The sequence below is a fragment of the Mya arenaria genome, chromosome 9 (assembly GCF_026914265.1).
Source record: "Mya arenaria isolate MELC-2E11 chromosome 9, ASM2691426v1".
Classification (NCBI taxonomy): domain Eukaryota; kingdom Metazoa; phylum Mollusca; class Bivalvia; order Myida; family Myidae; genus Mya; species Mya arenaria.
Window position 1 is genome coordinate 25,400,786 of NC_069130.1, and position 144,179 is coordinate 25,544,964.

Consider the following 144,179-nt stretch of genomic DNA (forward strand, 5'->3'; position numbering starts at 1 on the left):
AATTTTTCGTAGATCTACGAAAAACAGGTGCATGTTCGTACGAAAAAAACAGGAATGATTGATAGGCCTGTAGTGTTGCTTCCTGTGTTACATAAATTCTGACGTTTATTTTTCACACTAAAATAAAAATACCACTTATTACGTTAAGTATACGTGCAAGGGTCAATCGCGTTTTGCATTGACTGTTTGCATAGGATATAATCGTATACCGCGTTACAATATAAATAGAGCTTTAACTTTGCCGAATATTGCTTCATGCTTTGTTATTTTGCTTCATTTTCTTCGGGATCTGATAAGGTTATTTTTGAAGATACACTTATATTACTCAATAAGCCGTACCACACTTAATACAATTGTTTTGATTTATTCAAAAAGATGAATACATATCGAAAACAATGTTTTTATGGCGGATACCATGTTTAATTTGAAAGAAAGATGCAGAACACACGGTATTTCTACCTTATGAGACGATAGTTTATTACTGTAAATCTTGTTATAAGTTATTCATATTTTCCACAAATGCATTTTTAGTAAGAAGTAAAAGGTTTATCATTTAAAATTGTTTGTTATTCATTTTATGTTATGATTTTAAATACCAGTATCACTTTAAGTTTGCTACTATTAAAGAATATTGGGTAGTTTGAGGTTGGGTAACCCTAAACTGGTTTTACCCTCAGCATTGTTTGGCTTACCGTTTCAAGTCGGTAGCACCTACGTTTTGGCTTACCGGTTTGCGCATTGGTTAGCGCACTGGTTAGGCGACCCGGGTTCGATTTCCGGCATGGGTGCATGTGAGCATGCAACAAGTCGGACAATCGAGTTTTCTCCGGGTACTCGTGTTTCTTCCACTTCTCAAGACCACACTCTCGCGTAAAAATGTGCCAACGAAAGAGACTGAGTATGCTGGTGTAATAACTTGTTTCACAATCGTTGTAACAAATTTAACTAACCCCAACATCTATTACTATATGTTATCGGTATTTTTGTGACGTGCGAGTGACGCATTTCGCATAAGTCATAACGTTTTTCTTCCGCTAAATTCTAAAAGTTGAGGTTTGTTGGAAAACTTTTCAGTGCTATCTTAGCACTTAAGTTACAATAAATGCATCTCTGATAAGCCTTCGAATTCAAGAGTGCAAGTCGTTTTTAAAAAATAATGTAAACTGTCTAATCCCGTGTCATGTTTGAGCCAGGTGTTGAGTGCTGCTTTTAACGTACTGCTTTTCTTTTGAAGTTTTCTAAACTTTTTGATAACAGACACATTTCAGGAACGTACTGTATCTACCAAAGAAAAAGTTCTGAAGAATTCAGACGCATTAAATGGATAAGTAAGAGTTCAGCGGATAAGAACGAATTTAATTAATCAGTTAGCATTCAGTGGATTCGTTAGGATTCATTTGAATACATATATATTCATTTGAGTAGTTGAGGTTCAGTGGAGTAGTTAGAGTTAAGTAGAGTAGTTTGAGTTAAGTAGAGTAGTTCGAGTTAAGTAGGGTAGTTAGAGTTAAGTAGAGTAGTTAGAGTTAAGTAGAGTAGTTTGAGTTAAGTAGGGTAGTTAGAGTTAAGTAGAGTAGTTAGAGTTAAGTAGAGTAGTTTGAGTTAAGTAGAGTAGTTAGAGTTAAGTAGAGTAGTTAGAGTTAAGTAGAGTAGTTTGAGTTAAGTAGAGTAGTTTGAGTTAAGTAGAGTAGTTAGAGTTAAGTAGAGTAGTTTGAGTTAAGTAGAGTAGCGAGTTAAGTAGAGTAGTTTGAGTTAAGTGGAGTAGTTAAAGTTCAGTAGAGTAGTTAGAGTTAAGTAGAGTAGTTAGAGTTAAGTAGAGTAGTTAGAGTTAAGTAGAGTAGTTAGAGTTAAGTAGAGTAGTTAGAGTTAAGTAGAGTAGTTAGAGTTAAGTAGAGTAGTTTGAGTTAAGTGGAGTAGTTAAAGTTCAGTAGAGTAGTTAGAGTTAAGTAGAGTAGTTAGAGTTAAGTAGAGTAGTTTGAGTTAAGTAGAGTAGTTTGAGTTCAGTAGAGTAGTTTGAGTTAAGTAGAGTAGTTAGTTAAGTAGAGTAATTAGAGTTAAGTAGAGTAGTTAGAGTTAAGTAGAGTAATTTGAGTTAAGTAGAGTAGTTTGAGTTCAGTAGAGCGGTTAGAGATGTGTTGATTAGTTAAATATCAGAAAAAAAGTTAGAGTTGGGTGGATACTTTACAATTAAGTGAATGATATTTTTCAGGATACTAGTAAGACTTGAGTGGACTAGTTAGCATTGAGTGGACTAGTAAGCATTGGGTGGACTAGTTAGAATCAAGTGGACTAGATAGAATCGAGTGGACTAGTTAGCATTGAGTGGACTATTAAGCATTGGGTGGACTAGTTAGAATCTAGTGGACTAGATAGAATCGAGTGGACTAGTTAGCATTGAGTGTACTATTAAGCATTGAGTGGACTAGTTAGAATCGAGTGGACTAGATAGCATTGAGTGGACTAGTTTGAATGGAGTGGACTTGTTAGCATTGAGTGTACTATTAAGCATTGAGTGGACTAGTTTGAATTGAGTGGACTAGTTAGCATTAAGTGGACTATTAAGCATTGGGTGGACTAGTTAGAATCGAGTGGACTAGATAGCATTGAGTGGACTAGTTTGAATTGAGTGGACTAGTTAGAATTAAAGAGTATTTTCTATCAATTTAATATAAATGAAATGCAGATAAAACACACACTTTATAAAGAAATTTACATTGCATACGATACAAATTAATACCGAACATAAGAAAACCGAGACGTAACTGTGTTTAATCACACTATACAATTTATTTGATTAAGTGCATACAATCAAACCCAGACAAACTATGTTTTTAAAGTCACGACAAAGCATTATCAATCTGCGATACATTGGTAATTCAAAATATAAAAGGCATGTATAAAAATCATTTCAATCGTATACATAATAAACAACGTCAGCATTGTGGTTTGGAAAGCAATTTCCGGCCTCTGAGAATTGTGTCTATTCTGTAAACCGGCGTCCCATTAAATCAATACAAAACTCATTATCAACTTTCCATCATTTCAAAATAATAGGCCTTGCCATATTTATGTTTTTCCTCTTTCAGCATAAATATTTTCGAGTCACGATTACAATTGTAGTCCGTATGATTCATGTGATGAGACGTTTGTAATTCATACGCTTTCAGGAGAGTTTCCCGTATTTTTGAGGTTCTCCGAAATACATCAGGCTCCTGGATGGTATTAATCGGAATTTGATCGATTGCATTGTGGGTAACTGTATCATCTTCATGACGTTTACGTTCTAAAAATAGAACTATTAATCTATACATCATTAAAGCAATAACAACACTGTTTTTTGATGTGAAAAACATATTTGTGTAACTTAACACATTGAAATGAAAAATAAGCATCATCCGAAGCACGAGAAATGGTAAATCTTGCAGCAATATTGAAACGATTATCCCAAAAACGTCTGTGTGGCCAACCCCAGTGTTGACACCTTTAATTGGTCTCACGAGATGATATCTCAGGGACTCTCGCCTCCTACGAGACGCGGTGAGAACTAACGAGAACTGTACTAGGCTCAACGACCAGATGCCAAGGATAACAAGGCACAACACCTTGTGGTACTGTACCTGTAAGAAATAAGACAAACGAATCATTTCAGTACATATTGCTAGTTTCTACAACGGACTATTAAATCAGCCATTTCGGACAACATACGAATAAAACAGTTCCAGAATTAAAGCCAGTGTAGAAGGATGAAAAAGTATGACACAGTTGTTAATGCGCCATTTAAACATCATATAGTAAGAAACTGTCAAACATTTATTTAGAATATAAGAGACTGATTGGTGAATGTATTTTTGAACATATCAAATATTTGGACATTCTCAGAAAAAAACGTAAGTATACACAATGATTTGTAGAAGCCTGAACACGCGCTAAATCATGACTTTAGCTTTGATTTATGAATTATACGGGCCGTACCTCTTGTTCATTAAATGCTTCAAAGAACTCCACAATGTCAGCTGCAGTGCCAATGTACACCAACAGCAACTGTGACAGCTGGTCATGCGTCAGTTTGCCTTTTGGTAAGAGCCAGCGACCCAGGATCAGAACAAGAAGAAGCATCTGTTCAAGCATTCGAATCCACTGGTCTGACGTCAACATGATGGGGATCCTCACCTCAAATCGAATCTAGGATTCAAAAATAATTGCTCATTCAAATGTGAAAAACTTCTAAGTTCACAAGCTAACTTTAGGGGAATTAAAGTTATTTATCTATCTTTCGATCTGCTCAAGCATTCGAATTCATGGTCTGACGTCAGCGGATTATTGGAATCCTCACCTTAAATCAAATCTTGAGTTCCAAATTAATTACTGATTATCGGAGATGTAAGTATAGTTAAAGCGAAGTTGATCGGATTTCAAAGGATTCATCTATATGATTTATGCTTAAATATTAATAGAGAGATTATTATAGATAATTCTAAGACGAGCGGATTTTAAAGGATTTATTTATAGTATTTGATTTAGGCTTAAAGACTATTGGAGAAATATGTATAGCTATTGTGGAGCTGAGAAGATTTTATGGAATTATGTATATGATTTATGCTTGAGGATTATTTTGAGGATTATTATAATAAGTGCGAAGAGGATCGTATTTTAAAGGATGCATGTATATGATGTAAGGTGAAAGATTATTGGAGGGCTTATAACAGTTAGTGCGAAAATGAACGGAATTCAAAGGATTCATATATTTGATAAAAGTTTAAGATTATTGGAGATATAAGTAAAGTTTGTGCAAAGATAAGCGTATATCAAAGGAATCATCTACATTATATAAGCTTAAATAATATTGTATTGATTATTATAGTTAGTGCGAAGATAAGCGGATTCTAAATGATACATTTATATGATGTAAATGGTATGATTATTGGAGATATATAACTGACGTTAGGAAGATTGGATTCCACCTAATATGTGACAACAGTTGGTAATCCATGCCAGAGTGTTACGAGAAACTGACGCTAGGACATTATAGTTCGACATTATTTACTGTCAAAACATAACGAATAGCTCGCGATGGCAATGTGTAAAAATGTTTTTTGCAATAAGCATTGCCTACAGATTAACGATGGTTTTATAATACAAACATAATTATAAGCATTTCTAGCACACCGGATAGGCATTTTCCGGTGAATTCAGCCGTGCTGGAAAACTCAATCTGGCATCCCCCCCATGCCAGATGAGTCACGCGCTGTGACGTAATAATTTCAATTTCTTTTATAATACACTTTATGTAACCATGATTATGAAATTTAAATAGATGAGTTCCATTTGCATTAACTTTAAAAAAATAACATTTAAAAAACAAAACAAAATAACCTTTAAAATACGTGATGTCGAAGGAACTTATTGACGTATGCAGTGAATACAAATTACTGCGCGCCATGACGTCAGTAAACATCATCGCACGCGCTTTTTGGTGATATGTACAAAAATGCGCTTTTTTATGTATTTTGTTCGCAAAAAATGTAATTTAATGTATGCTAAAAAAAATATCTATCATGTGTGTCCGTTCCGGATAGAAATATCCGACCCTCGGGCACGCTGCGTAGCCAGTAACTCGGCAAGCCTCGTTACCTGGCAACGCAGGTGCCCTCGGGTCGAATGTTTCTATCCGGAACGGGAACACATGACAGATATTATTAATCATGTTTTGAGATATAAATAATTTTGAACAATTGCACTGCAAGCAACGTACAATTCTAGTTTTGCAAAAACGGCATGCTGCTTTAAAGCTGCACTTTCACAGGTAGATAGTTTTGTCATTTTTTGTCTAAGAAGCAGCCGATTTTGGCATCAATGTCTTTAATTCAGTCATAAAATATAACACACAATAGCAAGATAGGTCTCTTCCGCCTGGTCTGACGTAAACATGATGGGGATCCTCACCTCAAATCGAATCTAGGGTTCTAGATCTCAATTGTTAGAAAAACGTCTTATGATTGCAATTTTCGTAAAGCGTTGGTAACGCATTTAGCCATAAAACATCAATTGTCGATCATAAATATAAAAACTGCGATTTAATCTGTCAGCCTTCTAATATCACTGGTTTCGAGACATTTACTTAAAAATTGGCTCATTCAAAGACAAAAAAACAACAACAAAAAAACGTCAAAACGGTCAGTATACAGTCAAGGTTGTTTTTTGTAATAGTGCAGCTTTAACATACTTATCAAAGGAGAAAAGAGTGATACCCACGCCTAGTACAGATCCGAGTGATGCACTCAGGTCCTCTAACCCATCTGGAGGGGTATCCGGGCCAATGGTGTCATTGTTCATCCGGGCTACTCGTACAGCACGTGTAAGGCGGCGCGCGCGCTTGTCGAACTCGTGTAGCTCAAGGAACCAAATGGCGGGAACTGACGTCAGCAAGTAGATGAACACACTCGGGCAAAATCTGAATAACACAATATAACGCAGAGATTCATGATAGGTACAGGATAGTGTATTTATAGATTGACTTGAATATATTAAAGATGCACTCTTACTCCCTAATACAATTGTTTTAATCTACCACAAAGGATGAATAAATGTCGAAAGCAATGGTTCTTTTAAAGGATACCGAGTTTAATTTGAAAGAAAGGTGCAGAAACACGGTATTTTCACCTTACGAGACAATAGTAGATCACAGTAAATCACTCACCAACCATTTGTGCGTTTTCAGCTATGAACCAGACGGTAACAATCTTGTTATCAGTAATTAATATTTTCCATAAATGCATTATTTAGTAAGTAGTTAAAGGTTTATCACTCAATATTATGTTTGTTATACATGCGTATGTATTGCTTTTGAATAAGAGTGTCACTTTAAGAATGGCTTCACATAACGAACGCATGTCTTAACATAACAAGTGACTCCGGAACTAATTAATTGACATTTGTTCACTATCAGTCTGTGATATGCAATGTTATATTTAAAATCTACAGTAAGCCAATGCTACACACAGCAAGTGTGTTTAACTCACTGAACAACTTTATTTGAACTGTGTTGAAATATAATTAATAAGATGTCACAAGCATTGTATCAGACAAATCATCCGCACAAACTACATGTACCTTTTCCATTCCTTTCCTTGTCTTTTCACAACAATCACCATTGTTTCCAAAAATAGTAACACAAGCGTGGAAGACAAGTACCAATATCGGCGTTCCTTTGTGACGTCAGCAAGCCGCCATATTGAAATAACGCCGTGTGACGCAAATAGCAGTCGAACAGACAGAGCTCGTGATATGGAAATATATCCCATCTGACGTCACTTCTGCTGAAATTAAAGAAAGCATAAGAAACCATTTGCAAAACGTTTCTAACGGTTTAAACCATAAAACATTAAATTTGGAATGGTGATATGGAAATCTGCGATCTGATCTTTTGGTCAGCAGTCTTTCATGACTGTTTTTCAGATATTTCGCAAAAATTTGCTAATTCCAAGACAAAAAAGTAAAAAAAGCTGAACACCGGTAAATCTGTGAGAGTGCAGCTTTAAGGCATCTATCTCGATTTTTTTCCATTAAAAAACCATGGATAAGACCGAACAATAAAAAAATATACACACAAAGTCACAAAACAACTAACAAGATAAAGACATATCAACACATGCCTCTAAATAAATGTTCGTGATTTCCTTTTTGCAATGTTATTTGTTGGAAAGAAATAAGTTCAGTTGCTACTACTGTATACATAAATTATGTAACTTATGATGAATAGAGGAATTTGAGAAAAAATAACTAAAACATTTTATCAGTATGCAGTGCAATGTGGTTTGTTTCAACCGAAATGCAAGGTTTAAAGGCAATCAAAGATGCATTGTAAGCAAACTATAAAAAAACATGCTTTAATGCACCGGTGCGCAATAAAACTCCCTATGGAATGTATGTACGTTTACATGTTCCGTGTATTTATTTTCAGAAATGAAAGAATACTTGCATATTTATTATAACTAAAACAGTTTTCGGGATTAAGTTTGACGCTGTGTGTCTGTTTCAAGTATTATTTTCTTTTTATAGCTTAATTCCGTTAATTAGTTCTAAAAAGAATGAATAATTAATTGCTGGAAATCTCTAAGCATCATGTGAGAACTGTTTCGTTTTAAAAGTTTTGCCGCAATAAATTGGAAAGATCTATCAGAAACAAACAGGAATAAAGAATTGTGACTACATTACCTATTTTTATATAAAGAAAGCATAGACAAAGTTGTATTCAATATAAATGGTTTGGAGTCTTATTTAAGGGGCACACTATATGTTGGACACGTAGCTTATAATTAAAAATACACATTGAAAATATTAATATATTTTAATCTGTACTAAAAACTTATGTTTTTTGTTTGTTTTGATCATTGAAATCAAATGAGTTAAACATTATTATGCATGGTAATAAAGATAAAAACATATTTAACCCATATTGTAAAAGCACAACTGATGACGTACTTAGCTAAGGACTATGAAAGCTTCAGTCATTAAAAAGAACAGTCCGATTGTTATAAAACAATACTGATACCAAATCATGAACATAACATTTCTGAATGTGTGCTCAAAGACTTAATCTTGTACTCAATATCTCTAATGTATTTTTTCTGCGCACGTGCACTTGTTTGCATGTTAAACAGTTAGAATATAATGAGAATATTTTGAGTGGCAATAATTTGCCCAACATTCATTGATTTAGGAGCCAGGGAAAGTAAACATATTTTATTTGTTTTTATTTCTATAACAAATTTTTGGGCTTTACTTTGAACTTATCAGTATCCCACAGAACCAAAATACATATGATTAAAATGATTGGAGATTGGTTTTGGGGTTCTTTTAAGAAGGAAAATTGGCTATATTAGTTTGAAATAAAGCATGTTGATGTATGATATTATCGCCGATAATGACATAAAGATGTTACCTTGGACAACTTTCAATCTGTTGGTGCAAGCATAAGAAGCAGACGTCGATAAAATTCTCATATTTTGAACTTTAAACTGCAGTATGAAAGCTGGAAATTATACATTTTACATTTAAAACATGAAAACATTTTTGATCGGCAGCACGGATTCACTAAATTGCAAAACGAACTCGTCACCCCTGAACCAATAAAGTTATGTAACAATATAAAAACATTGTGTACAATTTATGATCATATGTTAAATGTCAATGTTGCACATTTCAGGGCAATATAACGGAATCATATTTAGTTGAAATTTTACCTTTCCTTAAACTCGACACTTCCCTGAACTGATTTATTTATTTTTAAGAAAGTGTTAAGCTAATTGTATATACGGACACTTCAGTTTTTTAAATTGAAAACTACAATTTAAAGAACTATTTTTTAATGAAATATAACAAGTCCAAATTTTACACTTAAGTTAAAATATGTTAAAAATTCTTAAGATTCTTCTGTAATATGGACTCAGGATATACTTGCTTATGGATGCGTTCCACAGGTTAAGTGAACTTACTTTTGAAGAAGTCATTTTTGTTGATGACATATTTCGTTATCAGGCAGTAGGTAACGTACGATGCGTTTAAGAGTTCAAATGCAACGAGTGAACATCACATATTTCTTTTAATTAAATTTGAATTTTGCAAGAATATGTCAACCAGTAGATACACATGTTAACAAGATCAATATTTACGGTAAATGTCTCCCACTTATTAAAAATGGATAAGGTAAACAATATTTCTGCGTTTGAAAATTTAAATTTCGTGTAATATCGGCAAAAAAATCTTTCAGTAAAACCATCGGTCATATTGTGAGTGGATGTTAAGCCTCCAAATGATAGCTCGCTGAACAGACATATAAAAACAAGCATACGCATAAAAATTATGTCATATGTGCCATTAAAGCATTTTATGATACCATTACATATAATTGTCCTTCTTTCGCTGAAGCATCTATTTTGCCGGCATGTTAGAAATCCCACAAGGCGGTTACCCCAATAATTTTAAACACGACTGTCCAAAGGCATATGATTGTTAATTACTTTGTGACAAACGTGTTGTCTGGTCGCTTGATAAAATTGTAAAATAACTGAAAATTCTAATGGATGCAGATTTTTTAGTTTAACTTCAAAGCAAAATGATTATGTTTAGTTAATCAGTTTACTAGTTTTATTATTAAGAAACTATGAGGAGCGTACTTTAATGCAATGATGCGCAATAAAACACCCTAAGGTATGTATGCATAATCGTTTACATGTTCCGTGTATTTTTCAGAAGTAAAAGAATACTTGCATAAGTATTATAACAACAAGTATCTTCGGGATTAAGCTTAACTCTGCGTTTCTTTAGCATTTTCTTTTTATAGTTTTATTCCGTTTATTAGTGCTATAAGAGTTAGATTTTTAGTTGCTGGAATTCTCTAAGCATCATGTGAAAACTGTTACATTTTCAAAGTACTACATTAAGATCTTTCAGAAACAAACAGAAATAAAGATTTGTGACTACATTACCTATTTTTATATACAGTAAGCATAAACAAAGTTGTATTCAATATAAGTTTTTGGTCGTCTTGTTTAAGTGGCACACTTTATGCTGGACACGTAGCTTATTATTAAAAATACACATTTAAAAGGTTAAGATGTGTAAATCTAGACTAAAAACACTTGTTTGTTTTGATCATTAAAGTCAAATGAACTGAACATAATAATGCATGGTAATAGAATAAAAACATATTTTCTCTGCATCATTCAAGTGATAACCCAGAGAAAGTAAACATATTTTATTTCTTTTTTGAAACAAGTTTTGGGGCTATTTAGGATTCGGCTTTACTTTAACTCCGTCTCCCACAGAACCGAAATATATCTGGTTACAATGTTTGAAGGACGTTGTTTTGCGTTCTTCCAAGATGAAAATTGGCTATTTTAGTCTGAAATAAAGCATGTTGATGTATGTTAATATTTCTGATAATGACATAAATATGTTGCCTTGGACAACTTTAAATCTGTTGGTGCAAGTTTAAGAAGCGCAAGTTAATGAAATTCTCACATTTCGAACTTTAAACTGATGTACGAGAGCTGGAAATTATACGTTTTAAGCATGAAAACATATTTGATCGGCAGCACGGGTCACAACTACATTGCTAGAGAAAGTCGTCAACGCTAGACAACTGAAGTTATGTAACAATATATGTATAAACAATTCATGATCATATGTGAATGTTCAATATTGCACTGAAACATGTAAGGATATAAATACTTATGGTTGCGTTAAGTGAACGTACATTTAAAAAAAAAAAAATTTGTTGATGATATATTTTGTTATCAGACAGTAGGTTACGTACGATGCGTTCCAGATTCCCAATGCATCGAGTGAACATCACATATTTCTTTGAATTAAATTGGCATCTCGCATGAATTATGTCTACCAGTAGATAGATATTTTAACAAGATCAATATATACGGTAAGTATCTTCCACTCATTACAAATGGATAAGGTAAACAATATTTCTGCGTTTAAATATTTAAATTTCGTGTAGGTTTGACGTCTTATAGTTTCTGAGTAGAAAATTCTTCTATTTTCGTGTGTTATTGAGCAAGTTTAAGAAACATATGTCATAAACGTCGTGTACAAAGGATACGCTTATATAAGTTCATCAAACGTTTATTTTTTTAAATATTTGATTCCTTTTGTTTTGACGATTAACCTTAGACCAATATCGTTAAAATTCCTTTCCATACATTGTCTTTCCTATGCCTATAAATATTAGAAAATAATACTTTAAATACTTATGTGAAAAACTACAGAAACAAGCTCAGTAGCAGAAAGTTTAAACATAAACCCGGTTTAATGGCCCTGGGTAAACGCCAAAGACATTGAACACAAAAACAAAAAAAAATCAAAAACAAGAAACATGGAAGACCAGCACAAAACTCCACAAACAGCACAGTGCATACATACTTCTTATAAAAAACTAGGTATGTTTATCAAGGATTGTTATAATAATAGTTAAATTTCCGAAAATGTTTCATAACATACTGAGGATTGTTTTTTTTGCATTGTTGTATTGTTGTTAAATCTGTTCAGTGGTAGGAATGTGAAAACATATACACAATGTTTTAAATTTATTGTATATGATTAAAGAAAATTCTGAGCATTTAAGTGTATACTTGGTGACCAACATTATTATTAACATATAAAACACATTTTTCCTTGAGTCGATAAAGCTTAACATTATGATGTTATGTCATTCTTTCAACTATTTTACTATTAAATTTAATGCTTTTTTAACAAGTTTTAAATTAACAGGTATTATGCACTTATTCCTCAAGGGCTATAATTTTAAAATGCCCCATTTCCTCGGAACTCTTCAAAGAACAACATACAAAAAATGAGAACTCTTCAACACGAGAATAAGCATATTTCATAAGCATCTAATAATAATACATACCATTAGTAAAAGTTATAGAATTGTAACATCTCTTGGATACAGCTGTTAACATTAGTTCGGATGTGTATACACTTTTGGAATGGCGTGTCGATCAAGAGTCGAAACTATTTGCCTGACGTTGTGAGAGACCAAATGTAATATTGTTTGACATCTATAAGCCTCGGATGATTCTTTCCACGACAGAGAACAAGTGGTTTTGACTATTACTGACCAACACATCATTTAATAAGTAAATTTTTACATAAAATTGCCTACCATTATAAAATAAGACAATAATTCAGGATTTATGCAAATAACTATTTAAGATTTTGATGATCTGTGTTGTATTCACTCTTACCTTCGATGATAGAAGTTCCATGTTGGGGATATAAGTTAACCGAGCACCTGCAATTTGTACTGTGCATTTTATTTCTGAGTGATCTCTCTTGTTTCTTGGCAAACATGTAAACAAACAACTGTCTTTAACATAGAATATAAACTGCGATTTATTTTTAGGCCGTTTCTTTTTATTTATTTGATAACCGATCCACAGCCCATTTTTTTGAAAATCAATAGATAAATCCGTTATCCTTTTGTTTTTTTCTTCCTCCGACGTGGACATTTTTTATGTCTCAATGAAACTGAATGTGAAAACAGAATGTATCTAAATGTTTCTGCCACGCATTGATTGATCAGATGCCTTCACAAGTATTTGGTAATGACCACATTCCATATTCTAGGAATTGTTAAACGTTTTAATAAAGCTGAGATGTTTCGCAGCTTATCGATGAAGATGCGATGCACCATTAGTATAACATTTTAAAAACGCATTTAAAAGAAACATTTTTTTTATTTGAATTAATCAACAATCTAATGGCCAGTCGTGTTTTAAAACTATCGGGGTAGCATCCTAGGTGGGTTTTTATAAAGTAGCAAAAGAAGATGCTTCTATGCAAGAATAACAAATGTTGAATTATCCAAACAATGCTTTTATGGCACTTATGAAATATTGCGAGATTGACTAATAAACAAGATCAATATATATTATTTAAGTAGCTTCCCTAAGTTACAAATGGCTAAGGTAGACATTATTTCTGCGTTTAAATGTTTAAGGTCCGTGAAGGTTTGAGGTCTACTGAATTGTGAGTAGAGCATTCTTATATTTTCGTATGCTATCATATGGAGAAAGTAGTTAGAGGGATGTGTCATAAACGTCTTATTTAAAAGTAACACTTGCATAAGCACATCAAACGGAGTTTTAATATATATCCTTACTTTTATTTTGACGTTCAACGTTAGACCAACATAAAACAATGTCGGAAGAGTGATTATTCACAGAGGCTAAAGATAAACACACATTTCGAAAGTTTTATTGAAATACTTCATTGCCGATACTGTTTCATGGAACAATGTCTTTGTCCAGACCAACTGTACCACATATATATAGTGTATATCTAGACGCTCAACACTTAATGCCAGTCGTAGCAAGTAAAGTTCATGATATTGGCAAAACTCGTTTGGCCACTACTTTTATATAAATTGGTTTACAAAACCGGCGGGTCTATTTTTCCGAAAAGTACAAAAAAAATAAAAAATGAATTTCACTTTTTTTTCCAAATTATTTTCCCGACCGTATTGATTTTGGTGCGAAACGAAAGAAAAACGAACGGTAAGAGTACGAATGCAGTCGATTTTGACTGGTTTGTTGTTCCGTAGCCGTATTCGCCAATTTATGGTGATATTATGTGAGCCAGTCAACTGTTATGGCATCGCCGTTGGCAATGGCGGAATTGACGATAGCAGTCATTCTTTGTATGAAATAATTAATTAAAATATGCAGGAGCTGTTAAAATAACAATAGCAATAAACATTGGCAAATTTAACAGCCGACACAAACAATAGCTGTCACGTGATTGTTGTTTTTCCCCGCAAATTTAGGTCATGAAAATATTGTTGTTTATAGATAAAAAATAAAAGTGTCAGCGGCTGCCATCGAATTAGTAGACACAAATATCTGTAAATTATGTGTGAGAAAAACATTTTATAACATTTTATGGTTAAATATCAAATAAAAGTGCACTAAGTGGGAATGGTGAAATCGAAAGTTAATTTTCTAAGTTGACACCGGTGACCTAGCTTCACAAGTTCGGTAGGTGGTGTTTATGGATTTTAAATCACAAAATGGTTTGGAAATACTTGTCATTGTGTCAATGTAAAGCTTGTGTTTATTTTAGATTACATGTTTATTCATGTTTGGGTTAATAGTAGAGTAAACACAATGAAAGAGTTGAACACATGTGTCAATGCCAGGAGTTTTGTGCAAAACCTTTAGATAAAACAACACGGAAAACTATTTTGAATAAGTCCATTTCAATTTGTAATGAACTTGATATTTCACTATAAATGAGATTTGTTGTTGTAACCAAGGAATACTCTTTAAAATGAAAAATAAACAAGCATGAAGTATAGATAGATGCACTGTGAACGCATGTTTACACAAAATGGCGGAGTTGGGAGAAGATGAAAATGTCCTATACATAATTATGGATTTCTCTGTTACTATCATTGGTACATAAAGTTAAGTCACATGCAAGATTTAATATTTTGCTATGTGTTTTTTTATGTACTGATGTGGTAATTTGCTGCAAGATTTGAATTTGAAATGGATTTGGTGAACATCCCATGGTAAATATCCCGGTCCGAAAATATCCGGACTTAGCATGGATCAGGTTACACACAACTAGGACCCCTCATGGTATAGGTTGTATATACTCAAATCTAGGTCTAGTTTGGTTTTTAGTTTTTCAGGAATTGTTTTCGCAATATTAAAGCTCAAATGTCTTTATAAAATGCTACCTCCTTATTTACAAAATTGGTAATTATTTCACTTTATTGACAAAATCCAATATTAAAATAACTTAAACAATGTTTAGAAAATGTTATGTATTGTTTTAATACAGCGCAATTTTTGTGTATTTTAATGCGTTAAATTCGCCTCCTCTTTTTTCAATTTAATATTGGTAAGTTTTTAAGTGTTCTGCATTCACTTTTGCTTTAGCATACTCTTAAAGCTAAACAAATGTCTTGCTGAGTGATATTCAATGTATCTTTGATTAAAAGTGTAGTTTATACATGTAAACATGTTTTATAGTCAATATCATTGATGTTTTATATGCACAGTATGTAAGATTTAAACTGTGTGTTTAATAAGAACTTTGAAACTTTGAGTGTATTAAAACATGCATTACTAGCAGTTTAAGGATTTAAAATGACAAGTAAATGATATAAATTTTGACTGTGTTTATGTTGTTTTCTGATTTTCACCCTTTAAGAGTATGTTTTGTGACTTTTTTCCTTTTTTTTTTTTTTTTTTTTTTTTTTTTTTTCGACCACCCATTTTTTCCAAAAATTCTTGTAAACCAAAAAATAAAAAAGGAGTGGCCTAAGGAGCTTTCCAAGATTTAGCTTCACTTAAGGGCGCTACTTGGTTATTATCCGCATCCGCGGGAGCCGAAATATATATGGTTAAAATGTTTAAAGGATGGTTTTTGGGTTCTTCTTTGATATAAACTTTTTTTTAGTTTGAAATGAAACATCTTCGTGTATGTTCAACTCTCTGATACTAACATAAAGTTGTTGCCTTGGACAACTTATGATCTACTAGTGAAAGTATAAGAAGAAAACGTTGATGAAATTTTCAGATATGATGATCTTTAAACTGCTGTATGATTGAAAGCTGGAAATTATAAACTAAACATTTACACACATGAAAATAGTTTTGATCGGCAGAGAGGGTCCATTACATTGCTAGACGAATTCGTTACCGCTGTACCATTTAAGTTATGAAGAATCATAAATAAAATTCATAATCATATCGGAACTGTTAATATTGCACCAACATCTGTAACGACATATTTGCTTTCACAGGTTAAGATAACTTACTTTCGAAAATTATATTTATTTATTTGTGATATTTTATCCGATAAATGTTTTACAAAATGTAACAAAACAAACATGCAATTAATCCACTATTTAAGCCCAAGAAAATATGAAAAGTTCAAGGAATACCGAACTTTTGATCGGCCATATTAAAAAAGACAGCAACAACATTTGATTGGTGATTGATATAAATTGCTAATCCATATAACACTATTTTATTGTAGTAACGCTCTATCAACTTCAGGTATATACTATTGGCAATGTCTACTCACATATTTACATTTCTAAACGTTATCCGGTTTTCATTATTTTGCTGAAATGCATCAAATAAGTAGAACACCTTTTAAATCCAGCAAAAAGTGCATGTGTTTTGCCAGACTATTTTCAAACACATTCTATTTTCCGAACAAACCTAATCATGTATGTTTGAATGAAGCAGAAAGTGAAAACTGGAAATATCTGAATGCGTCTGCCAAGAATTGATTTTCTATCAGATGCCTTCACAAGTTATTGGTAATGCCCGCATTCCCTATTCTAGGGATTGGATTCTTAAACGTTGTAATCAATTTTAGGTGTTTCACAGCTGATCGAAAAAAGGTACACCATTAATATAACATTTTATTGACAAATCTAAAATAAAAATATGTTTGCAATGTGTTTTGACAATTTAAAGAAAGAATATTGCTACAGTTGGCGTGAAGTGTTGAGTGGGGGCCGCAACAGGTCTTCCTACAGTCTAGATATACATTTTTGCATATGTAACAAGGTTTTAAATATTGAGTTATATTGAACAGTTGGTCTAGACGAAAACAGTATCTCATGTATAAATATCGGCCATGAAGTGTTGAAATATAAGCATTTGTCATATTCAAGATGGATGTTAAGCCTTTAAATGATAGCTTTTCCGATTTTGTTCTCAAAATCAATGGCACTGAAAGGTCGACGAAAAACAAGCAATATTTATATTCGTTAAGCATAAACAAAATTGTATTCAATATGGGGCGTTTGAGGGGCACACTAAGGTTGGCTACCAATATAATAATGATAATACATACATATTGATTGTTTTAATCTGTACTCAAATATTCTGTTTTTATGTTTGTTTTGATAATTAAAGTCAATGAGTTAAACTTAATTATGGATTTAAAAGAAATATCAATGCTTCTGCATCTTTCAATTGAAAACGTATTTTATGGCCGTATTAAACACGATTGATGATTGTTTTTTGCTACAGACTGAAAGGCTTCTTTTATAGTAAAACTAGCAGCGCTGCATTTTACCTAAGTTACCAATAAATTCATTTATGGAACTCCGAAAGTACACTTTTCCTCTATGATCCTTTATGACAGCAAAACACTTAGTTTCCATACACATTTTCACACGAATCGTAGCTCGGTATCATTTAAGTAGTACCCTTATTTTTCGAAAACTTTCAGAAGATTCAATATTCAATATATATTGGGATGGACCTAAAAACCCCTACATAGATGATGCTAAAGTTTCTAAATTTTAACCAAAGTCTTGTTTAAAAGTGGAAAGTCTATATAAACACACAACTGAAATTAATCAACCTGAATGCCTTATTTTGTTTCACTCATTTGACTTTAAAGGTCAGACCAAAAAGCATATGATTTGTGCACTGATAAAAATATTAGCCGTTATAAATGTATTATTATTATTTAATTATTTGTGGATATAGCATGATTATGTGTGTTTTCTTGTTTTTATCATTAAAGTCAAATGAGTTGAATATAATAAGGCATCAAAACTAATGCGCTCCTTTTGTGCATCCAGTATTAAACTCCTTACGGAATGTATGCTCGTTTACATGTTCCGTGTATTTATTTTCAGAGGTGAAAGATTACTTGCATATTTTTTATAACTAAAACAGTTTTCGAGATAAAATTCGATTTTGCGTGTCTGTTTCAAGTAGCATTTTTTTATAGTTTAATTCCGTTAACAAGTGCAAAATGGAATATTTAATTACTTGCAGAAAATTTCTTAGAAGCACTCGCCATGTGGAAACTCTAACATTGTTGAAGGTTTTGCTGTAATGAATTCGGAAGAACAAACAGAAATAAAGATTTGTAACAAATTTACTTTCATCTATATATTTTTATATATTTATATGCGATAATCATAAACAGAGCTGTATTCTATATAACTGGGCTGGGTCATTTTTTAAGTGGCACACTTACCGGTTTGCCACGAATCTAATAAAACGCATTGATAGAGGTGCATATGTTTAAATCCCTACTCAAATCATGTTTTTTGGTTGTTTTTGATCATTTAAGTCAAATTAGTTAAACATAATAGTGCATTAGAATAAAAGAGTTTTCTGCACTATTTAAGTGATAACCTATATTGTGCAAAAAAACAACAATTGATGACGTATTCAGTTCAGGTGATAACCTATATTGTGCAAAAAAACAATTGATGACGTATTCAGTTCAGGTGATAACCTATATTGTGCAAAAAACCCAATTGATGACGTATTCAGTTCAGGTGATAACCTATATTGTGCAAAAAAACAATTGATGACGTATTCAGTTCAGGTGATAACCTATATTGTGCAAAAAAAAACACAATTGAAGACGTATTCAGTTCAGGTGATAACCTATATTGTGCAAAAAAAACAATTGATGACATATTTAGTTCAGGTGATAACCTATATTTTGCAAAAAAAACAATTGATGACGTATTCAGTTCAGGTGATAACCTATATTGTGCAAAAAAACAACAATTGATGACGTATTCAGTTCAGGTGATAACCTATATTGTGCAAAAAAATAATTGATGACGTATTCAGTTTAGGTGATGACCTATATTGTGCAAAAAATCAATTGATGACGTATTCAGTTCAGGTGATAACATATATTGTGCAAAAATCAAATGATGACGTATTCAGTTCAGGTGATAACCTATATTGTGCAAAAAAACAACAATTGATGACGTATTCAGTTCAGGTGATAACCTATATTGTGCAAAAAAACAATTAATGACGTATTCAGTTCAGGACTATGAAAGCTGCAGTCATAAAAAGAAACAGGTCGATTGTTATAGAACGATACGAAATCATGAACATAACAATTTAGAAAGTGTGCTCAAGGACTTAATCACGAACGTAATCTCTATAATGTATTGTTTCTGCGCACGTGCACTTGTTTGCTATATTAAATAGTTTCAAAATAATGAGAACATCTTTAGTGCCGATAATATTGATAACGTTATTAAACTGTGGAACTTGGTGAAGTAAGCAATTTTTATTTTTATTCTAAAAACAAGTTTTTGGGCTATCCAGGATTCGGCTTTACTTTAAACTTAACGTATCCCACAGAACCGAAATACATGCGGTTAAAATGTTTGAAGAATGGTTTTTGGCTCTTCCAAGAAGGAAAATTGGCTGTTTAGTTTGAAATAAAGCATGTTGATGTATGTTCGTCTCAACAAAAAAGACATAACAATGTTAAACATTTATAAATAGTAAAATTTTCAAAAATGTTTCATAACTAACGAAGGATGCTTTTCTTGCATTGATTTGTTGTTGTTAAATCTATTCAGTTAACTTTGTAGTATCTGATTTAATATTTTAATTTATAGTTGGTGATCAACAATATAATATGTTTTAACACATTTTTTTAATTTCCCTTGAGTCGATAAAGCATAACATTATGATGTTATGTCATTCCTTCAACTGGGAAAATGCTTAATTTAACTAGTTTCAAATCAACAGGTATTATGCACTCATTCCTCAAGGGCTATAATTTAAAAAAAAGCTCCATTTCCCTTAAACCTTTCAAAGTACAAAATAAAATCATTTAGGAACTCGTCATCACGTCGAGTATATGCATATGTCAAAGTGTCTAGGATAATATATACCATGAGTAAAAGTTATTTAATTTTAACACCTTTTGTAGACAGCTGTGTACAATAGTTCGGATGTGTATACACTTTCGGAGTGGCTTTCCGATCAAAGACGAAACTATTTCCCCGACGTTGGAAAAGAAAAAATATAATATAAGAATATAATATTGTATAAGACCCAGAAGCCTCGGATGATTCAATCATCGGCAAAAAGGAAGTAGTTTTGAATATAACTGATCGACATGCCATTTGATAGGTAAATTATTATATGACATTGCCTAAAAATGACATTGCCGGAATAATTCAGGGTTTTAACAAGAACATTCAATGTTTATTAACTGTTTTTATTAACTGTTTTTTCTTCACTCTAATCTTCTATGATAAAAGTTCCATGTTGAGGCTAAAACTTAACCGAGCACCGGTACTGTGCATTTCATTTCGGAGTGACCTCTCTTGTTTCTCGGAAATCATGTTAACAAACAACTATCTTATGAGATTAAAATTCATCCCCATTTTTTTCTTCGATCTTTACTAGTTTTTATTGAATAACGGATCCACCGCCCAATTATTTTGAAAATAAAAAAAATTCGTTATCCTTTTGTTTTTTCTTCCTCCTACGTGGACATTTTGGTCTACTCCTGTAAAAATGGTTGTCTGATCCTTTGTTACAGTAGGGTCTAGTTTAATATCTGTTTTCAAAATGGCGGCCTCAATAAAGCAAAGGCCGTTCATCAAATAAATTCTCGATTTCAAATCACCCTCTTCATCTTAATAAGAACTGACAACCAAAACTTTAAGTAATGTTATCGTTTCAGCTTCAGGTAAGGCAAAATTAGTCTCTATTTGAGCGTCAACCGATGAAAAAGACTAGACGGAGGCACCACTAAAAATGACCGGCCAAACGGTCCTTTATTTCGGAACCGGTTCCGCAAGGCCGATGTCTGTACCATTGGTAAGAGTAAGTACCAATCAACTTAAAAGACACACTATTCATAATTAAAATGTTATGAAATCCTAGGTAGAATTGGCCAGATCCAGTGTTTAGCTTTAATGGACTTCAATGGTGATTTTTTATTGGCGAACCTGTAAACCAACGACCCATTTAATAGAACGCATGTTTCCCACTTGTAACACTCCTCCTCCTTTTAAACTAGGTATAAGTTTTTATAAATAATTATGATTTAATGGGCTTAAAGTGCGCCATCCCACGAATATGACGCAACAAACTAAAACTGAGCATTCCCAGCATCCACCAGTTATATTAAACTCTTAAAAATGTTTGAAATATTTAATTTTTAGAATTGTAGAGTCTAACGCTGGTGAAGCCAACGAGAATGAATCTATGAAGGCATCCACTGTGGAACATATACGGAGACCACCTTCTCTTCAAGTAATTATAGCAACGCGAGCATGCGATAAACAAGAAAACTATTTATTGTTAAAGGGATACGCAACTATTTGTCGACAAATAAACTTATAATTGGTGATTGATAAATATATTGTGGAGCTCTGCTATAATACTTTATTACAGTACGCTCTAACAAAGTCACGTATTTACATAGTTTTCATTCTTTGCAGAAATTCCTCAAATGCGAAACACACGTTCATCATCATTATGTCCAACAAAATGCCCATGTAATTTGCCACAAAATGTTCAAGGTTAGTTTCAAACACATTCTTGTTTATAACTTAATCATGTATGTCCCAATGAAATTAAATCTAAAAACTGAAAGTTTCGAAATGCTTCTGCATAGATTTTCTATCAAATGCTTTTACAAAAAAATGTAAATGGCCGCATTCCCTATTCTAGGGATTGTTTTTGAACGTTTTAATAAAGCTGAAGTGTTTCGCAGCTTGCCAGTGAATATCCACCATTAGTATAACATTTTAATAACGCATTTAAAACAAAAGCGTTTTTGAAACGTATTTTGCCAATTTCATGAACGGTAATTGCTACAGTTTGCATGAAGTATTGAGCGGAGGCCGCAAAACGTCTACAGTCTAGATAATACCATTGCATATGTGTAAGGTTTAAATAATGAGTTCAATTTAACAATTTGGACAAAGATAGTGTTCCATGAAACAGTATCGTCAATAAAGTGTTCCATGAAACAGTATCGTCAATGAAGTGTTCCATGAAACAGTATCGTCAATGAAGTGTTCCATGAAACAGTATCGTCAATGAAGTGTTCCATGAAACAGTATCGTCAATGAAGTGTTCCATGAAACAGTATCGTCAATGAAGTGTTCCATGAAACAGTATCGTCAATAAAGTGTTCCATGAAACAGTATCGTCAATGAAGTGTTCCATGAAACAGTATCGTCAATGAAGTGTTTCAATATAAGTTTTGGTAATATTTTTAGTGTCTCAGTCCTCTGAATACTCAATCTTCCGACTTTGTTTTAGTTTGATCATAAGAAATGCATATATAAATTAAAACTTCGTTTGAGGTACTTATGCAAGTGTTCTTTTTAAAAAGACGTTTATGACATATCTCGCTTACAACTTTCTCAATTCGATAGCGTATGAAAATATAAGAATGATCTACTAGTAGACCTCAATCCTACAGGGAACCTAATGCTAGATAATGTCTATCTTACACATTTGTAACGTGGGGAAGCTACTTTAAAAATATATATTGATCTTGTTTGATAGTCAAATATGTTATATGTGCCATACAAAGCAATGTTTGAATAAGTAAACAATAAATTGTCTTTCTTGCATAAAAGCATCTTCTTTTTGTCCTTATTAACAATCCCACAAGATTGCTGTCCCGATCGTCTTAGAACACGACTGACCATAAGGTGGTTTATTACTTTGTGACGAATGTATTGTAGTATGGCTTGGTAAGATATAACTGATTATTCTAATGAGACCAGTATGTATGTTATGAATACTATTTTACTTGTTCCGTTTACGTATTTCCAGACGTGAAAGAATCCTTGTATATTTAGTATAGCTACAACAGTTTTCTGCATTAATTTTGACTCTCCGTGTCGTTTTCAAAAAGCATTTTCTTTTATAGCTTAACTCCAATAATTAATGCAAAAAGGAATGAGTAATAAATTGCAGAAATTCTTTGTAAAGCACGCTTCATGTGGGAACCCTTATTCTTCCAAAGTGTTGCTGTAATAAATTGGGAAAATCTTTACGAAATAAACAGATATAAAGTTTTGTAACTATTTTACTACATTATCTCTATTTCTAGAAGTATAAACAAAGTTGTATTCAATATGGGGATATTTTTGCATGATTATGTTAAATTCATAAGGCTCTTAAGATTACAACAAAAAGATCTGTGTACTGATAAAAAAACAATAATATAGCTATATTTTGGCATTTGTTTTTTACTGGAAATGTTTGACCTAGTAGGTATTAGCCATATGAATTGCGTTTATAAAGGCTTGTAAATTTTATCACGCATCATTTTCTTATTGTTTTTAAATCATGAGTGTCAAACGAGATTAACACAAAAATGCATTCAAATAAAAACATTCTTTTTCGTTGATCAGGTGGGTTTTCTACCTAGATTATGCTACTTTTGACAAATGTTTGATACCGTTTATAGCGAGAGACTATGACCTTGTTCACTAAACAAGGATAACTCCATGCATGGATACTTATACATTTAGTCAGACCGATACTAAACTAGCAGAGCTTTCGGAACAACGAATGTACACATTCAGTCATAAAAAGGTACAAGCCGAATGTTATAGCACAAAATAATCAAAATCATGATTTTGCCCATGGACTAAATCTTAAACTTAATCTCCCTAATGTTCTCATTTTGCACACGTCCACTTGTTTTTTGAATGCCGATAATTTGCTGCACATTGATACTACAATATGGCAAAGTAAAAATTTGATTCAAATAAATAGAATATTCTATTATTATGGCAACCAAGTAGGAATTAAAATGCTGAATACATTTTTTATGACACATATTTCTTAAATCTTGCTCGATAAAATAACATATTGAAACATAAAAAAACTCTGCTTACAAACTCTTTTACCTAAAACCAACACGAAACTCAAATATTTAAACGCAGAAATAATGTCTACCTTAATAATTTGTAATGTTGGGATAGCTTTCTAAAATGTAATCTTATTTACTGGTCAATTTCGCAAAACGTCATTTGAGTCATAAAAGTAGTGTGTGATCATATAAATCATGTCAATTCCCTGCAAATTATGTGCGAAATGAGCCAATGGAGACAAACATTATGATGTTATGTCGTAATTCTTTCATCTCTCTTACTTTTAAAGAAAATGCTCAATTGAAATAGTTTTAAAAGAAAAAAAGGTCTTATGCACTTATTACTCAAGGGCTGTACTATATTTTCCCCAAATGATTTAAAATGTAAAATAAAGTTCATTTGAGAACTCTAAATTACAAGTATAAGCATATGTTTTGAGCATATTCGTGTAGCAAGGGTAAACGTTATGACTTGTACTTCATCTCGTGAATTCAGCTGTGTACAATAGCTCTGATGAGTATTCACTTTCGGAATAGGGGGTCTGTAAAAAATCAAAACTATTTGCCCCAAATTGGGAAAGAACTAAAAACATATAATATGAGTCCCATCAGCCTCGGATAATTCATTCCACGACCAAAAAGCAAGTGGTTTTGACTATAACTGACCAACACGCAATTTAATAAGAAAATTATTGCATGCCATTACATGACATTATACAATGAAGTAATAATTCGGGTTTTTAACAAGAATTTGTTTATTATCTGTTTTGTATTTACTCCAATATTTGATGTAAGAAGTTCCATTTTGAAAGCTAAAAGTAAACTAACACCGGAAATTTCTTCTGTACATTTTAGATTTGGATGGGCTCTTTGTTATTAGGCAAAATGTAAACAAACTCATGTCAGATAACTTTGTGTATGAACCGCGTTTGAATTGTTACATATACAAAATACATTATCAACCATATACAAAAACTATTTATTGATGGTTGATATACATTGCTGATCCATCCAATAATGTATTATATAAGTAACTATCAAATTCCCGTATTTAAATATAATATTGACAATGTAAATTGACATTTAAATACGATATCCAGTTTTCATTATTTTGTTGAAATTCATCAAATGCCCAAAACACGTTTTAAACAATCAGCTCTAACAAATAGCGCATGTAGTTTGCCACAAATGTTCAAGGAAACTTTCCAAACACATTCTATTTTTCGAACATGTACGTCTCAATGAAGCTGAAAGAGACAACTTTACACATTATATGAATGCGTTTGCCACGCATTTATTTTCTATCAGATGCCTACACAGGTAATTGGTTTGACAGCATCCTAACTTCTAGGGATTGAGATCTCTTATATGTTTTAATAAAATTAAGGTGATTCGAGTTAACCGATTAGGATGCACCATTAATATAACATTATAACAAATTAAGAATTAGAAATATAAGAAACGTGTTTGCTAATTTTATGAATAAGAATTGCTTCAGCTGGCGTGAAGTGTTGAGTGGGCGCCGCAAATCGTAAACAGTCTAGATATATACTACTGCATATGAAGCAAGTTTTAAAATTGAGCAATAATAAACAGCTTGTCTGGACGAAAACAGTGTTTCACGTAAAAAAAATCGGCAAAGATATGTTTCAGTAAAACCATCTGTCATATTGGGAGTGTTTGTTGAGCCTCCAAATGATCGCTGTCCAGATGATGTTTTCAAAAGCAATGGTACTGAACAGACAAGAAAACAAGGATACGCATATGTCATATGTGCCATAAAAGCATTTTTGGGATAACAAAACAACAAAAAAACAGTTAATTATCTGGAAAGCCACCAGCCCATGCAAACATCACACAAAACATACATGAAAACTACTTGTGCAAATTAATGAGCATTGATTAAATAATAGTATCTGTCAAACCATAGATAAAACACATTTTGATACAATGACATTGATAACTTATATATACAATACGATATACTAACAGTCAAAACTTGTAACAAGTATGTAATGTTTATTCCTGGAAAAGTGAATTTCTCTTTTCAAAAGCTGAGTACGAATAGCGTGCAGTTTTGTTCACAACATGCTGAATATTACAAGACATCAATATATTAAACTTAATTATAATTGGGTTCTCATAATATTTAACATTCATATATATTCTTGTCTAATAGTATCATATAAAGGACATGCCAAAAGAAAACGATATTCTGTCTCTACAACATCTTTACAACGAGGACAAAATCTTAACTGCCTTTCAACATTCGTATAACGGCCACGTTCGATTGCTAGCGTATGAGCTGAAGCTCGAAAACGAGCATACACGGGATAACATAACATATAGTTGTCCTTATTCCGCTGAAGCATCTGTTTTGCCGGCTTGTTAGAAACGCCACAAGGTCATTTCCTCAATAGTTTTAATAAGATTTACCTTTTGCGTTTTATCTTTATTAAGGATTGTTGGAATAAGAGTGAGCTTTGTGCACATAAAATGGTTTAAACCCCCAGTAAATTTACATTTTACTGACCGTTACAAGGCGGTACCAACAATTTTTGATAAAAATACCTATGTTTTATAAATAGTATGTATGCACTGTGCTGTTTGTGGAGTTTTGTGCTGTTCTTCTATGTTTCTTGGTTGTGATTTTATGTTCTATGTCTTTGGCGTTTACCCAGTGCCACTAAACCGGGGTTATGTTTAATTTTTTTGCTACTGAGCTTGTTTCTGTAGCTTTTTGCCTAAATATTAAACTGCAATGGCATATACTTGTTTATTTCTGTGTGGCAAATTCGTTTCCAGGTCGATTGACAAAATAGTAATGGAACTGTAATTCCAATTGGAAGCAGTTTTTCAGTTTAACATCATAGCACAATGAGCCTACCTTTATGCAATGATGTGCAATAAAACAGCCTACTGTATCTATGTATAATCGTTAACATGTTCCGAAGTGAAAGAATACTTGCATATGTATTATAACTACAAGAATTTTCGGGATTAAGTTGAACTCTGAGTGCCTGTTTAAAGAAGCATTTTCTTTTTATAGTTTAATTCCAATAATTGGTGGAGAAAAAAATGAACAATTAGTTGCAGGAATTCTCATAAGAAGCACGCGTCATGTTGAAACTCTTTCATTTTCAAATTTTTTGCTGTAATAAATTGGGAAGATCTTTCAGAAACAAACAGAAATAAAGGTGTGAAAAACATTATTTTGATTTATATTTGTTTAGCATAAACAAAATTGTTTTTATTTTAAGTGATTTTGGGTCTTGTTTAATTGGCACACGTTGCTTATGATAAAAATACAAATGTTAAAAGTAAATATGGTTTAATGCGTGCTCAAAAATCTATTTATTCTTTTTGTTTGTTGTGATCATGAAAGTCAATTGAGTTCACCATAATAATGCATTAAAAAAACAAACAAAAACATTTTTTTTTGCATCATTTAGTAATAACCTTCATTGTAAAAACACAATTAATGATATATTCAGCTAAGAGCTATGAAAGCTTCAGTCATTAAAAGGAAAACAAGCCGATTGTTATAGAACAAAACTGATACCAAAGCATGCACATAATAATATTTAAAGTGTGCTCAAGAACTTTATCTTGATCTTTATCTCTAAAATGTAATGTTTATTCGCACGTGCACTTGTTTGTAATATTAAATAGTTTGAAAAAATGAGAATAATATGCCCTACATTCCTTGATTTTGAAGCGAGGGAAAGTAAACATATTTTATTTTTTATTTCTAGAAACAAGTTTTGTGTTTATCCAGGATTCGACTTTTCTTTGAACTTATCCACACTGAACCGAAATACATACTGTTAAAATTTTTGAAAAATTATTTTTGGGGTTTACCTACAAGGAAAATAGGCTGTTTTAGTTTGAAATAAAAGTATAGTTTCAAATAATTAATTCATTTTGTTTTTTGTTTTGACGCTTAACATTAGACCAAAGACGTTAGAATTCCTTGTTATACAATGTCTTTCATATGCCTTAAATATATTTTCGTTATAAGAAATTAATGCTCTGAACACCTTGTTATAATAATTAATTTTCCGAAAATGTTTCATAACTAACATTCTGAGCATTTAAATGTATACTTGGTGACCAACGTGATAACATGTTTTAACATATAAAACACATTTTTCCCTTAAATCGATAAAGTTTAAAATTATTATATTATGTCACTCTTCCAACTGTTTTACTTTTAAATGCCAGGGTTCGTTTCAGTAGTTTTAAATAAACAAGTGCACTTATTCCTCAAGTGCTATAATTTTTAAATGCCTTTTTTCCCCAAAACTTTTCAAAGAACAAAAAATAATCATTTGAGAACTTTTCATCAAGAGTATAAGGCATTATTAAAAAACTTAATATAAAATAATAATAATATATATCCATCAGTAAAAGTTAAAGAATTGTTACAACTCTTGGATACAGCTGTGTACACTACTTGGGATGTGTATACACTTTAAGAATGGCGTGTCGATCAAGAGTCGAATTTTGTTCTCCGACGTTGGTAAAAAACAAATATTTTATTGTTTGAGACCTATAAGCCTCTGATGATTCCTTCCACAACAAAACGAAAGTGGTTTGACAATAACTTATCGACATGCAATTTAATAAGTAAATTATTACCATACATTTTATGACATAATTAAGGTATTTTACAATTATATTTCATATGTTTATTTTTTTTTCACTCAGTTCTTCGTAAATAGAGAAAACAAACATTTTTGGGCTAAAAATTAACGAGCACCTGCAATTTATACTGTACATTCATTTCGCATGACCTTTTTGGTTTTAGAGGAAAAATGTAATCAAACACCTGCAGAATATCGTAATGTTCGAACAGCGTTTGTATGGTTATATATACGATTTTCTTTAATTTTCGATCATATGTTTTAATGAACTGAATATAAATTATATATTCTTATTGTAACATTATCAGATAAATGAACTGCGAAACATAGCAAAATGAACTCGCAATTAATCAACTACAAAGCCAAAAGAAAACGATAAATTGTTAGACCTATACCGTATATATATATATGTATCATCGGTCATATACAAAAAAAACCTATTAAGTCGTAATTGCTATATTGCTGAGTCATGTAACAAAGTTTTGTGATGGTAACGCTTCATCAAAATCAGTTATTTATATATAATGCTGGCACCGTCTACTCACATTTTCACATTTCAATACGTTATCCGGTTTTCATTATTTTGCTGAAATTCATCAAAAGTGCAACACTCGTTTTAAATCATTATGTCCAATAAAATGTGCTTGTAAGTTGCCACAAAGTTTTCCACACTAAATTTTAACCACATTCTATTTCCCGAGCAAACCAAATTATAAATGTTTCAATGAAGCTGAATGAGAAAACTGGAAATATCTGAATGCATCTGCCAAGCATTGATTTTCTATCAGATACCTACACAAGTATTTGGTAACGACAGCATTTCCTATTCCAAGGATAGGGATCTTAAATGTTTAAACAACGAGAAGATGTTTCGAGTTTATTGATAAAGATGCATCCTTAATATTACATTTTAATAACAAACTTAGAAACTTATAAGAAGATGGTTTTGGTAATTTATGTTAAATGCTTCAGCTTGCTTGAAGTGTTGAGTGGGTGCCGAAAAATGTGATTCTACAGTTTATATATATATGATATTGCATAGAGAGCAAGTTATAAAAAGGGACTTACATTAAACAGCTGGTCTAGACGAAGACAACAGTACGTGTGACAGTTTTGGAAATAAACTGTTTCACTGAAACCATCGGTCATTTTGTGAGTGTATGTTAAACTGATCGCTCATTCGATTTTGTTTTCAAATCAATGGCGCTGAACAGACATAGAAAATCAAGCATACGCCATGTGTCATATGTGTCATGAATGCAGGGTGGGGAAAACATAACGAATTGTTTTCCGTCCCAATTATTTTAAAATACAACTTTCAATATGATGTTCCATTACTTTATTACGAATGTGTTGTATGGTCGACGGATAGTACAGCAAAATATGTATATTATAATGAAATCAGATTTTCCGTTTAAGCAAAATCATTATCGTATGTATATAAGTTTACTTATTCCGTTTATTATCTTTTTAAAGTGAAATAATACTTGCATATTTATTATAACTACAATGGTTCCGGATTAAGTTCGGCTCTGCTAGTCTGTTTCAAGTAGCTTTTTTCTTTTATAGTTTAATTCCAAGTGATGAACCTTCAGCTACTTTAAGCTAAATTATGGATTTATGGAAAATATAACCTAATGATAACACTATTATAATCGTGTATTTAATAGCTGAAAACGCAAATATTAAAAGATTGGTAAGTGATAAAATATTTACTGAGATCTACTTTTGTCTCATGGGGTAGAAATACCGTGTTTTCTGCACGCTTCTTTTAAATTAATCTCGATATCCTTCATAATAACCATTGTTTTCGACATTTATTCTTCCTTTTTGGTATATAACATTCGATTTAATTGTGGTAAATCTTATTGTGGAGTAAGAGAGCATATATAAGCATTAACATAATAGTTTTTCAATATGATAGCGTTGGAGTCTTTTGTGAAAGCTGAACACTATACGTTGATGCGAATTTTCAATGCATGATTATGCTTAACTCATAAGACTCTAACGTTAAAAATAAAACATAATGTGATTTGTGGACTATAAAAATAAAAGTAGTGCTGTTTTGGCGAACTTGTGACCACACAGCTATTAATTAAAAAACAAAACATTGATACAGGTAAATATTTTATATCTGTTCTAAAAAAATATGTTTATTGTTTGTATTCATTCTTAGAGTGATATAATTTGTTTGTATTCATTATTAAAGTGATATAATTCAACATAATAATGCATTAAAAACTAAACAAACACACACGTAAACATTTATTGTTTGCAATTTTGAACCTTTAAAACACTATTGATGACTATGACGTTGTTCATTGAGCAAACCCAGCTTTATTCAAACAGCACCGACATACCTATATAATCAGGCAAACCAATAGCCAGGGATGTTTTGTTTTAAAACACACAGCGCCGCATTTTTACATTTATGTAATATTTAATATGAATTTGGAACGACGACAATTCACCTTCAGTCATAAAAAGGATCAGGGCTATTTTTTTTAAACAAAAATCATAAACATACGAGAACCAATAGTAAACGTTATAGTACTATATCATTTCGTGAATTCAGCTTTGTACCAAAGTATGGATGTTTATACACTTAAATAATGAATTGTCGATCAAGAGTCAGAACTATTTGCCCGACGTTGGGAAAGAACCAATACAATATTGTCTGAGGCCCATAAGCCTTTGGTTATATCCTCCACGACCAAAATGCAGATGGTTTTGCCTATAACTGACCGACAAGCCATTCACACAGTAAAATAATAAAACTCAGCATGACTATACATGACATTAGAAAATGAAGTATTAACAATTCTTTTTAACAAAAATATTTAATTTGTTTAATTTGTTTTATAGTCACTTTATTCTTCAATGATAGAAGATCCATGTTCAGGCGAAATGATAACCGAGCACCGGCAATTAGTACTGTGAATTGTATTTCGGAGTGACCTTTCTTGTTTCTAGGCAATATGTAATTTTTGACACCGAACTGTTCATTGGCCATATACAAGTTGACAGATGATCTATACATTGCTAAGCAATGGAACCCTAGTTCATAAAAGTACTCCCTATCGAAACCACGTATTTACATATAATATTGACAATTCCTATTCACATTTTGACATTTACATACGTTATCCGGTTTTTATTGAAATTCATCAAATGCGCACGAGACGTTTTAAAACATAAGGTCTTACAAATGGCGCATGTAGTTTGTCACCGAATGTTCAAGGAAACTTTCCAAACACATTTTATTTTTTGGAAAAAAAACAACAACACACTTATCATGTACGTCTCAATGAAGCTAAACGAGAAAACTTGAAGTATATGAATGCGTCTGCCACGCATTGATTTTCTATCAGATGCCTACACAAGTATATGGTAGTAACAGCATTCTAACTTCTAGGGATTGTATGTTTTAATAAAGCTAAGGTGTTTCAAATTTACCGATTAAGATGCACCATTAATATACATATAAATAACAAATGTAGAATTAAATATTTAAGAAACGTGTTTGCTAATTTCATGAAAGTTTATTGTTTCAGTGGCGTGAAGTGTTCTGTGGGGGCCGCAAAACGTCGTTCTTGAGTCTAGATATCTACTATTGCCTTTGCAGCAAGTTTTAAAAATTGAGTTATATTAAACAGTTGGTCTGGACGTTGACAGTATCGGCAAAAATGTTTCAGTAAAACCATCGGTCATATTGGGAGTGTTTGTTAAGCCTCCGAATGATCGCTGTTCCGGTGATGTTTGCAAAACCAATGGCGCTGAACAGACAAAGAAAAACAAGCATACTCATATGTCATATGTGCCATAAAAGCATTTTTGGGATTACATAACATATAGTTGTGCTTCTTCCGCTGAAGCATCCTTTTTGAGATTCCTAATTAGAAAAATCCCACAATATCATTTCCTCAATAGTTTTAAACACGACTGTCCAATGGCATAAAATTGTATATAACTGTGTGACAAATTCCTTGTCTGGTCGCTTGAAAAAAATGGTAAAGGAACTGTAATTTCTAAACAGCCTACTGTATGCATGCTTACTCGTAAACATGTTCCGTTTACATTTCTCCAGAAGTGAAACAATACTTGCTTATTTATTAAAACTACATCAGTTTTTGGGATTAAGTTCGACTCTGCGTCTGTTTAAAGTAGCATTTTTACAGTCTAATTCCGCTGATTAGTGGAGGAAAGAATAAATAATTAGTTTCAGGAATTCTCTAAAGAAGCATGCGTCATGTTGAAACTCTTTCATTTGTAAATGTGATGCTGTAATAAAATTAAAATACCTTGCAGAAACAAACAGAAATAAAGATGTCTAACAATTTTACAACATTATCTTCATTTATTTGCGTTAAGCATAAACACTGTTGTATTCATTATAAGTGTTTTGGAGTCTTTTGTTAAGTGGCACTCTAAAGGTTGGAAATGTAGCTTATAATAAAATTACACATTTATAATTTTGTACTAAAAAAAGAGAAGTGTTTTTGTTTATTTTGAGCATTAAAGTCAAATGAGTAAAGCATATTAATGCATTAAATATAATCAGAAAAAAACATCATTTTTTTCTACATCTCTTAAAAACTTATTATGTGGCCCTTTTAAACGCAAATGATGACGTATTTAGCGAAGAACTATAAGAGTTCACCTTCAGTCATAAATTGGAACAGGCCGATTGTTATAGAACAAATTGATAACAAATCATGAACACAACCATTTAGTGTGCTGAACGACATAATCTGGAACTTAAACTCTATAACGTTCATGCGCACGTGCACTTGTTTGCAATTTAAAATAGTTTAAAATAATGGAAAAAAAATTAGTGCCGATAATAGGCCATTCATTCCTTGATTTTGAAGCCTGGGAAAGTAAACATATTTTTTCTATAAAAAAACGTTTTTTGGCTATCCAGGATTCGAAATATATATGGTTAAAATGTTAGAATGATGGTATTTTGGTTCTTCCTAGATGGAAAATTGGCTATTTTATTTTGAATAACAGCATGTATGTTCATCTCTCCGATAATGACATAAAGCTTTTGGAGTGGACTACTTTAAATCTGCTGGTGCAAGCATAAAATGCTAACGTGGATTTAATTATCTTTGATTTGTTACCCAGTTTTCATTACTTCGTTGGAATTGCGCAAATGCGCAACACACGTTTTACATATTTGTGTCCAGCACATAGTGCATGCAATTTGCTATATAATGTCCAAGACTATATTTAAAACACCAATTTATTTTTCGAGCAATCCTAATCATGTATGTCGCAAAGAAGTTAAAAAAAAAAAATGAAGTATCTTAATGCGTCTGCCACGCTTTGATTTTCTATCAGGTACCTACACAAATATTTGGTTATAACCGCATTCCCGATTCTAAGGATTATGATCTGATGTTTTAATAAAGCTAAGGTGTTTCTAGATTATCGATAAAGATGCGCCATTTTTATTACATTTTAATAACAAATTTAAAATTAAAGATGTTTGAAACGCATTTCGCCAATTTCATGAATGTTAATAGATACAGCTGGCGTAAAGTGTTGAGTGGTTTGGTGGGGGTGTAAAACATCGTTATACAGTGTATATATACACCATGCTATATGTTGCAAGTTTTAAATATTGGATCCTATCAAACAGTTTGGTCTGGACGAATATAGTGTTCCATGCTATAACATCGGCAATTTCAATAAAAGCAATGGTCAAATTGAGAGTGTATCTAAAGCCACCAAATAATTGCTTTTATTTTTAAAATCAATGGAACTGAACGGACGAAAACAAACGTATAGCATACGATATTACGTTATCATTTGTTTGTTTGTGTCATAAATACCATAAAACCAGTCATGCAAAATTATGAAAAAAAATTGTTCTTCTTGAGCTGAAGCATCTTATGTTGGACCTTGTTAAAATGCCCACAAGATGGTAACCCCAATAGTTTTTTTTTACATCACTATTCACTTGAATGTTCTACAATTAAAGACATATGCGTTGTATGGTCGCTTGTCAAAATGGTGAAATAATTGTACATTATTATGTAATCAGTATTTCAAATTAATATAAAAGCAGAATAAACATGTTATGTTTCTTAGTTTACTAATTCCGTCTATATATTATCAGAAGAGAAAGAATACTTGGCAATGCATATATATTTATCATAACACCAACAGTTTTTGGGATAAAGTTCGACTCTGCGTGTCTGTTTCAAGTAGCATTCTCTTTTGTAGTTTAATTCCAATAATTCGCGCAAAAATGTAATGTTTAATTAATTGCAGTAATTCTCTAAGAAGTACGCGTCATGTGGGAACCCTTACATTTTTTTGCTGTAATAAATAGGGAAGATCTCTCATAAATAAACAGATATGAAGATTTGTAAAAAATAAATACTACATTATACATTTATATATTATATTTTTTTTACGCAAAAACAAAGTTGTATTCAATAAAAGTGGGTTGGAGACTTTTGTTTAAGGGGCACTCTGTAAGTTGGCCAAGTAGCAAATATTTATAAATGTATATTGGTAAATGGTAATATGTTTAATCTGACCTCAAAACTCTAATTTCTGTTTGTTTTGATCATTAAAGTCAAATGAGTTGTACATGAAAATGCATTAGAATAATAAAATAAACCCCATCATTTTTGACTTCATCATTAAATTGATAACCCAAAGACCAGTCAGATGGTTAAGGAACAAAACTGGTACTAAATCATGAACATGAAAGTGTGCTCAAGGACTTAATCTTTAATTTAATCAGTATTATACGACTCAACCCTCAATATAGCTTTCTTAAAAGTGTCTTTTGTAAGAGGACCGTGCACGAGAATTTTGAGTAATCCCACAATGTATTTAGGAAGCCATGATAAAAATCTAATGTGTATCTTTCGGAAAAATGTGACATAAAGATGTTGACTTGGGCGAATTAAGAGCTGCTTGTGCAAATACAAAAACAAACGTTGATGAAATTCTCATATATTGAACTTTAAAAACTAATGTATGAAAGTTGGATTTTATACAATACTGTACAGTATTATACATTTACAAACATTAAAACAGTTTTGATCGGCCGCACGGGACCACTACATTGTTAGACGAAGTCGTTTCTGCTGGACCACTGAAGTTATGTCAAAATAAATATACTGTAAATCATCATATCGGAATATATTTTCAATGATTAACCGACATGTGTAAGGATATAAATGCTAATGGTTACTATTTTATTTGTTGTTTCTGTTGTTGTTTGTTTTGTTGACACATTTTTCTATATGGCGGTAGGTTATGTACAAAGCGTTCACGATGACTAATGCAACAAGTGAACATCAAGTTTAATGAAACACACTTTTATCAAACCATATTACAGATAATACCGTAATAACATTTTCTTACTTCAATGCAATTTAAAGTTTAGACTTCCATACTTATATGTTTAAACTAGCATTTTGCAAATAATGTGTTAACCAACTTAGGTCTCTTATTCAGAGGCTTAAGCTAAGCTAACTATTTTTGTTATACATGTAAATAGCATAACATTGAATTTCTTAAGAGTTTTTGTACTTTAGATGGGAATTATCTTCATGTAAATTACAATAACTTACTCGTTTTTGATTTAACAAAATCCATTTAAAATACATTTTTTTGACTTTTGAAATAAGCTACTTAAGTCTGTAAAGCTTAAGAAGTTTCGAGAAATCGGGGCCAACAGATTGACATGTTTAAAAGTTTAAAACTTGTTACTGAGCTTTTTAATTTTTACTTGTCGACTAACATTAGAATATGTTTTGACGTATAAAACAACACACTCTCTATTTTCCTTGAGTCGATAAAGATAAACCCTATGATGTTATAATGTCAGAAAAGTTTCAGAAAAGGTTATATGCACTTATTCCTCAAGGGCTATAACATATGTTTATTGTAGGCGTTGTATTTATATTGTTGTATAATTAAAAATTGAAATTGATAAAAGGAAACATCGGACTGTAAAGCCAAGCCATTCAAATGGCAATACGAGAATTTATATATTAATATTGGGGCCTTGCAAAATAGTGTTACATGATTAACAAAACACATTTCAGCATCATTCATATGTTTTATAAGTATGTTTACATTTTGAAATTGGATTTGTGGGATTTTCCACCGACACTATGAAAATTACATATATTTGAAAAAATATGACATGACTGGATTCCTTTTTTTCTCACAACCCATCCAACAGTTTAAAAAAAAAAAAAGAATGTCAGCCAATTAGTAATATATTAAATATTTAGAGGATATTAGTTTTTTTTCAGTGTTGGAACGTATACACCACTCATGAATATATGTTTTTCTAAGACATTCGTTAAAAAAACGATCTTTCACTGAAATCAACAAATTTCAGTTTCTTTTATGCTTATTTTTGAAGTTTTATTATATTTTTTTTTCTTTCTAATAACCCCCTTTTTTATAAGGGTGGTTTCTACGCTGCTACCCGTGGGACGCCCCCAACACATAATTATAGCTGATGACGTAGCTTTCAATTCTTTATGTCCGGTTCTAGGACTTTTTGCTCGATGAAATTTTCTTCCAAAAGTTTATTATAAACACGTTTTATTATAAATACACATTTTATGAGCAATAATCATTCCACTTTTATTAAGGCATCGTTGTTCCAAATGATAACAGTTAATGTACGAAAGCACTTTTTATGAAAGAGGACATGAATACATACAGAATTACTAAGCCGCTTTTTATTGAATGAAAATTTGAAAGGTCAAACGTTTTAGCAAAACAAATGCGGATATCCATTGGATTAAACATTGTTATTAGTTTGTTTAATGATACATTGGTATTCAGTCATACGTCAATGGCAGTGAATACATGTCATGAAATATCTGAATGCGTTTGCCACGCATTGATTTTCTATCAGATATCAACACAAGCATTTGACAATGCCCGCATTAGGGATTGAGATCTCATATGTTTAAATAAAGCTAAGGTGTTTCGCAGTTTGTTTATAAAGATGAGCCAATAATCTAACATTTCAAAAACACATTTAAAATAAAAAAAAATGAAATGTGTTTTGCCATATCCATGATCGTAAATTGCTACAGCTGGTGTGAAGTGTTGAGTGGGATGCATACTTTTGGATGTTTTACAAATGTTTAATATTGAGTTCTATCGCACAATTACTCAAGTTTTTCATGTAACAGTATTAGCAATGAACTGTTTCAATAAGATGACTGGTTGTACTCATGCATGTGTTTCATTTCAAGAATATGTTTATGACATATTCTCATTAAAAATTGCTTAATATCAAATCATATGAAAATAAAAAAATGTATTAGAATGCGCTGCTCACAAACTATTAGACCTCAATCATACACGACACAATTAATATTCAAACAAAGAAATAATGTCTACCAACACTATTATATTATTGGCAATGTTTACGCACATTTTAAAATATCAATGCGTTATCTGCCTTTTATCATTTTGCTGAAATTCATCAAACGCCCAAGACATTGTTTTAATCACAATGACCAAGACAAAGGGCATGTTATTGGTAATCATACCTTAAAGCTATTTCTCAAACATATTCTATACTGCTTACACATCTCTCAGTATATGTCCCACTCAGGCTGTAAGAGAACTACTGGAAATGTCTGAATGCGCTTGCTATACAATGATTTTCTATCAGATTCCTACTCAAATATTTGGTAATGATTGAATTGTCTATTTTAGGGATTGCGTTTTTGGCTGTTTAAATAAAAAAAAAAATTAGATTCTGAGGTAAAGGAAATTGATGCTCTATTGAAAGTAAATTAAACAACAAAAATAAATTCACATAAATCCCAATCAAACTGTAAGAGAAATACTGAGAATATCTTTTTGCGCCTGCTTCGATTTGGTATTCTTTTGGATGCCTACACAAATATTTAGTAATAACGGCATTCCAAGGATTGCGTTCTTACCTGCTTTAATAACGCTAAATTTATCGAAAAACAACAACTGATTATTCCATTTATAATACATTTAATAACAGTATAAAAAGAAGATATCAAACGTGTATACCAATTTCATAAATGATATTTCCTACAGCTGGCGTGAAGTGCTAAGTCGAGGCCTTCATCGTTCAAAATATATATTATTGCACTTTATTTAGCAAGTTTTCAGAATCAATGGCACTTCAATAATTAAAGCAAAGTCAATTCGCATAGTTGTTCGTTGTCTTTTAAAGTAGTTCTTTGAATATTTATTATTCACAAAACATATTTGCAGCATCTCAACTTCAACAGTGACTAAAATTATGTTATTGCTATCAAGGGATCGATTTGACACTATAACATAGACGGATGCTACATATTGTTAATTACGAGAGTGACACACGACTCTTGCACCGACCTACTTAATAACCAGCTTGACATGTAACTATCGAACTTTAGAAATACGGACCTATTTCGTTTTTGTTATCATAGTCTCAAAATATGTTTATTTTGTGACATTACATTTACAAAAATGATTGCGTTACTTATTTGCAAAAAAAACCTATCCTATTTCGACATTGACGCCAAGGCTATGACTCTATTTCTACTTTTCCCCAGAAGTGAAAGAATACGTGCATGGCTATTATAACTACGACATGTCGGAAATAAAATTGTATGTGCGTGCTTAATGCAAGTGGTAATTTCTTTTATAGTTCAATTCCATTAATAAGCGCCAAACAGAACAAAAATAGCTGCATGAACTATTTTAGAATTCAGTGTCATTGTTCAACCCCATACCAAACGTTCTGCTGTGATGAATTTTGAAGCTCTTTCAAAAACAAACAAACACACATAAACTTGTGTACCAATTGTACCACAATATCTATACTTACCCACGTTATGCATAGGCAAATTGTTTAAAGAAGGTAGGTTTTGAGTTTTTAATCATATAAATCTGTGGAAAAATACGTTTTAGGTTAGATATATTAACAATCCATGACATATTTTATTCAAAGTCTTGATTGCGTTTGTATTGTCAAAACATTTACAAAAACACCTTCATGCGGATATACAATACCATTGGCCATATAGCCAGACACATTCATATAAAACTAGCAGTGCCGCTGCCTCACCCTAAGATTACAATAGAAACCATATTTTTAATTTGGAACTGGATAATGTTTAACTTTAGTCGTTAACAGGTATACACCCATCGTTATAAGGCAAAATTGGTACCAAATCATGAAGATTATCATTTAGAAGGTATGTTCAAGAACTTATTATCTTACTCCTTTTAAAAGTTTGGTTCTGCGCACGTGCACTTGTTCGCTTATTTAATATAACAGGAATGGATTAAGTGCAGGTAAATGGCCACACTTTCTTTGATTTTGAAATCTAGTAAAGAAAACTGATGTTTTTTTTTTCAAATAAGCAATAGTGGCAAATTTATTACAGTTCTCAGATATTCAATTAGGAACAGCTCGCTGAAAACCTATCGAATTACCATGCACCAACACATTTAGTGCCTAAGGAAATAATATATCTCGTATAAATGTGAGGCAATGATGGTGTTTCGTGTATCTAAGAATATAAGAATATTTTTGATTCATGGGCTATTAAGATCTCAAACCATTCCAGTTCAAAGGATTCTATATTTCGGTATATATGTAATCAATCAATTTCGAAAATTATATAAGCTTAGAATAAATTAAATTCTCTAAAATACAAAAACAAATCAAAATAAATATTTATTTTTGTATTTTGGCAGCATGTTTCGATCACTGAATATTTAAATGGTCATGTTTGTGTTTCGCAAGTTAAGTGAATTAAAAATTGAAAATATTTTTGTCGACACCTTTCGCAATCAGACAGAGGGTTTCTACAAAGCGTTCAGATGGTCTAATGCAAAAAGTTAACATCAAGTTTATCTAAAACTTAAAAACACTTGGAAAACAGTAACACGATAAAAAACTACTTTTTGCAATATAAAGTTTAAACTTGCAGAGAAATAGCTTTACTCGAGTAGGCGACTACTCTGTCAGCAAGTAGTTTGATATGTAAATAAGGGAATTTAAATTAAGTTAGTTTCCTGACATAAAAAATGGGCTGGGAGGGCAAGTTTTAAAAATTAAATTTCGTGTTGGTTTGTATTATATTTTTGTAAGCCGAGCATATTATATATGATATTGGATAATTAGATATGCAATAGCAGGTTTTAAGATAAGTATTTGATAACAAATCTTTGTACTTAGCTAAGAATACTTAAGGACAAATGTTTGTCAAAGACTTTTCATATTATCGTTTTTAGTACCAAGGGAAAATAATTATAATTCTATTTATGTTTTGGCAAGAAATATTTTGAATTATACCAGTTGTAATCAGAGCGCATACGTTATGTATGATAACTAATGGAATTACACAATAGACTCCACAATTTGTTAAATATGAACTTTATGTAAACGTGTTCCAAAGGATACCGCAATACAAACATGAGGCGGCCATTAGACATTTCTACGCGGAAATGAAATGCATAAAGTAAGAAGGACCTTGAATATTAATAAACACAATATACTATGTCTCTGACGGTAATTCGGCATGTTGAAAAGATTTTCATGCATCCATGTCCAAAACAATGACCTAAAACATTAAGTAAAACGTATTATAAATTGTAAATATAATCATGAAAATACTGAATGTTTTATGAATATCTGCAATGAATATTTACATACAAAAGATTCAGATTGTTCACCTTTAAAACATGGTCAGCAAATACACACTAACACAATAACTTTCGGCAAAACAACTACGCAAGATAAGGAAATTGTTTGTTTGTTATTGTTAATAGACACATTATTATTTTATTTTGCATAATTAGCTGTAACCATAAGTAGCATGAAACAAAAACAAACCTTGTTGAACTATTTTGCTTTCAAACATTCTTGAGATGCTTGAAGATTTAGACACATTGAATTGCATTATTTGATAAAGAAACATTCAGTAAATATCCGGGATAATAATTTATTAGATTGCTCTGAACGAAGGAGTAATAAATTTGTAAGGTAACCTTGCTATTGTAAACGTTTAATGCCAGATAACGTAACGGAAGCAGTCAAAATATTTCATATTTGCTGCTTTGTTCTGTTGTTAATAATATTCAAATGTAGAAATTTGGAACGACAACAAGACAAGTTTAAGCGTTCTAACATTATAGAAATTAATATGGGAAATTTTCGATATAATATTTGGTTAGAAGTTTGTTCATGAATGATTTGAACTAAGGAATACTCAGTGTGTAAATTGTTTCCGAAAATGTCCAATATTACTTTAAATCTAACGATTTGTTTATTTCTTGGTACTTATACCGTTGTCCAATGTGTGCAGTTTGAACTTTTGTTTTTTTAGCATGTTAGTTCCCACTTGATGGCCAAAAAAGGTAATATTTATAATAACTTACTTGAAAAAGAAGCATAGCAGCGATAACGACTTCTTAAAATGAAACAGTCGAGTAAACATAAAAAACACGACAAGTTTCTGCATGACTATTAAGGGCTCATTATCAAGCAAATTTTATATAATGCAATACTATACGTTTCCGACAAAACAAAAACTAAACAGAAAAAAAATATCGAGGTGATTAGGTAAGTCATGGGAATAATTTTATATAAATGAATTATTAGAAAATAACAGGGAAAAAAAATATTATAAAGGCCAGAAGTATTCCATGATTTTTTCGAACTCCGGACAGGCAACATCGGTCATAGATCATTCCAAATTACAATGTCACATATCAACAACATTTATAATGTGGAGGTCTTTGTCAAAATCACAAAAGTTTTGAAATTAACACACTTAAGAACAAAGCTCACGCTTTGTCGTAAGTTTATTTTCAAAGCGTGTTGATGTAAGAGGCGTTTTGTCGTTTATTGCTTTATTCGCAAATATAGACAAACACACAGGCCAGGACTAAGCGTGGGGTTTATTACAAAAGAAAATCGATGTTTTCACATCCCTTACGTTCAATGAGTCGATTAAGTTAAACCTTATAATTACTTTCTTCCAAATATTGAATATGAATGTGAATGATAGATTGAAAAGGTTTTAAAAGAAAAAAAAACACATGTTAACTCATGTCATAAGACTATTATCAATAAATGACCATTTCAAAATGATTTTTCCGAACATTTTCAAATAATAACCAGCTCATGTATATAGCTGCTTTCCATTATGTATTCCCTTTTTAAAGGCTTATGGTTCACAGTGTATTATTGTCATTCAAAGGTCAAACTTTTCGCCCGAGATTGGGAAATGGTAAGGGAACATTTGCCCGAGACCTAGATCAAATTCTCTTGACTGTAATTGACCGCCAAGCCTTTAAACCATGTTTTATTACATGTGATCAGAAAGTAATATTTGCTAATATATTTGGTTTTACTTCACACTTACATTCGATCATAAACGTTCTGATTTGCGTCCATTATTATATCCGAAAAACTTTGCTCGTTACCGGCTTCCGAACTGGTGACCGGCTATATACAAAAAAACTTAGGAGAGGTAATTGCTGAAACATGTCAAAATATTTAAAGATAGTAACACTCTTCAAATGTTTAAATAGTTTATATATTTGGCAATGTCAATTCACATGTTTATATATCAATACGTAATTTTTGAAAATGCATTTTTCTTGTGTCTTGTAAAACGTTCCTCTTGCTTGATTTGCCTTTGTGGATTTTGAAGGCGCACCATGAACAATCATTGGATATTCAAAAGTTCTTATTTCAAATAGAGATTTACTTTAAAAAATATACTTATCCGTACACATCTTCGTTATCAAGTTTGAATAAAAAATATCATCATCAAATATAAGTCGAAAGCTTAGAGTAATATTTCGTGTTTACAGTTGTACAAATATATTCCGGAGTAAACATACTAAATAAATATACCATGTGTATCTATTTATTGATGGACAGGCCGTCAACAGTAAAATAGAGTATTAAGTATACAAGACGTAGGATTATTCCAGAAACGAGACATTAACCCTAATGGTTTTGAAAAGTGATATCAGTAACCTCAATATTAAAAAAAAACTGTTCTCATTATGATCACTATTTTGTTTTGTGATATAAACAGTTATTCCAAGGCTAATTGAATCAATAATAACTTGAAAACCTGTCTAAAGTTTGATACATAACATTACCTAACTCTTCTCACGACACCAGCAGTATGTAATATCCATGATATTCAAAGATACATGACGATGATGAGCACGAAGCTAAGAACACTTCAGAGATATGTAGTCAACTGTTAGCCAATTCAAAGATGAAGGATGTTAACATAACCATTACCATGAGCAGCTCGCAAATACGAAATGGCAAACGAATTCGCTTCATCGATAGTAATAGCAATTATCTCATGAACTCCGCTCAGTTCTGCATATAATGAGCGTTAAACAGTCCTACAAACATTCACTTTCCACCATTTTGTTAGAAGTTGCCGCGTTACGTCTTCAGGAAATAAAAATATGTGTATCTGCATATAATGATCGTCAAAACATCCTATGAACCTTCACTATCGACCGTATTGTTAAAAGTGACGCGTTTCGTTTTCGGGAAACTTGTTCAGTACCGTTAAAAAGATAGTAACGTTTATGGTAATTTTGTGCTATGACATTTAACAGTTGTTTTCTTATCATTTGGTGTGAAATTTCTTGTTATTTTGTTCACAAAATGAATTCTGTAACTGCTTACTTGTTTTGCTGCAGTGGCTTCCAATGATTTCAATACACTAAAGTACATAACATATTCAATTGCGCCAGCTATTCCATATATATAAAGTAAATTCAAATCAAATTGAATCCGAAAAATACAAAGGAATAAATAAAAAAAGTATATGATAAATAAACTTTACGAAAGGATGATTTTCTGTTGACCTGCATCACATCTCGTTCGGTGAAATCGAACCTATGCCATAGTTCGTTAAGTGGTACTCAGATAATAATTAGACGATCCGAACTATCAATAGCAAAAATATATTTGCACCATTTTAACTTCTAAATTGTTTCAAGTCATGCTATTGATTTGAAGGTACATATAGTCAGATGCATTGTTGTCAATTCATTCTTTTAGAAAAAGAAAAAAACTAGAAGTCATATTGTCCAAAATTATTTTTCTATTCTAACTGTCTGACACGACTTAGATTTATTCTGTGATTTGCCATACTAAGCAACCCGTCTGGGCTGAATTGCCTCGGTGGATTTAGAAGGTCAATGACCATCAACAATCCAGCTACGGCAGATGGGTATATTACACGTAATATGCAAATGATATATCGAATTTAGAATTTCCTTCTCATTTCAACTGTGTTTTTCAGATATATTGGTTATATTTTATGAACATACTATATGAATGTAGAGTACAATTATATAAAATAGTACAGATTAGAACAGCTTTTGGCGACAACACACCTTAAAAGAATGTTGCTGTCGACAAGGCGATGGTAGATGAAGATGAGCGATAATGGTTTCAGTGTTCACACACGGGGATCGACAACGAAACAAAGGCTATGACAATACCGTTCGTTTCGTTAAAAATGAAAAAAAATACATAGAGTTTATCTTTAACAGTTCGGAAATATATTTGGCTGTGCATGCCTGTTGCAAGTATATTCTTTTTTAAATAACAAATTACCAATAATTAGCACCAAAGAGAATACATAATAAGCTGCAGGAATTATCGTAGAAGCAACGTCATGTGGAAACGCTTAGAATTTCAAAATATTTGCTGTAATAAATTGTTATTATTATGATCTTTTTGAAGCATCAATTAATAAAGATGCGGAACAATTTTACCATATTATCTATATTTATCAACATTAGGAACAAACAAGTTGTATTTAGTTCGAATAAGTTAAAATTCTTTACACAATGTATTACTCAAAAAAATACATCCATGTGCATTAGGATGTTTATAACGACGTGCGAATAACCAGTAGTAAAAACGCACATTATTCCAGCTAAAAGGCCCAAATGTTGCGGTATTTAAGTAATTGCATATAAAATATTTTGGAAAACTATATAATCGTAAGAATTAAAATAAATGCTAAAAAAAACTTAAAATAGCAATGAGTAAGATATACAAAAAAATAATCGGCATCAAGTAACGTACACTAGACCTCCGCATGGCTAGACGAAGTCTTTACAACTGCAACACACGTTATGTACAAGTATAAACACACTTCATTCACAGTTACATCGGAATTATCCACCTTGCACCGAAAACTGTCAAGATTATGATGTCTATGTTTGTGATTAACAGGATCGCTTGAAGTAAGGTCTATACAAATATCAATGCACATCGACTACGGATATATTCGTAACTGTTACAGTTACTTTTTCAATATTATTAAATTTTTCAGATTGTTTTCCTTAAAAGCGTGGTAAGCAAAATAACAAACACTTACACCATATTTGGTTAAAAAAATCGCAAGATCAGATAATTGTTTGATAACGGTTTTCCAAACACACACTTTTATTTTATTTTTCACGTAATTTGTTTTTATTATTATATTTTTATTATAATTATTTGTTACCATAAGTTACATTGAACTTAAACAAACCTTGCGATAATCTTGTCTTGTATGTATCAGACGAAGTTTATTGTTAAATAGTTCGTTTATTATGAAGGAAAAGTTTAGACCAACATCTTTTAATTCGCTTTCATACGTTTTCACGTTAAAGGGGCTAGGCACCAGATGGTCCCAAAATCGGCAAATACATTATCTCAACAAAAGCGCCTAGAATTGTCAATACGAGCTAATGTGAGCCCTTTAATATTTTTATTTTCATCTTGGTGAAAAAGGTAATATTTAATGGCAAACATGAATATTCGTCGGCATCCTTTCAACAACAAAATCTCTTTGTTTGTATTATGTTTTCGACTTTGAACTTTTCCAGATTCTTCTAGTAGCTCACTCAAGGTAGAATTATACTTACGAAAACGATTTGTTTTATTGACACATTCTGGTAAAAATAAAAAAGTATAACAAGTAAGTGCTTGACTATTAAAGGCCATTTAATTAGCTGACTTAATACATTGACATTAAACAATCTTTCGAAAAAGATAACAAAAACAACAAGCCAGTTGATAAGGTAAATTCATGAAATTTGTATTCAAATTTATATTGAATAAAAGATACACACCTTTTTAGATTCTTTCTTAGATCACTAAGGGCATGATCATGCCTGAGGCAACTCTGTGCAAAATTATAATGACGCAATTCACGTATGTACATATAATATGTCTACTCACATTTTTACATATCAATCTATTTTCTGGCTTACATCATTTCCCTGAAATTCCTTAAACATTCTACATACTTTCTGAATCATGATTTCCAATAAAGAGTGCATGTTATAGGCAACAACTCTTTCAAGTTCTCTTACAAACTCATTTAACTTCATTAACTAAGTCCCAATTAATCTGTTAGGGAAATACTGGGAATATCTGATTACGCCTACCACGAATTGGTTTTCTATCTAATGCCTACACAAATATTTGGCGCTTTTCGCTTTTCTTATTGGAGGGATGGTGCTTTACGTGCTTTAAAAACTCTCAAGGCGTTTCTCATTTGATCGAAAAAAAATGTATCATTAATTATTCGTTTAAATAACTAAAATGAAATTAAAAAACAAACAAACACTGAACACCCTTTCAATATCATGAATGTTAATCCTAACAGATGGAGTGAAGTGTTGAGTGCAGGCAGCAACATGTTCTACAGTTCGTGAAAATACTTACCTGTACTTTTTGATTCTTTTATATTACTTTGTAAATTACAATTATTCTATCCGTGTGAACAGGTTGTACGGTTGTTGACAGTGCTCTTTTTACAAGTATCGTAAATGACAGGATTTAAGGTATGCTGCAAAACGTAGGATGTAACTGTTACCTCCGACTGATTTCCTTTCGATTAGGATTTTAAGATCAATGGAAATTGCGAGGGTAAAACAAAAGCAAACGCATAGATGTCACTTTACATTTTTGTCTTATATATGCCATGTGCCTCATACGCATTGTGGTTAAGCATAATATATTGTCGTCTAACTCTCCTTGTTTCGCTTAAGCAATGTGTACGATGTCATACAATTCATCAGATCAATGACAAGGCATACGATTATTCGAGAAATTTTGTTAGCCCTATAAAGTAACAATTTCTAGTCTAAAATGGTGCATTTTGGGCGTATTAATTTTTTCTTCCATATTGAAATAAAAAGTATATTTTTATTCGTAAAGTGTGTGGGGGTGGGGTGGCGGTGGGAGGCGCTATTGGCATGTTGCAGAAATCGATGTTAGAGAAGGTATTACTTATAGGCACTTCTCTTTGGAACATGCCTCCATCCTGAAACCAAAACTGATATGGCTACGAATTCGAGCATTTTGGTGTTTTAAAAACTTTTTCCCTGTCATATACACAAGGATATTATCCTCTACGATGATTAAACTTAACTAACTGGTCAATTAGGGGCAGGGTGGTTGTTGTTCCTACGTGTCCCTCTCCCGATAAATCCACCACTCAAAGACAAGACTTATAGTAGCTTTAGCAACTGACAATGGAAGAATCAGCCTACAAGAGCGAATACATTAAGCTGATGTATTAGATGTATTCTTTGAGACAGAATTATTTGTGTCACATAAAATTTAGTAGTAAAATTATACAACAATTTAGAATGTTAATAATAGACCTAATGCTTATTCAGTATTGGGTTGTCTGTTAGACCTCCTTTTGCAAACTGTGTCATTAAGTTTTTATACATTGCTTTCTTGATCACAAATAGCGTTTTATCATGTTTGTTCTATTAACCGAAGTATTACCTTTTTAATTAATTTAAATCCATTTATCTACAATGGTAATTCTATTGAATAGAAGACTTTGTGCATAATTCAACTATTACAATCAACTTATATATCATTTATCTTGAACTGTGGCCTATTCCGTCCAAAATCTTTTCCTTGCAATTTAAAAAAAATCATGAGCACGAAAAATATAAAAGAAAATACACGTGGATAAAAGGAAAGTTTTATCTAGATTTTAACACTGTGTTATGGATATGGTGAAAGGTACAATCATCACCAGATATTCAGATATTCTATTGTAAAGGGTACTCTTTTTGCATAACATATACATACGGTACTGTTTTTCAAGTCATTACATAGATCAAGAATCGCAATTTTTCAATTCAACTGCTGCACTTCTCTGTAACCTTGATAATACGAGAGTATTCCGTTGGTTAAATTTTACATTTAGAAAGTACACCATATCTGATTGTAAATATAACCAGCATTAATACAAAGGGTTAATGGAAGATCCATGTGTGTGATGCTTGAACTTCAAATTGTGTGGGATATAGATTGGGTGAGGACAAAATTAAAAGTAGATCTCATTAATATACTGTTATCTTGGCCAAGATATCTGTAAATGCCATTAATCGCACATGGTATCTACCGTGAATTGCGTCCATTAATTATTTTTATTTATCTTCCGGACAAAACTGCTCAGATGAATGATTACAATAACACTCAAATATTGTAAGCTTTGGTAATAATATGATATATATTTCCCCCTTCATAGAACGGAGTTTCATAACAATGATATGTTACCTTTGATAACAACTTAAACGAAAATGTAATGGGTCTGCTTCATGTGTAACTGGGTCAGACATCTTTGTTTTATAAATGTGAGCAAAGAGCTAATGGTAAAACAGTATTGAAATTTCAAAAGAAGAGCACTGATAGTATTCTAAATGCACATTTTTATGTGACATAAAAACTATTCGCGCAAATAAAACGTTACACCATTGGTACCGATGAATAAATTATTATTGGTTAAATATTACACAAGTCTGCATAAATTAGTATGTGCCTGTAACTGTTTGTGTCAGTTAATTAAGTATGTAAAATACATCAATACATTTTTTAAATGGAAGGAGATGCAAGGAGTTTGTTTTCTATCATAGTAAAATTTCAACAAATAGCGCAATAAAGTTTATCTGTTGTAAGAACTATTTTAGAAGCACCTATTATATGTGAATCCTTTGCTTTTTAAACGTTTTACAATAATAAATTTGAATATTCTTTCCGAAACAAAAATCAATGAAGAGAACAACAATTTTACCACAATATCTATATTTATCTACTTTAACTGTGAAAGTGTTGTTTTTGACATGAGTGGTTTTGATAGGTTTAAAGCATGCATTTCTTATATGAACATTTTGATATCTTAAAATATGGCATCATTAGTTATAGACAAAATGTTGGTGGTTTAGGATTTTCCTTCTACCAATATGGTCGAAATTGACTGGGGCTTAACCAATTGTAACCGCTTAAAATATTTGAGTTAAAAGACAAAAAAGGTAGTGGGGTTTTAAAACAAAACAAATAGATGTTTTTTTTTAAGATGCATATTTACATTATGTCAGAAAAGTTAAATTTATAATTTATTCATCCAGTTATTTTATGATACCAAAATGCTCAATTTAGATAGTTTTAAGATAAACAGGCATCATATTCACCGCTAAAGATTTATTGTTATTAAGTTCTCAATTCATATTGTATTTGATTTCTTTTCCAACCTTTCGCTATGCAAGATAAAATCGTTAAAGAACTCCTCATCATGAGTATACATGCATACAGCTTATTGATATAATATATATATAGTCTAAAAAAATGTTTCCTGTAGGTTTGAGGTATTTACATTGATTTCAATTTTGATATATTACTCTTCCTATAAAGAACACGAAAAATACAACAACAAATCATAGAACTATTTGTTTAAGTTAGACTAAGAAAAAAGTGAAAAGACAATAAAACAATGTTTTCAAAGTAATTTGTGAAAACAGATTTTGTATTATCATTTGGAATAGGGGCCAAATGTTGGTCCGAAACAGGTACGATAAGTAAACACAATATCCTAGATTATTCTAATTATTTGGTAAAAGTAGAAAAATGCCAGTGACAAAGAAGCGTATGAATTTCACGTATTCGTATCCCGTAATATGTACATATAATATTTGCAATGTTCACTTACATCTTTACGTATCAAAACATTTTCAGGCTTTCATCAATTCGCTGAAATTCCTTAAACATCCAACACACTTTTTAAATCATGATTTTCAATACATAGTGCATGTCGAACCGCAATACTTTAAAGTCCCTTTTTAAACACATTCTTCTTTATCATCTAAGTCCCAATCAATCTGTAACGGAACTACTGGGAATATCTGAATGCGCCTACCACGCATTGATTAATCTATCAAATGCCTACACAAATATTTGGCAATGACCGAATTGCTAATTGGTTAGATTGGGATTTTACGTGCTTTTTAACACTCAAGGCGTTTCTATTTTATCGAAAAAAATGTAAGATTAATAATATATTTTAATATCCAAAATGAAATTAAAACAAAATCAAATTAAGAACATCCTTCCCATTTCATGAATGTTAAACCCAACAGATGAAGCGAAGTGATGAGTATCAAGGCATCAATGAGTTATTGCACTTAATACTGTCCACTTACAGTCATTAAAAGAAACACATGAATTCTTATAGAGCAAAGCTGATACCAAATCATGAGCATTATAGTTGTAAAAGTATGCTTAATTACCTTATGGACTTACTTACCCTTAATATTGGTTCTGCACACGTGCACTTATTCACTAATTTAATATATTGAGATAATTTTACATGCAGGTAATTGGCCACATTTTCTTTGATTTTGAAAGCTGGTAAAGTAAACACATGATTTCAATTTCATGCAACAAGTATAAGAAGCAAATATTGTTGGAATTTACAGATATTGATCAGCTTGGTGAAAGCAGGATATCTAGCTACCATAAGTCAACGGATTTACTGCCTTTGGAAATAATCTGTCATGTTTTAATGTGACAATTTGATGGTGATCTGTGTATCCATGGTGACTAAAATGAATGGAACTGCAATAGCTATATCAGCCTTAACACCTTTTAATGGGAAACACTGCGGTATTAAAGTAATCATTGTGAAGTAATAGTAAATGTTATTTCATACTTTTTCTATATATGTCCATTTGTAGAAATTTGAAAGTTGGAACGCAAGCGAATTAACTATATTGTTTCATTTTCAAGAAAACTTTGAGCATATTATTTCCTATTTGGCGACCAAAATAGTAATAATTTATTGGAAGACATGAACATCCATCGACAACATAAACTGTTTGTTTGCTTGATGTCAACGATTCTATACTTGTTAACACAATAAAAACACATTTTTTTTAGATTCTTCTTATATCACACTTAAATTTAGAATTATACAAGTGACGTCGACGTCGACGTGCATAAATTATACAGTCGATGAAATTTGTGGAGAACTACGTGTTTGTGCACGACTATTCAAGGCCCATTTATCAACTGATTTCACGGCGAAAAGAATTCGAACTTTGATATTCTTGATCTGAAATCACGGATCTCACAGATCACGTAGTAAGTTCAAAGTTACCCATAATTTACAGTTATAATTGGAGCGGCTCTGACAACGTAACTTCTTAACAATAAAATAGTTCTTGTGTATGTTATAGTTATAGCGAACGCACTTTTAGAACAAAGGAAACATTGTTCGACGGTTGATGTCTCCAGCTAGTAAGTAAATGTGAATCCGTTCAAAAGGGGTCAGTATTCAAACTGTTGTTTATTTCCTTATTCGTTGATATAAACAAACACACAGGCCAACTCAGAGAATGCCGTTTTAATACAACTTTTATACAACATTTTCACATACAAAACAAGCATTACTTCGATTAAGTCGATAAAGTTTATTCTTATGAATTAATTTATTCAACTATTTAAAATTAAAGATAAAGTTTTTACTCGATTGTAACAGTAAAATTGAATTTAAATGCCTAATTCACTCACTGCTAAAGTAATATTATTCAAAAATGCCTATTCGAATTGAGTTCATTTTCATTTCCAACCTTTTGCTATGTAGCTGTGTAAAAAAATAGGTATTAACCAAATCTTTGAGCATACATTTGTCGAATGGCTTGTTGGACAGTTGTCAAACTATTTTTTCCGATTTTGGGAAATAAACAGTTAACTATTGCCCAAAGCCCAAAGGCCGATGACAATAGCTTTCTTAGCCTTACGCGAAGAGCTGAGTTAATGGAGGTAGAAAAAGGCCGTTCTGCAGTTGATATATAAATATATATTCTCGTTCTTCCTGATCATTGAATATTATTTATTAAATATTTCAAGTAAAATCGAGTCCATTTGAACAGTTTAGTTAATCTGGTACGTAGACAGTGTTCAAAGTAACATTATCGTCAATGACCTGTTTTAATAAAACCATTCTGGCAAACGGTGTCTCTTACCTCCGAAAGATCGCTCATCCGAATCAATGACAATGCACGAGCAAACAAAAACGAGCACACGCTGAGTTGTCGTTTCCTGTTTTTGTCATATGTGCCATAAAGGTTGTGTGATATTACTATGATATACTGTTTTCTAGACGCTTAAGCATACTCTTTGGCGGCTTACGACTGTTTATTTATTATCCGAATGAGTTAGTATATTAATAGGAGAAATGAGAAATAAACTACTTTTTTCAAAGAGCAAAGCCAGTAACCTTTACATTACTTTGTCTTTTGACATATTATTATCATTATTTCTTTCGTTACTAATGGCATCAGCTTTTCCATTGAATCTCAAAGCAGAAATCTCTCTTCCATTATAATATGAAAGTTTTATTGTTCATTGCCTTTGAAGGTGGGACACGTATATTACGTAGACGTTCAGAACATTCATTGTCCACAAAATACATTTGCAGAAGCGCAACTACCACATTATTACATGTTCTGATATTGCTATCAATGGAATTTCCTACACATTGATATAAGCAGATGTAAAGCTGCCAATGAATTACCTAGAATGACAAACGACTCTTGTACTGACCTCTTTGACATCTTGCATGGAAACATCGAGGAACACGTAACTGACGAACTGGAAGGCATACTTTCCGATACTCTTATCTACAATTATTGTCCCAAATTGGTTAATTATTCACAATGGGTGACAATATTTATGCGGGGTTTTCTTGTAAATGCCACATATTATATTTTTTGCGCAGTGCCATTTAAGGCATTCGCCTGGTACAACACGTCAATCTGTCATTCACAAAACTAGTGTACTTCAAAGGTATATGTAAACAGTTTATACATTTTTACAAAGATTGTGAGAATAGTTATTACACCATTATATTAATCACTCTCGTTGGCACGAGTTTACGCGAGAGTGTGGCCTTGCGTTGTAAGGGAAACTAGAGTACCCGAAGGAAACCCACTCGTCAAGCTGTTTTGAGACCACAAAATAAATTCACATGCGGCTAGGCCGGGTATTGAACCAAGGTCGCCTAGTTGAGAAGCGAGTTTGCTAGCCGAACTACCTTAATATGTATTTAAGAAATGATATTCAATACAATTCAATTTGCCATTTTTCTTCAAAGAATATATTCAGACATATTGCTTATGTTTAACTTACATGAAATTTGTAGATATAATACATGATGTTTTTATAGGTGTTTTTAATGCAAAACATATGAGTTACATTGATTTATTTCCTATAGAATACATGTACTTTTGATACATGATATTGGTCCTGATCAACTACTGCTGCATTACTCTGTCACCTTGATAAAAAGAGAGAATTCCAATGGTTTAGTTTTTACATGTAGAAAGTACACCGTTGTAAACTACTTCCAAGCTTCATTTAGCTGTTTGAACCACATATATGTTTGTAAATAGAACCAGCATTAATAAAAAATGGTTAATGGAAGATCCATGTGTGTGATGCTTAAACTTGAAAATTTGTGGGATATAGCTTAGGTGTGGACACAATTACTAGTAGATCTCATTAAGATATTTTTTTCTTGGCCAATATATCTGTAAATATCATTTATCTTACATGGTATCTACCGTAAATTGCGTCCATTAATTATTTTTATTTATCTTCCTAACAATACTGCTCAGACGAATGATTACAATTACACTCAAATATTACAAACTTTGGGAATACTATGAACGCAGTTTCATAACAATGATATGTTATCTTTGATAACATTTTAAACGCAAAATTAAAGGGACTCCTTCAAGTGTCAGACAACAAGGATTAAAATTTGACATGTTGCATTTCATTGGGGTATGGTATGCAATGGGGCTGTTCAAAATGGGTGGAGTCCGAACTTCACCAACATTTTGAACTGCGCCATTGCATACCATACCCCCAATGAAATGCAACATGTCGAATTTTAATACTTATATTTACATTTATTTAAATCTACATTTCAACTAAAATAAATTGATCATTCAAGAGCATTTTCTCTTTTTTCTTTCTCTCGTCGTTCTCAACGGTGGGTAAATAAGAACAGCTATCGTAACCTAATCTTATACGACAATGAATGCACAGATAAAATAGTTCCTTATTTATATGTTTATTTTCTATTCGTTCATGCTCAAGAATATTATAAATACGTATTATTGCATAAAATGTGTGTTTTCGGTCCGTTATCGTGGTGTATTAAAACGTAAAAACCCGGGCGTTATCGGTAGAAAACGTGCATTATTTAGTAAATTTACGTGCCGTTAATGCCCGGATTTTTGTTTTACATATGCGCTTTCAGGGCCCGCATCATAACAATGAAGGCTGAGCGACCTGGTTTCTGACCGAAAGTTGGTCAACGATGCAAAGTTTTGCACAAAAACATACTTTAGAATATATAATATAGCTGCATACAAATACCAAAACATGAAATAAACCACATATAACTTACATATTTTCTGCTAAGTTGTCTTTTCCTGGCCAGCTGATGTGTTTACTAAATAGTTTTATCTGCAGTTGTTTTAACTATTAAAAGCACTAAATTATGTCTAAAACGACTAACTCCTCCGAACTTTAGTTATTTCTGTCGATTTTATTCAGAAGATACGACTTATATGGACATGATTCCATTACGTCGTATGCATTGAACAAAGAAATTTCAAATATTTTTTTCTCTGATGCTGAAGATGCTGTACATTTTATCAAGAACATGTTTACAAAATGTTCAGGCTTAAATTAGTTATCAAAACAAATAATGGTTAAAGTAGGACTGTATAGGTTATTAGTTGATTACTGTATTGTGTGTAAATAATCCCAGTAATCAAGTCAATTTTCGAAAAAAAACAACACTTTAAAAACGAATAAACACTTCAAATAATGGCGTCGAAACAAAATGCAGCTGCCGAGTTATGTTGCGGTCCGAATCGAGCTTAATGTAAAACTTTTTAAATGACATCACTCATGACGTCATACAAGCACCCGTTATTTAGGTTATTTTGTACTAACTGTTTTTGCATTTTCGTGACATTTAACAGCATTTTAAAACACAAACGTTTCGATTGTTCCATCCATCATGAAATTATCTACATTAAAATCAATCAAATTATTGTTGCTTATTTTGTTTTAACTGCTTTACTGCAGATTACAGTTGCATGTTGCCAATAATTTTACTACGATTTCATTGAAAAAAAATAGTTCCGTAGTAAATATTCCCCGCCCCTTAATATTATTACGCCCAATGACAGGACAGAAGTATCGAACAAACGCACGCGATATCGATCGGAAATGCCATTGCACTTTATACAGAAATAAAATGCAATTGATAAACAACAACCATCGTTAAGGAATGAAGTGTGAATGTAAATACTTATAAATGTGAGCAATGAACTTGTGACAATGTGAATGGTAAAACAGTATTGCAAGTTCAAAAAAAAAAGTTATAGTATTCTAAATTCACATTTATATGTGACATAAAAAAACTATTTGCGCAAACAAAACGATACAGCATTGGTTACGATGAATAAATTATAATTGGATAAATATTACACAAGTCTTTATGAATTAGTATTTGCCTGTAACTGTATGTGTCATTTAAAGTAAAGTATGTAAAATACATCAGTACATTGTTTGAAATATTAAAAACTGCAAGTACGGCAAATGTGGACTAGTCAATTTAAAGGGATTCGTTTATAGCTTGTAAAATGCACTTTTTTATTACGAACATAAGTGTGGGAAATCATAACGAGTGTTGAAACAACAAAGATATTGACAGCTGGAACCCTTCAACAAATGTTGATATTTGCTCAACTATTTGCTCACCACACTATTTAAAAACATTCCTCATATCAAAAGATATCATTTTTCGACAAACTTTCGTTTGTAAAATCTTTAAAAATGCATTGTGTAATGTCCGTATCCATAAACGCTCGCTTTCCGTGTAAATGAGTAATCTACAGAAAATAAGGGGCATTTTGAAGTAGAAGTTGAAGTATTTGGTCATTTTAGACGGAATACTGGCAACATTTCCTCACATTAAGTAAATTTGACCATGTTTTTCTCATTGATATCTATTTATAATACTTACGTACTTATGAAGTTCCAGCTAGCAATATGACTAATTTCTGCTTGGTGACCAAAAAGGTTAAAAGTAATTGTAAACATGAACATTCTTCAGCTGCCTTTAAACAACATAAACTTGTTGTTTGTTTTAAGTTAACGACTTTGAATTTTATCATGAAGTAAATACAGTTTTCAAGATTCTTCCAGTAACTCACTAAAAGTAAAAATATGCTTGCGAAAACGATTTGAATAGATGACACCTTTTGGTAAATTTAAAGAGTAGAACAAGTAAGTGACTATTAAAGACCCTTTAATAAGCTGACTTAAAACAATGACATGAAAAAGAAAAAGATAAAAAAAAAACTAGCAAGGTGATAAGGTAAATTCATGAAATTAGTTTTATTAATTATATTGATAAAAAAATAAGTAAAAAGGTAATATAAAAAATGCTGGGAAAACTGATTTGTAATAGCATTGAAAATTGGGCCAAAATTGATACGAGTCTGATCAAAAACTAAACTTTTTTATTCTTATATTTCACTTCAGGCAGAAATATGCTAGTGATATCGACATGTATAAATTAATTATATTCAAGCCATGTATGTACATATTATATTCGCATTGTCTATCCACATATTTACATATCAAAACCTTTTGTGGCTTGCATCATTTTCCTGAAATTTCTTAAACATCCAAAACACTCTTTAAATCTTGATTTCCAATAAATAGTGCATGTCTAACTAAGGCAGCAATACTTTCAAGCCCTTTTATCAACTCATTTAAATTTATCATCTAAGTCTCAATAAATCTGTAAGGGAACTACTGGGAATATCTGAACACGCCTACCACGCATTAGTTTATCAACAAATGCCTACACAAATATTTGGCGCTGGCTGCATTTCTTATTGGAGAGACTGTGTGCTTTAATAACCATCAAGGCATTTCTCAGTTTATCAAAAAAATGTAACATAAATAATACATTTAAATAACTAAAATAGAATTTAAAGAAAAAATTCTCAACACTCTTTCAATGTCATGAATGTTACCCACAACAGCTTGAGTGAAGTCTAGAGTGCAGGCCGAAACATGTTCTACAGTTCGTGGAAATATTTTCTCGTTCTTTTGAATTAATTCATATTACTTTATAAGCTTTAGATATTCTTTCCTAGCGGACAGGTTGTACGGTTGTTGACAGTGTTCCATTTAATAGTATCGTCAATGACCAGTTTTAAGGTCTGCTGCAAAACGTAGGGTGTATCTGTTACCTCGGACTGATCGCTTTCCGATTAGGTTTTTAAAATCAATGGAAATAACAAACGCATAATGTGTCATTTTACCTTTTTGTTCTATATATGCGATGTAAGCATTGTGGTTAAGTATACTATATTGTCGTCTAACTCTCCTTGTTGCGAGTAGTGCGGGTGTCATACACATCATCAGATCAATGACTAGGTTTAAGATCATTTGAGAAAAGTAAGCTTGGTTTCATGAAGCCATATAATAAGCAATATTTTAACACAGGACAATTGCCATGCTTGTTCATTACTGTTCGTGACATATATTTGTTATATGGAAGATTAGTCAAATACCATACATCGTTGTTGTTGATTTTCGCTTTGCCTTTTACTATCAAAGCAGAATACTTTCATAAGGATATTATCAATACCCGGTGTCTTAATAAATATAGTTTTTTATTATTTTGTTAACGGCCAAGGACATTCGATATCCATGAAATATATTTGCATCAGTGTAACTGCACCATTGACTCAAGTGGTACTATCAATGGAAATATTTGACACCTTGACAAATGCACATTTCTCAAAAAATGAGTGAATGTAAAACGGCTTTTGCACCAAACGCCATGAAAATCTGTTTAAAAACATTTTTGAAATCGTGACTAAATAACTAAACTGACATTGTCCAGTTGTCATCATAAAATAATTTTCTTAAGAGAGTTTGTTTTTTTTTAAATCTAGAATGACTAAATATTGCATTATTGTGGCAAATGACGCCACTTAGATTACTTTTGCGCTAAGCCATTTAAAGCATCCATCTATTTTGATTTGCCATTATGGATTTAGAAAGCCCACTATCATCAATAATACAAATAAAACTTGAGGATAATTTACACGTTATGTTTAAATCACATTCCGATTTTTTATTCTTTTTATTTTTTATTAAAGATTGTATTGGCACATGTTGGCCGGGTTTGATTTATAAAATGCTTTTCAAGTTTTCAAGATAATCAATGGTATTGGCGGCAAAACACAATTGCATGTACAAGATATCTGCGTCTTGGATAGATATGCTAGTAGTTTCCTTTGGCTAATGGTTTGTTTTCTTTTATAGTTAAATTGCAATAATTAACGCAACAAAGTTTATCAGCTGCAGAAAATGTATTTTAAGCACGCGCCATTTCTAAACACTTTGATTTTCAAATATTTTACTATATATATAAATTTGAATGATCTTTACGTAAAAACATCAATGAAGAGACGTAACAATTTACCACCATATGTATATTTATCTACTTCAAGTATTAACCAAATGTATTTGATTTGAGTGGGTTTGGATGGTTTTAAGCACGCATTTCTTGTATTTACATTTTGATATCTCACCATTTGGCATAATTATTTATATACTGTACTGTTCGTTTTTTAAAAGGCGTTCAAAGACATTGTTCATGCATATATTACCAATAAAACAAACTCCAGAGACCCAGGAACATTCATTTGAAACAGGCAATGCAACTTACTCAAATTAACGTATCAATAAAACACTTAGTTTAAATTTGAAACCGAGTTATACGCACTTAAACTCAGTCATAAAAAGAAACACATCAATCTTGATAGAGAAAAACTGATACCAGATCGTAAACATCGTAAAAAAGAAGGTGTGCTGAAGAACATACTGAACTTACTCTTCTTGAAATATTACGTCTATGCATGTGCACTTGTTTGCGAATTTAATATAATGAGACCACTTTAAGTGTAGTAAATTGGCCGCACTTGCTTTGATTTTTAAATCTGGTAAAACATATGCTTTCTATTTCTTTATACAAGTATTAGAAAAAAGCTGTTGAAGTCCTCAGATATTGAACATGAAACTGATGATTGAAAGGTTGATATATAGTTACAATTCATCATCAGATGAACTGTCTTATATTTTTTATATAGTCTTTGAAGGTCGTCTTGTGTGTAGAAATGTTGGTGGTTTGTGATATTCCATCTACTTGTATGGTCGAAACAACTAAGGCTTAACCAATTGTAACTGCTTTGACACTGAGTTAAAAGGTACATCAGCTGCGATATTGAAGTCATCAAATATAAAACATTTTCTTAAGGTATTGCATTATACATTAACAAGCAAGAAAGTAAAACGAACCAAATACCATATCCTTCAAATAAATGTTTCAAATGTTAAGTAATAATATCTTTGTGTCCATACTTAGGTCGCTATCAGGCATTGTGTAAATACGAAGCGTCCAAGAAACTCAATGCAACAAAATACTTATCAAGTTCAATAAAACAACCTGTCATTAACATATTTAGCACGATTGACCCGTTATAACGAATGGCGTCTTAACTGCAACATATTGACTGTCCAAACTTCCGAAATAGTTGGGATCTATAATCATTGAAGTATTTGGGGTTTACCTTTTCGTTTTTTATTATTATTTGTTTTATTGATAAGTTTCCTCAAGTTAATGCATACTTTGTATAGATTTACCTTTTGCGTTTTATCTTTATTAAGAATTGTTGGGATAAGAGTGAGGTTTGTGCACATAAACTGGTTTAAATCCCCAGTAAATTTACATTTTACTGACCGTTCCAAGGCGGTACCTAACAATTCTTGATAAACATACCAATTATTTATATATATATATATATATATATATATATATATATATATATATATATATATATATATATATATATATATATATATATATATATATATATAGTATTTATGCACTGTGCTGTTTGTAGAGTTTTGTGCTGTTCTATGTTTCTTGTTTGTGAATTTGTGTTCTATGTCTTTGGCGTTTGCCCATTGCCACTAAAACGGGTTTATGTTAAAACTTTTTGCTACTGAGCATGTTTCTGTAGCTTTTTGCATATATATTGGGCAACATTTTTTAAAATAACAGATGACAGGGGATACACTATTTAAAATTTAAAATTTAGGTTTGAGGTACAATTGTTTGCAGACAGAGCACATCAAAATGACCACATGTTATGAATGATTTCTTAAAAAGAATCTTCTAAAGTAACAATTACATACATACATACATACAAAACAAAATGTCGGCGGCTTAACGTTTTCATATAGTTTTTGCCTAATTCGTTGAAAGTAAGATGCATAGCATTGGATTCATATATGTGTATATAATATAATAAAAAAACGGGAATTATTCGGTGTAATATTAAGATAAAAACAATTGTATTCATAATTTAAGAATAAACTAAGAAGTGATCAATATGTCAGATAAACTTGTTTTTGCATCCGTCCATTCCCAACAATATAAAAAATGTGTTTACTACTACTTTGTGAACCAAAAAAGTATTATTGTAAAATATTGGCGGACTGTCAGCAACAAAAACAGTTTGTCTGTTTGAAGTCCAGGATTCTGAACACTTGTAAATACTTAGGTAAATACAAGTGTTCATATTCATCTCACATAAGGTAGAAATATGCCAGTAACAACGACTTTTATTAATGACACACTGGTAAATGTAAAGATCACGACATGTTTTAATATGACCATAAAAGGCTCATTAATTAGCTAATTTGATATAATTAGATAAAAGACTCTACCAAAAGAAACAACATATCAAGGCGATGAGTTAAAGTCATATTGTCATTTAAACCGCGGTTTACAATACCAAAATTAACTATAATTATCGTCAAAACATAACCATAATTAAACGTTGTGCAAAATTAGAGGACATGATTCTCCTGCAATGTCTTGATTTTACTCGATATAACAAACATGTTTTTTTTTCAAAATGAACGCATATTTGTGTATGTACGTATGCACATATTGACCTCATATCATTTGTAATCATAAAATGAGTTTGTCTTGTTATTACTTTCTAATGATTTAAAAATGCATGTTCATGTGTACAAAATGTCACAGTGTGAAAAAGGTATATAAGTATAAATAATTGTTTTAATATTTCAGGAATAAAACTTAATAGCCGATATATCAGATTGTCAACCATCTTATCAGTTACAGTATCACTGAATGAGTTGAGATAATGTAATATTTTTATAATTCTGGTGTTAATACTTGATAACATGAAAATAATATTTAATTCTATTATTTTTTTAATATGAAATGATAAAAAAGAAAGTGGAATTGCTTCACTGTAGCAAATTCTTAAATACATTGGTTTGCAATGTACAATAGTATATAACATATTGGTTTTACCAGATAGGATGATAATTTCTTTATCCCTACAATTTGTAAAATGAATTGTTTTCTATCAGTTCAAAGGATACGTTTTATATCATACATAGTTATTCTGTGCAATGTTCATTGAATTATTTACAGGCTGTTACAGATGAGGAACAAGAGGCAATACGTCATCCTTATGACACAACGAAGGCATTCATGTGGAATGTGGGAAGGAGTGTCATCGGATGTATCCCATTCACTTAACGTGCAAATTGCCTTTCTAAGTGAACTATTGATGTTTGTATTTAGAGAAAAGGCTTGAAACCACTTTAAAAAAATGGTTTGTTTTCTGGAAATAATAATTGCACTCCTATCTAGGTTGGACCATTTTAAGTTGCTGGCAGCAAAATTTGATAAAATATATCATGTAAATTATACACAGCGTAGGATCCTTCAATGGGGCTGGGGGCAAGTTGAACACTTGGTTTTACTGAATTAATTTAATGACACATTTGTTCATATCAACCAATTTGAGAATACTCTTTGATACATTATATATTAGACAAACTAGCATCATAGTTGGTTTTAAATCTATGTTTGAATTGTTTCTTTTTGAATTTGAGCAGCAAATTCGCAAAATAGTAGATTCAACACGGTGGAAGTGACATCTGGTGAATCTCACTCAATTAAGAGGGTTTCCGAGGGCGGATCCAAGATTTGACGTAAGGGGGTGGGGCGTAACTTTTTTATATTTCTATTATGAAATGTCGCATTTTGGTGGGCGTATTACTTTTTTCTTTTATTGAAATAAATAGTTACTTGGATTCGTTTTTAATTGTTCGGGGGGGGGGGCGCCATTATTTGCATGTTGGCAGAAATCGATGAAAGAGGAGGAATAACTTACAAGCACAACTCTTTGGAAGAAAACCCCGCCCTTTAACAAAAATTGGTGTTTTTAGAACTTTTCCCTGTCATATCGACAAAGATATTCATAATATAATTTACCTTTACCTGCCGGTCAATTAGGGGCGGGGGTGTAGTCTCTACGTGTACCGGACCCGATAAATCCGCTAATCAAAGACTTTCAGTAGCTTGTGTTGGTTTCTTTGGGACATTTTTTTGGTGTCACATGAAATTTAGTAGTAAAATTCTAAATCAACCTAGAATGTTTTACATATAGGCCTAATGCTTATTCAGTATTGGGTTGTCTGCTGTACCTCCTTTTGCAAACTGTGTCATTAAGTTTTAGTACATTGTTTTCCTGATCACAAATAACACGTTTTGCCATTTTTTATTCTGTTAATTGAAGTATTACCTTTTTGATAAATTTAAATCCATATATCTGCTTTATTTATTCTTTTGAATAGAAGTGTATTGTTTAAATATCTTAATCAACTGATAGATCATTTACCTTGAAACTTTGTTTTTTTCAGTCCAAAATCTTGGCCTTACAATTTAAAAAGAACATTCAAGAAAATACACGTGAATATAAAGACAGGGTTATCTAGATTTTAACACTGTGTTATGGATATGATGAAAAGTGCAGTCATTACCAGACATTCAGATATTCTATTGAAAAAAGGTTCACTTTTAGCATAACCATTAACATACAGTACTGTTTTCAAGTCATTGCATCGTTCAAGAATTGCAATTTTTAAAAGATATTTTTAGAACATATTTATCATACATTTACACGAGTGTACACGATACAATACCAGAGGGAGAACTCCGCCTCTCATCCAATATCTCGTAGGTTCGAACTCAACCAGGAGTATTTTCTCATAACCCCTCTTTAAAATGGTCTCTAAAGCAGGAATTAGATATGAGAGTAATTGATATCAGCTTTTAGCTGTCTTCTCTATGAAACTGTCTGTCAAAATGCATTATTATTATATCATAGATATACATATTAAAGTTTAAGCCCAACAATGCTGTAAACCCTTTTTGCAGTATTAGTGACAACCATCTGGCAACGACTATTCATATACATGATGTTTTATGTTGGATTTCTTTTATGTAAAACATATGAATTATTTCCAGTAGAATACATGTATTTTTTGCATGATTTTGGTACTGATCAACTACTTGGTCGTCTTCATAAAACAATCTAAAATTATCCAAATCAAAACACTCAAGTCAACTGCTGCACTACTCTGTAACCTTGATTATATGAGAGCATTCCGATAGTCTAAATTTTACATTTAGAAAGTACACCATATCTGATTGTAAATATAACCAGCATCAATACAAATGGTTAATGGAAGATCCATGTGTGTGATGCTTGAACTTCAAATTGTGTTAGATATAGATTGGGTGTGGACAAAATTAAAAGTAGATCTCATTAAGATATTGTTATTTTGGCCGAGATATCTGTAAATGCCATAACTCGTACATGGTATCTACCGTGAATTGCGCCCATTAATTATTTTTATTTATCTTCCTAACAAAACTGCTCAGATGAATGATTACAATAACACTCAAATATTGTAAACTTTGGTTATAGTATAATATATATTTCTCCCTTCATAGAACGGAGTTTCATACCAATGATATGTTATTTTTGATAACATCTTAAACGTAAATTCAAAGGGTCTCCTTCATGTGTCACTGTGTCAGACATATTTGTTATATAAATGTGAGCAAAGATCTTGTAACAATGTGAATGGTAAAACAGTATTGCAAGTTTAGATAAGAAAACTTATATTATTCTAAATGCACATTTATATGTGACATAAAAACTATTTGTGCAAATAAAACGCTACAGCGTTGGTACCGATGAATAGACTAAATGGCTAAATAATACACTATATAGACTGTATAAATTAGTTTTTGCCGGTAACTGTCTGTGTCAGTTTATTAAAGTATGTAAAATACAGCAAAACTATTTATTAAATATTAAAAAATGCAAGTGGAGCATATGTGGACTAGTCCATTAAAAGGGAATCGTTCATAGTAAAATGCACTTTTTTTTACGAAAACATGTATGTTCATGTTATATTAACAATGTCTACTCACATATTTACATATCAAAATGTTTTCTGGCTTTCATCATTTCTCTGAAAATCCTTAAACATGCAACACACTTTCTATATCATGATTTATAATAAATAGAGCAAAACTCTTTCAACTCCCTATTATAACTCATTTTACTTTATCATCTTAGTCCCAATTAGCATGAAAAGGAAAAACTGGAAATATCTAAATACGCCTACCACGAATTGGTTTTCTATCAAATGCCGACACAAATAGTTGGCGCTTTTCTTATTGGAGGGATTGTGCTTTACGTGCTTTAATAACTCTAAATGCGTTTCTGATTTGATCGAAAAAATGTACGACTAATAATTCATTTAAATAACTAAAATGAAATTTAAAAAACATCAAATCCTTACATCCTTTCAATTTCATGAATGTTAATCGCAACAGCTGGCGTGAAGTGCTGAGTACAGGCCGCAACATGTTCAACAGTTCGTGGAAATATTTTACTCGTTTTTTTGGATTATTGCATATAATTTTGTAAACTTTGAATATTCTATCCGACCTAACAGGTTGTACGTTTGTTGACAATGTTCCATTTACCACTATCGTCAATGACCTGTTTCAATAGAGTCTACTGCACAATTTAAGGTGTATCTGGTACCTCCGATTGATAGCTCTTCGATTAGGTTTTTAAAATCAATGGAAATTGCGAGGGTAAAAAGGCAAGCCTTTGCACAAAACGCCTTAAAAACCTGTTTGATAACATCTTCGAAATCGTGACAAAAGAACTAAACTGACCTTGTCCATGTTTTTCGTACACTAATTTTCTTAAGGTAGGTTTATTTAAAATTTAGTATGAATAAATGTCATTTAAAGCATCCGTCTATTTTTATTTGCTATGGTGGATTAAGAAAGCCCACTGCCATCAATAATCTAAATAATACAGGAGGATAATGTACACGTTACGTTAAATTGACATTCCTAATTTAAATTTGCCATTTAACTTTGATGATTTTATTGACACATATTGGTCAGGTTTGATTTATATATTGCTTCTGAAGTATTCAAGATAAGCACGGTTATGTAAGGCACAAACACCATTACCTGTACAGTATATTAGCGTCTAGGAAGGAGATGCTAGAAGTAACCTCATGCCAGTAGTTTGTTTTCTTTTATATTTAAAGTGACACTCTTATTCAAAATCAGTACATACACATGTATAACAAACCTCAATTTTGACTAATAAAACTTTAAATACTTACTAAATAATGCATTTATGGAAAATATTAATTTATGATAACAAGATTGTAGCCGTGTATTTAATAGCAGAAAGCGCAAAAATATTAAATGATTGGTGAATGCTAAAAGATTTACTGTGGTGTACTATAGTCTCATAAGGTAGGAATACCGTGTTTGATGCTAATTTCTTTCAAATTAAGCTCGGTTTCCTTCATAAGAACCACTGTTCTCGACATTTATTCATACTTTTTGGAATATTAAAACAATAACATTAATTGTGGTAATCTTATCTGGGAGTAAGAGTGCATCTTTAAATTTCAACAATTAGCGCAAAAAAGTTTATCAGCTGCAAGAACTGTTTTAGAAGCACGTGTTATATACAAACATCAATGAAGAGGCGTAAAAAAATTACCACAACATCTATATTTATCTGCTTTAAGTATGAACATGTTGTTTTTGATGTGAGTGGTTTTGATTAATTGAAAGCATGCATTTCTTGTATAGATATATTGATCTTAACATATGGCATAATTAGTTACAGACTTTACTGTTCTTCTTTTAGGAAGCGTATGTTCAAAGATAGCTTCATGCATATATTACCAATATAACAGCAGCCAGATAGCTAGGAACAATCATTTGAATCAGGCAATACAACATACTCAAATTAACGTATCAATACAACATGTATTATACATTTGAAACCGAGCTATATGCACCTAGACTCAGTCATAACAAGAAACGCATCAATTTTAATATAGCAAAACTGATATCAAACCCTGAACGTTATAATATTGAAGGAGTGCTGAAAAACATTCTAACTTACTCTCCTTGGAATATTGCTTCTGTGCATGTGAACTTGTTTACTAATTTAATATAATGAGACCACTTTAAGTGTAGTAGATTGGCCGCACTTGCTTTCAGTTTTAAATCTGGTAAAAACATATTATTTCTGTTTCTTGAAATAAGCATTAGAAGCAATGTTGTTGGAATCCTAAGATATTGAACATGGAACTGATGATTAGTAAGTAATTATATGGTTAAAATGCATCATCCAATGAACTCTCTAATAAAACAATATTTGTTATAATGTGGGAAACTGGTTTGGGATTTTCCATCAACTAGTATGGTCGAAAAAAACTGGCGTTTAACCAATTGTAACCGTTTAAAATATTTGAGTTAAAAGGTCAATAAACTGCGACATTGAAGTTATAAGATATAGAACATTTTCTATAACTACTGCATTATACATAAACAAGCAAGAAAGTAGAAAATTCAAATTGAATAACAAAACTTAAAAAAACAAAGTCAAAGGTTATTTAGTCAGAATATATTTATGCCCATAAATTTCACTGTCAGGCCTTTTGTAGATACAAAGCGTGCAAGAAACATATTTGGGAATGGTTATACGGTAATAACTATTGGCATCTGAACTGCAATATATAGTCTAAACTTCCAAAATATTAAAGTTCCCTTATGACTGGAAATGCATTTTTTATTCGTTTGAATTCTTAAGTAAAAGATACAACTGCTTACAAACAGAGTACATCAAAATGTTCATGTGTGTTAAGGATATTTCATAAAAGGCTTGTAATAATTACAAATGCATACATACATCACAAAAGGGTCATTTAGACTTTATTCTTAACGTGTTTATAAATTATTTGACGACTTATGCTTTGGGATTAAAATACATCACATAAGGTTTTTTTATGAATACTCTGAACGAAGAAACGATCAAAAAAATGTCTCATATAAATTTGTTGTTGCATCCGTTAATCAATATTTGATTTGTTGCTGCTAATTGTAAAACGTATTAAATTTTGTTTTCTTTCAACTTTGTGAACAGACATGTATTTTGTTTTTGTTTTTGTAAAATTTGCACAATCCTGAAAACTGTTTGTCTGTTTGTCGGTTTGATTTCCACAGTTCTGATATGTGTTAACACAAAAATGAAACACCCAGTAACTAGGACTTGTATACATGACACAGTCTGGTAAACATAAAGAGTACAACATACTTTTAAATGACTATAAAAGTATCACTAATTCGCTGATCTGATGCCTAGCAATATAATACCCTAGCGCAAAACAAATGATATTAATAACAGTTTAGCTTCAGTCAAAAGGATTCGAACCAGGATTGTCTTGATCTCAGATCATCCGATGCATCATGCTTCAAATATATCCTTAAGTTTCAATTTAAATAAAACATACAATTGCCTCAACATTGAAGCGGAGGTTATATCTTTTTAAATTTAAACTGTTTTGTGTTGTTTCTGTCGTAAATAGGAACAAATACACAGGTCAAAAGAGGTAGTGGGGTAATATAACAAAACAAATAGGTGTTTTCTCATACAATACACATGGCATATTTACATGATTTTTTCATCCAAAAAAATAATATTAGAATAATGCGTCTTTTGAATAGTTTTAAAATAAACAGGCATAATATACTTACCGCTAAAGGTTCATTATCAAAAAGTTCTCAATTCTTATTGTTTTTGGTTTCTTTTCTAACCTAACGATAGTCAAGATAAAATCGTTGGAGAACTCCTCATGAAGAGTATACATGCATAGTCATTAGTTTAATGATGCAATATATATAAAGCCTTCATGTAAAATAGTTAAGAAATCACATGTCGAGAAACATATTACATTTTTCTGCGGATTTATTAAATATTAATGATATAATAAGTTTTTAATGCTAAGTCCGACAGCATAGGTTGTAGGGACTTTGGCAGTGCTCTATGTAACTATAACGTAAATGAACTGTTATAATATGGTCGTATCTTGTGCCTTCGAATGATCGCTCTTCCGACTGTTCGTTTCTTCTTAAAAAAATGATAAAACGGAATGGGCTAATCCACGATGCAAACGCAAAAGCGTAATCTTTTGCGTTGGTGTCAAATATGCCAAAACATAGCGGGTGTCCTTGGCCTTTAACGCTGAAGCATATGCTGCCTTCGTTTTTTTATTTGGATGAGTTAGTAGACTAGATTTTGGATTTTTCCAGAAACCGACATAAACCAATACTTATTAAACACGACTATCCTTATCGTGTTTCATTACTTTGTCCTTTGATTCATTTTCTTTATGGTCACTTTATCATACAACTTAAAATTTGTTTTACGAAAATAAATCATTCATTCTGATATTATGTTGTAATTGTGCGTTGTCTTTTCATCTGTATATACAAATTACGTAGAACATCAGAACATTCATTTTTCCTAAAATATATGTGGCATTGATTCAAGTTATGCTTTTGCAACCGAGGAAACAATTTGACACTTTAATATTGACAGACGCAATGTTATCAATTATTTACAGAGAGTGACAAATTACCCTTTTACCGACCTCATTGACAACCTCAGTGGAAAAATCGGGGAACTCGAAACTTACGAACTAAAAATAACATTTACCACTATTGTTTTGTTTGTTTTCATGGTTTGAAAGTAAGATTAATTTTATAAGATGACCTTATAAAATGTTTTCGTTATATCAGAGGTTTTTATTTCTTTTGCGATGTGTCATTTTCAATTTCAACCTTGTTTGACTTGTTTTATTGAGTTTAGATGGTGAACAATGAACAATCCAACCATTGGTGCTCACTTCAAATAGTTCTCGATTTATTGTCCACCTAATTCAAATACATAAAAAAGCATGCATATAAGCCTATCATTAGCCTGCTTGTATATCATTTAAATCAAGCTTGAATGTTCAAAGTAACATATCGTGCAAACAGCTGTGTAAATTGGAATTAAAATACTTTTTTTATAAAAAAACTTATTGAATAACCTTTCGGTCCATAATAAAAAAGTAAGTATTCTAGTAAAAACATATTAGAAATGAGACATTAACGCTATCATTTTCGAAATTCATATCAGTTAAACATAACTATTTTTGAAACAAGAACGTCCTAATGCCTGTTCATTACATTGTTATGTAATATAACAATTACATCTCAAATGTCGAAAAGCAACAGTAGTTCCGTTTAGTTACAATGATCACTACTCAGTTTCATTAGAATTCAAAGTTCGTTATCTTTTAAGCATTACTCATGTTTAACGTAGACGTTCCGAACAATCTCTGACAACATTTAGTTGTAGTAGCGCAAATACTATATCGATTCAAGTAATGCTCCTGCCATCGAGGGAACTATTTGACACTTTGAAAGAGACTGATTAAAGTAAGGAACTATAAATATGTTGTCCAGGCTTCTTTTCAATCTACATTTTTTGCCTTGAAATAGATTTTTGACATGACATGACACCATTTGCGATTTGCCATGATAAACGTACAAAAGTCTGGAACGCCTTAACTTTATTATGGTGTGACATATAATGCCTTTTTTGTCTAACTGACATGCTATGAAGTCTAACAGACAATCAATAAAGGATAAATGAAATTTTCTCATATCTAGCTAGCCGACATGTGATTATGTCTAACTGACATGTTATTTTGTTTTATATACATTTAAGTATGTATAAATATAATGCGATTTTGTCTTACTAGCATGCTTTTATGTCAAAATGAAATGTTATTATGTTTAACTTACGCAAACTTATGTAAAAAAATCGTGTTACTATGTCTAACTAACATGTTATCATGTTCATATCGAAGAAATGTGATAAATGTCGTACTGACATACTATTTTGTCAGACTGACGTTCTATTGTTTCTATTTAGCTTGTAATTAAGTCTAACCGTTATGTGATTTCGTCAAACAGACATGTTAATATTTCAGATTGACATGCTTTTAGTCTATTTGACATGATAGTATGCCATTGTGAAAAGATATGTCTATGTGGCATACTACTATATCAATCCGACGTGTTTTTTTCTATTTCTGATTCATCATGTAAAAAGACAATATGATGCTGTTGAAAGATACCAATTATGTCTCATCGATATTATATATAGTCCGATTACCATGTTGACTTTTCTCATTGATACGAGAACTTGTCAATTTGATAACATCCTAGTACGGAATGAAGACATTGTATTAAGACAAAGTTTAGAAAGCACAACACATATTTTATTACGTTTTATATAGTTATGATGAAGTATGGGACGGAGGCCTTTCGTACAAAGTTAAATCTTGAAACTTTTGGTTCATGTTCGTCTTTAAATGAAAATATCACCATTTGAAAAATAAAACAATACCAGTAGTAGATTGACAAACAAAATTACAATAGAATGCACAAAAGGTAGGCGAAAAATTCCTGAGAGCAAGTTCGTAAGTTCGCTGTTGCAAGTAGTTTTATTTCTTTTATATTAAATTCCAATAATTTGTTAGTTATTACTCCCACTGAACTTATGTAACTCTATAAACACTACAATGATAAAATCAACATTGCACCGATAATAATCAACATTGAATGTCTAACGTTTAGTTGTCACAGGATACGGAGCATAACTTTTTTGTCCACATTTTTCACTATAGGGCAGAATGGTATTATGAAACGTTCAAGAAGTCAAAATGCAGCAAATACACATCAGGTTCAATGCAACACCAAATTGTCAAAACATTTTGATATGGTTATACGGTAATAACGCTTATAAAAAAACTACATCCGTATTATTAATTGTGCTCAATAAAAAATTTGCGAACTACATGTAAACGAGAGAAACTGAAAATAAAGCAGCTTTCTCATATTTAAATTGTGCGGGAATGAAAAAATCTGAGTCTTATAAAAAAGGTTTCCTGTAGGTTCAGGTATTAACATTGATTTGAATTTGTTATAACAATCTTTCAATAAAGAACATGAAAACTACAAAAAAGAATACATGAAACTATTTGTTTAAGCTATACTAAGAAAAAGGTAAAAAGACAATAAAACAAGTAATTTGTGAAAAACAATTTTGCATAAGCATTTGGAATAGAGGCCAAATGTTGGTCCGAAACAGGTCCGATAAGTAACCACAATGTCCTAGATTATTCTAATTATTTGGTAAAGGTAGAAAAATGTCAGTGACAAAGAAGCGTTTGAAGTTCACATATTCAATTCCCGTAATATGTACATATAATATGTGCAATGTTTACTCACATCTTTACGTATCAAAACATTTTCAGGCTTTTATCATTTCGCTAAAATTCCTCAAACATCCAACACTTTTTAAATCATGATGTTCAATAAATAGTTCATGTCGATGTCCACAAAACTGTCAAGTCCTTTTTCACACACATTCTTCTTAATCATCTAAGTCCCAATCAATCTGTTAAGGAACTACTGGGAATATCTGAATGCGCCTATCACGCATTGATTATTATATCAAATGCCTACACAAATATTTGGCAATGACCAAATTGCTAATTGGTGGGATCGGGATATTACGAGCTTCAATAACACTCAAGGCGTTTCTCATTTATCGAAAAAATATAGGACTAATAATACATTTTAATAACTAAAATGAAATTATACAATATCAAATTCATAACATCCTTCCAACTTAATGAATGTTAAACCCAACAAATAAAGGAAAGTGGTGAGTATCAAGGTATCAATAAGTTCTTGCACTTAATACTGTCCACTTACAGTCATTAAAAGAAACAAATAAATTCTTATAGAGCAAAGCCTATACCAAATCATGAACACTATAATTTTAAAGATGTGCTTAAGAACCTGGACTTATTCACCCTTAATATTGGTTCTGCGCACGTGCACTTGTTCAGTAATTTAATATAATGAAAGAAGCTTACATGCAGGTAATTGGCCACATTTTCTTTGATTTTGAAATCTGGTAAAGTAAACACACGATTTTAATTTCTTGCAACAAGTATTTGAAGCCAATGTTGATGGAAAGTACAGATATTGAACCTGGATCAGCTTGGTGAAAGCCAGATATCTGGCTATAACATGAACTGTTTGTTTGCTTTATGTCCACGATTCTGATACTTGTTAACACAATAATAATACAATGTCCAGATTCTTTTTATATCACACTTAAGTTTAGAATTATGCAAGTGACGTCGACATGCATAAATTATACAGTCTATGAAATTTGTAGGGAAATACACGTTTGTGCATGACTATTAAAGACCCTTTTATCAGCTGATTTCACCGCCAAAAGAATTCGAACTTTGATATTCTTGATCTGAAGCCACAGATCTCACAGTTAACGCAGTAAATACAAAGTTACCCATAATTTACAGTTTTAATTGGGGCGGCTCCGGCATCAATGAAACGTAGCTTCTTAACATTCAAATAGTGTTTGTGTTTAATATAGTTATAGCAAACGCACTTTAGAACAAAGGAAACATTGTTGGACAGTTCATGACTCCAGTTAGTAAGTGAATGAGAATCCGTTTAGAAGGGGGTCGTATTCAAAGTGTTGTATATTTCCTAATTCGTAAATACAAACAAAAATACAGGCCAAATCAGAGAATGCCGTTTTAATACAATTGTAATACAGTGTGTTCACATATAAAACACGCATAAATTTCATTGTATCAATAAAGTTTAATCTTATGATTTAATTTATTCAACTATATTAAACTAAATATAAAGTTGATACTCGATTTAAACAGTTAATTAAAATACCTAATTCACTCAATGCTAAAGTAATATTATTCAAAAATGACTAAATTCAAATTGCGTTCATTTCCAACATTTTAAAGTATAGCTGTGTAAAAAGTTAGCTATTAACAAATTTAAATCTTTGAGCATACATTTGTCGAAAGGCTTGTTGGACAGTTGTCAAACTATTTTCCCGATTTTGGGAAATAAACAGTTAACTGTTGCCCAAAGCCCGATGGCAATAGCTTTCTTAGCCTGACGTAAAGAGCTAAGTCCATGGAGGTCGAAATATGCCGCTCTACAGTTGATATATAAATTTGTTTTCTCGTTCTTCCTGATCATTGAATGTCATTTATTAAGTATAATATTTCAAATAAAATCGAGTCCCATCGAACAGATTAGTCGGTCTCGGTTGTAGAAAGTAATATTATTATCAATAACCTGTTTTATTAAAACCATGCTCTCAAACGGTGTCTCCTACCTTCGAATGATCGGTCATCTAAAACAATTTCCATGCACGAGCAAACAAAACAAAAAATAGCACACACAGAGTTGTCGTTTCCTGTTTTTATCATATGTACCATAGAGGCGGTGTGGGATTACTATGATTATACAGTTTTCTAGACGCTGAAGCATACATTATGGCGGCTTATGACTTTTTTATTTATTATCCAAATTAGTTAGTATATTACAAGGAGAAACGAGAAAAAAGCCTATTGTTTTCAAAGAGCAAAGCCACAAACCTTTTCATTACTTTGTCTTTTGACATATTATTATCGTTATGTCTTTCGTGACTAATGGAATCAGTATTTCCGTTGAATCTGAAAGCTTCCATCATCATTACAATATGAAAATTCCATTGTTCATTGTCTTTGAAGGTGTTACTCGTATATAACGTAGACGTTCAGCACATTCAATGTCAACAAAATACATTTGCAGAAGCGCAACTACTACATTATTTCATGTTCTGATATTGCTATCAAGGGAACTTCCTACACTTTGATAAAAACAGATGTAAAGTTGCCAATTAATTACTGAGAGTGACAAACGACTCTTGCACCGACCTCTTTGACAACCTGCATGAACACATCGAGGAACTGGTAACTTACGAACTATAATTCATACTTTCCGATACACGTTTCAACAATTAGTATCACAATTTGGTTTATTATTTAAAATGGCATGACAAAATGTTTGCGGTGTTTTCTTTCAAAGGACACGATTTATTGTTTTTGCGCATTGCCATTTAGAGCATTCTACTGGTACAGCAAGTCAATATGTCATTCACAAAACGAGTGTAGGCATATGTTTACAGTTTAAACTCTTACATTTTAACACATATTGTGGAACAAGTTATTACATTGTATTACCATTATATTAATCACTCTCTTTGGCAAGATTTTACGCGGGTGTGTGGTCGTGTGTTTAAAGGGAAACCGGAGTACCCGGAAAACCCCCACTCGTTAAGCTGCTTTGTGACCGTTAACCAAACTCAGATGCGGCTAGGCCGGGTATTGAACCCATATCGCCTAGTAGAGAAGCGAGTTCGCTAACTGGAAAACCTTAATATATATGTACGAAATGACATACAATTTGCCATTTTTCTTCAAAGAATATATTCAGACATATTGGTTATGTTTAATTCACATAAAACTTATGCAAAAAGAAATGAGTAACATTGAGTTATTTCCAATAAAATACATGTATTTTTCAATTATATTGGTCCAAATCCAAACACTCTGAAATCAACTGCTGCACTACAATGTCACCTTGATAAAAAGAGAGTAATAAAATGGTTAAATCTTTACATGTAGAAAGTACATTCATTTGGCTGTTTGAACCACATATGTTTTTTAAATAGAACTAGCATTTATGGAAATGGTTAATGGAAGTGCCATGTGTTTGATGGTTGAACTTGAAATTGTGTGGGATATAGTTTAGGTGTGGACACAATTACAAGTAGATCTCATTAAGATAGTGTTATCTTGGCCAAGATATCTGTAAATGCCATTAATCTGACATGGTGGTATCTACCGAAAATTGCGACCATTAATACTTTTATTTATCTTTCGAACAAAACTCCTCAGATGAATGATTACAATAACACTCAGATATTGTAAACTTTGGTAATATTATAATATACTTTTACCCCTTCATAGAACGGAGTTTCATAACAATGATATGTTTTTTTGATAACATCTTAAACGTAAATTTAAAGGGACTCCTTCGTGTGTCACTGTGTCTGACAACTTTGTTTTATAAATGTGAGCAGAGCGCTTGTAACAATGCAAATGGTTAAACAGTACTGCAAGTTCAAATAAGAGCACTGATACTATTCTAAATGCACATTTTATGTGACATAAAACACTGTTCAAATAAAAAGTTACACCATTGGTACCGATATATAAATTATTATTGGCTAAATATTACACAAGTCTGTATAAATTAGTTTTTGCCATTAACTGTTTGTGTCAGTTAATTAAAGTTTGTAAAATACATCAATACATTTTTTTAATATTAAAAAGTATTATGTGGACTAGTCCACATTAAATGGACTTGTTCATATTTTGTAAAATGCACTTTGTTATTACACACACAAGTTTGTCAAATCATAACGAGTTTTTCAACAATTAAGATACTGACAGCTGGAACCCTTCCACTATGTTGATATTTGCTCAAATATTGTCTTTGAAAAACACACTTTTAAAAAACATTTCTCATATCAACAGATAGCATATTTCGACAAACTTTCGTTTGTAAAAGCTTTAAAAATGCATAATGGAAAGTCTGTGACAATGAATGCTCGCTTTCCGTGTACATGTGGCGTTTCACATTCCAGCATCTCGGTATATATTATGCAAATGAGTAATCTGCGGAGAGTGGAGAGCGTTTTGTAATAGAAGTTACTGGTCATCCAAGTATCAGAGAACAATGATTTTTGGCGAAATATAATAATATATAAGTTTTTTTTCAAATAAAGTAAAAGTAACCATGTTTCTTCCTCATTGTCTGCAATGTATACTACTAAACGTACTTATGAATTTCCAGCTGGCAATATGACAAATGTTTTATTTGTTGACCAAAAAGGTCATAATATATTGTATTCTCCAGCTGCCTTCCAACAACATAAACCTTTTTTGATGTTTACGGCTGTGAATGATTATCAGGAAGTGAATACAGTTTTCAGATTCTTCTAGTAACTCACTAAAATCTATATCGTAAAAATAAATTTGGATCAGCGCAACTGCTACCATGATTCAAATGATACAATTGCTATCATTTGAAATATATGACAGTTTGAGACGGACAAATGCACAGTTCTGTTGCAAATTGGAAATGAAAAACGGCTTTTGCATGAAACACCTTGAAAATCTGTATGATAACATCATGGAAAGTTTGACTAATGTCTTAAACCGACATTTTCCGGTTTTCTTCGTATAATACTATTTTTAATATATGATTATTTTAAATCTAGTGTGACTAAATCTTTTTTCATTTTTGTGGCAAATAAGCGCCACTAAGAATTATTTTGCACTATGGCATTTAAAGCATCCGTCTACTTTGATATATGGTGGATTTAGAAGGCCCACTACCATCAATAATCCAAATAAAACAGGATGATAATGTACACGTTATGTTTAAATGACATTCTGTATTTAAATGTGCCATTTTACTCCGATGATGTTATTGACACATATTGGGGTCAGGTTTTATGAATATAAATATTGCTTTTCAAGTATTAAAGATAAGCTCTGTTATGTAAGGCACAAACACCATTGCCTGTAAAGGAATTTCATATGCGTCTGGGAAGGAGATGCTAGGAGTAACCTCATGCTAGTAGTCTGTTCCCTATTAGAGTTAAATTTCAACAATAAGCGCAAGAAAGTTTATCAGCTACAAGAACTGTTTCAAAAGCATTTGTCATATGTAAATCCTTTGCTACTGAAACGTTTTCCTAAAATAATTTTGAATGATTTTTCCGGAACAAACATCAATGAAGAGGTGTAACAATTTTTCTAAAGTATCTATATTTATCTACTTAAAATGCATTATCCGACGAACTGTCAAATGACAAATTTTTTGTTATAGCGTGACAAAATGTTTGTGTTTTGGGATTTTCCATCTACCAATAAAGTCAAATTTAACTAAGACTTAACCGCTTAACTATATTTAATACTTGAGTTTAAAGGCCAAAAGAGGAAGTAGGGTTTTAAAACAATATACATCGAAGTTTTCTTATACAAAACACATGGCCTATTTTCATTATCCAATTATTTGACTTAAAGTAATGCTCAATTTAAATAGTTTTAAAATAAACAGGCATAACGAACTCATTCGAAAAAGGTTTATTGCTAAAATAAATCTGAATTCATATTGTTTTTGATTTTTTTTTCTAATCTGTTGATAGTCAAGTCAGAATCATTGGAGAACTCTTCATCATGAGTATATTTCCCTTAAATGTATGTGGCATTGATTCAATTTATGTTTTTGCAACCGAGAGAACAATTTGACACTTTAATATTGACAGACGCAATCTTATCAATTATTTATCAAGAGTGACAAATGACCCTTTTACCGACCTCCTTGACAACCTCAGTGGAAAAATCGGGGAACTCGAAACTTACGAACTAAAAATAACATTTACCACTATTCTTTTGTTTGTTTTTTATGGTTTATAAGTAAAATTGATTTTATAAGATGACCTAAATAAAATGTTTGCGTTGTATCAGAAGTTGACATATTTTTATTTCTTTTGCGATGTTTCAGTTACAATGTCAGTCTTGTTTGATTTGTTACATTGGCTTTAGATGGTGAACCATGAACAATCCAACTTAAAGTGCTCACTTCAAATTGTGCTCGATTTTTGTCCACCCATTTCAAATACAAAATAAAAGCATGCGTATAAGCCTATCATTAGCCTGCTGGTATAACATATACATCAAGGTTAAAGCTTTAAAGTAACAGATGTGTAAAAAATCGGAATTAACATACTTTTTTATAAAAATACTTATTGAATTACCTTTCGGTCCATAATAAAAAAGCAAGGAATCTAGTAAAATAATATTCGCAACGAGACATTAACCGTATCATTTTCGAAAATTCATATCAGTTCAACATAAATATTTTTAATAAAAGAACGTCCTAATGCCTGTTCATTGCTTTGTGAAGCAATTCAATAATCACATTGTATATGGCGAAAAAGCAACAGTAGTTCCGTTTAGTTACAAGAATCACTACTCAGTTTCATTAGGATTCTAAGTTGTCATACGTGTTTGTTATCTTTTAAGCAGTACTCATTTTTAACGTAGACGTTCCGAACAATCTCTGACAGCATTAAGTTGAAGCAGCGCAAATACTATATCGATTCAAGTAATGTTCCTGCTATCGAGAGAACTATTTGACATTTTGATATAGACTGATTAAAAGTTGTCAATTCATTACTGAGAAAATGACACATCGCTCCTGCAGGGATCTCATTGACAATATGCTTGGAAATAAGGAACTATAAATATGTTGTCCATACTTCTTTTCAATCTATCTTTTTTCCAACATGACATGACTCCATTTGCGCGTTGCCATGATAAACGTACAAAAGTATGGAACGCCTGAACTTTATTATGTTGTGACATCTAATGCCTGTTTTGTCAAACTGACATGCTATGAAGTCTAACAGACATTTGATAAAGGATAAATGAAATGTTATCATATCTAGCTGACATGTAATTATGTCTAACTTACATGTTCTTTTATTTTTTATATATTTAAGTATGTATAAAATATAATGTGATTTTGTCTTACTAGCATGCTTTTATGTCTAAATGAAATGTTATTATGTCTAACATACGCGAACTTATGTCAAACAATCGTGTTACTATGTCTAACTAACATGTTATCATGTTCATATCGAAATGTGATAATGCCTTACTGGCATACTATTTTGTCAGACTGACGTTCAATAGTTTCTCATTAGCATTTAATTAAGTCTAACCGACATTCGATTATGTCTAACAGACATGTTGATATTTCAGATCGACATGATTTTAGTCTATTTGACATATCATTATGCATTTGTGAAATGTAATTATGTCTAAGTGGCATGCCATAATATAAAGCCGAGGTTTGTTTTTTATATTTCTGATACAACAAATATTCATGAAACTATTTGTTTAAGTTATACTAAGAAAAAAGTAAAAAGACAATAAAACACGGTTTTCAAAGTAATTTGTGCAAAACGATTTTGCATTAGCATTTTGAATAGGGGCCAAATGTTGGTCCGAAACAGGTACGATAAGTAAACACAATGTCCTAGATTATTTTAATTATTCGGTATTTGTAGAAAATGCAGTGACAAAGAAACATATGAATTACACGTATTCAATTTCCGTTATATGTACATATAATATTATCAATGTTTACTCACATCTTTACGTATCAAAACATTTTCAGGCTTTCATCATTTCGCTGAAATTCCTCAAACATCAAACACACATATTAAATCATGATGTTCAATAAATAGTTCATGTCGAAGTCCACAATACTTTCAACTCCTTTTGTCACACACATTCTTCTTTATCATCTAAGTCCCAATCAATATGTAACGGAACTACTTGGAATATCTGAATGCGCCTACCTTGCATTGATTATTCTATCAAATGCCTACACAAATATTTGGCAATGACCGAATTGCTAATTGGTGGGATCGGGATTTAACATGCCTAAATAACACTCAACGCGTTTCTCAATTATCGAAAAAATGTAGGATTAATAAAACATTTTAATAACTAAAATGAAATTAAAACAATATCAAATTCATAACATCCTTCCCATTTCATGAATGTTAAACTCAACAGATGGAGCGAAGTGGTGAGTATCAAGGTATCATTGAGTTTTTGCACTTAATACTGTCCACTTACAGTCATTAAAAGAAACACATAAATTCTTATAGAGCAAAGCTGATACCAAATCATGAGCATTATAATTTTATAGGTGTGCTTTAGTACCTTTGAATTAACTCACCCTTAATATATTGGTTCTGCACACATGCACTTGTTAACTAATTTAATATAATGAGAGAAGCTTACATGCAGGTAATTGGCCACATTTTCTTTGATTTTGAAAGCTGGTAAAGTAAACACATGATTTTAATTTCATGCAACAAGTATTAGAAGCGAATGATGTTGGAATTTACAGATATTGAACCTGGATCAGCTTGGTGAAAGCCGGATATCTGGCTACCATAAGTCAACGGGTTTACTGCCTTTGAAAATAATCTGTCACGTTTTAATGTGACAATTCGATGATAATCTGTGTATCCATGGTGACTAGAATGATAGAAACTGCAATAGCTATATCAGTATTAACACCTTTAAATGAGAAAACACTGCAGTATTGAAGTAATCATTGTGAAGTTATATTAAATGCTATTTCATAGTTATGTATATATGTCCAGATGTAGAGATTTGAAAGCTGGAACGTAAGCGAATTAGCTATATTGTTTCTTGCAAAATAGTGATAATTTATTGTAAGACATGAATATCCATCGGCAACATAGACTTTTTGTTTGCTTGTTGTTCACGATTCTGATATTTGTACACACAATTATAACACAATTTTTCAGTTTCTTCTTATATCACACTTAAGTTTAGAATTATAAAAGTGACGTCGACGTGTATAAATTATACAGTCTATGAAATTTGTAGAGAACTACAGGTTTGTGCATGACTATTAAAGGCCCATTTATCAGCTGATTTTACCGCCCATAGATCTCCCAGATAACGTCGTAAGTCCTATGTTACCCATAATTCACAGTTATAATTGGAGCGGCTTCGGCAACATTGAAACGAAGCTTCTTAACATTCAAATAGTTTAACGCACTTTATAACAAAGTAAACATTGTTTTACAAGTTTTATTCTCCAGCTAGTAAGTGAATGAGAATCCGATCAAAAGGGGCCCTATACAAAGTGTTGTTTATTTCCTAATTCGTAAATACAAACATAAACACAGGTCAAATCAGAGAATGCCGTTTTAATACAATTGTTATACTTCTGATTTAATTTTTCGAAATTTTTAAAATGAAAGTTAATACTCCGTTAAAACAAGAAATTAAAATGCCTAATTAATTCATTGCTAAAGTAACATTATTCAAAAATGCCTAATTCAAATTGCGTTCAAAATCATTTCCAACCTTTTAAAATATAGCTGTGTAATAAGTTAGGTATAAACAAAATCTTTGACCATACATTTGTCAAATGGCTTGTCGGACAGTTGTCAAGCCTTTTATCCTATTTTGGGAAATAACTAGTAAACTATTGCCTAATGCCCAAAGGCCGATGGCATTACCTTCTAAGCCTAACATGAAGAGCTGAGTCCATGGAGGTCGAAAAAAAGCCGTTCTACAGTTGATATATAAATATATATTCTCGTTCTTCCTGATCATTGAATGATATATATTAAGTTTTATATTTCAAGTACAATCGAGTCCGATCGAACAGTTTAGTTGGTCTAGGACGTAGACAGTTATCAAAGTAACATTATCGACAATGACCTGTTTTAAAAAATAAAAAACTGTCAAACAAATCTTATCTCCGAATAATCGCCCATCGAAATCAATGACAATGCACTAGCAAACAAAAACAAGCACACGCAGAGTTGTCGTTTTCTGTTTCTGTCATAAAGGCGTTGTAAGACTACTATTATTATATACTGTTTTTAGACGCAAAAGCATACTCTATGGCGGCTTAAGACTTTTTATTCCTTATCCGAATGAGTTCGTATACTACCAGGAGAAACGAGAAAAAAACACTATTGTTTTCCAAGAGCAAAGCAAGAAACTTTTCATTACTTTGTCTGTTGATATATTATTATCATTATTTCTTTCGTGACTAATGGAAAAAGTTTTTCCATTGAATCTCAAATCTGTACTCTCTCTTCCATTATGATATGAAAGTTTCATTGTTCATTGTCTTTGAAGGTGATACTCGTATATTACGTAGACGTTCAGATCATTCAATGTCCACAAAATACATTTGCAGAAGCGCAACTACCACATTATTACATGTTCTGATATTGCTATCAAGGGAACTTCCTACACTTTGATATAACCAGATGTAAAGTTTCCAATCAATTACCGATATTGACAAACGACTCTTGCACTGACCTCTTTGACAACCTGCATAGAAACATCGAGGAACACGTAACTTATGAACTAGAAGGCATTCTTTTCGATACTCTTTTCTACAATTATTGTCCCAAATTGGTCAATTATTCAAAATGGCATGACAAAATGTTTGTGGGGTTTTCTTGCAAATGAAACATTTGATAGTTTTTATGCATTGCCATTCAAAGCATTGTACTTGTACAGCAAGTCAATCTGTCATTTACAAAACGAGTGTTGTCCGAAGGTATAAGTAAACAGTTTAAACGTATACATTTTTACAAAGATAGTGAAAAAGTGAAAGTTATTACAACATTATATTAATCACTCTCGTTGGCAAGACTTTACGCGAAAGTGTGTTCAAGTGTTGTAAGGGGAACCGGAGTACCCGGTTGAAACCCACTCGTCAAGCTGCTTTGGGACCACAAACCAAACTCACATGCGCCCAGGCAGGATATTGGACCCAGGTCGCCTAGTTGAGAAGCGAGTTCGCGTAAAGGACACTCTAAATGTAAATGATTTTCAATACAATTTAATTTGCCTTTTTTTCAAAGAATATAGTCAGAGATATTGGTTATGTTTAATGTACATGAAATTTGTAGGTAAGTTTAAGAGATGTTTAAGTTTTTAATCTGACCACGTAATTGACGGTTAAAACGCTTTGAATGTGACCAACGTTGCTGATGTGCAATTATAATGGTTGACAAAGATGGACGTCAAATTGTTCGAGATATTTACGTAAACAAATACAGAAACAAGTCGAATGGTCGAAAGCGTTAACTTCAATCCCGTTTAATAACACAAGGGCAAAGTGCGACACACAGAAAACGCACATCCACAAGGACAGTATATAAATTGTAAAAAAAAATAGGGAGGGTGGTGTTATGAAGGATTTTCTGGGTAACGCTTATGAGCGTTCAGCAAAATGTATTTTTAAGTGTTTTTTTAACCACGTTTCCATGCAAAACTTCCCTCTTATCCCAAAAATTCCAAATAAAGTAGAAATGTAAATGTTAACTCCAATCTTAGTATGAAAAAACAACAACTTAAAATGATTTTCTCGTTGTTGTAATCACGTAAGGGTTGACGCTGGTGAAATAAAACAAGACGTTGTCCATATAGAGCACAAATCTACAGTTTTAAGCATCATTGTTAAGTACTTATTTTGTGAAACAAATTTTACAAAGAGAGAGAAATAAACAGGAAGTGCAGTTGTTCGAAAGTATATTCAAACTCAATATTGAATACAATGTTGGTTACATATTTATACACTGCTTGCGCTAAATATTTTACCGATGGAAAAACCATACTCAATAATACTCCCTGGGCAATACATCTCGTTTCGTTTATTGTTCATTTGGCGTTTTAAACCTGTTAAAAATAAATGTTTTAACGTCTTTGTGTTTTATTTTATTTGATTATGTTAAATATGTTACAACAGTGAAATAAATGAGATATTAAAGCGATTAAAATTCAATAAAAGTACGGTCAGGTATTATAGGAAAATAATTCATACGTGCCTTACTCCATTTAATACTGAGGAGATTTTACCTGATAAATTCAAAACGCGTTTAAGAAGTGGGTTTTTAAAGAAAACACTAAAACCATGAACAGTTCACTTGCTTAAACCCTTCCCACACATTTTCAGAGATGCTTATTTTTTCTGAATCGTACAACTACATCCAGATCTCACTTTGATAGAAGTCCATCCAATTTCATTGTTTTGAACAACTCGAGCGTAGGTAAAACTGTACGTGGTTTCGCACGAAGATTTGAACATGTCTGCTTGAATCCCGACACAGTGACATTTTTCTATGACACAGTATGATTCATAAAAGTACTGAGGGATATTGATTCTTCCGATTTGAATTTCTGGATGAATGCGAACTGTATGTCCAAATATATCTTTTGCTTCCGTTTTAAGTTTGAACGTATTTTGTGTAGGGCAGATTTTCCATTTATACCTTCGAGCTAATCCTCGGCTGAGTCGGGAACGACCTTGACCCTTGTAACGATGTTGGGGATTTGATTTTTTTGAAGCAAAGATCGAAGAAAGCATAGCGACAACATCGGACGTATTGTCTGTAATATTGGCTTCGTTTGGGTCAGCAATTAGCAAATCGTCTTTAGCTGCCTCAAATAAGGTTTTGGTCTCAAACTTTGCATCGTGCAGCCCAATCACATCGCAAAACGTCACAAGGAAGATAACTCTTAAAACTATGTTAACCATTGTCGAAGGAGTCTTCGATTGAACCTGAAAATTTGGAACTTTATATCAGTTCATGTTTTCTTGAAGATTTTATTCTATATAAATATAATGTCAATCAGAAAACTAAATAAACATAATTGAGAAACTTTAAATCGATTACGAGTTATACCTTACAAATACACCGCTTTTTCCATAGTATTATAAACACTCATCTGCTTCTAATGTTTCGCTTCCAAGTATAATGGATATGAATCACATACTGAAATAAAACAATACTGTCTCTTAGTATTCAATGTACATAACAGTAGTCGCACATTTATATTACTATACTTTTTATACCAAAATAAGTTTCAGTTGGATTGCGCATGTGCGTTTATTCCTTTGTTAATACTCGCTGTTACAGTGGTAATTAATAAACTATATTGACGCAGGTACTGTGCGATTTTAATAATTCGATGAACGAGGAGTGTAGTGTAATCTCTATGTTGATATAAAGTATAGTGTAATCATCGATGTTAATTACATTCCAACAGGTTTAATCTTACTTTACCTGTTTGTAATATCAAAAGCTTTATTAGCCTGGCAAAAATAAACAGGATAATTACATTTTCGTGGGCTGACTACATGCATAAGTGTCAGTATTGTTCAGGGGTGTAGAACATAAAAATATAAGACAATTGTTTAATTCAGGGTAAGTTTGCAATATTGTTCACCGAGTGACCACAAAAAGGTATATTTCACGAGTTGCGTAACCAAGAGTGAAATTACATATGATATTCACAAGAAGAAACATATTGCGATCTTACTCTGAAATAAAACATTTTCTGTTGTTTTTTTGCACATAAGTGCGTTAATTTATATGCGAACAAAACGTCTTTTCCGTGATTACGTCGTTGAAGTTGTGTCTCAGCACCGTGAGCGCTGACGTTCGATTTGGAAAGAGAGCCGGCTAAAACTTCAAAACAGTGAAACGTAGCAAATTGCTTGAAAAAGTGAAATACCATTTTTATTTCACTGATTCAATAATTATAAGCTACATAACACATTAAAAGAAATACTTCTTGTATATGATCATTTCGAAACGTGCCTAATAAACCGGATACTATTGATTAATGAAACAAAGTCAATGAGATTAAAAATGCTATTGTACTTACAAGCACAACCACTTACGAACTCAGTGTTTAATTAAATAGATGAATGTTTTTTTATGTGGAGCTCTTATCCAATTGATGGCCAATTGGTATGTGTTTTATTTGACAACAGGTGATAACATAAGAACTGAAATAATTTTATCATATATATATTTTTCATTATCCCAGATCAAAGATGTCGCTTAGTGCAATGACGCACTGTAGTGAGTGTTTGTACTTATATTTGTATATATCCTTGTTTTGTTGTCAGGATTAATTTGTATCCCAGACTGATGCCGTCATCCATAACAGCATGACTAATTTTATAATAATAATTATAATAGTAATTATAGTAATAAAAGTAATAATAGTAATAGTAAAAATAATAATAATAACAATAATAATAATAATGATAAAAATATTGATAAATAATTGTCGTGTTTAAACGTATTATTTATATCACCCATTTCAAATGGAATACCTTTGAAGTGTATAATTGCATAAAGATTAATGGAATTAGTCCCAAGCTTAACTGCTTTATTGAAATTACTATGCGATCTTCTTTTTGCGAAGTCAATATTACTTGCATTGTTAAACGTCCATATACATTCGAAATTAAATTCGATAGAAAATGACCGAGGGTTTTCGATTGTACTATTACAACAAAGACGAAACTTGTTGTCGCTTTAACACAAAGCAGGGAGATTATAAGTATCTTCCATGGCCGCTCGTGTAAGATAGGTTCATTTCGACCCGAGCGTAGGGTGTTTTGCGGAAACGAGGTTTACCGAGTTTCCGCAAAACACCCTGAGCGAGGGTCAGGATGAACCTATCTTACACGAGCGGCTATGGTGGATGCTTTTTCTCCCACCTCAGTTAAACAAAATTAAGTAAAAATGTATTTTTTTGCCGGAACTCTTTTGTGCTTAGTGAAAATAATTGCGTACGGATATGCAATAATTCGTGGTTGTCATGGATATTCGCGCAGTGATTCAGAGTATGCAAATGGTCTGATCGGTCTTTAAATAGTTCTAAGAAGAGTGAAGCATTTTTTCCTGAAAGGTGCGTGAAAACTGTTTTCTGGTGACATTCGGAGCGAGAAATAATTAACTCGCGTTCTAAATATTGCCACCAGACAAGATTTCCATGATGCGCTACAGACGACAGTCTTCAACAAGGGAGGTAATTACAATGTGGTGACCATTAAAAGAAGTTCCATACGGGCATTTTATCTTCGCCCGTGGGCAAGATAAGAATTTCTAGCATGGTTAAATTAATGGATCTACTAATCTGAGGTGGGAGAAAAATCTATCCCATGTCAAGGATGTAAATTGTCTTCGTATGTACATGAAAATCATAAAATCGATTAAGTGCAATAAAAAGAGCAAACGCAGTTGTTTTGTTTTTTTTACAAACGTATATGTCATCATTTTTGTATGTTCTGAGAAGAATTTTTCACTAACATGTGTCACCAAAAATGAGCGAGATTATTAAACATGGCATAGAAGTGTATGGAAGTGTACGCTTACGTTCAAATCTTAACCAAAAATGCATTACAGATAACTGTACATTACCTGGAACATGCAAAATATCTCTAAAACAGGCGTATATGTTTGTCAATTTATGCGTTGCATGTTTCGTGATGTCAGTACATGATTTTGAACGATTTTGCATTATTTTGTAGGGGCGGGAATGGAAACGTCAAATACGTGTATCGTGACATCACGATCACATGTAGACATAATACTAGCAATAGAAATGATATGCATGTCAGATGCTGTCTTACTTGAGAAGTAACTATTGTACGAGCATGAGTTTTAATAGGAATATGTCTTTTCAAAGCGTAACCACGTCATGAACATGATTAGATAAAAATTAAAATAACGGTTGCATCTAGAAATACGGCCGAAATCGAAATTTTGCTTTTCTGATTATATTTGAATTAGTTTTAATTTAATAGAGGATATTTTTTACAAGGATTGCGAAATAAGCTATAACAACATTATAATTATCACTCTTTTTGGCACCATGGTATAAAATCTTTAAAGAAGGTAATATTTATGTGTAAAAAGTATTTGATTACTTTTAAATGAAAATACAATATTAACTTTTGTAAAAAAATGTTAGCTAATGAAAACAAAGAAGAAGAAAAAATAAAAAAAAATATTTGTGCTTCTGGCTGGATTCGAACTTCAACTTTAAAATCCTCAAAAGAGTCGTATTCCTGTGCTTAACAACATAGGCTAAAGCATTGAAATGGAAGAGTTTCAAGTGGGTGTGCTACCTGAGCCTGAGTGCGGTCCTGTTTTTGGGGAAAACCAGAGTACCCGAACAAAAACAATAAATCCGGCTTGGTGACCACCAACTAAACTCACATGCTGGATATCGAGCCCAGCATGACTAAGTGGAAAGCGAGTGCGCTAGACTCTGCGCTCTTCGGACAAATTCTTTGATTTATGTGACGGTTTTAAAGATAACCATATCAAATAACGAGGAATATCTCAAACATTGACTTGGACTGACATTTAAGTAACATGATGTTGAAACAATCCTCATACATCTTTCGCGTAAATTAAGTCAAGTCAACAGTTTATTAAGTTGTAACAGGCCACCAGTCCAACATACATAACATACAACTTGAACAAAAAAGTATAATTACGGTAATCTATCCATACGTACATAATATATTTATCCTAACATGATTACATCCCTTATTGATAGGATATTTTATACATAATAAGATTGTTTGCGTAGAATTGAGTTGTGTTTAATGAGGTGTACATTTTTTCCAAATATAAGTTTAACATTTTTCAAGGCAGAATATCATTTTTTTGGCATTTCTCGAGGCAAATTGGGTACAGTTGCCATTGTATTAACTTCCAGCCCCCACTCGACCAAAAAAAGACCAAACTGGCCTCCCTCACAATTACTCAAGAACACAATATTTACAATTTGATTTTTAGTTTAGTTTCGATTAATGTATAAATGTTTCTGGTTATAGGTTTGATATTTTAATAGTGGTCAATAAAAAGCATGTTTCTGTAATGTTATGTACTCCATTAAGATTAAAAAGGTTAAATTCTCCTCACAAAGGTACAGGTACCCCTTCTCTTATTCTATATTAAACTTATATCAGAATATTTTCTGATGAATATTTACTTACAAAATAAGCGTTTCCTTTACTTCAGCACCATTTCAATCTAATGACAGTCACAATTTGTTAAAATTTAGGACGGACAATGCTCAAACGACTGCTGTTAAAACTTCAGGAAAGAGTGGTAAAGGGCAACCAAAAAAGGCTGCTATAGATTCAGAGACTGTTCGATATGTTTTCTGATTTTTAAGCACATGTTTCCCAATCGGTAATCAATACAAACCAAGCAGAGAGTGATCGATCGCTATTGCTAGTATTACTTCTGAAAAAGTCAGAAAAAATAACATAATGATTTTGTCCTCCCTTATTAGCTCAAGTGAGAGGTAATTACAACTAATTATGAATAGTGGAATTTTAGATCTTTCGTTCTACTACACGATAATTGCTTAAGATTGTTTGTAAGATGAATATTATTTTGGACAGTACAATTTTACAAACGATTATGAAACTTAGACGTTTTGTTTCCTGATTTGCCAAAATATTGACAAATATTCCAGATGGGGAAAATTGAAGGAGGTTTAGCGATATCTTGGTGCTTTTCTAACGGTCGAATTTGTGACCACATAGCTTTTACATGAAAAACCACATTGATAAAGGCTAATATCCTTTTTTGTTCACAAATCATATGCCTTTATTTCATGTTTGATCATTAAATCCAGACGAGTTCTATTATAAAAAAAGTATTAAGCTATGGTGTGCATTTTTCAAGAATTTGTGTTTTATCAACCCCAATACATACCCAATTAAACATTACATCAACACGACATTTATGAGATCCATTGATACATCAATATTCTATTATTCGCAAACCAAAAGCGTACATTTCTAATAATGTGATCAACTGGTATTCTCTTGTACAAGGATGAACCAAGGGAAATGAAAAACACTATAAACAGACCCTTTCCCTGAACAAGTTATTTCCCTTTTGATTATTTAATGTATAAAAGGGAACATATTAACAGAAAAGAGTTGATAGAAACGGAAAAGATAGAAAGAACATAAGGTCACAGTTCTATGTTTGCACTTACATCTCCAAAGAACAGGGTAGGAAGGTATGTAAGCATTGTTCTGTACCAAACAGTCCATCACTATTGTAAACATCGTCGGCAACCTAGGTACATTTTCCGATACACTTCATACTGATACACATAGCCTAGTATCGTATCAGGGTAGTCTAAAATAATCGACGTGTTATACGGGATTCTTTCAATGCCTAACGTCTAAACGGGTTTGTGCAAAAACTGGGTGGAGTTTGAAAAATAATGAAATTGTATTTAGTGAAGTATTTATGTTTGAAATGGATAATAAAGGTTTATATTCATATTTAACCATGTAAGTACATATCTATTTTGCACAAAACAAGCATTAAACACATGATCTACCTTTCCAATAAAACGAAACTTGACTGACACAGACAACAATTATGCCAAGCGGATTAACTCGACCCAATCGTAATAACTCGCCCACCTCCGACAAGCTTCGTGATAGACCTCGTAAATACAATCGTAACAACTCGGCCATGACCGAAGTGCTCCGATTGTTGTAAAACTGTAAACTGCAGCCTTGCGTTATGTTTTGACAGAATGAAATGAAGAAAAACCCATCAAATTCATAATTATTCGTTGGATATTTATTTTTTGTGTACGGAACTAATATAAAATAACATTATCTAATAATATTTCTTGTTTTTATGATATTTTATGGACGCAATATGCTTTAACCCGGAATCCCGATCGGAACAACTACCCACTTTTGGTACAAAACAATGTGTACGTGAAGGATTTGCCATATCAAAAATCGTAAAAAAATCCGTCAACGTACAATTATTTAGACTACGTATCAGGGGTATCCAACGACGTATTGCTAAAAGCTTTTGATATAAAAATGATTAACTTTTAACATGTTCAAAATGCTCATTTCTTACGAAATTACGATAGTAATATCCACAATACGACAAAAATGTAGGGTTTAGAGGGGAAAATGAGATCGATCGGGTTTGAGGAATTAAACATTTTTAACGCCTAATTGAAGTGGTCAACGAAAAAAAAGACATGTGTAGGTCAACGTGTTATTTCTTTTTTTCAACAAGGTTTCGTCCTCATAAGCAGGCAACCATAAAATAATCCATAATTTTTACAATTTGTTTTAAGTATTAAACACTCTTACAATCTTTCCTTTACCTAGAATTCGGTCATACCACTGTCTTAAAACATAATTTCCTGGTCGTATAAATCAATGTTATATAAAATATAAATAGACAAGCCATCAAGTGTAAGTGAAATAAAATGGCTTAAGTGTATTTTAGGAAAAGCAAAACGTATCTGTTTTCGCATTAATGTGAATAATGGTCAATTCACCCATTACATCGTACTTAAAGAAACACGTTCACTGATTTTTGTCGGCAACGATGTTTTTTTAATACCTAATTTATTTAATTACTTGTATGAAAACACCAAACAGCAACAGGCAGATGAACATTTGAACAAAACATAAAGCTTTTAATCGTTCAGTTAGCAAAAGCGTTATCAACGCGCTTTGGTAAATAAGAGCATTTATGTCTGACATATAGCTCAGTGATTAAGTACATATTCTTGTCCGTATAAATAAATGAACTATCAAAGAGAAATGGACGAACAATACGATTTCTGTGATTAAAGATTGCTAAAGTATGATCTAAGAGAGACGATTTGAATTTGTCTCAGCATTTCAATGAATAATCGTCCACCGATGTTTTGAAATTATAAATGCACCGTGGAAAAATAGGTTTTTTTTCTGTCGGACTTGGGGATGTTTTATCATTGAAACAAGATTTGTGTCAACATTAAACACGATAACTATGTGTTGTGATATCTGACCAAGTAAAACGTGAACGAGACCCTTTAAGAACATGCTAAGGTCAGTAACACCAAAGAAAACAAATGATTATCCTTACGTTTGACATGAACCGATATGTGCGGATTTTATGTTCCCGAGTTCAAACGCTCGCAACTTAACACAGAAAGTGGGACACTGTAACAGGGTAATTATACGGAATCCTGTTTCCGCTATTAGGTTTTCGCTGTCTAACAGGACGCGAAAATGTGACAATGACAAGTTTAATTCACAACTTCGCTTAAGGCAATTGTATCTAAACACGGCATTAGGACAAGGTCTATCGCCTAAGTATATTAAGAATTCCTCGTTCGTTTCCGCAGATTTGCAAATTGACAAAATCGGCAAGTATAATTATTCGAAATCTTTTTGTCAAGGAATTTTCATCCCGCTAAGAAATAAATCCAGAGAGGCAACTAGAACTGTTCAATAATAGATTTTTCGTATTTTCTTTTTTTTTAAAAAACAACATATTTAAGAGTCACTGTGCTTTAAGTTCACATGACAGACTTTAACAATTACACTTGCTAGGTCATACTACTTTTGAAACTGCGTTATTGTCCATTTATGTAGAAGTCAATTTATAGTTGAATGTTTGGGGATGTTACAATGTGTTTCCAGAGTCAATCGACTTAAATTATAAAAACAAAAACAAAATGAATCAACCTATGTTGTTAATTTATAAAAGGTTTGTGTATTATCAACGCAAATCATCAACATATTAACATACCCCATCAAACACTACGTCAACACGACATTCAGAAGAACCATTGATATATCATCAGCTATTACTCGTGAAACAATAACTGTACATTTCTTATACTTTGATCAACTGGTCTTCTCTTGTACAAGGATGAACTTTTTAAACCAAGGGAAATGAGAAACACAATAAACAGACCCTTTTCATAAAAAAAGTTATTTCCCTTTGAATTCATTATTGAATAACAGAGAACAGAAAAGAGTTGATAGAAACGGAAAAGAATATTAGGGAAAAATCTATTTGCACTAACATCTCCAAAAGAATAGGGTATATAGGTAGGTAAGCATTGTTCTGTACCAAACAGTCCATCACTGTTGTAAAAACTTTAGATATATAATGGTCGAATTTAAACATGTTCATTAAAAATGTACATTTCTTACGAAAGTTTAAACAAATATCCACAATACGTAATAAAATGAAGGGTTGGGAGGAAAAGTGAGATAGGTCGAGTTTGTGGGAACAACATTTGTGACGCCTAATTGACGTGGTAAGCGAAAATAAGACAGGTGTAGGTCAACGTGGTATTTCTTTTTTTCAACAAGGTTTCTTGCCTCATAAATAGGCAACCATAAAAAAACCTATATTTTGTCCAATTTGTTTTAAGTATTCCACACTCTTACAATCTTTCCTTTACCTAGAATTCGGTCATACCACTGTCTTAAAACATAATGTCGACAACGATGTGTTTTCATACCTAGCTTATTTACTTACTTTTATGAAAACATACCAAACAGCAACAGGCAGATGAACATTTGAACAAATATAAAGCTTTTAATCGCCCAGTTAGCAAAAGCGTTAGCAACGCGCTTTGGTATAAAAGGGCATTTATGTCTAACAAATAGCTCAGTGATTAAGTACATAGTCTTTGCTATACACAAATGTGCAATACCAGACGAGTTGTTTATTAGATGATGACGTGCATCCAGGTTAAGTAAGTATAAAACGAGGACATGTATTTATGTAGAGCACAGCACAATGAAATTCACTGGCTAATAAAGTCCTATGCAGTGCAACCGACTGGCCAGGCAAAACCAGAGACGGTTAACTCTAGAAACCTGTATTCGTTTGCCAAGTGTCGATCCACAAAGTATGAATGTCGAACCTCATTTATTTGTCTGGTTTCAAATATGGATATAAAACAGTGAAACAAAATCACTAAAAATATTGAAGTGAAAATTTAGGTTACGAAATGAGCTGAGTGAAGTCGACTGGTAGAATGACTCTACACGCAAATATACTAATATAGCACGAAATCCTCGTACAAGACCGACCACTACTGTATCAAAATACTATCGTTTCGCCAAGACAAATATTTCACGCTATACTAACGATACGCGTGAAATGAATAATCTTGTTCGTAAATGAACTATCAAAGAAAAATGGCCGAGAAATACGATTTCTGTGTTAAAGATTGCTAGAGTGTGATCTAAAAGAGACGATATGAATCTGTCTCAGCATTTAAATGAATAATCGTCAATTTATTGTACTTAAATGAACTAATTCACTGATGTTTTGAAATTATAAATGCAACATGATGAAATCGAGTACTTTCTGTCAAACTCGTAAATAAATATTAACAATAGAAATCGTATTTAAGATATTGACGATGTTTTATCATTGAAACAAGATTTGTGTCAACATTACACACGATAACTATGTTTTGGGATGTCTGACCAAGTAAAACCGAAACGAGACCATTTAAGAACATACTAAGGTCAGTAACACTAAATAAAACAACATATCATGCTTACCTTTGACATTAACCGATTTGTACCGATTTTATGTTCCCGAATTTAAAAGCTTGCAAATTAACACAGAAAGTTGGAATACTGTAACAGGGTAATTATACGGAATCCTGTTTTCGCTATTTGGTTTTCGCTGTCTAACAGGACGCGAAAATGTGACAATGACATGTTTATTCACATCTTCGCTTAAGGCAATTGTATCTCAACAAGGCATTAGGACAAGAGCTATCGCATAAATGAATTAAGAATTCCTCGTTTTCGCGAATTTGCAAATTTCAAAATCAGCAAGTATAATTATTCGAAATCTTCTTTTCAAGGAAATTTCATTCCACAAAACATAAAAACAGAGTGACAACGATAACTGTTCAATTACATTGTTTTCGTAAAATTATACAAAATACAAACTATATAAGAGTCACTGTGCTTTTAGTTGACTTGACAGACTTTAACAATTACACTTGCTAGTCCATACCGCTTTTGAAACTGCGTTATTGTCCATTTATGTCAAAGACATTTTATAGTGGAATGTTTGAGGGTGGTACAAAGTGTTTTGAGCGTGATGCCAATCATTCTTTAAAACAATTTGATGTATATTGTAATATTCCAATGGATTCATTTTTCTTTAGGTAACAATTTAGCGATATTTTTTCAGTGTAGGATTGTAACATATTTCACCAAATAGCATTGAAAATTATGCTGAAATTATTTACCTTGTTGGCACATTTCGGAAAATTTACGAGGATGGATTTTTCATTTCACTTATTTATTTATTTATTTATTTATTTATTTATTTATTTATTTATTTATTTATTTATTTATTTATTTATTTATTTATTTATTTATTTATTTATTTATTTATTTATTTATTTATTTATTTATTTATTTATTTATTTATTTATTATTTTGGCAATAAGATACGTGCAGTGCCTGAGAAACGTATCTGCACTTGTCTTGAAGGACTGGGATGAATAAACACTTTAGTGAATCGTCAAAGCATAGATGCAATTGACGTTTTGTAAACCTTTTAAACAGATAAAATTGGTTGCAAAGTTGGCTTTTACGTAAAACGTATGAAATATTAAACATTGCTTTCGCGGAAAAGCTTTTGCAACAGAGCTTATCAAAACAAGTGTAGGTTGGTTTTTAATTATTCTGTTTTATTTTCTCGAAGTGTGGGGGGGATTTTCTTATTTATGTTCATGATTATATCATGTATTTTCACCATCACTTGTAGATTCGTCGTTATGCTTCTTAGGTTTCTATTGTCCATTCATGTTCACATTGTGGGTTTGTGCAGGAAGCTACGTCAATTGTGTTTAGATAGCTACGAACCTGGGGCCATTTTAAGAAGGATATAAGTCGTTATAAGTCGTAAATTTAGCTGACTTACATCCTTTATTGAATAGGCCCCTGGAGAATATATGTATCTTTCATATCGCAATTCACACCAAACGATGTGTTTTAGCATTTACAAAAAACAATATAAGACACGCAACTTGTCACACAAAGGAAAACATGGAAATCACCCAATAGTCGGGAACATTGGCAAAGACTTGTCTATTATTAACCCATTATTTTAGTTATCGCGTGATCAATGACAATTTTCCTACTATTCAGCTACGATGATCATTAATATAATTTAATAGCATATTTAGTTCAATAGAAACACCACTTTTTGCATAACTTAACATGTCAGTGACGTTCCCTTGCCTTGATTGTACTCTATGTCTGTCATATTCAGTGTAATGAACTTTGTTGTTTACTTTATGTTTTTCGTTTTAAGAGCGAATATTCCAATGAACATTCAGTGTTCAAGTAATGGACATTTAGTAGACAACGCTTAACTATACAATGATTTGTTATAACTTGAGTACGAACAAATGGATTGTGATGGCGTCACAATCGACGTTTGATGATTCGCGTGAAAATGGAATAATCTCTGAAAATGTTTTTGTTTTTCTTGATATGTATTACTGCTAAATTTTAAAATTGATGTTAAACATGTGCGGCCGCTCTTTTTTACTCAATCAATTTCAATCAAACTTATGATAAAGAAATATCAAACATACAATTCAAGGCAAACACGGTAAACGATATTGCGCAACTTTGAACTAAAATGATTTTCGGTACAAATCTTCATGGGAATATAAATATAGGCGAATCATCAAATTTACAGTCTTTTTAAAGATGAAGGTAGCTGGCCGCCTTTTTGAAATAAGGTCAAAACTACCATATCATTTTTGTTCGAAAATATTATATTTTTGCATCTGACTTTCCTTTTTTTCTGACAAAAAAACATTTTTGATATTTAACACTAATAAAAAGTGGGTAATAAATTTATATTTTAAAACAAACATATGATTGGATAGGGTAGAACAAGTGTTGTTCCCTTTTGATTAAATTATACCAGGGTGAAGCTTCCTATAGGCCAGTCAAGCCGTGGCATCGAATGTCTTTCCGAAAAATCGGAAAGAAAGCCACATATATAATTTTAAGGTTCAAAATGTAGATAGAAAGAAATCGGTGTAGATATATTTTCAGTAGGAAAAACACATCAACATGTACATCCAACAATATGGCCTTAAATATCCAAGGGACATGCTAAACAACTCATACAAACCCAAGTAGATCCATTCGATAACGTAGACAATGTACTGAAATAAAAAAAAACGTCAATACGTGGCATAATTATGCTTCGGAGAATCTTGAAAAAGAATAGTCAGGATCCGTCAAATGTTCCTCCATAAAACATCAAAAATGCCTTTTGACGGTTGATAGCACGAACCACACGTTTTCGATATTGGCGCCGCAATGATTACACAAATTACCTGTGTTCTTGAACTATATGTTTTATGCATTAAACTGAATTGAATTGAGTTGAGTTTACTTATGTTGAGTGGATTTGAGTTAAACAGAACAAGGACTAAATCTAAAAATAAGGAAACAGAAAATTTGTCACATGAACACAGCCACATACTGCAAAAACAAATCAGTATGTGTGTCGTCTCGTTGCCTGTTTTTCTCAGGATTAACAATTGATTATTATTCAACGGGTATTTCTTTCACATCTTATTGATCCGCGGGCATCATTATTACAATGGATATCATACAAGAGATACTGTTCAAATCTAAATAAATTTCACTTACTGATATAAGAAAGTATTCATGTTTTTTCCAATAATTATTGTTTTATCTACTAGGTGATTATTTCTATATGAGGCTATCATTATCTATATTTACTAGCAACGTTCCAACTCGTCAATCGTGCTTTATAATTAATATCTCTTTGTTTTCCGATAACTGCACTTTTTTGGAATATTCACATATGCTTTGATTCTTGTTTTTTGTCTTTAGAAAAAACACATGTCCTAATGACGGCAAATACTTTTTGAATGAACTCGTATTACACTACCCTTATGGGTCCGGCTAGTTAAACGTTAGGAGTCATGACAAGTCAAGTTCAATATTTATTTGCTTAAGGCCACCGGCCCAAGACAACAAATATGTATATCACAAATGTGCAAAAGCAACAATGGTAACATCGGTTGAACAATGTAAAACATAATACAAACAACATGAGAATGGAAAAAAGAACAAAAGAAAAAAAACAACAAAAAAACCCAAAAAACACGAAAGCTAAAGAGTTAAGAAATAAAGAAGTGCAAGTCGGAATACAGATTCGAATGTGTAGCATGCATTAAATACCTTTTCGAAACGAAATAGAAGGGATCTAAAGAGTACACATTGTAATCATTGTACTAGGTGTCATGACAGAAGTATTTAAACTGTACTGAGGTCAGTGTCCATAAGCTTCATCGTTTAATTTGAATTTGTACAAGGCAAACATATTCAGGAATTGGCAGGTCAATGTAAGACCTCAACAAAAGCGACGAATATTAAGACAACACTATATAATACTTGATCCGTGTTTAAAGCAACAAAATGCCCAATCATGTAAATGAACAAAATCACAATATTTACGAGATTTATTTGTAATAACCATTATAAGACAACTTACAAAATGAATAAAAAAATGCGGAAACTGAAAGTGTTAACTTTCTTTTGTCTCTGAGTTGAGCAATTCCCAAGCATTTTTATATTGACAAACCCGGCATAAAAATAACTGTAATGTAATTATTCAAATATTCTTATAAAAGTAGAAACTTTTTTCAATTCCAATCCCCATCAAGTATTCCAACGAAACTGCAATACCAGACAAGTAAAACAATATTTAACTCTTTAAACAGTTCAGAACACAATGAAGAGATCGGTTGTTTTCTTTGAAAAAAAGACATATTGCGTGCGCGGAGGAATTCAATATGACGTCCTTACTTTCAAACGTCAAATCAGGCGCCTGTTTAATATACTGTTGTGTGAATAACAGAAATGCCAGCCTCACAAATAACTCAGATTTTCTGTTTTATTAAGATCAATGTCAAATATATGGCTTTCAAAGCGATCTGTTATAGTTTATATTCATCTGATATTCAAAAAGCTCTAAAATTATGAATACTAATACAGTTGAAACCACAAGGAGCCAGCAGTCCAAAAATGGTGAAATAAACATATTTCAACAGGCACTTCATCAACTAAACATTATCACACTTCAACAAACGTTTCAAAGTGGCCAAAGATCAACAAAACAATACAATGAAAACAGGTACAGGCCCAGTCGACAAGAAACCCTATGTAGGGGCAAAAAAACAAGGGCGCAATCGACACATTAATTAAGCAGAGAAATAATAATACTACAATACAATGTACAGTCAAGGAGACAAACATCACCACATGGCAACATACACACAAACAGTCACACACCACCAAAATACGACATACACTCAAGCAGACAAACGACACCGTAAGACAGCATACACTCAAGCCGAGGAACAACACCACAAGCAACATACACTCAAGCAGACAAACAACACCACAAATTAAAAGATACTCCATCATCAGTCGGAAACAGACACTCAAAAAGTACAACACAAACTATTAATAATACAGTGAAAACTCTAAGTATTCATCCATGTGCGAACCGACCCTAGGGAATTTAAAACATTGGAATCAATCATACCTCACGTTGTGTCTTAATGCCAGGCCATACGTTTGGACAGAACAAACAATGTAGTAATATGTTTTTGCATGTTGTTAAAATTCTTTGCTGATGTTTCTCAATTTAACTTAATAACCCATTGGACTTCGACCTTTTTTCACAGCGTCCTTCGATGCTTTGCTTTAATCATTTCTCAGTACAAGTTAAGGAGTGCCATGTTAAATTGCACATACAAAGTGAATTATGTGAGTTTACTCGATACAAGTTTAAGAGTTTAAACCAACTTAAGAACATCTGAGTTTTACAAATCTTTTGAGTAAAAAAACCCCAGAACATTTGTATATAGATAGTATTCCACATCGAGGAGAGATATGACAATTGTAATCCCTTGAAGTGTATTTTACAAAAGACGTTTGCATTAACAGACGCATACGTCCAATACAAGTACACGTTATGTTACACAATTAAACGACTGCAATGTGGCACACATATGTTTTAGTTGACATACTGACATTAAAACTACCGTCTGTTGGTGACGTTTTTGTTTTCGATTCGCATGTTCGATAAGCACATCTGTATAAACTGACTTCGATAATGAAACCAATTACATCAATTCGCAGCCAGCTGTTCTTTATTTGTAAAAGGTTTCTCTTAAAGGTCTATTCATTCGAATAACGACGGGTGACATTTGTCATCGAAATGATGCTAATGTTCTTTCATGACGTCTAGTAGCTAAGGTTATCAGAGGTTTATACTTGATCTGATTTCAAACTATTGACCATCGCGTCGTCTACAACAATTAATAAAGGTATCAGGAAATATCAGAGGATTTTAATCAAATGCTGATCTAGTAGGTTTGAGAAAAATATATACAACAAGGAAATATATAGCAGGAAAAAGTTGTTAATATTTTGATGAACTGATTATGATCATATTTGACCACCATACCTCTTTGCATGCAACTTTGTTTAACTATTGCAAATGTTACGTGAAAGAATAAATAAGAATATGCAAATTTTCATACATTTAAAGTCACGTCTTGGAGTGAAAAAGAATAGCCCAAATTGGGACAGTGTTTGACAGGGAATATATACCTACATCACGCTATGCCCAACCTGAACGCAGTGTGTTATGGGAAACTATGCTATGGATACAAATTCTGCACTTTTGAAACTTATCTCAAAACCGACTTACATGTCGGTTTACTGATGTATATCTTTAAAAAACACAACATACCTATAGTCGTGTAGATACAAACATACCAAAATCTTACAACTTGTTTCAAATATGTTATTCAAGCTATTTTCAGTCCCTTTGTTGCTAATGTATATAATTGCACGAACATTTATGCATATGTGATTTTCATTAGGATTATTTAGGATTTTTCAGTTTCCATAAAAGCAGTACTGATACTTTTCCTCAAAAATCGATTTTTATAACATCCGATTTCGGTGACAGTTATTATCATTAATGCATGTGAACATTTTTATCCCAGCTTTTAAGATCGTTTTATTACTCATCTGACAACCCATGTATTTTAATACGCACATTCAAGACGATATAAGAATTTGCGATTTCATTTTTAGAAATCTCTAAACGTACTTCCCCATGACCTTAAATGAAATACTGTTTAATATAAAAATTTGCTTTAACCAATGGCTAGTCATCATTGGAAGTATAAAACGTCCAATCTAAATATTTGAGAACCATAAACAAATATACAAAAAAATCGTTACTAACGTTATTCATAATTGGATGATTTGGGTCTAACATATAAAATATGTCTGTTCAAATAAGTATTTTGGTGTGTATTCATGATAATAAATAGGTTTTTAATATTAAAAAAAGCCTTTATCATGATGCTCAAAGTAGTACTGTTCAAATAAGTATTTTGGTGTGTATTCATGATAATAAATAGGCTTTTGATTATTAAAAAAAAGCCTTTATCATGATGCTCATAGTAGTACACAATTTTAGTTTCTGAGCTTGTAAAGTATTTCAACTGGTTTAAACCTTTGGACCACTTTTTCCAGAATGACGTGACGCCGTTGGTAATAAAAAAATATACATGACATTGTTTGTGGCTTATATGAATTTAAATATGCATAACATGTCTTGCAACAAGGGATACAACTGAAACATGTGTTTATTTTCAAATTTGATAATTAATTGCATTATATTATATTATTGTTATTCTTTGCCAGTTTCTCTGCTAATTAATTCAAATGATTGATTTGATATTACTCACCTCTCTTTTTCTCTTAAAACAGTGGTGGCATAAGAATTGTCACAAAAAAACATTTCTGTACGATTCCCCGTGTATTGCCTACTCAAGACGAAACTGTTGAATAGTTTAATGTTTAATAATAAATAGTAAATAAGCACTTGGACAATGTTTTATCACAAACACGCGTGCGACGCCAACATCCGTCATCCATTCTAATCAAAGATAAATGCAATATATATTTTCACTAATTACCATTCAAAAAATGCATACATCTGCCTTTGACTGGCATGTTTATAACGAAGGTATAACACCTGTGACACAATGACCAATATACATATACATATCTATCGACTACTATAACAAGGTTTTTATGGCAATTGAAATTATCATACAGAGGAAATTATTTCTCACCAAGTTCATTATATTCAAACGTAGGAATATATCTTTTCTTGTGTTGTTCCAAACAATGCTTCATATAAATTACACGAAATGTCATTCAGGTGAATTATCCCAGCTTCCCTTTTCGAACAAACTCCATTACGATTTTTGAAAAACTACACTACACTATGTGCAACAGCAGGATTGATTTTATATAAGGATACGTCTTTTGACCAACACTAGAATTGAAGACATGGTTACATATGAAAACTATTGGACTTGCATTGGAATATGCAATGTACTGTAGAACTAAAGTGTAGCCGACTCAGAATACCAAAATGCAATAGTGCATGTATATTGTAGCCAGCAAACCACAGGAAAAAAAGTCAAATGTTAAACAATGCTGGACTGGATGAGTTTATTTAACATATAAATATTTGTTTCATTTTCTGAAATCAGACGAGTAAGAACGTGTTGAAAACTGTTGCAGGGAAAATGTCGCAGTTATAGTAAAAAAGACATCACTATTTTAAATCACGCCTGCAAGTTTGAAATTTGTTTTGAATAAATCAACATTATTCAAAACATGTTAAAATTTAAGACATTATGAAGAAAATCTTTGTTCGTTTTAGACGTGTAATATGATTGTGTGCTCTCCTTTTTAAATATTAACAAAAACAGCTGACACAGCTGTTACAAATATAGTTCTAAATACATCAGATCTGAATTGTATCATTTAATTTAAAACGTCCAGTGAATTAACGATTTCAAAGTTAACAACGATTATATTAACAACGTTTCTAACTTTATCAAAGATGGTCAACTGGCAGTAGTAGAACTATTAAGAAATGTATAAAAGCATGCTATATTCATCACACTCCTGTCTTTGCTAAATACCAATTTGCAAAACGTAATGATACCGTTTTATTGTCATAATTAAAAGGAAATGAACAAGTATTTTATAACGTTCGTTTATTAATTACAATTGACAAAAATATATATGTTGTTGATGAACATAATAAAATATAACAATATAACAGAACATTTAATTAAGAAACCAAACCCCTAATTTTCCGAAGTATTTTTATGACTCTTTGTTACCGGTACCGCTACACGTGATTTATATTTTCACGCTTCCGTCGCTCGAAAAAGGTTTGTGTATTTTACCCTATACACTTGGTTTGCTTCCAAATTATAGACCATAACATCAAAATAGTTATTTAATTGCCGTTGAAGTAATCAAATAAAACATTAAATATCAACTAGAATTGGTAGGATTTACATTGCATGACATACTTTGAAGAACATCACTAAATTAATTACTTTAACGCTTTTTAGCCAAGTCATTTCAAAAGTTGAAAATCAACGCATGCTAACAGATGCAGTGTCAACGATTGAATAAAGCTACATATATTATAAACCAAGAAATGTTTCTGCACAAATATAAGCATAATTCTTGCCGCATTCATTGCTGAATAGAGGTTTGAGTGTTATCGCCTGTTTGGATTGTTATGAAAGTGTGAACAAAACGAAGTCTCTTTTACTATCTTCATTATGATAACTCTAAAACGTTGTTTTTTTAAAATACTAACTAGATGAAGCAATGACGAACCAGGTGGTGTCAGACTTTCTTAAGAGACACACTACTGTGTGTTTGAATTGATGTATAAAATATTAGACAACTGTTAATTGATTAAGTGTTTGCAACAATCCTATTCTCCGGCCTATTTTCCCGATAAGATAATTGTACTCGTACTTATAACTTCTGTGTCGTATAATTCTTCAAAGCTCTGTTTAAAGACAACTCTCAACAGCTTGCACTATAGTAAAGTCATTAAGTACATCCTTTCAGACAAACAAACCTTATCATTTGGGCAATCGTTTTTAATACTATATTACACTAATATAGTTGTTTGTATTTATTAATTATGTAGAAAAATAAATTGTATTGAACGAATCTTATTTCCGTACGGAGTTAAACGATTGCCTTCGGAAGTTGAGCGAAACCTGCAGACATCAAACGAAATTGGCTGAAAACCCAAGTTCTAATGAAGTCAACATTGCGTCACAATTGCTGTAAACGACGGCACAAATCAAACACGAAAATTCTAAGACAGGTTTTCTTGAAGTTGATTGAATATATGTAAAGGTAATTGTTAATCAGAAAATGTTAATCGATTGGACACTACAGTGCAAGATAGGTCTGGAAATTTCACCTGATTGGCAATTATCTGGGGGACGGGCAATAACAAAAGATATTAAGCTAAACTATCAAAACCGCTGTCAGAACAGTCTTTACCAAACGCAGATACAACATGGTTTTAAATGGTGGCGTTTCATGCTTTATAAATTGATTTCTCCTCAAAAACTCTAGTTCCGTATTTATTGCTATATACCAAAAAACAAACTGGCAAGTATTGTCTGGTATTGAGACGTATACGAGACTTTTCATACTGTCTAGCACGGAATATGGAACACATTTATCTTATAATAACACATTTTTAGCCAGTTTTGAGACTTGCAAGATTGTTAATCACAAAACAATAACTATACTGGGCGCCTTTTTTGACGTTTGTAGAACAAAAAGGCTGACTAATTTCCTCCTTAACACCCAATAGGTCACATTTTGGGAAATGTAAAAACTGGTCTGGCTCATATCAAAACGAATATTAGCTGTTAATCAATTGGAGATTTTATCCTAACGGTACTATATTTTTACTTATTTATCCTTTAACGATAATAGTATTATTTTTTGAAAAACTGACATCGAGAGATCGTAAATGCATTTCAAAAATTAAAAACTTAGTGTAAGCTTATGAAAAGCATGTCTTAATCTTTAAACATTTATTGCATGAACATTTCGATAGTCGCATACTCTTTACAACAAGTACAGAAAAACAAATTCTATACGCGACAGCTGTACACAAAATCGGGCGGTGCCTGATAAACTTAACATTAATCTGCTGGCCTTACTGTAAGCACATGTCCACACTTATCCTGTAGGATTCGGATTTCGCGAATACCTTTTGAAATAAACAACAATTATTTCGCGGAAGAGTTATTGCAACAAAGCTCATCACAGCAATGGTAGGTGTTGTTTAATTCTGTTTTAATTTCAAAAAGTGTTGTTAAAACGGGCTTCTGTATTTCCTTAATTGCTATATGATTATATATTTTCACAATTGCTTACTAATGCGTCGGTATTTTACTAAATTTAAAATCGTCTTTCATTCATGTTTATTTATCACTTTCGATTAAAATATCCAAAGGACATACACCAAAACATTACTTTGGGGATAATAAATAAATGTTTTTAAGAATATTGAAAACATCTGCAGACTGATGTAACAACTGGACGACATACAAATACTGATAATTTATAATGATATGTCAACTAACGTAACTTTTATAAATATTTGTTTTAGCATTCAAAATGATATCATTATATTCGCACACAACTTGGATACACTAATAGGATAACTGGCGCTGCCGAATTTCGAGTATGGCTCTCAGAGTAACAGTTCGTTTCTGTTGTAGTGCATATATATATATGGTCGTGTATGATAAGAACTCTGTCTTCCATACGGTCTTTCCCCACCATTAAACATGCTATGTGGTCGTAAATGATACGTTAACTGCCCAAGAAGGCAGACAATATCATTGTATTTTAGGCTAAGGACTGGTTTAAAATGTTTATGATTAAACAAAATATTGAAGAACCCTGACTTTACAGTAAATTCAGATGTATTTATTTTTATATCCGTATATTACTCTGAACCATTTTCAATTCCAATACCGTCGAATGTTCAAATTAAAAACAATACAATACCAGACAAGTTAAAAAAAATGAAATCTTAAACAGTTCATATCAAAATGATGTGATCGGTTGTTTTCCTTGAAATACGACGTATTGCTTACGCGGAGAAATTCAGTATACCGTTCTTACTTTAACATGTCAAATCAGGCGCCTGCTTAAGTTGTTTTGTGGAATACAGTAGTGCAAACATCACAAATAGCACAGATGTTATGTATTAAGATCAATGCCAATGCTATGGCAATTTAGTGATCTGTTATAAATAAGATTCATTTGAAACTCTTAAAGTTCTTAAATGATGAATGATAGTACAATTTAAACCACACCAGGTGCCTGACGTCTTTAACGGAAACATTAGCATATTCAAATAGCATCAGAACAATATACATTTAAGCTGAAAAACAACACCACACGGCAACATACACTTAAGCTGACAAACAACACCACATGGCAACATACACTCAAGCTGACAAACAACACCACAGGGCAACATACTCTAACGCTGACAAGCAACACCACATATCAACAAACACTAACGCTGACAAACAACACCACATGGCAACATGCACTTAAGCTGACAAACAACACCACATGGCAACATACACTAAACCTGACAAACAACACCACAAGGCAAAATACACTAAAGCTGGCAAACAACACCACATGGCAACATACACTTAAGCTGACAATCAACACCAAAGGGAAAAATACACTCAAGCTGACAAACAACAACACTGGGCAACATACACTAAAGCTGACAAACAACACCACATGGCAATATACACTAACGCTGACAAACAACAACCCAGAACAACATGCAATAAAGCTGACAAACAACACCACAGGGCAACATACATTAAAGCTGACAAACAACACCACAAGGCAACATACACTAAAGCTGAAAAACAACAACACAGGGCAACATACTCTAACGCTGACAAACAACAACACAGGGCAACATACACTCAAGCTGACAAACAACAACACAGGGGAACATAGTCTAACGCTGACAAACAACAACACAGGGCAACATACACTAAAGCTGACAAACAACACCACGTGGCAACATACACTTAAGCTGACAAACAACACCACAGGGCAACATACACTAACGCTGACAAACAACACCACATGGCAACATACACTAAAGCTGACAAACAACACCAAAGGACAAAATACACTCAAGCTGACAAACAACACCACATGGCAACATACACTTAAGCTGACAAACAACAACAAAGGGAAAAATACACTCAAGCTGATAAACATAACCACAGGGCAAAATACACTCAAGCTGACAAAAACAACATTGGGCAACATACACTAAAGCTGACAAACAACACCACATGGCAATATACACTAACGCTGACAAACAACAACCCAGAACAACATGCAATAAAGCTGACAAACAACACCACAGGGCAACTATAAAAAATATAAAAATTCGTGACAAAGCTTTTCATAATTGGATGATTTGGGTCTAGGATGTACGCATACTTGCCCAAATAATTTTTGTTCGGTGTGTATTCATTATAATAAAAAAGCAATTAATTAAAAAAGTAGCATACTAGTGTATTATAATGCGCAAAAATAGTAGGCGATTTTATTTTACTGAGCTATAAATTAATTCAACCGAATTAAACCTTTAGACTCAACTTCAAGAATGACGAAACGCCGTTGGTAAGAAACAACATAATGCCATTTTGTGTCGCTCATTTGAGCATTATGAATAAATGGTTCACTGTCAGTAAATTGACATTTTGAGAAATGTAAAAACATGTTATATTTATCAGACTTTATTTTGCTAAACACGAATCTGCGAAACGCCATTATCACAAGGAAATGAATAAGTATCTCATGAAGTTCGTTTATTAATTACAATTGTCAAAACTATATGTTGTTGATGAAAATAATAAAATAATAATAACAATAAAACAGACCATTTGATTAATAAAATGTTCCCTCAATTTTCCGTAGTATTTTTATGACACTATTTTACAGGCTCGTTACACGCGATATAGATTTTCACGCTTCGGTCGCACGAAAGAGGTTAGTGTTTTTTTATCTTATAAACTTGGTTTCCTTCCGAAATAAAAAAAATCATATTATGTATCATTGTTGTTACAGTAAACAAAATAAAACATAAAAAGTAACTAGAATTAGTTGGAATTACATTGAATTATAGACTTTGAAGAACCTCCCTAAAATAATCACTTTTCACTCAATTCTTTTGGACTTGTCCTTTTAAAAGATGAAAATCAACACCTGCTAGCAATTTCAGCTTTAACTGTGTCAAAGATTGAATATAGCTACATACACTATTAACCAAGCCTTGTTTTGCGCAAACATAAGTACAACCTCTTCCGCATTCAGGAATAAACAGCTATTAGAGTTTGGCTTGGATTGTTGTTCAAGTACAAATAGACGAGAGTCACTTTCATTGTCAATACAATTATATCTAAAAAATGTGACTTTTGAAAATACTTAGTTGAAGCATTTGATACATTTTGAACGGGGTGGCGGCAGACTTTCTCCAGAGACACACTGTTGAATGTTTGAATTGAATACAATATTAGTTTATAGTCATTTGACTTAGTGTTTGCAACAATCCTATTTCCCGGCACATTTTCCCCATAATTAAGTTGTAGTCATGCTGATTACGACTACAACACATACTCCTTGAAAGCCCTGTTGTAAGAAATTCTTAACAATTTGCACTATATTTAAGTCATCTATTTGTATGTAGAGAACACCCTTTTAGATTGACAAACCTACTCATATGGGGAGGCATTTAGGAAGAACCAAGATTTAATTGATTTCCCAAAAAGAACGTATACAAAATCACCTTCTGTCTACTTGAAATTGGCATGATACAGATCTAATTCATAAACCAAAACACTATTTTATTTTGAAATAATTAATTACGCAGCACAATTAAATTATATTGAACAACTATTATAACCGGACTAAAGTATGGAGTTAAACAATTGAGTTCGGAAGATAAGCGAAAATTGCCGACGTCGAACGAAATTGGCTGGAAAATCATGATCTAATTTTGACAATACCACGTCATAATTGCTGTAAGCGACTTGAAAATATGCCACGAAAATTTAAAGATCGGTTTTCTGGAACTTTTGTATAGATAATTGTTTAAAACATTCTATGTTCCATCAGGAAATGTTAATCGATTGACAACTTCAGTTCAATATAGGTCCGGTCGTATCACTCAGTTTTCTCATTAATGGGCTTTGAAAAGACAAACATTCTTTTAAAATATACAATTAAATTATCAAAGTCACTGTCTAAACACTCTCTACCAAACGCAGATACAACATGGCTTTAAAGGTTGCATTTTTTATCAGAAATCGTAGATGCTTCAGAAATTGCCTAATCTTCAAAAACACATTCACGTACCTTGTATTTATTGCCGTATACCAAATGCAGGTGTTTACTAATATTGAGACGTATAGGAGCCATTACTGACCGTCTAGCATGCAATATGGAACTCTTTTATCTGATAACATAATTTCCAGCCAGTTATGTTTGTAAGATTGTGAGTCTCAAAACAATAACTACAAGAGGCGCCTTTTTGACGTTTGTATAATACAAAGGCTGACTTATTTTCTTCCTTACAAGCAATATGTCACATTTTGGGTAAAGCACAAACTGTTTGGGCGAATATCAAAAGAAATATAACTGACATCATTTTGAGTTGTATTATATCGGTATTGATATCCATTTCGATTAATGGAACCTTTTTTCTAGAGGTTATTAACCGAACAGAAATAACGTATGTACAAGCAAATTCTGATAATGGTTCAATTACGAAATATGAAACAATTAGGTTTGAACACAGTATGTTATACCCAATTATTATGTATGAGGAAAAGCTCCTTCAGATGCAAGTTGTGAAACTAAATTAAAAAGTTACCTTTCCTTACAGGAAAATGCTAATATTACATTGAGACACTTAAAAATGCAATACTTCAAAAGCTATTTTTGATAATCAAAAGGTTACTCAGTACATTCCTTGTGGATTTATAACCAGGGATATGGGTCATAATGATTATACTGACATCATAGTTTGGCAATCCACAAGTATAGAGCTCCAAAATCCTTTTATTAAAAAACAAACCGAAGCATATCGTTTTAAAAGTATTTCAGTTGTGTACAAACTATAATGCAATGGATTTTTAATTAGTGAGCCACTATGGTCTTGAAAGGTTAACTAGTTGGTTCATCTAAGCCCTTGTCACATTACATGACAACACGATGAATGAGAACATATTTCATATATAAATATTGAGGCATTGCAAACATTATTCATACTGAACATGAAAATAAATAACAATATGTTTGATTTACTTAAATGTATAAGTATGTGTTACATTAATAATTACATACGCCACCTTACTTTTACAGTATATATACATCCAAACAAATTAGTACTTGTCTGTTGGATAAGTAAATCATATCGAATTTGTAAAGTATGATGGATTCGGAAAATAACAGTATATCGATGGCAAAAGCACATGCATGGCATAATTGTCATTTTATTAATAATGGACTTTTCTATTTTGAGAAGCAATGGCAACACGGAAAACTTGTAATAAAACAAACCATTATTGGTTATATCACTTCTTTGATATTCGTTTTTAATATTCATTAATTAAAATATAGCTACATAAAGAGTTCTTCATCTGAAATTAGATAATCGTCATATGTTTGAAATCTGAGTATTTTTTATTTCTCAATAATGGATTGAAATGTGATGCGTAAACTGGTTTAAACCCGCAGTAAATTTACATTTTACTGACCGTTCCAAGGCGATACCTAACAATCCTTGATTGCATAACATTCCTAGTTTTCTATATATATATATATATATATATAGTACGTATGCACTGTGCTGTTTTTCCATGTTTCTTGTTTGTGATTTTTTTGTTTTTGTTTTCTATGTCTTTGACGTTGACCAGTGCCATAAAACCGGTTTTATGTTTAAACCTTTGGCTACTGAGCTTGTTTCTGTTGTTTCTTGACATAAGTATTAATATCATGGAGTTAGTTAACGCTTCATTATGAAAAAGGCTCTTTCATCGTGAATGACATATTGTATTCATGTAAAAGTTAGACGGCCATTTAGCTAGATGAACCGGTTAAAATTACAGACGAGAATGACGGGTCACATTGATTGAACAGATATAAATGTACTCAAAACCTCGTGTAACATCGTACCATCAATATTGATATTTGTATTAAAATCTACAGAAACAAGCGCGGTAGCTAAAAATTCTAATTACTAAATAACTATAATTCAAAAATTTTCAACCAATGTATCAAGGCAATAAACGTTAAATATTCACTCAAAAATATAAACTCTCTTGTGAAGTTGTACTTCATGACCGTTTGTTAAAAAATAAGCGAACGGGAGCGATTATTAAACATCATTATTCAATTATGACTCTCGGTAACTGATTCGTCAGCTGGATGTATATCCATGACAGATTGTGACTGTTTTTTATCACAGTATTGCCATGTTCATCGTTTTTATATTTGTTATACCATGTTAAAGTTAAGGGAGTTATTTTACGACATCGTTGTTAATTTGAAAGATTAGATATGTTATATTCTCATTTAAGAAACTTATAAATTATGTTCTCAAATAATTCAAACAAGTCACCTGCAAAAGTTAAAACAAGAAAGATTCATTTATATACAAAACTATTAAAAATTATGTTAATAAATGCATTTATACGTTGACATTCACTGACAGACACACAAAGGACATGGCTATAAGTTAAACATATACATATGTTGAAGAACTTGTAGAAACACACTAAATGAAGCTTATTATTTCATTTGAACGTTTTAAGGGTTTTCATGGTACGTATATGTACAGGCATGTCATTCCATATATTTTTGCTATAATTTGTGAATGATGTTTCCATCATTTAGTACGAGGTGTTATCTGTAAGACAAGATCCTTGTTTGATACTGATCTTAAATGGTATGTTTAATTGTCAGAGAACGTTACAATATCGGCCAAATATGATTGGGCCTTAGGAGTTAGGTGTAAACTAAAATTATTTCGTAAAATTTGCTCATTATTTAACACACCAAGTCATGTAGCCAAAATGTGATTTGTTTTCATGCAAATTGTAGAACATTACAATTTCAAAGAATCAATCAAAGTGCGGGCCGTTTGTTCTCTGTCCATAATGGTTACCAGTTCAATAATATGACTATTTGCAGAGCATTTAAATGAAGCACAACATGCAAATAAGTGTACATTCTTCAAATCAACGGGATTAAATAATAATGATTATTCCTCAGCTAATCCATGATAACATAAATGAATAAGTGAAACCGCTTGTTGAAAATTTTAGCAGAATATAAATTTGAACGGGATTTCCTGTAATGGAAATAAAAATAAAACCTATAATACGAAAAGTGAATCGTTTAGATTTGTTCACGGCAACATGGTAATGTTGTTATCAAACTACACTTTGAAACGACTGTTGTTTTTCTTTTGACCAAAACAAAAGGTGCCTGAACAACATAGTCCCGATATTTCATTTAATAGATATGTATTAATTCGTCGCAAATGTAACTGACAAATTATTCGAAGTTTCAACAAAGGAACGCACCTAATTAACTAATTAGTTAACGTTATGATTTAAAAACAGTCTTGGATATACTCACTGCTTGAATTTAATATGTTTGCTTGAGGTCTTTTTCATGTTTTGGATTTTTCTTCAGTGAAAGCACCAATAGCATTTTACTTCCTTATTGAAACGTTTTTGATGGAAAATCGGAAACATTTTTGCCCTTTTTATAACATACGTCTGGGTAATGTAAGATGTAAATAGAAGATTAAATACTACAGTATCAGTATGGTACTCGTAGAGCTGAACATTTAAACAGTAATGCGAAAGTATACCTCGGCCTTATTTAACCTCGCCTAAGGCCCTAACACACCCACTAAGAGTATTATTGTTATAGTCAAAATCAATCAAGATCTAAAGTGGGATTTTTTTTATTAGATTTTCGTGAAACCAGACCCATTAGCATAACAATATTTAGTAAATATATTTGGATTTTGCAAATAGTACTTGTATATACATCATTACTTATAAAATTATAAAACTGTATTGTTGTTTTGTTCAATCGACATATACGAAAATAGTGTTCACATAAATGTAAATCTATTGTAGGAAAAAGAAGTATAACATGAAACATTGCAAATACGAACTGCTGCTTTTGAAATACTTAAACAGTTTATAAAGTAACCCGGGACCAAATTCTGTCATGAGGAGATTCAATAATAATCTCTCATAGAAAAGAAACCGTTTCTAATATTCATGATGAAGAGCCCACGTTTACGAACCATTTTCTAGTATTACAGTTCATGAATAACATTGAGTTCTAAACGCATTTCAAGATAAATGTGTTTATTTCCTATTCAAAATACATGTAAACATTACGATTGTTTGATCGGGGAAAGAACACTGCAATGCAAGTGCTCTTTTAAGGATATGTTTACGGTAAACGTTTCAACGTGTCACTTTAGAAATTAAGGTCATTACATCAAAATTGCTTCACAGAAAGATTCCCTTTGAAGATAAGGTTCATTCCATTAGGTTATCTGCTTTTTGCACAGCCGAGAGAGAGTATTTTGTCTAAATGTGCTCATCAATGGCGCTTTGAGGACAACGCAAACATATTGTTTATCGATTTTGGAATTCTCAAACGTGTAATAAACCGCACAGTAGGCACCACATCGCATTTATTTTCTGCAAGTTATAATGCAATAACTTTTCATCAATCCTACAAATGCAAAAGCAAAGGCAATATATTGCAAAATTCAAATTGTAGGTACTTATTCAGGACTAGTACTGCACGACTCAAATATGTATACAATTCATTCCAAAAGTATCATGCACTCTAGTTAAAACTGTTGCAATATATCGAATTAAACGCCTTCGACTATGTGCTTCCATTTTGTATAAAAATTACGCTTCTGAAAATTCATTATATGTACTAGTATATAATGAAGTAGTGAACGAGTTATGTCAATCAATAAAATATTCGGATAGAAATAAACATGTCATGGAAAACCGTTTTGCAAGTTAACTACTACGGATAAAAGGAAACAGTATAACGTTGCTCAATGCACATACATTACATAATTGTCTTTTTATTAATTAATGACCAATTTATTCTGAGAAGCAATGACAACTCAAAACACTTGATGGGTATATAACCCCTTTGATATTCGTTTTTATTATTCATGAATGAAAAATAGTAAAATAATGAGTATATCATCTAAAAAGTCATCAAATGCATATCTTTGAGAAGCGAATATTATGATTTTTTCACAATAATTTTATCACTACTATAATCATTATTCAAAATTCATTTACGGCAAATGTCATTTGACAATATGAATAAAGTTCAAAGCGGACTTTCTGAGACCATTCACTAATCATTTTCATGTAGCCGTTTAATGATATATCGGTTCAAAATGAAGTTATTCACGATGGAGATTTAAAATGAGCATATCTGATGGTTTTAACAAGGTCAAATATTCAACATTATAAAATTAGATGTTGTTAAAGAATTAACATCATTACCATGCTCATAGTTATTTTTTCACTATGGGCCGATTGTTCACTATATTTTTAAAGTTATAAGTGGTATTTAAATCATTGTTGCAAATGTTTACAGGTGAACTAGTTTATTTTGTGTTCATGTATAAAATCAAACAACAGTTTCCTCAAATCTTTTTAGAAATAAAGTACATCATAGGCATATTCATGACTCTTCCATAACAGTACGGATTTGAATGTTAAACAAAAAAATCGTAAACGTGGGCTTTTCATCATGAATATTAGAAACGGTTTCGTTTCTATGAGATGAATTCGGTTAATTTGAAATTTAAATATTATCCTTTTAAATACATGAACAAAAATGCATCTTTTTGTAAATATTACAAAATGTACTTTTAAATCAATAAAATTGAGTTTGCATTCAAAATAACAAGAATAATGCAAGTGTCAAAATGTTTGACTATCTGAGCGACAATGTTTTGTCGATTTGTCGTGATTGGGTCTGTTTAAAAAACTATAGCGTTTGACAGATATTTTCAATTTAATAACTAGAGCCTAATTTTTAATTGCGTATATTTTTAGCTGAAACAAACAAAAAGCGGGCAAAACAGATGTTTTAATAGTTTGGCACGTTTTGAATCAAAGATAGCTTAACATTGCAAAATTCTTTCCATTTGGGTGCAAAATTAACTCCCACAACATCACTGTAAAAATATTATTTCATAAAACTGCTCAATTTCTCAACACACCAAACCATGTATCGAATGAAATTTGATTGTTTTTGTTGAAAATAAAATAATTTATTAATCGTTATAAATGTTCGTAGAACTTAATCTATGCGATTTAACGAGATAATGCGTGTTTTAGTAATAAAACATCCTTATAAGTTCAAACAGAACCCCCGTTGTAATTTATATTTTAAATGATTTACAGAAATCCTCTTACAAGCGAAGAGCGAAGAAACGCTGTGATGAAATGAAATATTTTAGGCAATAATATATATAACGTTCTGTAATAAGTATATTATAGTGCCGGGAAATGTTTGTTTATAAAAGGATTTAAAAAACAACCTTTTCTACAACTTTTAAAAAGACGACGACGATGATGACGATGACGGTGGTGATGATGATGGTGGTGGTGGTGATGATGATGATGATGATGATTATGACGATGATGATGATGATGACGACGACGACGACGACGATGATGATGATGACGATGATGATGATGATGACGATGGAACGGACCTGATTTATGTGTGGCTTGTCTTATTCCTGACGTTAATGCTGTTCTCATCAAGAATTTTATGCAAGAAATGTTATGAGGGTATCGAAGTTTCTAGATCTAAAAGATTCCTACGAAGAAGTGTCCTTGCACTGAAAGAAAGTATGCAGTTTCGATTTTCCCAATGTTGTTCTACATATGTTGCGAATTAAACATCTACATGTGGTTCCTTCTATTTTTCAATTGCAAAACGCCTGATTTCGACTAAATTGCTGTAATGTCCTAACGTCTGATATTCAGCGATAAAAAATCAGGTTTCGAAAAAGGCTTGCAAAGCAATTATATAGAACATAATGTATGTAGCAATCATGTGGATAATAATGAAAATCCCAAAATACTTCGAAAACGAGTATCACAACATAATTAAAATGAATAACTTTCAAACAATGGATTTTTCATTTGAATGTAATTTTTTTTTTTTGAACTCACATCAAGGAAACACAATTTAAGCGTGTCAACATTTTGAATAATTTAGTTATTCGCAACACTAAGTTTAGCTTTTAGTCTTTGTTTCAACTAAGGCTTGGTTGTTAAACTTACTCATACTTAATGCAAAAGGCTACTGCCGATATGATTTCGGAAGAATATGACACTGCATCAAAAATATTTTCCAATCACCTTGCTGGATTTCAGTAAAAACAATAATACTTACCCTGTGAACAACCTCGACTAAAGTACAACATTTAGCCCATGACCTTCGTACTAAACAATTTTATAGTTCTTGCCGAGACAGATAATTCGGTTCAATCACTGTCTGAAAGTACAAACACCTGTCTGTATAAAAGAATGTAATACCAAAGAGAAATGGACAAGCAATAAAGTTTCTGTGATGAAAGATTGCCAAAATGTACTCTAAGTGAGGCGATACAAAATTGCCTCAGCTTTTAAGAGAATAATGGTCAATTTACACTGTACTTCAATGGACAGGTTCAAGGATGATTTTCGGCAATAGAGCTTTTAAAAACTATGATGACATTTACTTTTATACCAATTGGTTTTACGAACACACACCGATATCAACTGGCTGATATTCATTTAAAAATAATTTAAGTCTAAAATCTTTCAGTGTTTAATAGCTTGACCTAGCTTTTTGGTGAAATAGAGCACTTCCTGAAAGACCTTTCAATGATTATTAACAATTAAAGATTTGGAAGACGTGTTATCATTGAATTAATCATTTTATTAACAGTTTACACGGAAATTATCTTTAAGGTGTCTGGAATATAAAACGTGAACGAGTTCCTTTAAGAAAATGCTTAGGTCAGTAACACTACATAAAACAACATATCAACCTGACGTTCAACATTAACCGATATGTAGGGAGTTTATGTTCCAGACTTAAATTGTTTTAAACGGAAACAATATAAACGGGTAATTAAGGGGAATCCTGATTCCGCGGGGATATCTTCGCTATCTACCAGTGCGCTGAAATGCAACAAAAAGCAATTTATTGCACATTTTCGTAAAAGTGCTTAACGAACACGACATTAGGACGATGGTTATCACCTTAATATGTCCAGAGTTCTGCTGATTTGCAGAGTAAAAACTCGGCAGAACTGCTGCAACAAAATCTATTTGTCAAGGAAATTTCATCCCACCAAAAAATAAACCAAGAGTGGCAACGAGAATTATTTAAGATTCTTTTCACCGTGTTTTGATGGTGTCAATGCTCTTATAGTTAACATGACAAAAATTAACAAAAAGTCTACACCAAAATACTTTTGGAATTGTGTTATTGTCTGTATAGTCTGTTTATTTCGATGTGTTTTAATAGATATATGTTTGCGGGCTGTTATATTTGTACTTGCAAAATTACATTGCTATAAGTATTATTCACTTATATTATCAGGTTTTATATAATCCCAAAATATCTTGTAAACAATATGAGATATATAGAATTGCATAACTTATGTTCTTTATGTAAATAATAGTATGCTTATCTGATAATACATTTTAGGGGTATGTTTTTGATTTGAAAAACTTGATAATTGGAGTCATCTGAAAAAAAAAACAACCTTCATGTTATATTGTATATGTGTCCACATTACGCATGGCCTCCTGGATAGAATTTGTAAATATATTTGGAATCTTGAATCTACTTATCTTCAGTAATGGTCACTTTGTTTTAGCCAGCCGGAGATGATACTGTTATTTATTGAATTATAAGTGTATACTGTTTATGAATGCCCTATCGAGTAAGGATTTTTTGCACATATCTTCACACATTTCACACATGTGTATTTACACCATTAGATACATATGAAGAAATTTTATCAGAATATAGTTAACCTAAAGCTGTTCTAATTTAATTTCATTTTATTTCAGGCTTTATACAGTTATCTTTCTTCATATAAGCCATGCCCAGCGCAAAGAAGTAATTTAGAATTGAGCAGTGGTCAATTTCATGCTTTATATGTTATTTTTTTCTGATAACAAATGTGTGCATTTTGGAAACATAGTGACCTAAAATTATTTTGGAATTACATGAAAGGCGTATGTGTAAAGAAAAATGGAATATTTTTTATCCGATGACAATAATTAATTATGGCGTCAATATATCGATAAACTTAAGATAAATTTACGTCCAAGTTCAGATCAAATTCTGAACAAATATAAAAACGATGAAAACTTGATGTCAAAGAAATGCTGCATTCACGATTCTTTTCTTAACAAATGATTTCTTGTCAGCGGGAATCGACTCAGCAATATGAGTCCAGACTCACTGTCCTTCAGTGAAGATTTAGTTCGATGTGGAATCCCCCTCCAGTCATAACAAAATAATCCGACCACCTTACGATTTACAATCGCGGCACTCTGGCAATTCCGTCTTGATTCGGGGATAGACAGCTAAACTAAGTATATGTTTTCATATGTCAATTCTTGATGCCGACAGAAATTTCAGAACGTAAGGAAAATTGTCAATAAAATTGTTGGCACATTATTAAACAAAAACGAGGATAAGCGCGATTTTTTTATTCTATTCTACTAATTATTTGTCGAAAATAGTATTTTTTTTTAAAAATCTGACGTCCTCATCAGTTCGTTAACGCATTTACAAAAAATAAAAACTAAGGTAAAGCTTTTATAAGGCCTATCCTTATCTAAAAACTATCATTGAATGCATTAACATTCCAATAGTCGTATACTATGTACAACAAGTACAGAAAACAAATCCTAGACGCTACAGGCGTAAACAAAATCGGGCGGTGCCTGATTCTAACTTTAATATGCTCGCCTTTCTGTAAGCACTTATCCACGCTTATCCTGTAGGATTCGGATTTCGCGGAAGAGTTATTGCAACAGAGCTCATCACAGCAATGGTAGGTTTTTTTTCAATTAGGTTTAAATTCACAAAAGTGTTGTAAATACGGGCTTCGATACTTAGTTTCTGTATGATTTTACCTTTTCACACTCGCTTACTAATGCGTTGGTATGCTTCTGAATTTAAAATCGTCTTTGATTCATGTTCATTTATCGCTTTTCAGTAGAATAGCCAAAGGACAACCAACAAAACATTATTATGATGATTATAAATAATTGTATTCATAGAATATTGATAACATCAGTAGACTGACGTAACAACCTAAAGACAGGCAAATACTTGATGATATGACAACTAACACAATTTTAATGCATACTTGTTTAAGTATTCAAAATGAAAAATTTGGCACACACCTTGGATACGTTCATAGGATAACTGGCGCTGCCGAATTTCTAGTTTGGCTCTCAGAGTGACAGTTCGTTTCTGTTGTAGTGCATGGTACGAGATATGTCTTCTGTTGCTTCTTTCTCAGAGCCAAAAACATGTATGCATAAGTGGTCGTTTATGATTCGAGCTCTGTCTTCTATACGGTCTTTCCCCACCATTTATCATGCTATGTGGTCGTAAATGATACGAAAACTGTCCAAGAAAGCAGAAACTATTGTTGTCTTTTAGGGTAAGAAAAATTTCTAAAATATTTAGAAATACACAAAATATTGAAGAAACCGGACGTGAAAATAAAATAAGATGTACTTATGTTCATATTCCTATACTATTCTTAACCATTTTCAATTCTAGTATCGTCAAATTTTCCAATTATAAAAAATAACAATACCAGTCAAGTTAAAATATATTGATCTCTTTAAAAAGTTCAGATCAAAGTGCTGTGATCGGTTGTTTTCCTTGAAATACGACATATTGCGTGTGGGGAGAAATTCAGTATTCCGTCCTTACTTTAACATGTCAAATCAGGCGCCTGTTATAAATAAGATTAATTTGATATTCTAAAAGTTCTTCAATGATGAATGATAGTACAACTGAAACCACAACAGGTGCCTGCCGTCTTTAACGGGAACATAAACAGATTCCACTTCATCAGCCAAACAGTTCTGCAAGAAACCTAACACCTATGCTGACAAACAACATCACAGAACAACATACATTTAAGATGACAAACAACACCACATGGCAACATACACTAAAGCTGGCAAACAACACCACAGGGCAACATACACTTATGTTGACAAACAACACCACAGGGCAACATACACTAATGCTGACAAACAACACCACAGAACAACATACACTAAAGCTGACCAACAACACCACATGGCAACATCCACTAATGCTGACAAAAACACCACATGGCAACATACTGTGCAGGGCTTTCATCTTCCTGTTATTATATTTTTTCAAACTTTTTCTGAAAGAACAACAACAAACTTTGTTAACGTTTTAAAAACGTTGTTTAACTAAAGTTCGGCCCAAAATGTAAGAATAGTAGCAAATAAATAATGCAATAAAATACTAAAATTTAAATATGAGCTGTAAACCAATACTATAACAATGCAATTGTGAGTTTAATAGACCGGCACACCAACCCATAATTGTAAGGTTTTGTGAAGCTTAGCCGTAGAGAATACAAATACGACATCTTGTTTTACATGCGAAAGGCCCAAATATATCAACATATACATATAACTAGGTTTGCACTCATAACCACAAGTGCCGCAAGAATAGGAATAAAATAAAAGCCAAAATTTTGAGAACGCTTCTTAACAACTTCAGAGTGTATTGTTGCTTTGACGTTATTGCTTTTATTTTAAGAAATATATTGTAACACAGTTGTTTTCATTTTAGTAGGTAGAAAGTTAATTTAAGGCACTGTGGTTTTTCATTAGCTTTGATATTTAAAACAACTATCATCAAGACTTAGAAATTCATTGTGGACTTGATACTAGTCTTTCATATACATACTGATAGTTTGGCACATTTTGGAACAAAGACAGATTCATCATTGTCGTTATACGTGTCCATTTGGATGAAAACTAAGATTATTTCTTACAATGTAATAATTTTTTGACACACCAAGCCATTATCAAATGATTTCTGTTGTTTGTTTTCATGCGAGTTTTAGAACCTTACAAATAATAAATCCATCAAAAGGTAGACAATTATTTCTCTGTCCAAAATGGCCTGTAAGATGACTATATACAGAGCATCTAAATGACGGACAGCAGGCAAATAAGTGTACGTTCTATTAAATAACTTGATTTAATAGTTTCAGTATTGCTCAGCCTACTGGAAAGAATATACACCAATGAACGACAGCGTTTGTCGAATATTTCATTATGATATCAGAATTATCGAGATATTCTGTAATGGAAATTGAAATAAAACCCACGACACGAATAGTGCGTAGTTCAGATATTTTTTCTTTCACGGCAACATGGTAATGTTGTTCTCAATTGACATTTTGCAACGACAATCATAATTCTCATGACCAAAATGCAAAGGTGCCTCAATAACCCTGTGTTTAATTAAATATGTATGCATACATTTTTTCGCACACGCAATCGACAACACTGCATATTTAAGAAATATTGTGCGGGCAGACCTTAAATATCCATTTAACCCGTCTAAGAAACTAAAACTCCTGCTTTGATTGTTATTGTTACATTCAAATCCCATTTAAGAATCTCAAATGAAAGCAATTTTTCTCCTTTCAGAGTTTTCGTGAAGCTGGCTTTATGGTCATTATAACTTTGGTAACTATATTGGGTTGTGCTTGTAGTAATTGCACTTTTTTGTCCATTAAAGCAATGTTCAAAATTAGATTACTAGATTATTAAATCGAACATATACGAAACTATGCTTGTCATTAATGTACATCAATTGATGGCCAGTAAAATCATTATTTCAAACGTTGCGTATTTGTACTGATGTTAGGATATATTTGTCGCAATCGTTTTAAAAGGTCATTACACCAAAATGTTTTTCGAGATAAGGTTAATTCCATTAGGTTATTTCCCTATTTCATTGCCATACACAGCTGAGAGAGCACTTTTTGTCTAATTATGCGCATCTATTGCCTTTTAAGGAAAGGGTATGTAGAGAAAATGTTTATTGATATTGGAATTCTCGAACATGTAATAATCCGCACATGATGCACGATTTGTTATTTATTTTCTGCAAGTTCTGATGCGATAATTTTACATCCAACTAAAGTCCGAAATAGATCCTTCGTTCATTAAAATGCAGTTTTGTACCACTGTTTTAGAATACATATAAACTACTTCTGGGAAAAGTCTCTGATAGCTAAGCGAAGTGTTTATACCACGTGATTGAATATCATTTGTAATCATTAACTAGATGCGTATTTTTGAACATATTATACCCGTCTACGATCTATTTCATAAAAATATTGCATTTTTCATAAGCTATGCAATGTAGGAAAATGTAGGAAAACTCATTGTAAGATGACCGCATGTAACTGCAGGATAACTATGCACATGTTTAAAAGCATTCTGTATTTAAAGCGTTAATCTGTGACAGTCGTGTTCAAACTGACATAACATTGACTACTCAGTTTGTGGAGTGAGCTACTTACCTTATGTGGTCAATTAGAACTTGGATGTGTATTGTTGTTCATTTTTTTAAATAATGGGAATAAAGAAACTTTCACATTCGGCTGAATATTGTCCGACCAAAAATACATTATAAATTTTAAAATTACATGCTTCCCGTTACGTAAGTATGAACGTAGCGTAGCCAATCCTTTGCGGTTTTTTTCATTAAATACAGTTTCGGGGGCTTGTTCCATTTTTTGAGGTAATTGATTAGCCCCGTATTGAAACATTTCGTTTAAAACCTAAATAAATAGGCAGGCATGAAAATAATATCGTTTGGGATTATAACTATTATATTACTTTTTTCATAATTTGACTTTTATACTAGTATATACAGTCGAACCCCGTTGGCTCGAATTCGCTTGGCTCGAGTTCATAGTTAGCTCGAACAGGACGTAAAGCACCGATAACTTTATAATACTGAAGGTTAGCATTCCCGCTTGGTTCGAATATCCCGAGACTCGATTGTTTTTCGCCTGATCCTGGGAGTTCGAGCAAACGGCTGTATGTATTTAAGGTACAACGATCCTGGTAGCAATGGTACTGATATGCCTTAACGTAAAATATATATAAAAAATGAAAGTGAGCCACAAATAAAACATGAAAGCAAATCATATACATCGGTGTCATAATAACGCCATCTTGAAGAGACAAAAAAGGTCTAGTTCTAAAAAAAATGCCACTTAAATCCGGCATCAATAACACGAAAATAGACGCATGTCTACAGACTATAGTACTGCAGATCAAAATCATGTGACAAGTTCAACGAATGAATTAGTAAGAACTAAAACTTTATTTAAATACGTTGACGAATACGTATACAAAAGCAATGTGAATACGAAAGCAAGTAAGAATCCTAAATAAATCTTGGTGAGAACCGATGAGAATAGATAGTTATAGATAATAACTCGGAACATGGAAACGTGTTGCCGAAATTTTACCATCAACACATTGGCAAAACTTCCTCAGCAAATATCGAGTTTCACTTATTTATCTGTACACTATAACTACACTTGCGAGATAAAATAATGTTTATTCATGGATATCCAAGCACATACAGGCATAAATTTTCATTATCTGTTCATAGGTAATGGCAGGCACTTTTCGGTCTCAGTTTAGGGCTTTTGGATTCGATTTTTATTGGCTGTAAAAAGATTTATAAACAAATAAAATCACGCTATTGATGCCAACAACAGTTCAACGCTTTCAGCCATTGTTTATTTCTGTTAGAAAAGGATCAGGCCCATTTGTTGTCGACCTCTGAGCGATGACATTGTATGTCTTGCTGATGATGACAGTGGCAAGGATGAACGACCATGTCCGGGGACCTAATCCTGAAACAGAAATGGTACGGTAGAAGTAATAAACAAGAATTTTTCAAATGCTCTTTTCATTAATTTTAGTCTGATCGTTTCAGAAGAAATCGCCATGAACGCCTGTTTTTTTTGAAGATAGCTAACACATACTTAATGCCGAAGCCTACTGCCGATATGGTTGCGAACTAATATGCCCTGCAAAATGAGTTTCCCATTACTTTGGTGGATTTTAGTGAAAACGATAATACTAACACTGTGTACTTCTTCTCCTAAAGTACAATGTTTTAATCTAACATGGTCTACGTACAAAACACTTTTTTTCTTCTCGAGACAGAGAATTACGGATTATCGGTAATGTCTTAAAGTACAAATTCCTGTCCGTATAAATGAATGTACTACAAAAGAGAAATGGAGAAGCAATAAAGTTTCTTTATGACTTTCGGCAATTACGTTTGTGTAAATAAAAATAAAAATGAAGTACTTTTTTCCAATGACAATAATTTATTATGGAGTAAATGTTTTTAAACAGATAAGTTTACGTCCGTGTTCAGATCGAATACTAAACAAATATAAAAATGATGAAAACTTGATGTTAAATGTAATCTTGCATTAACGATACTTTTCTTATTTTCAGCGGGAATCAACTCAGCAATAAAAGTGCAGCCTTATTGTCCTTCAGTGGAGTTATTATAGTTCGATGTGGAATCCTCCTCAAGTCAAAACAGAATAATCCGGCGACCTTACAATTTACAATCGCGGCAATCCAGCAATTTCCGTTTTGATTCGGGAATAGACCGCTAAACTAACTATATGTTTTCTTATGCCATTGCTTGATGCCGACAGAATAGTCTTAAGTTTCAATATAAGATCAAAACATATTCCAGCAAATCTGTATGTAAGCAAATGCTAAGGAAATATGTTTTTAAAATTGTTGGCACATTACTGAAAAGAAACGAGGATGAACGCGATTTTTTTTGTTCTATTGTATTTTATTTTTTTGGAGAGTAATTCAGCATTCCGTCCTTACTTTAACATGTCAAATCAGGCGCCTGCTTAAGATCTTGTTTTGTGGATAACAGTTATGCCAGCATCACAAATAGCTCAGATGTTTTGTTTATTAAAAGCAGTGTCAATTATATGGCATCATTAGCGATCTGTTATAAATAAGATTCATCTGATATTCTAAAAGCTCTTCAATGATGAATGTGGTATAGGTTCAACCACACCAGGTGGCAGACGTCTTTAACGGAAACATAAACATATTCCAATAGAAACATTATCAACCAAATAGTTTTACAAGAAAACTAACTCCCAAGCTGACAAACACAACCACAGAACAACACACACTAAAGCCGACAAACAACACCACAGGCTAACATACACTACAGCTGACAAACAACACAACAGGGCAACATACACTACAGCTGACAAACAACAACACAAGGCAACATACACTAAAGCTGACAAACAACACCATAGGGCAACATACACTAAAGCTGACAAACAATACCACAGGGCAACATACACTAAAGCTGTCAAATAACACCACAGGGCAACATATTCTAAAGCAGACAAAAAACATCACATAGCATCATACACTACAGCTGACAAACAACACCACAGGGCAACATTCACTAAAGCTGACAAACAACATCACATAGCAACATACACTACAGATGGCAAACAACACCACAGGGCAACATACACAAAAACAGACAAAGAACACCACATAACAACATATACTAAAACTGACAGACAACACCACATAGCAACATACTTTACAGCAGAAAAACAACACCACCGGGCAACATAAACTAATGCTGACAAACAAAACCAAAGGACAACATACACTAAAGCTGACAAACAACACCACATGACAACAAACAATAATGCTGACAAACAACACCACAGGACAAAATACACTTAAGCTGACAAACAACACCACAGTGCATCATTCACTAAAGCTGACAAACAAAACCACAGGGAAACATACACTTAAACTGACAATCAACACCACATAGAAACATACACTACAGCTGACAAACAACCCCACAGGGCAACATACACTACAGCTGACAAACAACACCACAGGGCAACATACACTAAAGCTGACAAACAACACCACAGGGCAACATACACTAAAGCTGACAAACAACACCACAGGGCAACATACACTAAAACTGACAAATAACACCATATAGCTACATACACTACAGCTGACAAACAACACCACAGGGCAACATACCCTTAAGCTGACAAACAACATCACATTATAACAAACACTTATGCTGACAAAATCACCACAGGACAAAATACACTACATCTGACAAACAACACCTTAGGGCAACATACACTAAAAAAGACAAACAACACCCAAGGGCAGCATACACTAACGCTGACAAACAACACCATAGAACAACATCAACTCAAACAGACAAACAGCAACACTTGAAGACATACACTCAATCACACAATGCAACATAATCTTAAACAAACAAACGGTATAAAAGGAAACGGACTTTTAAGTAGAAAGAAAACATTTTTTTATACAAAAAAACTCCATCAGACAAACAACATGTCGAAACAACATACACTCCAAAAGACAAACACCACCACCAATTAGCAGCCATATAATCAGGAACAACAAGATAACAGACACTCAAGCAGGTATGACACAAAGTAATAATAATAGAGTGAAAACTACAATAACATAATGAAACCAATTACATCCATTTACACCCAGCTGTTCTTAATTTGTAAAAGGTTTCTCTTAAAGATTATGTTATTCGAATAACGACGGGTGATATTTGCCATCTTGACATATCAGAGGTTTTAAAACAAATGCTGAACTAGTAGGTTTAAAAATATAAACAACATGGAAATATATAATATGAAATGTTTGTTAATATTTTGATGAACTGTTTTGATAATGATTATATATTTGAATACCATAACTCAATGCATGCAACTTTGTTTAACTATTTCAAAATAAATGTTTCTGTTTAATTACGTGAAAGAATAAATGAGAATTTGAAAAGTTTCACAGATTTAAAGTGTCGCCTTGGAGTGAAAAAAGAATAGCATGGAATAGGACAGTGTTTGACAGGGAATCTATACTTACCTCACGCTATGCCCAACCTGAACGCAGTGTGTTATGAGAATCTTTGCTATGGATACAAATTTTGATTCAAGCTCTATCACTTTTGAAACTTATTTCAAAATCGACTAACATGTCGCGTTTACTGATGCATATGATTATAAACACAACATACTCATAGTCGTGTCGACACAAACGTACCAAAATCCAACAACTTGTTGAGCTTTTTTGTTTGTTTCAAATATGTTATTCAAGCTTTTTTCAATCCCTTTAATGCTAATGTATGTAATTGAACGAATATACTTAAAAAATAATACATTTTGTCGTAGAATATTACGAAAATGTTATGCATACGTGATTTTCGTTAGGATTATTTAGGAATTTTCAGTTTCGATAAAAGCAGTGCTGATACTTTTCCTGAATAATCAGTTTAATAACACCGATTTCGATTATCATTAATGCATGTGAACATGTCTACCCCAGCTTTTAATATCGATTTTATTACTCATCTGACAAGACATCACATGTGCTTCAAAGCGCACATTTAAAATGACATAAGAATGCCATTTGCAATTTCATTTTTAGAAATTAAAGAAATGTACTTTCCCGTGCCCTTTAAGGAAATACGTTGTAATATAAAAAAATGCTTTAAACAATGGTTAGTCATCATTAGAAGTATAAAACGTCCTTTCTTAATATTTGAGACCTATAAACAAATATAATTTACACAAATTTGTTCGTAACGCTATTCATAATTGGATGATTTGGATCTAGGATAAAAAAAAGATGTCTGTTGTATTTTGGTGTGTATTCATGATAATAGATAGGCTTTTGATTATTAAAAATTAGCATTTATCATGATGCTCAAAAGTAGTACACAATTTTAGTTTACTGGTCTTGAAAAGTATTTAAACCGGTTTAAACCTTTAGACAGTTTTTTTTTTCAGAATGACGTAACGCCGTTAGAAAAATATACACGGCATCGTCTGTGGCTTATATGAGTTTAAATATGCATAACATGTCTTGAAACAAGGGATATAACTGGAACATGAGAATATTTTCAAATTCGATTGTTAATTAAAATACATTGTATACATTGCAAGGGTATTCTTTGCCAGAGTATCTGCTAATTAATTGATGATTGATTTTATATTACCTTTTATTTTCTCTTAAACACAGTGGTGACATATGAAATGTCATAAAATAGCATTTTTTACGATTCCCCGTGTATTGCCTACGCAAGACAAAACTGTTGAATTGTTTAATGTTTAATAGGAAATAGTAAATAAGCGCTTGGACAATGTTTTATCACAAACACGCCTGCAACACCAACATTCATAATTCATTTTTATCAAATATAAATGCAATATATATTTTCACTAATTACCAAAACAATTAATTTTTTTAGATACATCTGCCTTTGACTGGCATGTTTATAACGAAGGTCCAACACTAAATGACCAATTTAGATCAATACATATTGACTGACCATATGGACAGCCGACTACTATAACAAGGTTATGATGACAAATGCATTTGTTATACAACGGAAATTACTTCTCAACAAGTTCATTATATTCAAACGAAGGAAAATACTTTTTTCTTGTGTTGTTCCAAACAATGTTTCATATAAATTACACGAAGTGTCATATAGGTGAATTATCCCAGCTTTCATTTCGAACAAACTTATTTAACAGCCGGTAAACAGTCGAACTCCATTACGATTTTTGAAAAACTACACTATATGCAACAGCAGGATTGATTTTGTATAAGGATACGTCTTTTGACCTACACTAGTATTGAAACATGGTTACATATGATGAAAGTTATTGAACTTGCATTTGTATATGCACTGTACTATAGAACTATGATTCGTTGCCAAAATGCAGTAGTGCATGTATATTGTAGCCAGCAAACCACAAGAAAAAAAGTCAAATGTTAAACAATGCTGAACTGGATGAGTTTATTCAACATAGAAATATTTGTTTCATTTTCTGAATTCAGACGAGGAAGGACGTGTTGAAAACTGTTGCAGGGAAAATGCCGCAGATATAGTTAAAACACTATTGTAAATCATGCCTGCAAGTTTGAAATTACTCAACATTATTCAAAACATGTTAAATATTAAGACATCATGAAGAAAATCGTTGTTCATTTTTAAACGTGTAATATGATTGTGTGCTCTCGTTTTTAAATATTAACAAATAAAGCTGACACAGCTGTCTCAAATCTAGATCTAAACACATCAGATCTAAAGTGTATCATTTAATTCAAAACGTCCAGAGCAGTAACGATTTCAAAGTTAACAACCGTTACGATGACTTTAACAACGTTGTTAACCTTAAAAAGAAATGAACAATTGGTCAACTGGCAGTAGTTTGAACTTTTAAAAAATGTATAAAAGCATGGTATATTCATTATACTCCTTTCCTTGCTAAATACCAATCTGCAAAACGTAATGATACCGTTTTATTGTCATAATTTAAAGGAAATGAACAAGTATTTTATAACCTTCGTTTATTAATTACAATTAACAAAACTATGTGTTGTTGATGAAAATAATAAAATATAACAATAAAACAGAACATTTAATTAAGAAACCAAACCCCTAATAAAAATATTTTGATGACTCTATGTTACCGGCACGCTACACGCCATTTATATTTCCACGCTTTCGACGCTCGAATCCTATACACTTGGTTTGCTTTCGAATTATGGACCATAATGTTAAAATAGTTATTTAATTGCCGTTGCAGTAAACGAAATTAAACATAAAATAGCAACAGGAATTGGTAGGATTTACATTGCATGATATAATTTGAAGAACATCACTAAATTAATCACTTTTACTCTTTTTAGCCAAGTCATTTCAAAAGTTGAAAATCGACGCATGCTACCAAAAGCAGTTTTACTGTGTCAACGATTAATACAGCTACATATATTATAAACCAAGAAATGTTTTTGCGCAAATATAAGCAAAATTCTTGCAAAGATGCAATTTTATTGTGCCAACGATTAATTAAAGCTACATATAATATATTGCTGATTAGAGGTTTGAGAATTATCGCCTGTTTGGATTGTTGTGAAAGTATGAACAAAACGAAGTCCCTTTTACTACCTTCATTATGATAACTCTAAAATGTATCTTTTAAGAATACCAACTAGATGAAACAATTGACAAACCAGGTGGTGTCAGACTTTCTTAAGAGGCACACCATTGTGTGTTTAAATTGATGTATAAAATATTAGTCAAATGTCAAATAACTTAGTGTTTGCAACAATCCTATTCTCCGGCATATTTTCCCGATAAGATAATTGTACTCGTAATTATAACTTCTGTGTCATATAATCCTTTAAAGCTCTGTTTTAAGACAACTCTCAACAGCTTGCACTATAGTAAAGCCATTAATTTGTAACGACGTAGAGCACATCCTTTCATATTAAAAGACCTCTCCTTATTATGCTGGCAGTCTTTTTTGAAGAACAAAATATATCGATTCTCAAAAAGAATGCTTACTAAGTCACCTACTGTTTACTCGAAATTGGTGTGAAATATGACGAATCTAAATGATAAACTAATACACTATTATAGTTGTTTGTATTTATAAATTATGTAGAAAAAATAAATTGTATTGAACAAATCTTATTTCTGTACTTAAGTCCGAAGTTAAACGATTGTCTTCGGAAGTTGAGCGAAACCTGCCGACGTCAAACGAAATTGGCTGAAAACCTAAGTTCTAATGAAGTCAACATTACGTCAAAATTGGTGTAAACGACGGCAAAAATCATAGTCAGAAAAATCCAAGACAGGTTTTCTTGAAGTTGATTGACATCATAAAATGTTAATCAATTGGACACTACAGTACAAGATAGGTCTGGAAGTTTCACCTGGTGGACGGGCAATATTTTTTTTTATTAAGCTAAAATATCAAAATCACTGTCAGAACAGTTTTTACCAAACGCAGATACAACATGGCTTTAAATCATGGCGTTTTATGCTTTATAAATTGCTATCGCCTCAAAAACATTAACTCCGTATTTTTTGCTATATATAAAAAAGCGAACTGGCAAGTATTGTCTGGTGTTAAGACGTATACGAGACTTTTGAGACTGTCTAACATGTAATATGGAACACATTTATCTTATAATAACATATTTTCTAGCCAGTTTTGAGAATTGCAAGATTGTTAATCACAAAACAATAGCTACACTGGGCGCCTCTTTTGACGTTTGTAGAACAAAAAGGCTGACTAACTTCCTCCTTAACACGCAATATGTCAATTTTGGAAGATTGTAATAACTTGTCTGGCTTATATCAAAACATTTATTAGCTGTTATCATTTGCCGTTGTATCCTATCGGTATTGCTATCCATTACGACTATTTGAATCTTTTTCTTGAAGTTATTTCCAAGAAAGGAATAATGTATTTACAAGATAGCTTTCATATTTTGGTTCTTTTACAAAATATAAAAAAGTTTGAACAGTGTTTGTAATACACAATTACCATTAATGTGGAAAAAACATACAGGTTATGAAATTAAGCAAAATGTAGTTCCTTTCAGGAAAATGCTAATAATACATAAAGAGATTGAAAAATAGCAATACTTCGAACGCCGTTTTGATAATCAAAAGGTAACCTATTGTATTCCTTGTGTATTTGCAAGCAGAGATATAGGTCATAATGATTATACTTATTTCATCTTTTTGATAATCAATAGGCATTTAGCTGAAATATCCATCGTTTATTTAAAAAAAAGTCAAAGCATTTCGTTTTGACAGTATATCAGTGTACAAACCATAATGTAATGTATATACAAACTTTGTTTATGTTATGCTACTTTAAAGCTATACAGCCCAGATAACACATACATAGATGTCTAATTTATGGTAAAGAGTTTTATGTGTGTCAGTATATCGATTAAAAATAATAAAATATGCTTACCTTTTCTTCAAACTTTTTAACATATTTGATACAGTAGGTTTGCTTATCAACCAAAAGATTAATCAAAACCATAATCAAATTGAATATTTTTTTTAATTTAAAAAAAACCCCAGCCATTAATGTTTTACGACTGTATCTTGTTTATTTAATTTGCATTCAATTAAAAGGTTTCCATGTTACTGTACGGTACCGAAATGCGATTGTTTATTTGTGTGTTATCACAAGCTAGATCTCTTGTAAAATAACAAAACTTAACTATTCATCAAAATCCCTAAGACACATGGAAAGAAAAAAAATAAAAAAAATAGTAAGCTATACGCTGGATAACTAGTTATCGCTAATCCCATCAGTTGTTTTGGATAAATCATCGTAATGTTTCTCGGAGCTAACATCAATTTGACCAAAAAATGTGAAAATGTGCCAAGTAGTCGAAAATTAAAAATGATATCCTGTTTAAACGCAAAAAGGGCAAGGGCCTTAAACGACAATGAACTAGAGACACAAACGTATAAACCCCATAAAACAAAAACAAACACGACGCACAGACAACTTAAACATGAACACATTTTTACCGATAAATGATGTGATTAGTGCATGAGAACGGTCAGGTAAACACGAGTTAACTACCAACGAATATACTTGTGGCTAAGACTAGTTTGTTATTGGTAGAGCCCAGCTGCCACTTGTATTGTATTATATCGTCACCTTAGTGCAAGAACGCAATCTCTGCTTCTACTTCTAAATGCAGTTGTTTGGTTATTGCACTAAGGTGACGATATGTTATCAAATGCCCCAAACGAGTTGAAAATAATAATGCATTAAGATTAAAAAAAACTATTAAGTCCCCTTAAAAGAAAAAAAAAAGCTCGGAGTAGATAAAGGCCTAATGCAGAAACGCTTGCATTACATCGATAATGCACGGTAGTGGTTTGTCCATTTTCGGCCCCACAATAATGCAATTATATAGTAATAAACATGCTATGAAAATCATGTTTTGTGAAACGAATTATGTTAGTTTATTACTACGCATGCAAGAAACAGTATAACGAAGCTAGAAGCATATGCATGGCATTATTGTCGTTTTACTATTAATGGACTTTTCTAATTTGAGACGCAATGACAACAAAAGAAAACTTGTAATAAATAACACCATTGTTGGTTGTATAACTCCTTTGATATTCGTTTTTAACATTAATTAAAAAATACATATTATCAAAAGGCTATTTTACCGTGAGTGATAAATTGTAGTCATTTGTGAGGTACAATCCTTTACAATATTAAGAGCTAGACAATTATTTAGCCAGATGAACCGGTTAATGCAGATCAACGGATCACATAGATTGAAACATTTACCAACAATAATTATAACTATCATATTGTAATTAATCGGTTAACATTTAAAAGATACCCAAACCAATGTTTAAACGAGGAAAAACAAGTACAACAGTCAATCAATAATATGAACTTCCTTATGACGTTGTACTACATGACCGTTGGTTGAATAATAAGCTAATGTGATCGAATATAAAACACCATTATAAAATTATGCCTCACGGTAATTGATTCATCAGCTTAATGTATATACAGAACATATTTGGACTGTTGTTTGTTTAGTATTGCCATGTTCAGAACCTTATTTAAGTTACAGAGTTATTAACGACATTCTTGTTAACTTGAAAGGTGAACTAATTTAGTATTTACTCACATATTTATAAAAAAACAGCAAGTACATTTAAAATAGTTGTCCCAAATCTTTTTAGGACAACTGCAGATACACTTTGAAACGCTAATTATATTTCTCTTGACCAAAATGCAAAGGTGCTTCAACAACATTATCTTGAATTTTAATTAAATATTTATGCATAAATTCGTCGCAAATGCAACCGACGAAATAATGGTTTTAAACGAAGTAACATACCTAATCACACAAATTATTTAACGTTATGTTTGAAAATAAAACTTTCTCGGCCGTACTCACTGCCTGAATTGTATGTGATTGCGTAAGGGAATTGTTCTGTTTTGTAATTTATTTTACTGAAAGTACCAATAGCACAACCGTGATTGAAGAGCATATTATTTCATGTCATGATGTAATAGCGGATATATTTTGACTCCATACATAACATACGTCTGGGTAATGCAAGAAGTCAATAGAAAATTGAATACTACAACATCAAAATGGTTTTCGTAGAACTTCACATTAAAAGCACCAGAGCAAACTAAGGATTACATAATTAGAGAAAAAAATGAAAGTGAATATATAACTACGATAGAGTCTCATATAATGTCTGATAATTTGCAGAGGATCATACGATGCTTTAGAAAAAAAGAAATATTTGGAATATACCAACGAAATTGCAAACTGAGTTACTGAGTCACCCTATACTAATGAGGTAGACAAGTGGCGGAACATAGTGATGTGCAAACAATACCTGAGCTGTTGGCTAAATAGAATAGAAAAAAAAAGTTTGTAAAATATATGTGTTGCAAGCATTTTCGAATGAAATTATCAATGCTATTTAATGAGAAAATTTTGTAAAATGCTCATTTTTGTGTATGACGAAATCAAGTGGGGCAAATCATAAAAATGATAAAACTAAGATACCAAAAGCTAGAACCCGCGAGGAAAGGTTGATTTTTGCTCAAATATCGTTTTTGAAGACATCAATTTTCAAAAAAGCGTAAACAACTTTGTTGTTGCGTAATTGGTTGATTGCCATAAACACCTGATGTTATAAATGTATGACTAACATATACAAATAGACTATTCTGTTTGAAAGTCTCGGTGGTCTAGAGATTAAGGTGTTTATTATCTTAAATGTATTTTCTTGGCTTTACCGGCGTGGGTTAGCAACCCATTAAAACCAATATACTTTTTTTGTACTATAACTGTTTTTCTTCAACAATTTGGATATCGTAGAGTAAACCAATAATACAAATAGGTGTTTTCAGATGTATAACTGGAAAAATTAGTTAAAGCTGAAATATTTTAGTTAAAAAATACAAATCATTAGTACATAAAGCAACATCGAGTTTAGGATATTCAGAACGTCACGTGATATGCAAATTTCGTATTGACGTTAACGAACCGTTTTCTTGTATCAAAATTAATGAAAGGCATCAAATTGTATTTCATTTCATTTTCAAAATGTTTGTAACCATCAAGAGTGTTTGATCTTGGGAAGAACCTTGCAATGGAAGCACTCTTGTTAGGATTCATATATTTATTGCAAACGTTCCAATGGCTCATTTGAGAAAAAAGTTAATTACACCAAAATGGCTTCGAAAAACGTTTCCCTTTAAAGATAAGGTTAGTTCCATTAGGTTATTTTCTATTTCATCGCCATAAACAGCTGAGAGAGCACTTTTTGTCTAAATGAACACAAAAATTGCCTTTCGAGGACAGCGCAGACAAATTGTTTACTGATATTGGAATTCTCAGACGTGTAATAACTCGATCAATGTGCACTTAATGTCATTTATTTTCTACAAGTTTTAATGCAATAGTTTTACATAAAACACAATTCGAAATCAGATCCTCATTTCATTTTAATGCAATTGCGTACACTTATTTTACCGTTCACAAAACTATTACTCGGAAAGCTCTGTGATAGCTTACCGAATGTGTACATACCACGTGATTTATTATTTTATATAATAAGAAACTTGATACGTATTTTATAAAATATTTTAGCCACAATCTATTTTTGATTATACTATTGTTTTTTTTCCCCGTAAACTATGCAATGTATGTAATCTAAATGCAAGATGACCGCGTATAAATTCAGGGCACGGAAGCACATGCTTATTAATATCCTGTATATAAAGCTTAAATCTGTACTGAACATTATGTGGTAGTGTTATTCATTTTTTTTGCATTTAAGCACAGTTCCTGGTGATTGTTTTTCCATCGTTTGTGGTCATTTATTAGCCCAGTATTAAAATATCCCATTTATAACTTAAGCAATATACACAAGCATAAAAAGAAAATCGCGCGTGATTATAACTGTTTTGAGATAGTACGACCATTTTTTTTTGCATTCCACACATTTTTCTTCAGATGAGACTACTATACTAGTATAAACGTTTTTAAAATACAGCGATCCTGGAACCAGTGGTACTGACCATCCTTAGCGTAAAATAGATATGGAAAATGAAAGTGAACCATACATAAAACATGATAGGAAACCATAAATACTACATGCATAATGACCTCACCTAGCAGGGACAAAAAAGGGTCTCGTTCCAAAGAGGTGCCTCTAAATTGCCGCATCAAAACACGAAACAGGACGCATGTCTACAGACCGCATATCGAAATAAAGTTTCGTTCGATCTCCTTTTTTGACATGACACGTTCAAAGAATTAATGCGCCAGGGGTAACAAGGATGGTGATATGCGGTTTAAAATAGTGAGAAGTAAGAACACTTTATTTAAATACGTTTATGAATAAGATTGCAACGGTAATGTGCATTTGGTAACAAGTAGGTATATTAAATAAATTTTGGTGAGGAACCGAGGGAAATAGATAATTATAGATATTAGCTCAGAACATGGAAACGTGATAACGAAAATACCCTGCCGTAATTTAACAACAACACATAGTCAAAACTTCCGCAGCCAATATCAGGTTTCACTCATCTTTACACTAGCAATATACTTGCGACATGAAAGCCATGTTCATATATCCTAGTATAAAAAGGTTTATCAATTACTACTATGAAACCTGAAAAATGTATTAAAAATGCTCGATTTCCATTACCTTTTCTAATGTCACTTATCTGTTACAGTTTGGGGCCACTTCAAATACTTTTTGGATTCTATTTTTATTGGCTGTAAAAAAACGCTTTTAATGGCAAAAGCCTTTCAACGGTTTAAGCTTTTGCATTTCTTAACTGCTCAGACGCATTTGTTGTCTACCTCTGAGCGATGACATTGTATTCCTTACAAGTGATGACATTCGCGCTTGCAAGGCGCGGTTGAACGACCATGTCCGGGGACTAAATCCTGAAAAAGAAATGAAAAAGCAAAAGTAATATCTTGTATCACTCAAATAATAGGCACTTACGCAGGACTACTCCAATATGTGTATACTTCCTTCCAATATTGCCATGCACTCCAGGTAAAACTGTTGCAATTACCATATTCAACACCTTCGGTACTTTTCATTTTACTCGAATATGTGCTTCTATTTTGTATCAAATTTACGCTTTTGAAAATATTTCATAATCACTGGTACATAAAGAAGTACAGAACGAGTACTAGGGGTATTTTACAACACTTTGTTCTGTGATGTTTTTCTTGCAGGTTAGTTCGTAAAATTATGTCACTCAATGGAACATTCGAATAGTGATAGAAATAACAATGTCATGTAAATTATTTTTTACCAGTTAACTACTACCGTACGGATAAAAGAGAACAGCATAATGTTGCTAAAGCACATGCATTACATAATTGGCTTTTTATTAATTAATAAACAATTTATTTTGAGAAGCAATGACAACTCGGAAAACTTGTAATTAATCAGACTATGATGGCTATATAACTCCTTTGAAATTCGTATTTAATATGCATTAATTGCAAATAGTAAATAATGAGTTTGCCATTTAAAACGCAACAAAAGCTATCTCTTTGAAATCTGAATATTATTTATTTCACAATAATTAAAATTATATAGCTTACACGTTGATTTTATGAATTTGGTCTAATCAACTTTATCAATAAGGCTCGTTCACCGGGAAGAGCATTTGTAATCACTTTGGAGGTATAGCTCTTTGCAATGGTAAAACTTAAATTCTTTGGAAAATTGAGAATTTTATTCAAAATCATTTTTCGTCAAATATACAAAAGTTCTTTAAGAATAAGAATTATGTTTTTAATCGGAATTATCAGTAATCAATATCATGTAGCCGTTTAATGGTATGATCGGTTCAAAATAAAGACATTCACGATTGAGTTTTTAAATAAAGCGTATCTAAAGGTTTTAACAAATTGAAATATTGAACATAATTACATTAAACGTTGTTAAAGTATGTACAGTATCACCATGTTCATTGTTATTTTTAACAGATTAATCAACGGCATCGTTGTATTATTTTAGAGGTGAAGTGGGTTTTTTTGTGTTCATAAAATCAAACAAGTACATCAAACACAGTTGTCTCAATTCTAGAATACTGTACATCATAAACATATTCATGACTCTTTCACAACAGTACGGATTTGAATATTGACAATGTTTGCTTTAACAAAAGTGTCAACAATCAGAAATGCAATATAATAAACTGAAATGGAAGTATGAGATGAATACTGTTAAATTTAAGTATTATAATGTTATATACGCGAACTGCGCAACTACTACAAAATGTAGTTTAAAAAATTGAGTTTGCATTCATAATCAATTGCGCTACAATAACGAGAATAATAAAAGTACCAGAATGTTTGACTATCTGAGCAACAATGTCGTATTGGTATGTCGTGATTGCTTCTTTTCAAAAATTATATTGTAAGACAGATATTTGCATTTTGAAACTGAATTTCTGTCCAATATAAGTCTTAGTTTAGTTGAAACAAAATAATATAAAGAGGCTAAAACACATTGGTGATTTGATAGTTGGGCACATGTTGACACAAACATTGATTAACATTGTCAAAATACCATTGTACTAGGATACAGACTAAATTTTAACATCATTGTGAAAAAAATAAATAGGAAAATTGGTAAAATTCTTAATACAAGAAACCTTGTATGCTATGATACTTGTTGTTTCTTTGTTTTTTCAATAATCTAACAAATGCGTTGTGAGTTTTGTATATAAATATATTTGGAATAAATTAATTTCAACATAGATAAAGAAAATCGCTAACAACATACAATCCGCGAGTGGGTCACTTTAAAAGCAATATCCTCTGTTTTGCTTGATGCGAAAGAAGTCCTATAACAATACACTAAGTACTTGTGCAGATATGGCCAAGGTATATGCGACTTAACAATATTTTGTCCGATGTGTACTAATTTATTGTCATGTCCTAAGGCTATGGGATAAATAATGCGACTGAATGGTTCTATAAAGTAGAAAATCACTAGCACCGGTTCTACAAGATGCTGCACTTACTAATGCTTTTGAGCAGTTTCAATGAGAGAGAGGCTGCTGTTTAGTTATTTCCGATTGTCTGTGGTTAAGTTGGTTTTCCCATCCAGCTATCAAAGTTTGTTCATTTAGAAAATCAAAATTCGTAGGATTTAAACATATTAATAGGATACAATATACAAATTAACGTAAACGTAAACGACATGTTCTTTCTATAAACTACTTGCTTTTATGGTTGATAGGCGAATTTTACCGAGTCATCATTCTTCCGGTGCGATTTTATATAGTTTTTGTTTTGTCACGACTTTTATTCGTTTGCAGGTTATTTCAGTGTCTGTTTGGTGGGACTTGAAGTTAGTTCTTTATCTGATACTATTTGTTTTGCTCTATATTTCACTGTATTTAAGCTAGTTCTGGCTATAATTAGGAGTATAATGTTAAGATTACAAGTCTTGATTAATGCTTGGGTAAGTGTGATGTTGAGTACTTATCAACTTATCAACTAGTTTGAACCCCCAAGTGATCACCGATTTCAATGACCGTTCCATGGCGGTTGCCCGAACATTTGCTAATATATATATATATATATATATATATATATATATATATATATATATATATATATATATATATATATATATTCCGATCTATTTGTGACATGAGTGTGATGTTTGATATGGTATTTTTGTTGTTTTGTATGTGTTATGGTTTTGATCTCGTGCCTTTATACGGATTCATTGTAAATGATCTGGCTACCAGGCTTGTCAATGTAGTTTTTAAAGCATGATTATCGAACGTAGAATATTTTGCATTTTAACTTTCTCCGATCTAATTCTAAATTTCCTTTCCTCGACAACATTACTTTAATAGCCAAATGTCTGATTTTCAAAGATAGAAAAAAAGCAAATATATATGTTTTGGAAACGGCTTGCAAAACAATTAAAGAGCACAATAATTATGTAGGAATTATGTGGACCACAATACAAGTCCCAAAACACCTCAAACAAGAGTATAGCAAAACAATTGAAATGTATAGCTTTATTTGGTATTTGCGTGTAATGGCTGTAACAGAACCAATGGCTATTTCATTTTAATGAAGTTGATTTTTGTTGCACTTTATATATTATAACATTTAGGAAACAAAATATCAGCGTGACAACATTTTGTGTCCTATAGTCATTTGCAACACGAACATAAGTACAGAAAATCTACAGGGACTTGCTTGTTTAATATATGTCAGTATTAAAAGGAAGCATATACCTAATTTATGCATTTTAGAGCGCGCCAATGATAATCAAGACTTTTTCAAATGTTCTTTCCGTTAATTTTAGGCAGATCGATTCAAAAGAATTCACCATGAACGCCCGTTCTAGTTTTTGTAGATAGCTAATACATTCTTAATGCCAAAGCCTCTTGCCGATATGATTGATAACTAGTATGCTCTGCAAATAAATTAGTTTCCCATTACATTGCTGGATTTTAGTAAAAAAAAAATAATACTAACACTGTGTACTACTTCTTCTAAAGTACATTTTTTTAATCTAACAATCATTCCATGGCCTACGTACTAAACAATTTTATAGTTCTTACCGAGACAGATAATTCGGTTATATTACCGTCTTAAAGTACAAATTCCTGTCCGTATAAATGAATGTACTACCAAAGAGAAATGGACAAGCAATAAAGTTTTTGTGATGAAAGATTGCCAAAATGTAGTCTAAATGAGGCGATACGAAATTACCTTAACTTGTAAGAGGGTCATGGTCAATTTACACCTTACCATATTCGACAGGTTCACGGATGTTATTCGGGAATAAGATTTCATAAAAATGAAGAAATTTATTTACTCATTGGAATTTTGAACACACACCAACATCAACTGGCAGATATTCATTGAAGCAGAATTTGTAAAAACAAGTCTAAATTATTTCAGCTTTTAATAGCTTTATTAAGCTTTTTTGGTGAAATAGAGCACTCTCTAAATGACCTTTAAAGCTGCACTCACACAGATTGAATCTTTTGACAACTTTGTTAATTTGTCTTGGAACGAGCCAATTTATGCGAAAATGCATGTAAACCATTCATATAAGACTGCTGACAAAAAATTGTGACCGATTTTTCTATTTAAGTCCAAAAATTGATGTTTTATGCATTTTTATTAAAACGTTAAGAACGCTTTAAGCCATAAAATATTAGTTTTCGAAATGAAATATGAAAATCTGCGAACTAATATTTTGTCAGCAGTCGTTTATCACTGGTTTGCAGATATTTACGCAAATATTTGCTCATTCCAAGACAGAATATAAAAGTTGTAAAAACGGTAAATCTGTGAGAGTGCAGCTTTAAATGATTTTTTGCAATTGAAAATCCGTTATCATTGATTTAATAACTTTATTAACATTCCACACGGAAATTATCTATTGGATGTCGGCATTATAAAACGTGAACGAGTTCCTTTAAGAAAATGCTTAGGTCAGTAACACTTAATAAAATTACTGACGTTTAGGATTAACCGATTCTATGCTCCCGACTTGAATTGCTTTTAACTGCTCTAAAAGGGAACAATGTAAAAGCGTAATTAAGAGGAATCCTGTTTCAGCGATGATGTCTTCGCTGTCGTCTACCAGTGCGCTGAAATGCAACAATAAGCATTTTATTGCACATCTTCGCTTAAAGAAAGTTAATATGAACACGACATTAGGACGATGGTTATCGCCTCCATATGTTAAGAGTTATGCTGATTTGCAGAGTACAAACTTGGCTAAAATGATACAACAAAATCGCTCTGTCAAGGACAACTCATCCCACCATAAAATAAACCAAGAGTTGCAACGAGAATTGTTCAACAATATTTTTATTTTTTTTTGATGGTGTCAATGCTCTTTTAGTTGACATGACATAAATTAACAAAAATTGCTAAAATATAATACCATAAAATGGTGCTATAGTCTGTCTAGTGTGTTTATGTCGTGGAAGTGTTTTAATAGACAAATGTTTGAGGGCTTTTAAGTAATATCTGTACTTTGCAGAATTACATTGCAATAAGTATTATACACTTATATTTTCAGGTTTTTATACAACCCTACAATATCTTTTTCTTGTAAAAGATATAAAAGAGTTGCATAACTTATGTTCTTTATTTATATAATAGTATACTTATTTGATAATACTTTAAGGCGGTATTTTTTATTTGAAATATATAATTGTAAGTATATTTTGAATCTAAAATCCACGTAACTATCTTCAGTAATGGTCACTTTATTTTAGACAGCCAGAGATAATACTGTATTTTATTGGCTTATAACTGTAAAATGTGTATGAATGTGTCAATATTTCTTAAACGATAAGTTTACGTCCGAGTTCAGATCGAATACCGAACAAATATAAAACAATGATGAAATCTTGATGTAAAATGTAACCCTGCATTGACGATACTTTTCTTAACAAATGATTTCTTTTCAGCATGAATGGACTCAGCAATAAAAGTCCACACTCCCTGTCCTTTAGTGGAGATATTTTAGTTTAAGGTGATATCCTCCGGCAGTCATAACAAAATAATCCGGCGACCCAACGATTTACAATCGCGGCACTCTGGCAATTTCCGTTTTGATTTGGCAATTGACCGCTTAACTAGGTATATGTTTTCATCTGTCAATTCTTGATAGCGACAGAAATTATTTCTCCATCTAAAAACTATCATTAATTGCATCAACATTCCAATAGTCGTATATTACTTACAACAAGTACAGAAGAAAATCAAATTCTAGACGCGACAGGCGTACACAAAATCGGGCGGTGCCTGATAGACTTAACATTAATAATGCGGCCTTACTGTAACCATATATCCATGCTTATCTTGTAGGATTCGGATTTCTCGAAAAAAAAAGGAATATTAAAAATTGCTTTCGCGGAAGAGTTATTCCAACAGAGCTCATCACAGCAAATTTAAGTTGTTTTTTTTATTCTGTTTAAATTCCCAAAAGTGTTGTAAATACGGGCTTCGATACTTCCTTTATTTCTGTATGATTATATCTTTTCATAATCGCTTACTTATGGGTCGGTATGCTACTTAATTCAAAA

At 32.0% G+C, this 144,179-nt stretch overlaps 1 protein-coding gene across 4 annotated transcripts; it reads right to left on the reverse strand.

Moving 5' to 3' along the window:
* Window positions 1–2,758: 2,758 nt before the first annotated feature.
* On the reverse strand, window positions 2,759–80,923 carry LOC128203501 (transmembrane protein 26-like). 4 transcript variants are annotated; one of them, XM_052904934.1, is made up of 5 exons: window positions 80,799–80,923; window positions 7,111–7,313; window positions 6,253–6,451; window positions 3,973–4,182; window positions 2,759–3,617 (listed from the first exon to the last, which is right to left on the reverse strand). In XM_052904934.1, exons 2-5 carry the CDS (start codon window positions 7,299–7,301, stop codon window positions 3,027–3,029), a joined length of 1,191 nt encoding a protein of 396 aa, XP_052760894.1. In that variant the 5' UTR covers window positions 7,302–7,313; window positions 80,799–80,923; the 3' UTR covers window positions 2,759–3,026. The 4 variants fall into 4 exon arrangements, with proteins under 4 accessions (XP_052760894.1, XP_052760897.1, XP_052760895.1 ...); XM_052904937.1 differs by lacking the exon at window positions 80,799–80,923 and adding an exon at window positions 50,873–50,966; XM_052904935.1 differs by lacking the exon at window positions 80,799–80,923 and adding an exon at window positions 29,375–29,512.
* Window positions 80,924–144,179: the final 63,256 nt, after the last annotated feature.

Coding starts and splice junctions, on each gene's coding strand:
- LOC128203501 (XM_052904934.1), bottom strand. CDS start 7,301: ATGGGATATATTTCCATATCACGAGCTCTGTCTGTTCGACTGCTATTT. Junction 6,452..7,110: donor CAAGGAAAGGAATGGAAAAG/GTACATGTAGTT, acceptor TGTGTTATTCAG/ATTTTGCCCGAGTGTGTTCA. Junction 4,183..6,252: donor CACTCGGATCTGTACTAGGC/GTGGGTATCACT, acceptor TTTGAATCCTAG/ATTCGATTTGAGGTGAGGAT.